The sequence below is a fragment of the Zingiber officinale genome, chromosome 4B (genome assembly GCF_018446385.1).
Source record: "Zingiber officinale cultivar Zhangliang chromosome 4B, Zo_v1.1, whole genome shotgun sequence".
Taxonomy (NCBI): domain Eukaryota; kingdom Viridiplantae; phylum Streptophyta; class Magnoliopsida; order Zingiberales; family Zingiberaceae; genus Zingiber; species Zingiber officinale.
The window spans coordinates 70398277-70542455 of NC_055993.1; the positions used below are offsets into that span (position 1 = coordinate 70398277).

Here is a 144179-nt window from a genome sequence, read left to right on the forward strand (position 1 = left end):
TTAAACTGGATGTTCCAAGATCTTGAAGCTTGCTTTAGTCCATAAATGGACCGATTCAGCTTGTATACTAGATGCTCTTTGCCTTTTTCAATGAATCCCTCTGGTTGCTTCATATGGATGTTCTCTTCAAGACTTCCGTTAATGAAAGCTGTCTTGACATCCATTTGCCAAATCTCATAATCCATATCAGTGACAATGGATAAGAGTATTCGGATAGACTTAAGCATAGCTACCAGCGAAAAAGTCTCCTCATAATCAATTCCCTCTTTCTGAGTATACCCTTTCGCAACAAGCCTTGCTTTGAAGGTTTCTACCTTCCCGCCTATCCCTCTTTTCCTTTTGTAGATCCACTTGCATCCAACGGCTTTTACACCATCAGGTGGTTCTACAAGCTCCCAGACCTTATTAGAATACATAGATTCTATTTCAGAATTCATTTCTTTTGCCAAGATACTGCATCTTTATCTTGGAGTGCTTCGTCATACATCCGGGGATCAGGTTCATGTTTACCCGGGATCAAGTCCGAAGACTCTCCCAAAAACATGAATCTCTCAAGCTACCTCACAACCCTCCCACTACGACGAGGCACCGTCTGTGGTTGTGTATCATGTGTGACACGTGTTGCAGTCTCTTATGGTACTTCATCTTGTACTGTTGGTACTAAAGTAGGCGTGTCCTCTCTAAGTTCTTCTAGAACAATTTTGTTATTGGGCTTGTGATCCATTATATAGTCTTCTTCTAAAAACTAGGCATTGGTGCTAACAATGACCTTCTGGTCTTTAGGACTATAAAATAAACCACCTTTCATTCCTCTGGGATATCCCACAAATACACGAACTTCTATACGAGATTCTAACTTATCAGCATCTGGTTTCAGCACATGTGCCGGACTACCCCAAATTCGAATATGTCTTAAAATGGGCTTACGCCCATTCCACAATTTTGTGGGAGGAAAAGATACTGATTTAGAAGGTACTAAGTTCAGAATGTGTGCTGCCGTTTTCAGAGTGTATCCCCAAAACGAATTTGGTAATTCTGAATAACTCATCATCGATCTAACCATCTCCATAAGAGTCCTATTCCTTCATTGTGCCACTCCATTCTATTGGGGTGTTCGCCACCACGATTAGATCGTAGTATCTTGATATTTTTACCTAGACGTTTCTCCACATCAGCCTTGTACTCTTTGAACTTATCAAAGCACTCAGACTTGCGGCGCATTAGGTAAATGTATTCATATCTTGAATAATCATCTATAAAAGAGACAAAATATTCAAAACCACCTCTTTTCTGGATAGACATAGGACCACACAAATCAGAATGAACCAGTTCTAACGCATCTTTGGCTCTATACCCCTTGGCCTTAAAAGGTCTCTTGGTCATTTTACCTTCCAAGCAAGATTCACAAGTTGGAAAATTTTCCAACTCTAATGAACCCAAGAGTCCATCAGCTATAAGCCTTTGAATCCTACTTAAGTTAATATGACCAACCCTTAGATGCCAACGATACGCTTGGTTCATCTCCGAAGGTTCTTTTCTCTTATTAGAGTTAGAAGATGTGTTATTAATTTCCATATTTTACTTTATGGGAGAAATTGGATTTAAAGTATATAAATTGTCAACCAATGCACCAAAACAGATAATCACCTTATTTCTCTTTATAACCACATTGTTACTAAAAGAAACTGAATATCCATCAAAATACAATTTAGAAACTGAAATTAAATTCTTTCTAAAACTGGGTACATAAAGACAATTTCTTAAAACCAAATTTCTATTCCTCTCAAAAGATAAGTAGATGTCTCCCACTGCAACAGCCACCACATTAATAGCATTGCCCATGTAGACGGTAATCTCTCCTTCAGATAGTCGTCGGGTTTCCTGGAACCCCTGCAAGGAATTACAGACATGATCAGTGGCTCCCATATCTACACATCAGGTGCTGGTAGATAATACCGCTAAACATGTTTCAACAACTAGAGCATGAGATATACCTTTATTGTTCTGATTCCTACGAGGACAGTCCGCCTTTTAATGCGCTATCTGCTTGCAGATGAAGTACTTGCCTTTTGGCTTCTTCATTCCAGCTTTTTGTCCCTGAGGTTTATTCACTCTCTTTGCTGAAAAGACATGTTTCTTCTTCTTCTTGCCTTTCGGCTTAGAAGTAGAACCATTTTTAGCATAGTGAATCTGAGAACTTTGACGAAATATACCTTCTGCTGCTTGTAGTTCTGTCAGAAGTTCCGCCAACGTATACTCTCTTTTGTTCATGTTATAGTTCAGGCGGAACTGCTCAAAACTTCTGGGTAGTGTTTGGAGAATTATATCGACCTGGGTTTCCCCATCGATTTCTCCTCCAAGAACTTGTATTTCGTTCAGATAGGCCATCATTTTGAGGATACGATCCCTTACGGGTGTTCCCTCAAACATGGTGGTCGTCATTAACTTTCTCATTGCCTTTTGCCTAGCAGTCCGACTCTGGTGCCCAAAGAGTTCTTTGAGATTGTTCATTATATCATAAGTTGTTGGTAAATCTTGATGCTGATTTTGCAATACATTTGACATTGATGCCAAAATGTAACACCGCGCCATCTCATCAGCTTTTACCCATTTCTTATGATACTCAATCTCCTTTGGGGTAGAGTCACCGTGAGGTGCATCAGGGCAAGCCTCAATCAGTACAAACTTATAGCTTTCAGCAGTAAGAACAATGTCCAGGTTCCTTTTCCAATCTATATAGTTGGGTCCAGTAAGTTTGTTCTCTTTCAGTATAATGGCCAGTGGATTGAAAGTCATCCTAAGAATCACAAAAATAACTTTGGTCAGGACTCTAAATTTAGAATAATATTGATTCCTCAAACAATACTATTTTAAATTAACCAACACCTCAAAACACCGTGAATTTTGTATGCCACGATAGTGTGGACGTATACAGATTCAACATTTGTAAAAGGAGGGTGTAACCCATTAATTTTATTATCTTGTCAACCTAACTTTTTGACAAATAAAATTAATAGTTGGTTTCCTTTGGTCACATAAATAATAGCAGTGACTCTGATGGGGAGGATACTATTAGACGTTCCTAAGTGTATACCATTACTTGACACTAAGTCCATTAATAAGATTGTGCCCCTCCTGATGGGGAAGATCACACGCTCTTAATTAATTTCCTATAGTCATCCAAAATGGAAGTTTGATCTAGTGATCCACAAACAAACTCATCCGATAAGGAGGAAGGCACTCAGAGCCAACGTGCAAGTTTGTTTGCATCACTTACAAACCAGTAATGGAGACCGTAGAATATATTGAAATAAATTCCTCTCCCACTTAGTTATTTAAAGTGAGGAATTTTAAACTATCCTAACATACATCACATGCATACACACACAATACAGTAAATAAAAGCAATAAATATGGAAATTATTTTCCAACTATTATGGCCTTTTTCTGTTACTGCCCTCTATGTGCTCCAACCCTAGCTGCTGCCATATTTAGCCATCGCCATCAGGTCGAGTCGTCACATTCATCTTGCTTCTTATTCCACTGCGCCTCTGGTGCTCCAAAAGTATCACGCCTCGCAAGAATCCGATCCGCGACAAAAATAGAATTTTACATATATTGATCTTATATTCCACGAGGGAATGTACATGTAATCTAGATCGAAAATAAAATTCTAAAATCCTAGGGATAATACAGCTCCTGCTGTATTAGTTACATACAATCATGCATACACAAAATATTACCCTTGACATATCCAAGGGTCCAATCACACACAACATCAATAAGCTATAATAGTTGGAGTCTGCAACCAAAGAGTTAGCACATCCTACTATTATCCTGCCTAAATTATGTATGACATGTGCATAAATAATTTGAATTCTAAACACACAGAGGCAAACCCTAACTCAGATACCAATTGTTGGTTAGTCCTAGGAAAACGTACCGGTTCCACTGTAAAAAAAAATTTTGTACAAGTGTCGAACCTTTCCTTAAATAACCTATTGTGTTCTTTAGAAGTTAAATTTGGAATTGCAGACGGAACTTAACATCATTGATTCCAAATTTAACTTATCTGTTCTTAATGGTTTAGATTTGAATCGCAAGCGGAACTTAACACTATTGATTCAAATCAACCTATGTTATTAATTCCATTAAATATTAATTTCCAAAATTAGCTTCCAGGACTGCATGGCGAGGCACATGGCCTTCTTGGATATGGGAGCAACCACCACCGCCTAGACAAAGCCTTTTAAGGAAAGCTAATATTTAATTTCCATAAATAACTCTAGATAAACCAAAAAGAACAATCGAATCACAAAATCAAAAAATAAGAAAAGACAAACTCGAAAAACTAGATCTAATTGTCTCTTGTATTTAGAATTCTTATATAGAAAATAACTAGTATGATGCGGAAGAAAATTACTAGTTATACCTTCTCTTTGTAAGCTAATGACCTCGAGATCTTCTGCCGTAATCCTCGCCTCGCCTTGGACGTCGTGTGGGCGACGATCCTCCAAGATGAACACCACCCAAAAGCTTCTTCCTCTTCTTCTAAAATCCGGCCACCACCACCACCAAGGAGAAGAGAGCAAATGGGAAAAGAGAAGGGAGAGGGAGGGTCGGCCACTTGAGGTTCTCCAAGCAAGAGAATAAGAATTGTGTCTCATGAAGCCTCCTCACCCCTTCTTTTATATTAGTTGCCCAAGGCAAATAAGGGAAGAATTTTTACAAAAATTAAAATCTTCCTTTAGCTTTTCCTTTTCCCTTTTAATTTTCCTTTTTTTTCCTCTTGATTGAATCAATCACCAAATTAATTAGATGATGATTTATTTTTATAATTGGCTGGCCCCTTGATTGGGCACCAAGCAAGGTGGCCGACCACCACATCAAGAATAAGGAAATATATTTTTTTAAAAAATTTACAACAAGAAATCCTCTTATAAAATTTACAAGCTCTCTTTCCTAAAGTAGGAGTTAAAAAAGGAAAGTTCTAAAAATTAAAACAATGTTTTAAAATTTAAAACTTCTCTTATAAAATTTTCTTTTTTTTAACATGATGATAGAAAATTTTAATTTTAAAACTTATCTTCCTTTTTTTCTTAAACCATGAGGATGGTTAAAAAAGGAAAGTTTTAAAACTTTTAAAACTCTCTATTAAAACATGTGGCCTAATTCAAATAAGGAAAATTTTGAAAATTAGAATCTCTCTTTTAAAACTTATAGTTTTCTACAAAGAGAAGATTTTAAAAATTCAAAACAACCCTACCTTTTTGAATTATTATGGCCCGCCCCTTCATGCTTGGTCACCAAGCAAAGGGTCGGCCCCTATAGAAGAGGATGTGGCCGGCCCTTGCTTGGTAACCAAGCATTGGACCGGCCCACTTCTTGGACACCAAGAAGAGCCTTACATTTAGATGGACTTGAGGCTATAATAAGGGTACGACAGGGACCTAGAGGAGAAATTAATTTTGGCCTTCCGATGAGCTTGAGTATCATGTGCTCGCCCCGAACACACAACTCAAGTTCATCGATAATAACTCATTCCACTAGAGAGTTATTATCGCACTACCGCACCAATCCCAAATTACATTATGGGCTCCTTCTTATCATGAGTGTGTTAGTCTCTCTGTGTTTAAGATAACAAATGTTCACTAATTAAGTAATTTACTGACAACTCACTTAATTAATATCTAGCTCCAAGAGTAGTACCACTCAAGTTCATTGTCATGTCGGACTAAGTCCACCTGCAGGGTTTAACATGACAATCCTTATGAGCTCCTCTTCGAGACATTCTCAACCTAGATAACTAGGACACAGATTCCTTCTATAATCAACAACACACACTATAATTAATATCATTTCCCAACTTATCGGGCATATTGATTTATCGAGCTAAACCTCACCCTTTGATAAGTCAAAGAAATAAATATTAAATATATGTGCTTGTTATTATATTAGGATTAAGAGCACACACTTTCATAATAACTAAGGTCTAGTTCTTTTATTAAGCCAGTATAAAAAGAACTTACCTAAAATGGTTCTACTCAATACACTTAGAGTGTACCAGTGTAATTTATTAGTCAAGATAAACTAATACTTAATTACACTATGAATATACTAATGGTTTGTTCCTTTCCATCTTAGTCGTGAGCAACTGTTTATAATTTATAAATAACCAACAACATGATCTTCTGTGTGTGACACCACACACCATGTTGTCTACAATATAAATTAATTGAACAATTACATTTAACAAATAAATGTAGATATTGACCAATGTGATTCTTTTATTTCAAAAATAAATGTTTACAAAAGCTAGTCTTTTAGTATACACTCCAATACTGGTCACCCCTGACGCCAGTCAGCCATCTCACACACGATGGTGAGACCGAGTGGGTAGGGTTGTGACAACCGTGCACTCTGCCATCACTACTCCTGAACAGTGACCGAGTGGACGGGATGCTATCGGAGTACACCTATCCTCCTTCCTCAAACATAGTGAGGGAGCGCAATGCTCTCATCTCCCGGTACGCGATAACGGAGAGGAATCCCTGTCTTACTACCATGCTGCATCACACTACCCATGAGCGGACCAACCGAGCCCTACAAAGCTAACTGCCATACACACCCTGGGTGCTGTGCCACTACCCATGCAGTGGTCACGTTGTGTGCAGGCCCATGTAGTCGGCCGACGAGCTCAACAATAATGGAGTCGTCAATCGCTACAATATCTCATACCTAAATATATCCTCCTCTATATATATGTGCCAAAAAAATAAACGCATATATAACCATGATATAAGAAACATGAATCCAAGATCACATATCCAGTATGTCTAGCAATTAATCCAGTATACAGAAGCACAACATATCATCACCTTTAAGAGCATCGGTACACATAACAATAACTAAGAGCATAGAAGTCTAATGTATAACAGCTAACAGTAGAAGCATGTAACAAGCGTCAAATAAACTATAACCAGGTAAGTGATAAATCTACCACTCACTAGTAATTATATATATACTACACATATCATTAGATACTATCAAGATATAAGTCAAATGGTATTCGCCTCAAATAAAAGGTACAACCAAGCAATCCAAGATCGAGATGCCCATCTCGAATCAGAGTCCTACGTCAACAAACAAATATATATATATATATATATATATATATATATATATATATATATATATATATAATTTAGCTAAATCCAAATGAATAGCTAAATAAAATCCCTAAAATTAAATTAGGGAAAAACCTTAATCAACACAACCTCAATCTACCTAATTAAATCTAATGGTTAATTGAGGTTAGTTATCTAATCCCTAATCACCAATTAGATTAGAACTTAAATCAATCCAATAGTTGATTAGGGTTAATTGCTTTAATCCCTAATCATTCCATTAGATTCATCTAAACAAATAAATCTAAGCGTAATCTAGTAATCTAATTATCCCTAATTCCTACACCTTACCTCAAATCACAGTTGTTGTGGCTGCTGGAACAAGAACACCACAAAGCACTACCTCACCTCACCTCCGTGATTGTTGATCCATAGCAAGGATTATTGCTGCCAACAACAGGATGAAATGCTGGATCGAAGAAACCACAGCAAGCCCTTCTGGAATTCTTCCTCACTGTCGGATTAAGATGAGGAGATCACAGATCAAATAATACCTAATTACATAATACAATGCCTCACCTTCAAGATCACAGTTAGGCACAATGAAATTCTTGTCGATGAACAGAAAGAAGGATCGGACACTGAGCTAGGGCATAATGATGGTGAGCAACAAGGAAAGAAGAAGGATCGACCCTGTCGCCGGCTCGCGCTCTAGACGTCGTAAGATCTGGGAAGCTAGCTCCTCACCTCCATGCTCTAAGCCCCAATCTGCGCCGGTGATCGGGTGATGGCAGTGAGGCGAGGTCGCGAGGAGACGCGATGCGACATCTGCAGTCTAGAGACGAAAGGCGTCGATCGGATCTGAGCTCAATCCAGCGTCGCCAGAACATAAACTAGGGCTCGGCAGGCACGATTGATCAAGGGCGGAGAGATTTGGCCGCCGTAGCCAAGGAAGCTTGACGTTGGTGAGACTCCAGAGAAGAAGACCTCCGCCAGCGGTGAGCTCACGGCGATCGGTGGCGACGCGAGAGAGAGTCGGTGGCGAAGAGAAGAGATCAGGAAGAAGAAGGTCAGGTGGAGAGGGTCGGGTCGGTGTTTTGGGGGAAGAAGGAAATAAAAGTAAAGGAATTTATATAATAAAAACATTTCCTCACTTAAACGGTATCCCAAATAGGCTTTATCCAAACCCGTTAATTTGTCCCCTCAAAACCCGTCGTACGAGCTCCGAAAAATTCTCAGAAAATTTCTAAAAATTCTGAAAAATTTTATAAGGCTATTTCTCAAATAACCCTATTTATTTAAATTTTTCGATATCTTACATTCTCCCCTACTAATAAAAATGTGATCCCCAAATTTCGCTATAACCAACAGCAAACATTAGAATATAACCAAATGGTATAAATGCTAAAGGAACTCTAACCCACATACCTCAAGTAAAAAGATGGGGGTATCGAGCTCGGATCGTATCCTCCAGCTCCCAAGTAACCTCCTCATCAGAATGATATTGCCATCCGACTTTGACTAGCCGGACAGTCTTGTTCCGCAGTTGACACTCTCTGTGCTCCAGAATCCGTACTGGAACCTCCTCGTAAGTAACATCAGACTGAAAAAACTAATATATCTAACAGAACATGTGTTGGGTCAGATACGTATCTCCTCAGCATAGATACATGGAATACATCATGAATGTCAGCTAGAGATGGTGGTAGCGGCAGATGGTAAACTACTGCTCTAATCCTCTCTAAGATCTGGAACAACCCAATATATTGTGGAGCTAACTTACCTCAAAGACCAAATCTCTTCACCCCTTTCATGGGTGAAAGTCTCAGAAATACATGATCACCAATAGAGAACCCCAGGGGTCTCTGTCTCCGGTCAGCATAACTCTTCTGACGATCCTGCGCCTCTGACATCCTCCGTCTGATAGTACGAACCAATTCTACCTCCTGCTGAGCTCTCTGAGGTCCTAGCAGCTGGGCCTCCCCAACCTCCTCCCAGAGGATGGGTGTCCGACAAGGTTTACCATACAACGTCTCAAACGGTGCCATCTGGATAGCTGAATGATAGCTATTATTGTAGGCGAACTCCACCAATAGCATGTGATCCTCCCAACTGCCTCCGAAATTTATAACGCAAGACCTCAGCAAGTCCTCCAAAGTCTGAATGATCCGCTCTAACAGTCCATCTGTCTGCGGATGGAATACCATACTAAAACGGAGCTGCGTGCCTAAAGCCTACTGTAGACTCTGCCAGAATTGGGAAGTCAACCGTGGGTCTCTATCAGATATAATGCTCAACGGAACTCCATGCAATCTGATAATCTCTCGATAGTATAACTCTACTAATCGATCCAGAGAATCAGTCTTTTAGATCACTAAAAAGTGTGCGGATTTGGTTAATCGGTCAACGATTACCCAAATCGCATCATGGCCTCGTCGGGTCCTAAGCAATCCTACCACAAAATCCATAATAATATGCTATCATTTCCACTCTGGAATAGGGATCCTCTGATATAATCCAGCAGGTCTCTGGTGCTCAGCCTTCACCTGCTGACAAATAAGACATCTAGCTACAAACTCCGCCATGTCTTTCCTCATACCATTCCACCAATAAGAACACCTCAAATCGCGATACATACGGGTTCCACCTGGGTGGATAGCAAATCTAGAGCGATGAGCCTCCTGAAGTAACTCCTTCATGATTGGGTGAGACTGAGGCACACATAATCTGCCTCAGAAATAAACAATACCCTCTTCATCTCGTGTAAACTCGATCTGCTGCTCGGAAGCTATCTGGCTGCCAATGAACTGTAAATACTGATCTCCGACCTGGGCCTCTCGAATCCTCATCCTAATCGACGACAAAGCAACCATGGTGAAAAGAATACCCTGCTCTGTCCGTCCCTGCTCCTCAAGGCCCAACTCGGAGAAACTCTGAATCAAGTCCGTGACTATAACTCGGTGGCAAGCTAAAGTCCCTCTGGACTTCCTTCTAAGTGCATCAGCAACCACATTAGCTTTCTCCGGGTGGTAGATAATAGTACAATCGTAATCTTTCAGGAACTCCATCCATCTCCTCTATCGGAGATTGAGCTCCTTCTGTGTAAAAAGATATTTAAGACTCTTATGATCAGTAAGAATCTCAAAAGTAATACCATAAAGATGATGTCGCCAAATCTTCAAAGCAAAGACAATAGCGGCTAACTCTAAATCATGTACTAGGTAGTTCTTCTCATGCTCCTTCAACTGACGAGAAGCATAGAAGACTACACTGCCGTGCTGCATCAGAACAATAACCAATCCCTGTAGAGATGCGTCTGTGTAAAGTACAAATCCATCCTCTCCGGAAGGTAAAACTAAAACTGGCGCCGATACTAATCTCCGTTTTAGCTATTGAAAGCTGGTCTCACAGGCCTCTGACCAAGTGAACTTCACGCCTTTTCTGGTCAGACGTGTCAACAGCATAGCAATACTGGAGAAACTCTCAACGAATCATCTGTAATATCCAGCCAGTCCCAAGAAACTGTGGATCTCCTGGACTGACTTCGGCTACTCCCAGCTAGTGATAACCTCGAACTTCTGAGGATCTACTGAAATACCTTGGCTTGACACCACGTGTCCCAGAAAACCAACTGAGGATAGCCAAAAAGCATACTTGCTATACTTCGCATACAGATAATGTCGTCGTAGAGTCTCCAAGACTATGCGAAGATGCTGCGCATGTTCCTCCTCGGAACGCGAATAGATCAATATGTCATCAATAAACATGATAACAAACTGATCTAGACACTCTAAAAAGATACGGTTCATCAGATCCATAAATACTGCGGGAGCATTGGTAAGCCCAATGTAACAACCGCCCTTCTTACTACTACTCTCTAAGGGTGACCGTTACCTAACTACTACTCTACTCACTAGTGTCACTTATGCTATTATTAGCGACACTTAGATTTATCACGGCCCTAGAGGAATTCCTACCGAAAAATTTCGGCAGAATCTCCCCTGTACCGGTGACCAAATTAACAATACAAACACTATATACATAGCCACAGGCGGCTGGAACATATTTTTCCACACCCACGCAGTAATAATAACACAGTAAGTAAAAGAAAACTATTCTAGCAATAGTAAACAAATATCTAACTCCAACAATAGGACATATCAAGCTACAAGTACGGAATAAACTCAATTACAATCCCAACTTCATAATAGTATTTAAACTAAAAGAACTCTAAATAGGAAGGTCTTGATAATTACTTAACAAACTCTTGATCTCCCCATAGTCCAGCCATCACACACCTTCATCACCACCACCTTGTCGCCTTCCTTTCATACTTTAGCTTTTCCTTTATCTGCAGTAGGAGGAAAAAGAAATCTATAAGCGAAACACTTAGTAAGTACTAAATTATCTCACAAAAACTCGAAGTGCATAAAAATACAAACAATACTGAAACTGAAATGCTAAAAGAAAAGCTACATGTACTCATCTAATAGCAAAGTACTCAAATAAACTGCATACTCATGATATACCAGAATAAAGCTGAATATTGGAAATAAAACTAAACATGCTCACTAAACTGATAAGAAAAGTAATGAAACTCATGTTGTATGCTTAGAATTAAAGGAACTAAACTTCTGTTGATTCTAAACATAGGTGGTACTTGTTTCATTTACTTATAACTTTATACTTGAAATTAATCTTTTAATTTCTTTTACTTTTACTTTTCTTTCTTCTTCTTTTTCTTTGGGCCCAGACTTAGTACCATTTTGTGCGCGCTCTCTAATAGTGGCTGGGGTAACGAGCCTCCAGTCCTATGAGGATAAAGACATCGGTCTTACCAGGGCCAAGACCTCGGAATTGGTCACCTGGATTTGTTTAACGACAACCTCGGAAGTCGGGTACTAGCCTCTTACTTTAAATTACTTGTTATCTTTTCTAATTAGACCTTGGTCTTTTCTCTACTCATAACTTCTCATAATCTTCTAAAAAGGTTTAATAGGGCACATATGAATACTAAAAATCTGCACACGTGAAACATTAAAAATCTGCAAATATGAATACTAAAAATCTGTACATGTGAACAACAAAAATCTGCACACGTGAAACACTAAAAATCTACAAATAAAACGTAATTAAGAACTAATACTGCTCATGCTATTCTATACTGCATACTTTAAATGAAGGTTGTTCTTGCCCTTTTGCGTAGCAAGGATAATGCTACACCTATTCTAACTAAATAAAGGGGATGTTCTTGGATAAGAAACTACTCATGCTTATTTAAGAAACTTTCATGCTTAAAACAAAGCTGTGAAATTCTGAATTTTAGGTTGAAATGCTAAGGAACTAAGCAACTGAAATGCAAGGCAACCAAATACTAGAATACTAGAAAAGTAGCACAACAAGCTAACTCTGAATCGTAAAAAAAACAAGGTTGTTCATGTTAATCCAGGAAGCAATGAACTCAGAACTGAAATGCTGGAAACTAGGGCTGATCAGCCTTATTGAATTAGCACAGAAAAATCTAAACCTCCTTATAGCATGCTTCAATAATCCAGAATGCAAGATACGGCAGCAAGCACAAGTAGGGAACATAAATCTGTAATCAATAAACATAGTGTATCAAAAATCTAAATTGCATACTTAAAAAGGAATATGTTCATGTTGGTTAAGCAGGCAAGAATTCTGACTAAGGAGTTGCTCATGCTTGTTAACTAAACGGCTAAACCCCTAGCACCCATTCTACACAGAAAAATCCGAACAAGGGAGCATGCTGTGGATGGTAAGGAGTGAAAATACAACCCCGAAACTACTCTTACTACATGCCTCAGAAAATCTAACTCACGGCAGTAAGCACAGACAGAAAAATCAGTACAGCATGCTTCAACTCCAAGGGAAACAAGGAAAACCACTTATCCAAGGTTCACCATAGCAATCACCCATACAGGGAAACTCACGGCAGATTCAAAAACAAGAAGAACTACAATCCGAAAATAAGGAAACGAAATCCAAAGATTCAGAGCAACTCCTACCACAGGTGAGTAGTACTTACTCCTTGTTCTTGCACTTACAACCGGGAAGGAGGAAGGAGGCTTCTAGGGTTCGGAGAAAACCCGAGCTCGCAGTGCTTCTTCTGTGCCCGCGTGCTCCCCCCGACAAGGCGACCTCAAGGAGGTGAAGAGAACCCCTCGGAAAGCTTTGGTCGGCCTGTTTGCCTTCCGCCCGAGCCCACCGTCGCACACGTAGAAGAGGAAGAAGGAAAAGGGATTTTAGGTCACGGGATCAAACTTAGGTTCTCTTCTTATAACTAGGGTTTTTATTAATTACTATAACATATATATTTCTCGCTTCATACTTATTAACAAAACACTCACAGCTCGGTTGGTTGGCTGCGTTCGGTTAAGTCGGGTTCGGCCGGAGGTCTTGGGTTCGAGTCTCAACTTCCATATTTTTGGTCAAAACTTCTTTCTTTTTGTAAATATACTAAACGACCTCCAAATATTACGTAAAAATACTCTAAAAATTTCTAAAAATCTCTAGAATATTTTAAAAGTATTTCTAAATATTTTTGAAGACATTTAGAACTCGAAATAGGGAAAATTGGGTCGTTACACCCAAATGGCATTACCAAAAACTCATAATGTCCGTATCTGGTATGGAATGTTGTCTTCTGAATATCAGAATCTTTGACTCTCAGTTGATGATATCTGAACCACAGATCAATCTTAGAATACACCGATGTATCTCTGAGCTGATCAAATAAATCATCAATCCGTGGCAAGGGGTACTTATTTCTGATAGTCACTGCATTCAACTGCATATAATCGATGCTCAACCTCAGAGTACCATCCTTTTTCTTGACGAATAATACCGGAGAACCCCATAGAGATACACTAGGGTGAATAAATTCCCTATCTAATAACTCCTGGAGTTGAATTTTTAATTCGTCCAACTCTTTCGGTGTCATATGATAAGGAGCTTAACTCGTCCAGTATCTGGCGGGGGTAGAGGTAGTAGCACTGCCAAAGGCTGCTAAGTTTGAGCCTGAGCCCGCCACTAAATCGGTACTAGATACTGAGCTAGGGAAGGGCATGTGGGCTACAATAGGTACTGAACCGGTGGCTGGGGCTGCAACTGATACTGTACCAATGGCTGAGGCTGCAACTGTTATTGTACCAATGGCTAAGGCTGCAACTGATACTGCCTCTGGGTCAGATACTGAGGTCCCAAAATAGAACTATGGGGCTCCATAAGGACACCGGAATGATCCTGATCGTGCATGCCATATGCAGCTACTATAAGGGGAGTTGTCCTCTGCTGACGATGCGAAGATTGGGCTTTCGTCCCCCCTTGCTGAGTCCCAGACTGACCAGGCAGTTTGCAATAATAGCAAACTGACTGTCCCAGGGTGCATGCAAAGGTGATATGATCTCGGGATCCACATCGGGTGCAGTGAGAGTCATCGGTGGACTGTTTCCGATTCTGCTGAGCAGACCGAGAATGTCCAAATGAAGACCGTCCTGACTTCTGGGGTCTGCCAGATGACCTAGAAGTACCCTGACCCGACTGAGTACGATTGCTCTACTGTTGTCCTTTGGTCTGTGGCTGTTAAATCTGTCCGGAAGTCTGATATGTCTGCTTCCTCTTCTTGTCTGCATTCACTCTCTACTGAGCAGACTCAATCATAAGAGCTCTATCCAGTGCCTCTGTGTATGATGAAGTACCAAAACCGGCAATCTTCACCTGAAGATTTCCGTTTAGTCCCTGAATAAACTGAAGCATACGAGATCTTTCCTCGGCAACCAACTCAAGACAAAATCTGGCCAACCGATTAAATTCGGCATTATATTTCATAACTGAGCGATTATTCTGCTGAAGACTCAGAAAATCCTAGCGACGTGTCATCTGATATGCCTGGGGAAAATACTAACTCTCAAATGCTTCCCTAAATCTCGCCCATGTAATATGCTGCTCTCCTATAATCGAGCGCTACGTATCCCACAAGATCTCTGCCCCGTCCCGCAAGTGGAAATTAGCCAGCTCTGCCTTCTCCCACTCGGAGCAAGTCATGTAAAAGAATGTCCGCTCCATAGTCTCTACCCAAGACTGAGCTATGCTCGGATCAGTCTCCCTGCGAAACAATGTGAATCGGCTTTTCACCGACTCTGCCAAGGCTGGGATCCGTGCTCGCGCCGTAACTATATCAGTGGGAATCGTCAAGGAACTGGGCAGAACCACTGGAGCTAATCCTATGGGTAGTACTGATGGCGAAACTACTGAGTAAACGTAAGTAGGGGCGACTGAAGGTACGGTGGACGCTACCGGGTAAGGAGCAACCGATACTGCTAGTACTTGTCACGCCCCCAGAGGAGTCCTTGCCAGAAGAAATTTCGGCAGCATCTCCCCTGTACGGCGAACAATCTGAAACATTACTACATCACCATATATCTCAGCCACATGCGGCTGGAATAGATAACAATATAGAAATAACACAAACGCGCAATTAATATACACAGCCTACCTGGCTGGACATGAATGAATAAAAACAACCACGCAGTTAACAACAACCCACACGACTGGAAACATGCACAGCGGAAGACACAAAATAATACGAACGTAAAACTAACAACGGCACTAACAAAAATGTCTGCAACCACCAGACGGGACTCCAAAATCCATATCGAAGTATACAATACCAAGTTCACAAAACCAAAACATAAATAACGTTAGCAACCAAAACCAGAAAAAGGAACTATCCTCGAGTGTGTCGTGGGACTGGCGGTGGGACTCTCCAAGCAAGAAAACCATTTTGCGGGGTGGTGAGTATTGGAACTCAGCGGGTAAGGAAAGAGATAGTGCATGAACATAACATATAACTAGAAAGTGAGCCAAGAGTATACAGTCTCATACAGAAATAGCAGATACTACAAAAGAACCAAAACAAATGCTCATACCTGAAACCATATCCTAGGCTAGGTATAGTAGGTCAGAACTGGTACTAATCTGCTATATTACTGTTCATAACTATAGAGGTAATAAGCAAGGTATATACCAATTTTCAATGACTAGACATCTACAACGAGAACATATCTCAACACAAGTAAGCATATCAGCATATGTGAACAACGACAGTAAGTAAGCAATAACAGCATATATAGACAGCAGCAGCTAAAACAAATATAATAATAACAGCGTATGCACGGATGGTCACTCCCGCCCACCTCTCCGCACCATGACCCCTGTATGGTCGAGAGGCCGGGTCAGTGACAGACTGTACACCACTCCAGCTACCACTCACACGAGTGGCCTGACCGAGTACCTGCAAAAAGCTACATCTGGTCGTTCATTATCTTACTACTCATACAGTCACCCAGCTATAGATCACTTCCTACCTCTCTCGATCATGACTTCTACTTGCATTCGACATGAATACCTATCATATATATATATATATATATATATATATATATATATATATATATATATATATATATATATATATATATATATATATATATATATATATATATATATATATATATATATATATATATACAGTATTGCTATTATACGCGCCAACATTTGCGCTAATATGCAGCGTCAAAACTAGTATCTGCTACTGATCATGGACAATAACAAGAGACTGTATAGATATGGTATGAATTTCTCAAAGATTGCGTGGAAGTATCAAGCGCAGGAAAAATAAGAGTGGAGTCAAGGTAAAATAGTCCTTATCCAAAATAATTCATGCACCAAGGTCAAAGTACTAAAAGAAAACAAAGCAAGAAGTACCCGCCTTTTTCTGTCGATCGTGCTAAACTAGCTCACGCCAAAGTGCTCGTCTCAAATCAACGTTCTGAACCTTAGATGTTTCCTAATTGATTCACTGGACCTTGCTGCTCGAAGGGATGACCTGATGGAGCCCTGATCTCCAGTGGTGGTAGCTCTTCGGCAATGGTAGCAGGCTTAGCAGTAATCGGCGGCTTGACAGCCGAGAGGAGCTCGCTAGGTTTGGTTGTTCGCAAGGGCCACCGATCCAGATGGCGGCTTCAGGCGGAGATGCCCGGAGAAGGCTCAATGCTAAGGCACGCGTGGCGACGAGCTTCTGGTGTTCGTGAGGAAAAGGAACAAGAAGCTCGACCGGCGGTGGCTCGAGTGTCGCCGGCGCCGCGATGAAGAAGGTGAGGGGTCGATGGCTATGGCTCGCTCGCGTGAGGAGGAGAAGGAGGCCGTGGCTCGACGGAGAAGAGAAGATGCGGCGGTTGTAGCTCGGCGGCTGGTGCCCGACGGAGAAGAGGCTCGACGAAGGAGGTGGCGTCGCGAGAGGCTCGGGAATGGAGAGGATCGCCGGTGGATTTGGGGAGAAAATCGCAAGAGAGGGAGAGATCGCGTGCGGCTCGGGAAGAGGAGGTTCGGCGGTGGGTTTTTCGGGAGAAGGGTTCGGCGATTATAGGTTTATAGAATTCGAACTTAGGTTTAGGAGAAATCAAACCCTAAGTTTATTTCTCAATCAACTCCCACTTTTAGATATTTCAAACAGACCTTTTCCAAGACCTATAATTTTATCCCCTCAAAATACGCCCTATGGGCTCCGATTAAATCTCCGAAAATCTCTAAAAATTCCTAAAAATTCCAATAAGATTATTCGCCCATTAATCTTATTTTTTTTAATTATTATCTGGTTCGGTATTTTACATTCTCCCCCACTAATAAAAATTTGGTCCCCAAATTTACTGCTCAACCCAAAAATCCTCATCCTAGGGTAGTCACCAAGCAACATACTCATATACCACTCTGTCCAAGTGTCATGAACAATCTCCAACTACAAGCAATGATCTTGTGAGTTATGAGCTCATCCTACTTCCGCTATTTCCACACTGCTACCTAACCGACTGTAGGTAAGAACAACATAGCTAATAATAATGTTGGTTTGTTACACAACTTCGAAAAATGAGAATATCTCACAGACTTCGGTAAATCATTTGCAATTTGATCCTTAGTTAATATATGCAGAATCACCATCTTTATAAAAGGATTTCAAGTTGTCAATCCACCTCTATGTGTTGGGCCATGAAAACATAATTACTCACAATGTAGATAGCTATCTTACTATCTGAATTAACCAACATAGGCTCAGAGTATTCAATACCAAAATTTTCCATAAAGGTCTTCAACTTTATCTCTAGTCTCTGAAGAACATTTGGCCATGATCAATAATCGAAATAATGGCACAAACAAGTCCACAAAAAAAAAAGGACGGCGTAGTGCATGATTGAAGAGTAGTACATGACTCTTTTCATAATAGGAGAATCAGGATATTATGAAGAATACAAGGTAATAGACGAATTTAAGATAGCCAAGCCTAGTGCTCTACAAACTAAGTAGTTACAGAATTTATCCATGTTTGTCAGCCAATTAGCTTATGATTGTGAGGCATAGTTGGCTCTGAGATTTTATTTAGATTTTATAGTTTAGGCACATCTTGGTTATATGATTTTCAGCTAGCAAGTTAACCTGCAGTATTAATTCATGTTTTATATTCATATACAAACATTTCAGGTTACTACAGTGGTACTCGGTACTCCGAAAGTAAGTTACTTAATGTTACTGTCATTTTATCATGTCCTTTCCCTGCAAAACATGCAAATGGCCAAAGATCAGGTCGTGGTGGAGAGATAGTCCTGTTCAAATCTCGATTATTCTAGGGATAGAAGTTGTCAGGCTCACTGATTAATTCACTACTTGATAGTAATAGGAGAAACTAGTAATACTGGTATGGTAAGAGAAATCCTATGAGACTATAATCCATGATCACTACTAAGGTTTGGTGGACCTAAGCAATGGTTGATCCAACATGTCATATATGGTATAAACAACTAAGTACACGTGGTACAAATAACTAGTCAAGCACAAATAAATATGTACGATAACAATATACCACATACCTCCTATAACTTGGAGATTCCTACCGCTGCCTGGTCCCAAAGCTCGAAAGTCACATCGAGGAATCAAATTACAAAGGGAAAATAAAACAACCGAAATATCAAAAATAGGCATCATAAAACTTCGCTCTAATACCACTAAATTGGTATCAGATTACCTCAAAATCCAAAATACGAAAAACGAACAGACATCGTATACCTGCTCTGATACCACTAAATTGGTATCAGATTAACTCGAAATATCGAACACGAAAAAAAAAAAACAAATCGCACAATCTGAAACACATAAATAGGCTTCACAACCTAAGCTCTGATACCACTAAATTGGTATCAGATTAAATCAAAAATCCAGTACACGAAAAAAACGGCATCGAAAAATGGCTCTGATACCACTAAATTGGTATCAGATTAACTCAAAATCCAAAATACGAAAAACGAACAGACATCGTATACCTGCTCTGATACCACTAAATTGGTATCAGATTAACTCGAAATATCGAACACGAAAAAAAAAAAAAACAAATCGCACAATCTGAAACACATAAATAGGCTTCACAACCTAAGCTCTGATACCACTAAATTGGTATCAGATTAAATCAAAAATCCAGTACACGAAAAAAAAGGCATCAAAAAATGGCTCTGATACCACTAAATTGTCACGCCCCCAGAGGAGTCCTTGCCAGAAGAAATTTCGGCAGCATCTCCCCTGTACGGCGGACAATCTGAAACATTACTACATCACCATATATCTCAGCCACATGCGGCTGGAATAGATAACAATATAGAAATAACACAAACGCGCAATTAATATACACAGCCTACCTGGCTGGACATGAATGAATAAAAACAACCACGCAGTTAACAACAACCCACACGACTAGAAACATGCACAGCGGAAGACACAAAATAATACGAACGTAAAACTAACAACGGCACTAACAAAAATGTCTGCAACCACCAGACGGGACTCCAAAATCCATATCGAAGTATACAATACCAAGTTCACAAAACCAAAACATAAATAACGTTAGCAACCAAAACCAGAAAAAGGAACTATCCTCGAGTGTGTCGTGGGACTGGCAGCTGGGACTCTCCAAGCATCCATGACTCATCTACCTGTTACCTGGCGAAAGAAAACCATTTTTTTTTGCAGGGTGGTGAGTATTGGAACTCAGCGGGTAAGGAAAGAGATAGTGCATGAACATACATATAACTAGAAAGTGAGCCAAGAGTATACAGTCTCATACAGAAATAGCAGATACTACAAAAGAACCAAAACAAATGCTCATACCTGAAACCATATCCTAGGCTACGTATAGTAGGTCAGAACTGGTACTAATCTGCTACATTACTGTTCATAACTACAGAAGTAATAAGCAAGGTATATACCAATTTCCAATGACTAGACATCTACAACGAGAACATATCTCGACACAAGTAAGCATATCAGCATATGTGAACAACGACAGTAAGTAAGCAATAACAGCATATATAGATAGCAGCAGCCAAAACAAATATAATAACAACAGCGTATGCACGGATGGTCACTCCCGCCCACCTCTCTGCACCATGACCCCTGTATGGTCGAGAGGCCGGGTCAGTGACAGACTGTACACCACTCCAGCTACCACTCACACGAATGGCCGAGGGGACAGTTGCATAGTAGCTAACTAGCTACATCTGCGACGGGGTCCCTGCTGCTCGTACTCCAGCTACCACTCACACGAGTGGCCGAGTGCGGCAGGACAGGACAAGCGGCATCAACTCCAGCTACCACTCTCTCGAGTGGCCGAGGGTGCGGCATGCATGTAATGACATGATGCGAACAATGCAACAGTCATCATATATATATATATATATATATATATATATATATATATATATATATATATATATATAAGCAGAACAGGTATGCTACATGAAGCCAACATGCTCAATATCGTGCATAAATAAGCAACAGTCAAAGCAAACAAACATGGTAACTAGTATCTGCTACTGATCATGGACAATAACAAGAGACTGTATAGATATGGTATGAATTTCTCAAAGATTGCGTGGAAGTATCAAGCGCAGGAAAAATAAGAGTGGAGTCAAGGTAAAATAGTCCTTATCCAAAATAATTCATGCACCAAGGTCAAAGTACTAAAAGAAAACAAAGCAAGAAGTACCCGCCTTTTTCTGTCGATCGTGCTAAACTAGCTCACGCCAAAGTGCTCGTCTCAAATCAACGTTCTGAACCTTAGATGTTTCCTAATTGATTCACTGGACCTTGCTGCTCGAAGGGATGACCTGATGGAGCCCTGATCTCCAGTGGTGGTAGCTCTTCGGCAATGGTAGCAGGCTTAGCAGTAATCGGCGGCTTGACAGCCGAGAGGAGCTCGCTAGGTTTGGTTGTTCGCAAGGGCCACCGATCCAGATGGCGGCTTCAGGCGGAGATGCCCGGAGAAGGCTCAATGCTAAGGCACGCGTGGCGACGAGCTTCTGGTGTCCGTGAGGAAAAGGAACAAGAAGCTCGACCGGCGGTGGCTCGAGTGTCGCCGGCGCCGCGATGAAGAAGGTGAGGGGTCGATGGCTATGGCTCGCTCGCGTGAGGAGGAGAAGGAGGCCGTGGCTCGACGGAGAAGAGAAGATGCGGCGGTTGTAGCTCGGCGGCTGGTGCCCGACGGAGAAGAGGCTCGACGAAGGAGGTGGCGTCGCGAGAGGCTCGGGAATGGAGAGGATCGCCGGTGGATTTGGGGAGAAAATCGCAAGAGAGGGAGAGATCGCGTGCGGCTCGGGAAGAGGAGGTTCGGCGGTGGGTTTTTCGGGAGAAGGGTTCGGCGATTATAGGTTTATAGAATTCGAACTTAGGTTTAGGAGAAATCAAACCCTAAGTTTATTTCTCAATCAACTCCCACTTTTAGATATTTCAAACAGACCTTTTCCAAGACCTATAATTTTATCCCCTCAAAATACGCCCTATGGGCTCCGATTAAATCTCCGAAAATCTCTAAAAATTCCTAAAAATTCCAATAAGATTATTCGCCCATTAATCTTATTTTTTTAATTATTATCTGGTTCGGTATTTTACAGTACTAGTGCCGAATATGTAGAAATCGGCACAAATATCTGTGGTGCCAAGTACGCAGTAGCAGGCATGACTAGAGGAGGTGTCGGTTAAACTGTGGGTACTACTGATGGGGGAGGTGCTGAATATGCCGACGGTGTGTAGTCGAGGTATGTACCTTTGAAATAGGAGTTATCGGGGTCTGATAACCTGACGTGCCTACAATACCCTGCGGAGTCTGTCCCTGACTGACAGGCTCGACCCTAGCAGATCTCTCTGGAGACTCTGTCTCTGGAGAATCTATCGCCCTCTTACGTGGGCAGCCACGTCTCGGTACTGGAATACGTGTATGTGTCATATCTATAAACAAAATGTTACCCAGATATCACTACAGGTATGAGAACTATAAAATTACCTAATTTACCTATTTATCGTTTGGAGATGTCCTGTCGCTGCTTAGTCCCCAAAATAAAACCTCATCAAATTATACCTCGGAATTTCGAATCAAAAAATCGACGAAAATGTGTACAATCCGAAAATACCCAGATAAACACGCAAACTCCATAACACAAAAATCCAAGATCGGAGCCTAGCACTGATGCCAAATAAATTAGTATCAAATTAATTCGAAAATCCATAACATCGTAAAACAGGTATCGTAAACTGGTTCTGATATCAAATAAATTGGTATCAGATTATCTCGAAAATCCATAACACATCATAAATGCATCATAGACCTGCTCTGATACCAAATAAATTATCACGCCCCAGGTAGTCCCTACCGACGAAATTTCGACAGCATCTCCCCTATACGGGTGACAATATGAATCCTGATATACATATATCCATACCTCGGCCCACATGGCCAGAATAATACAATAAAAATAACAAACATTCCACGCAAGGATATAACCAATCCACGTAGTTTAATATAAAGTGTGAGACCAAAGAACTCAGCAGGTAACCAATAGATATGTATAGTAATATATAACTACCAACAATAACCTATAGTACAGTCTCCTAACAGTATAACAGGTATGCATAGCTGAATAAATTGTAGTAACTAACAATAAGCACGTAATACAGTCTACAGCAAGAATAAAAAGAAATGCATAACTAAAATAAACTATACTCACCTGCGAGGCTCGAGCTTATGATTGTGATCATACACAGATAAAAATAGTCAGAGCAATTCATGTCAAACATATGCAGTCACCAAAATGCATCATCCAATATGCAACAATCACAATAAATGCAATCTATGCATATGATGCAAATGACATGTTCTGGTCACCCCTAACGCCAATCAGCCATCTCACACACGATGGTGAGACCGAGTGGGTAGGGCTGTGACAACCGTGCACTCTGCCATCACTACTCCTGAACAGTGACCGAGTGGACGGGATGTTGTCGGAGTACACCTATCCTCCTACCTCAAACATAGTGAGGGAGCGCAATTCTCTCATCTCCCGGTATGCGATGACGGGGAGGAATCTCTGTCCTGCTACCACACTGCGTCACACTACCCATAAGCGGATCAACGGAGCCCTACAGAACTAACTGCCATACACACCCTGGGTGTTGTGCCACTACCCATGCAGTGGTCACGTTGTGTGCAGGCCCATGTAGCCGGCCGACGAGCTCAACAATAATGGAGTCGTCAATCGCCCAGCATGCAATCATGCGGGATGGTGCATGATGCTACAATATGTCATACCTGAATATATCCTCCTCCATATATATGTGCCAGAAAAATAAACTCATATATAACCATGATATAAGCAACATAAATCCAAGATCACATATCCAGTATGTCTAGCAATTAATCTAGGTATACAGAAGCACAACATATCATCACCTCTAAGAGCATCGGTACACATAACAATAACTAAGAGCATAGAAGTCTAATGTTTAACAGCTAACAGTAGAAGCATGTAATAGGCGTCAAATAAACTATAACCAGGTAAGTGATAAATCTACCACTCACTAGTAATTATATATATACTACACATATCATAAGACACTATCAAGATATAAGTGAAAGGGTATTCGCCTCAAATAGAAGGTACAATCAAGCAATCCAAAGTCGAGACGCCCATCTCGAATCAGAGTCCTGTATCAACAAACAAACTATATATATATATATATATATATATATATATATATTATTTAGCTAAAGCTAAATGAATAGCTAAATAAAATCCCTAAAATTAAATTAGGGAAAACCCCTTATCAAGACAACCTCAATCTACCTAATTATCTAATGGTTAATTAGGGTTAGTTATCTAATTCCTAATCACCAATTAGATTAGAAATCTAAACTTAAATCAATCCAATAGTTGATTAGGGTTAATTGCCTTAACCCTAATCATTCCATTAGATATATCTAAACAAATAAATCTAAGCGCAATCTAGTAATCCAATTATCCCAAATTCCTACACCTTACCTCAAATCACAACTGCTGTGACTGCTGGAACAAGAACACCACAAAGCACTACCTCACCTCACCGTCGTGATTGTTGATCCACAGCAAGGATTATTGCTCCCAACAATAGGATGAATTACTGGATCGAAGAAACCACAGCAAGCCCTGTTGGAATTCTTCCTCACTGTCGGATTAAGATGAGGAGATCACATATCAAACAATACCTAATTACATAATACAATGTCTTACTTTCAAGATCACAGTTAGGCACGATGAAATTCTTGTCGATGAACAGAAAGAAGGATCGAACACTGCGCTAGGGCATAATGATGGTGAGCGACAAGGAAAGAAGAAGGATCGGCCCTGTCGCCGGCTCGCACTCTAGACGTCACAAGATCTAGGAAGCTAGCTCCTCACCTCCATGTTCTAAGCCCCAATTTGCGTCGGTGATCGGGTGATGGCAGTGAGGCGAGGTCGCGAGGAGACGCGATGCGGCTTCTGCAGTCCGGAGACGAAAGGCGTCGACCGGATCTGAGCTCAATCCAGCGTCGTCAGAATATAAACTAGGGCTCGACAGGCACGATCGATCTGGGGCAGAGATATTCGGCCATCGGTAGCCAAAGAAGCTTGACGTTGGTGAGACTCCAGAGAAGAAGACCTCCGCCGGCGGTGAGCTCGCGGAGATTGGCGACGATGCAAGTGAGAGTCGGTGGTGAAGAGAAGAGATTAGGAAGAAGAAGGTTGGGTGGAGTGGGTCGGGTCAGTGTTTTGGGGGAAGAAGGAAATAAAAGAAACGGAATTTATATAATAAAAACATTTCCTCACTTAAACGATATCCCAAATAGGCTTTATCCGAACTCGTTAATTCGTCCCCTCAAAATCCGTCGTATGAGCTCCGAAAAATTCTCATAAAATTTCTAAAAATTCTGAAAAAATTTTATAAAGATATTTCTCAAATAACCCTATTTATTTAAATTTTGCGATATCTTACATTTTTAACCCAAATTTGACCTAATTCATGTTAGAAATTACCACACTCAATATATTAGGTCAAAATTATAGACGAGGACATTTTTATGATCAAGAAAATAATACGTACACATAGAAACTTATTTAATAAATTATAATTCTTATTTATTTTTTAAATTCTGAGATGAATCCTAGATTCATCCTAGATTTGATGACAAATCCATGGATTCGTCCCAGATTTTGGGATGAAATTGGCGACAAAAAATATTTGTTGCCAAAAAACCCTAAAATCTAGATCTAAAATCTAGATCTCATTCCCTTTACAGAATCCAGATCTCGTTCCTTTCCTTTGCCACTTGTGTCTTCTTCTCTCTACGGTGGTGGCAATAGCAGCGATCTCTGATGGTGGCCACAGCGATCTCTAGTGGCGGCGGTAATGTGTCTTGGTAAGTCCCTCTCTTCTCTCCTCTCTCCCCTCTCCCCTCTCCCCGGCTGCCGCGGCTTTTCACGGTTGGCCACGGCTGGCTGTGCCTGGCTACAACTATCCGCGCCTGGCCATGCCTACCCGCACTTGGTTGTGCCTGCCCATTCCTGGCCGCGCCTGGCCGCGTCTCGTCATCCCTGGCCACGCCTCGCAACAACTTTCCATGCTTGGCCATGCCTTGCCACGCCTAGCCACACCTACCTGCGACCTAGCCTTGCCTACCCATGCCTGGCCATGCCTACCCACCCCTACCTATGCCTGGCTATGGCTGGCCCCAGTCGAGTAGCTGGGCATGGCTGCGGTTGGCCCCGATGGTTGTGTAAAGCATGTCACCAGTGGCTGCCCCCGTTGGCCGTGACCACCCCTAGTGACTGCGACTGCGCTTGGTGGCTGCGGTTGCCCCCATGGTCACTGTTGTAGATGTCTTATTTGATTCTTATATTAACTAATGTCATTTTTGATTTATTATCGTAAGGTACTATCTTATTTTGTAATGTTGTTTGTGTAGGTCTCAATTTGTTGTGATCTCAGTGTAGTTGGAGACACTCATATTTTTTCTTTATTATCGTAAGGTACTATCTGATTAATTGTAATAGATCTAATGATTACATAAGAGTTCTTGTAGATTTTCCCTATAGCATCCCATTAATGGCATTATTCCTTTCAAAATTTCATCCTAGTAATATATTATACATATACATGTTCCTTCATTTGGATAAGGTTCTCTTTGTTACTTTATCTTCAATGGTATGATTTTGTGTAGTAGGTTTTAATAATGTTTACATAAATAATAAATACATGCAAAATGCAGAATAAAAGAAGTTAGATGTATAACAAGAATTTGCCTGATCATCAGGGTTTAATTGATGAGTTTATCACTTGCTTGAGGCAATTATTGAATTTTTCATTTAGTCAAGTTAAGTGTATAGATGGCAATAAGATAAGGTGTCCGTGTAGAAAGTGTCACATTGGTAAATTTTTACCCTTCGATTAAGTTAAAGAACATCTTTGTAGATTTAGTTTTACCCCAAATTACTATAGTTGGATATGTCATGGTGAACCATTCATATCTGATGAGGATTATGGAAAGAATATCCAAGTCTCTATTAGTGGAGATCAGAGTTATTATGAATAATTAAATCCATATCAGAATATGGTAATTGATGCAACAGATCAGAATTTCATTCTTGAAACATTTGGTGCAAGTTTTAGATTCCCTCCAACCGTTGAACAATTGTTTACTACTTATACATCACTGTTGGAGGAATTAGAATTATCAGGTATTGATGAAACATATCACAAATTTCAAGACATGTTGAGTGCTGCAGATGAACCATTATGGGCCAATTGTGACAATCATACTAAATTATCTCTCACCGCAAGACTATTAAATATAAAGGCAGAGCATAATGTGTCACAAGATTGCTATAATGATTTTGTTCAATCTTTTGATGATGCATTGCCACGTGATCACATTTTTCCTCTTGATTTTTATAGTATGAAAAACTGGTGAAAGAATTAGGTCTTCTATTGGAAAGAATTGATGTTTGCTTAGATGGTTGTATGTTATATTGGGGAGATGATGCAGATGTAGATGTTTGTAAATTTTGTAATCAAGATAGGTACAAGACTACCAGAAGGAGTCAATATTGATATAAATCATACAACCAGTTATTTTATTTGCCTTTAACTCCTAGGTTACAAAGACTTTATGCATCAAAAGCAACTGATGAACACATGACTTGGCATGCAACTCATCAAATAGAAGAGGGGCTAATGTGTCATCCATCAGATGCAGATGTATGAAAAAATTTTGATAGAACATATCTAGAATTTGGAGACTCAAAACATTAGATTATGTCTGTGTGGTGATAGATTTGCTCCATTTGGTAAATTAGGAAGAAATTATTATTGTTGGACAATTATCTTAACTCGGTATAATCTTCCACCTAGGATGTGCATGAAAACACCTTATATGTTTTTAACATTGGTTGTGTCTGGCCTGTAAAATCTAAGGAAGTTAATAGATATTTATATGCAACCCCTGATAGAAAAATTGAAACAACTATAGGATGAAGGTGTTCCTACATACGATGCTCATACTAATCATATGTTTGTAATAAAGACTGCTCTTCTTTAAACCATAAATTACTTTCCAGCTATGGTATGCTATCGGGTTGGAGTACTGCTAGGATCTTTGGATGCCCAATATGTATGGAGAGATTAATGTCAATCAGATTAAAACACGGGAAGAAGCTGAGTTATTTTGATTGCCATAGATAATTTTTACCATTAAATCATAATTTTAGAAAGAATAAAGATGAATTCACTAAGAATAGAATTAAAAGAACACCTCCGCCATTAAGATTGACATGCTTCACTTTCCATCTGTTATTGAAAAGCCACATGGTACAACATATGAGTATGGAACTACACATAAATGGACTAAACGGAGTATATTTTGGGATTTGTCATATTAGTTTAGTCATTTAATATATCATAATCTCGATGTAATGCATATTGAGAAGAATATTTTTGATAATCTGATAAATACAGTGATGGATATCAATGGAAAAACCAAAGACAATCTCAATGCAAGAAAAGATATGTAACTCATTTGTAAAAGAACCACTCTTTATGTCGATGAAAATAGTAGGGGACCGAAGTCAAATACAATTTATACATTAAATAAGGATAAAAAATGTGTTCTTTGTGAATAGTTAAAATCTTTGAAATTTTCAAATGGGTATGTCTCTAATCTTGAAATATGTGTCGATATGAAAGAATACAAATTGATTGGTTTAAAAAGTCATGACTGCCATATAATAATGTTAAGACTCATTCCTATTGCTTTTAAGGAATTCTTACCACATTTTGTATGGGGTGCAATTACAAAGTTAAGTATTTTTCTACATGATAGTTGCACAATAGTTTTGAAACATTCACACATGGAGAAGTTAGAGAGAGACATTCCAATCATTTTGTGCAATTTGAAAAGGATATTTCCAGCATCTCTTTTTTATTCCATGGAGTATCTTTTGGTTCACTTGCCATACGAGGCCAAAGTTGAAGGACCTATCCATTTTTTGTGGATGTATCCATTTGAAAGGTAGAATTTTTATTTTCTATACTTTGACTCTTTGAATGCATAAAAAATTACTATTTTTATTATATATTAATATTTAATACAATTTGTTTTATTATCAATAGATTCTTATGTCATTTGAATATAAAAAATAAAAAATAAATCATGAGTTGAAGGCTTTATTGTTAATGCATACATTGCGGAGAAAGTAACAACTTTTGTATCATATTATTTTTAACCTCATGTTTATAGCAAAAGGTGAAGAGCGGGAAGAAATGATGTCCTATTGATCCAAAAGTAAACTCATTTTTAATTTTTAGCTACCTTAGTTGACCAAGTGAATCATGTAAACAAAGATACTTAACTAGTAAAGAATGGCAGGCAACCTAGACTTATATTTTATTGAATTATCTAGAAGTATCGCCATATTACAAGTATATTTTTTTGTAATGTCATAAATTGTTTGTGTTATAATATATTTTTTTTAGTAGGATTTTCTAAAACTTATATTCTAAATTATCGACACAAGAGTTTGATCGATTTTGCGAAGAAGAATTTGTTGTATGATTCAAATCATATGTAAGTAAACAATCTATATTTGGTTGACACATATGTATACTTTTAACAATTGGTGTTTTGACCTTAGGTTCCTGGTAATCAAGCTCACCTTGAGCAAGAATGCCTATTCCATCTGTCATGGGGTCCAAAAGCATTCATACGCACTTAGCCAGCATATTTCATAAATGGATATAATTTTCATACTCAAGAATATGGAATGGAGAAGAATATCATGAATAGTGGGATGTGTGTTCAGTCATCCGATGATAGAGATGCAAGGAATGATTTTTATCATTTGATGGATGAAATTATAGAGGTAAAATATCTAGGGCCAGAAATATGAGTTATCTTATTTATGTGTCGCTAGTTTGACCCTGTCAAAGGGATGAAGGTGCATCCATATTATAATTTGGTTGAAATAAATCATACAATTCAAGTATTCTATTTTTCGTATCTTAGTCCGAAACATAATAAGATTGATTGGTGGGCTATTTGCAAAACCATAGCATGAAAAAAAATTAAGTAACGTTGGGAAAACATTGCATATCAACAAGAGGAAGTTGCGAACACCTTTAAGTCTAAGGAATATATTATTTCAACTTTACGATATCCTAGCAGTGTAGTATAAATGTAGATACAAGTGAAATTGATGATGAGGAGGAGGAGGTGGTGGAGGAGGATGAGGATGATCATGACAATTAGGACTTTGATTTTTGATGATGGGTAAGTTTTTTTAGCTTAATTTAAAAAATTTGCCATATTTTCTTCCATATGTGGTATTGGTTTTTTTACAAGTACATTACCTTTAATATGCAAATTTACCAAACTCATAGCTCAATGAGTTTTTTTATATACTGTCTTATTTTTAATTTTATATATTTTATTTGTTAATACACTGTATTTTTCCTATAGGTCATTAGTCTCTTATTTTTTCCCCCCTTATTTTGTAAGTGTTCTTTTTTATGCATCAAATTTACAATTTACTTTATCTTGTATTGGAATTTCTAGCATATGTTTCTATAGGGTGGACATAGACGAAGATCACAGGATCAAACAGATTCATCACCTGCCAATGTATCTACGACACCCCCTGATCAACCTGGACCATCTCATGCACCTTCTCCAGTGCCTTCGCATTCACCACCACTAGTACCATCGCCAGTGCAAATTACCAATCCCTACAGATCTTCCTGACTCTGCCAGAAACTCATTTGCTAAGGTTATAAATGATAGAGCTTTTATAGTTCCCATCGGAGATTCGTAAGTACTATAAAAAAATTTTATTTTTTGATTTATCTTAATTATTTGACATTTTTTGTTTGTAATTTAATGTAGATTTGAAAATCATATATGGGTTATTCATAAAATTAATAGAATCATGAATGACAATTGGGGAGGTGAATCAATGACATATTCAAGCACTCCACCAACCATAAAAGAACTATGGTGGAGCGAGTTTAAGGTATATTTTTTTGAGTTTATATTCAAATTTAAAGTGAATATATAATCAATTATTTTTTCCATTTCAACGGCTAAATAATTGGGACCCGACTGACAAAATGGAGATTAAAAGAATATTTAAAAAAAATATGGTGATCACATCAAGCATGTACTGAATCATGCCTAGAATCGGGGGAAAAAGCCAAACTTCATCACTGATGAAAATTGGGAGAGGATCACTAACTTTTGGGCAAAGGAGGAGAGTAAAAAAAAGGAGTAACCTAAATAGAATGAATCAATCTTACAATTCTGGTGACTCATCTACGATATATGCGGGAGGCTCCATTAATATAGATGAACATAGACAGAGATTAATAATTTTTTAACTCTCTCAATAGTGTTTTATCTATATCAAATTATTTTATTATTTGTAACCATGTTTTTTTAGACTAGGGAATGGGGAAGGAGCCTACTTTCATAGATACTTTCACCTACACTTTTACAAAAAAAAAAAAAAGATAAGACTTGGAGTGGGGCTTAAACAAAAGTAGTAAAGGTTGGGATTATTATTTATTTGATATTAATATATAATTTATATTTATTAGTTAAGTACCTTCTCTCTCTTAATATTATATGTGTTTCTATTATATCTAATCAATATCATATGCATTTTAGAAAATAAGAAAAATATGATGAGCTCGATCTAGCCCATACATGCTCACAAGCTGGTGCTGATATTCAAGGGTCTGAGTCCTCTACTGGCAATAATTTAAGTTAATGGTTGGAGATCAATGGAGGACCAAAATGGGGAAGGATATTAGGGATGAGTTCCTTGAGCAAAACCCAAAGAATAGTGGGTATATCTTCTTCCACCTCACCAACACTAAGGGCCCAAGTAAATACCTTGACTAAAGAGGTTAGCAATCTGAAGGGAATATTATTGCAAGGAGATGAAGAAAGGGCCCAAAGGGATCAAAGAATGAGAGAGTTGCACTGACAACAAAACTTTATCATGCAACATCTTCAGTTGAGCTCCACTCTAAGTCAGATTTCTCCCCATGACAATGATATATGATGGTGATGACGACCACGACGATGGTGGTGATGGTTCTTCATGATTTTAATTATATATGAATGTTATTTGTCTTATAATTAGTGCTTTTAAACATTTATCCATGGATTGTGAACTTTTCAATTTTTTATTTTAATTTATATTGTTAATTTATTTTTAACAGGGTTGGTGAGTCAAAATCTATATCGGAGAAAAAGTAAATATCAAGTAATACACCCTTAGTTGAACATGTTGTACTTGTAATTTTATTTATTTATTTTTATGAGTTGCTTTTGAAGAGTTAATGGATAAGGACATCATTATTTTTACAAACTTGTTGAAATTTACAACTACTACATATTAGCTAGAATTCCAAATTATGATTAGAATTTGACTAGCAGCAAAGTAACCATGAGCACTAAAAGACTAGTATCAACTAATTTATCTTGACTATTTTGTGTTTTCATCATTTGAGACATTTTCATATGATAAAAAATTTAATAAGGTACCCCATGATCTCCATGTCAGATTGAAACCTAACAAGATATTTGTAGCTATAGTTTGATATAGTGAAATAGGTTGTATCATATTTAGGATACTTATAGTTACAATTTGATGTAGTGAAATAGGTTGTGTCATATTTAGGATACCTGTAGTTATAATTTGATGTGGTGAAATATGTTATATCATATTTAGGATACTTGTAGTTACAATTTGATGTGGTGAATTAGGTTGTATCATATTTAGGATACTTGTAGCTAGAGGAGAGGAAAGTGGAGATGAAGGTGTTGAAATGCAGGACTTGCAAGCATAGTGGTGCTTGGCAAGGATTGCAGAATGATGGTTTGAAAACACTCCTGGGTTCAAAGCCTACTAAAGGCATTACTTATTTGAGAACAAAAAAAATGATTCCTTCAATTCTTAATGCAAGAGTTATCAATTAAAATAATTGGCGTTTCATGTTTGCATATGAACCATAAGGGCAGAAGAAATAATAAATTGGGAGCAAATGCAGTCAAATTCATCGTGCTACATTATTTGTAAGTCGAAAGACATACATATTGACATTCAAGCCGATTGTCAATCTCTAATATCACTTTTATAATTTAATTAACGATCTTTCTTGTTAGAAATGATCTGATTTGTTTGTATGTTTTTATGCAGGAAAAGAAGATTTGATGGGGAAGAAAGTTTTTATTGAAAAAGAAGATGAGTTGATATATGTATAGTTTATTTTAAAAAAAAAACTTGTTTAACTTCTAGGAGTGTTGGACTTGTATAACTTCTTAGAGTGTTGGACTTGTATCTTCTTGGAATATTAAAGAGGAAACTTCTTGTATCAAGAACTTTGGATTTGTATTGTTGTAAAATTGATTTCAAATATTAATAGATGTCAAGAATCTGGGACAAAATTTAGGACAAAAATTAATTTATCGTAGATCATAAATTTTTTTAAATTATTATTTTCGTTGTCAAATTTGTCGTCAATTCTGCAACAAAAATAATATTCATCTTAAAAGTTATTTTTGTCGCAGAGTCAGCTATGACAATTTTGCAATAAATATTATTTTTGTTCCATAATTGGTGATAAATTTCGCAACAAATTTCTAATTAGTTGTCAATTTCATCGTCGATTTCGTCCCTAATTTTACGACAAATATTGTTTTTGTTGTAAAATTGGCGACAATTTTGGTGATAAAATTATTATTCGTCGTCAATTTCGTCCCCAAATTCGTGATCAAATTGGCAATGAGAATTTTGGGAGGAAAATTTTTTCGTGTAGAATTCGTCTGAAAAATTTTTGCGACGAAATTTTTTTAGAAATTCGTCTTAGAATTTATCCCAGAACACTATATTTTTTATAATGGATATATATACTTATTGATAGCTCAGATACTATAATCCTTCAATTCAGTCAAAGGAAAATAATTTGGGAGAAGTGCTTTCCTCTTCTATCATCTCTTCTATATGGGGGTCCTGTGCTCTAGTTAAAAAGTAAAATAATCAAAAATAGAAAACAACATCGACAACAAAAGAAAACAAAATGTTAGCTGCATCCACTAAAACAAGAATCGATTCTCAATATTTTTCATGAGATGCATTCAGAGCGATGCTGTTTAGTGGCGATGCTGTTGCTTGATTATCAATGTCTTTCAGTCCTCGAATCTGGTTCTAGACATCTGGAGATATTGTTGCAGCTCCATTCGAGCACATCCACATGCATGCCGACTAAAGCAGGCTCAATTGTACTAGTTCATCACGTAGCGTGGTGATCATTATGTTGACATTAGGATGGGTTCCCATCGACAAAGCGTGGTACATTGTAATGATTACAGTCGTCTCTTTTGATGATGAGATATTGATTGTTATATATATATATATATATATATATAAACAATGGAGAACGTCTTTAGATTTATTGTAACTTTAAAAATTTATTGAAATGAATATAATTTGAAGTCGCTAAGTCAATCCGTAAATTTTAATTGAAATCACCTAATGAAGTTAGACAAGTCCGATTTGACCGATTTCAGGTCTTGTGAATTTCTAAAGTTACAAGGAGTTCAATAGTGTTGTCCATTGCTTATTTCAATTTCTCTAGAAATGTTAAAATATTATTAAGAAAAATCATCCCAACGTGAGTCTGATATGAATCGTGGGCCTGACATGGTTCATATTAGGCCCACATTGGGTCTGATAAGATTCCATATCAAACCCAACGTGGGTTTGATATGAACCTAATAACGCACATTTGGTTGATTCTTCGAATAATATTTTAATACCTCTAGAGAAATCAAAATAAGCAATGGAGGATATCGTTGAACTCTTTGTAATGTCAAAAATCCATAGAACCTGAAATTAATCCGATCAGACCTGTTTAGGTTTGTAAGTGGATTATGATCAAAATACACTAATGAATCTAGACAGGTCCGATTAGACCTATTTCAGGTCATGTGGATTTCTAAGGTTGCAAGAAGTCTAACGGTGTCTTCCATTATTTATGGCTTCTCTAGAGGTGTTAAAATATTATCGAAAGAATCAGCCCAAAATAGGTTTGATATGAACCGTGGGTCTGATATGGACTCATATTAGATTGATTCTTCAAATAATATTTTAATACCTCTAGAGAAGCCGAAATAAGTAATGGAATGTATCGTTGGATTCCTTATAATCTCATAAATCCATAGGACCACTGATAGACGTAGATATGTCCGATTAGATCCATTTCAGGTTTTATAGATTTCTGAGGTTGCAAGGAGTTTAACAGTGTCCTCCATTACTTATTTTGACTTCTCTAGAGGTGTTAAAATATTATCAGAAGAATCAACCCATGTTAGGCCTAATATGAACCATATCAGGCCCACGGTTTATATCAAGTTCACATTAGGTTGATTCTTTGATAATATTTTAACACCTCCGGAAAAGTTGAAATAAACAATGAAAGGTGAAACCCACTGATGGACCAAGACATGTTCAATTAGACTGATTTTAGATCCTGTCAATTTCCGTTGTTGCAAGGAGTCCAACGATACCCTCCATTGCTTATTTTAATTTATCCAGAGATGTTAAATTATTATTCAAAGAATCAGCCCAATGTGAGCCTGATATGGAGCATATCAGGCTCAACATGGACTTAATATGAACCATATCAAACCCACAGTTTATATCAGGCCCATGTTGGGCTGATTCTTTTAATAATATTTTAATACTTTTGGAGAAGTCGAAATAAGTAATGGAAAGTATCATTGGATTCCTTGTAATCTCAAAAATCCACTAGATCTGAAATAAGTCCAATCGGACTTGTCTAAGTCTATCAGTAGATTTCAGTCAAAATCCACTGATGGACTTAGATAGGTCCTATCGATTTCTGAGATTGTAAGGAGTCCAACGATTCCCTCCATTACTTATTTTAGATTTTCCAGAGGTGTTAAAATATTATTTGAAGAATCAGCCCAATGTAGGTCCATATCAAGCCCACGATTCATATTAGGCCCACATTAGACTTATTCTCCTTTGATAATCTTAACACCTTTGGAGAAGATAAAATAAGTAATGGAGGGCACCATTGTACTCCTTGTAACCTTAAAAATCTATAGAACCTGAAATAGATCTAATCAGACATGTCTAGGTCCATCAATGGCTTTAGTCAAAATCTACTGATGGACCTAGATAAGTCCGATTGTACTCATTTCAAGTCTTGTCAATTTTTGAGGTGGCAATAAGTCCAACAATGCCCTCCATTTATTATTTAAGCTTATCTAGAGGTGTTAAAATATTATTTAAAAAATCAATCCAATGTGGGTTTATATTAGGCCCAACGTGGATCTGATATAAACCATGTCAGACCCATGTTTCATATTAGGACTACATTGGGTTGATTCTTCCTATAATATTTTAACACTTCTAGAAAAGTCAAAATAAGCAATGGAACAACCTCAAAAATGCACAAGATCTGAAATTGATCGAATCGAACCTATCTAGGTCCATTAATGAGTTTTGGTCAAAACTCACTAATCGATCTAGATACCTCAAATTATAACCATTTAAGGTCTTATGAATTTCTAAGACAGCAATAAGTCCAACAGTGCCTTTCATTTCTTATTTCGGCTTCTTTAAAGGTGTTAAATATTATCAAAAGAATCAGCTAAATTCTAAATGTCGTGGGCCTAATATGATTTGCATATCAGACCGACATTTTGCATGTATGCATGCAAAAGAGAGAGGAAAGAAAAGATATGAAAGGAAAAAGAAGAGAGGTTGCATGCATAGGAGAGATAAAAGAGACGAGAGAAAAAAAAATGACAGGTAAAAGAGAAAGAAAAATTATATTTATCAGGAGGGATAAAATGGGATGAGCACATAATTGAATGCGTCATTTGGTAAATACCAAAGTAGTGTGCATCTTTTGGTAAATTTGGAAACCTGCATACATCTTTTGGTAAATTTTCGATATATATATCATATAGTGATATGCTATGTGGCTCATCCCTACACGTCTGTGTGCAACAAATGCTCGAGGTGCCTAGAAGTGATCAAAACCTCAATATTTAGGTACGTTTTTTTTTAAATAAAAAATTTCTTAAATCTTAAACCCTAAATATTATACCTCAAATGTCGTACACTCGGTGAGCATTTAATTTTTTTTTAAAATATGTTTTAACTTGAACACTATGGCCCAACCCCCAAACCCTAAAAGCAAAATCTTATATTGGCTTAACCCTGAGCTAAAAAAAATAAACAAAAAAAAATGTTGTTTAACAATTGGGGCCTCTGGATTTGATCCAGGCATCGCAGTCGTGGACAGAAAGGAAGCATAGCATATCAAAATCGTTTGTGTATATATAGAGAGAAAGATAGAGATTTGTTATGCTAGGTGACACCCGTGGGCAATGCGCATGGGTGCCTCTTATGGGGGGAGGCGCCTATTATCATTGTAGGTGCCTCCACTCGTGAGAGGCACTTATGCGCATCCGTGCATACATGTTTGTAAATTGATAAAAAGATGCGGTACACTTTTGTATTTACCAAAAGGAACACTCAATTTTCCACTCTTCCCATTCTACCACTCCAACCTTTTTCTCTTCTCTTTCCTCTCTCCTATGCATGCATGCATAGCTTATTTACAGCCCAAGTTGAAATAAATAATAGAAGGTACTATTAGATTCCTTACAATTTCAAAAATTCATTAGCCTTGAAATGAGTCCAACTAAACTTAAATAGGTCTATCAATAAATTTTGATCAAAAAATATTAATGGACTTATATAAATAGATTTGATTGAATTTATTTAAGGCTCTATATATTTCTGAGATAGTAAGAAATTTAACGGTATACTTCATTATTTATTTTGTCTTTTTTAAAATGTTAAAATATTATTAAAATAATTAGTTAAATTATAAATCTGATGGAGTTATGCACGTATGCATGGTGTGAAAGAGAGATGAAAGAGAAGATAGGAAATTAAAAAAACAAAAGGAGAGGTTGTATGTATGCATAATAGAAAAGAAAGCGAAGAGAGGAGAAAAAAGACCGAAGGGATAGGAATGTAAAGAGTAAAAAATTTAAGTTTATCCTTCAGTAAATAAGTAAAGTGCGTTTTGATGAATTCCTAAATCTGCATGCGCTAAATTGCCTATATATATCTCAATATGATCCGTATTTCTAGCACTGTTGGTGATTGACATCTGACTGCTAAAACTGGTGGTGTTTTTCGTTGGCAAGGAGTGTGTTCTGGAACGGTGAACATATTCGATGAGAGAGGATGAACTAGTCGAGTTGAACTTGTAATGGAAGTGGGTAATGAATGCTAGCAGAGTTAATGAATGCTTAGCTTGTTGACACGACCAGCAACTCAGCAAATTGAAGAAAGAGCTGCTGGTGAGTTCACACGACAAGCAACTCAGAAAAGCCTGCTTAGCTTAGAAAAAAAATAATAATTCAAAACACCCCCTTAATAATCAAAATACTAAAAAGTGTTTTTTTTAAAAAAAAAAAAAAAAAAAAAAACTTTCTAATATATTTCTTATTAAAATATATTTTTATTTTAATATTATTATAATAAATGATTCAATTGGCTGAAATAACTATATATAAAATTCTTTTATATCAAAAAACTTTATCAACATAATTAAAATTACTTAAATTTAATTATAATTATTTAAAATGATCAAAATTATTATAATATTATTGTTACAATGTTATATTGACTAATTAATAATTGCTATAATATAATAATATCTAATTAAACAAAATTATATCAACTGTTTAATTGACTGCTGCTAATTATAAGTAATTCTTATAATTATAAATGACTACTACAATAATATTATAATGATTTTGACGGTGCTAAAATGATTTTAATTAAGTTTAGATATTTAATAAAGCTTTTTTATATAAAAATACTCTATGCATAAGTTTTTTTTTTTTTTATCGAAATTACCTTTTTTTATCATTAGGGTAATTTCGATAAAAAAAAATAGAATGTTTTTTTACTTTTAATATTTTAAAAAAAAAACCTTTTGATCTAGAGTGCCGGTTTAATATGATGGTCCTCTAATATTGCGGATTCCAACCGAAGACCCTCTTGGGATAAGTAGCGGCTTAAATTATTGTCTTTAAGCATGACTAAATTTACCTCATTTCACTTGTTGAATTACTTAGAATGATAGTACAGGCCTCCCAAACAACCAACAGTTAATTGAGCTCTCAATGCCTGAACTACATCTCATTCATTTAGATGCCAAAATATCGTGCCACAGTATTCTTGAGGATAATGAATCTATAGTTGATGAAGATCTTGTTAGAGCTATCTTCCTTTCGTATGGATTCTCAAGAACACACGACGATAAACATTGGTACTGCATGGTAGGTGAAACTCAGACGAGCAAAGGCAATCGAAACACCTGATGAGTGTCCGACACATGCTCAAACAATGAAAAGAGATCAGGATGTAGCTTTAGCATCTGGTTGGTGTTCACATGCTCAAATGAGAAAAAGCAGGCGTCCTATAATCACGATTCATAAATTGAAATACAAAAGGAAATGTATATATATGACTCATGACAAAGCAAATGAATATGAATATGATTATTATAATACCATGAAGTTTGAATACAATAAATAGGACTTGCAAAAGCAGCTTCAACCGCTTGATCTTCAAACTTCTTAACTTCAAATCCAAGGCAACAAAGCACCTGAAAAAGAGAGAAACCAGAGACTCGTAGCACTGTACAAATACAACTTGACACCACCGGAAAAGAGAGAAAGGACAGACTTTGCAGCACTGTACAAATACAACTTGATGCAACGCGTTACAGCAACACAGTGCTTTCTACCAAATTTAAACAAATGGAATTTTCCCAAAATTGGAACCACAGAAAACCTAACAGCTTACATTGTACATCATGATCCTGAACATTTTGTAGCGTCGGACAATATGATCTCCAACAGACCAAGCCATATGCCCCACTGTGAGAGCCAAGAAATTGATCTTCGTTAGTTCCTTTCTATTAGATCTTCTTAAGATAGGTAACAAGAAAGTACGTGGAAGAGATCTCAGCCAGGAATATCTATATTTCTGGCATGATAAAAGATCCAAAACCTCCAGGATGTAGGAACTTGATCAACATTCTTCTATCTCTTCATTCCTCTTGTTCTCTTCATGGTTATACAATGCATTTAACTCTTGTTGTAACTGAAAAATGCAGGAAATCAATTGGCTAAGCCAAGTGATAAATAAAAGGAAAAACATATAAGCATCCCATTCAATGGCACTGCTTTTCTCTTAACTCGTTATGTTACAATCCTTAGAATATGTTCGTCCTTTGGTCATTAAAAATACTTTACATGCACAAGCAGGATAAGCAAATCATAGAACAGCCTTAGAACTAAACCTGGACAACTAATGATGGTAAATTTAACTGGTACAAACAGAAATGGCAGTTTGTCTAGAAATGTAACTGGTAAAAACTATAATTCCCTATCCTACAAATAGAAAGAGTATTATAAAAGAGACTAACTTTTAGTATCGCATTCCAAAGCATCCGCTTCTCTTGTTGGTGGAAACAAATAAAAGAATATAAAACCACTAACATAACTATTATCTACTCTCAGCTACTTTTTCCAGTAATAAGGGATTGCCATAACTAATACTAGATACCCACATAGCCAACATATACTGGTAGAAATTGATAGAACAAGAATTTAGGCAAAGATAAAAAATGATAAGATATCTGTAATGATCAAGCCATTCCTAACTTATAGTAGTATCAAAGAGTTTTTCTTGCCTGAATATGTAGCAGCTTTGCTACAGTAAGCTCATCAGTTAGGGTAATCATCCTGCAGCAAGAAGAGATAAATCAACTGGATATCAGGTGCCCTAGGAGCACAACATTACAATCTGAATTATAGAAGAAAACTTTACTTATGTAATACCATATAAACTTAGCATTCAAAAGATTATAAATCCATATGGAACTGTTTTTTAAAAACATGTGTCCCTTTAAATAAAGTCCGAATTGAAAACCAAAACAATAGGCATAGTGTTAAGGTTCAGTTTAGTATAATGCAGGATATAGCGAGTCCATGTTATCTGAAGAGACATGCATCGTAAAATATTTATTTCACTTGGTCCTATGTGTTTATAGGGTGCCATTGTCATCAAGAAAATTAGTGCTTGTTAAGGGGACTCTTGTTTGTTTCTTTTAAAAAAAAAACACTTATTATAGCTAACAAAAAAAAATGGTACATGCATGGAGTATTCATAGGGTCCATAATAAAATTTTGGATTCAGTTGCAGGCATGAAAATATGATTTTGAGAATCACTAACATTTAATTTCACTCAAAATGAGATCATACTTCATCATTCATATTGGAAACTTTGATTATGATTTTGTAAGTCTAAAGTTGGTCTGTTATAAATGCCTTTAATTTAGAATAACCTACACAGCTAAGAGAAACTACCTGGCTTGTAGCTCTGAGATTTTACTCAGTAGTATGCGCTCCCTTTCGCTGTTCACACCGTCCAGCTATTAAAAATAAATCTTAATCAGCAATAAACCATACTTTACATCATTTCCACTCAATTTAAACTGAAAAAAAGGATGAACAAGTACTAATTTAACAACAAAAGAGCAGTGTGGTGCAAAAGCATCCCTTTAGCAACCAGAATTAGTCATTGTTTACCTGCGTATAGTAATCAATTACATATTTATTATATCTCTCAATCTCCATTTTGAGTGATTTATTCCATGATATAAGTAAAGCAAAATGCATATATGCTGCCAGTAGAGGAATAAAGTTATGACTACCACAATAAGTCACCATATAATTTTTCTTTCTTTCCTCTTTCAATCTTTCTTGTGATTCTGACACCAAAGGTGGTAAGGCAGTGAGTAGGACATAAATTGATAGAATGTATTGGTTCTACATTTTGTACAAATTAACTGCAATGCCAATGTTATAGCAACTCCATTTGCAATGAAAAATCAAATGCAAAATTTTAGTAAAATAGTAATTTACTATTCACTCAAGAACCATGTGCTGCAAGATTAACATAGTTGGAACAGGAGGTAACCCCAAATGTCTCTCTTGGACTCTTGGAATCTAATAAACAAAAGTAATTCGCATAATACAAGAGTTGGCATAACCCAAATGTTTCTATGGAAATCTGATAAACACACAACTAATCAGAATAATACTACCAACAGCATATAATCATGAAGATCGAAGAGTAAAAAGTATAGCATGCTTACCAATTTCTCATTCTTCACATTTTGAGCTTGGGAAGGAACTGCAGTAAAAAAAAGGAAAAAGAATAGCTCAACAGAATTTTCTACTTTGATCTTTCAAAAAACACAACAAGAATATCTTAAAACTCACAATCAATTATCTCGCTTTGCTGCAAGCTATTTAACAGATTCATAATGAGATCCTGGCAATTAAAACCACAAAGTTTAGGCACGTCAGTGTTCTAAACAACTAAAAAATTCGTCGTTAGATTTCAGTCAGGCATGCATGAATTTGTTAAGGAATGGATGATACCTGTTGAAAAGATGCTTGCTGAAAAATATTTTCAAGGTGGGGCTTGAGAATGCATGCAGGTACTGCCCTGCTGCTAACTTCCTTCAGATTGTTGTTGCGGTCTTCATTTGGAGGTTGGCCCAGTGACTGAAAGTAGATAAATACAAGTACCTAAGGCAACCAATTATTGGACAGACAGAATAGACATAACTATAGGAAAATATTGAAGCATCTGTAGTTAATTTCAACAAAAAACGGCCAACATTAATTGCATCATGATACTTCTGCATCTACCCTGTGATTGCTCCAGACAGTTATAGATATCTAATTTGAGTAACAGAAAAGCATTAAACTTGGTTTCCATACAGAAAAACATAAGAGGAAAATTGGAAAGAATTGTCACATGCTACTCCAAATAAAAATATGGCACCACAGAAAGAAAATTCAACCAAGGAGATGGATCAAAAGCCACATTTAGACAACTAAAAACATTAATAGGGAAGAAATAATAATGTATACAGTTTTATGCATGCATAAAATTTATGATTTTCAATAATGAAAATAATGTACATACTGACATGTTCACTAAAAATGTTTAAAGCTAATCCAAGCTTATGACTTTCCTTTGACTATTGAATCATCCTGAACATGTAAGAGGAGAAATCAATATTTACCAAAATGAAGCATACTTTTGCAACCATGAATAACACACTAGTGCTGACTAATTGTCATTAAATAATTAGATCATCCTTGAAAACCTCTGACCATAAATGAGAATCTTGAACCAAGGAATTAGAAATGATTTAAAGATACCGTATCGTATCTTTCCTGGAACTTCAGGACATTAAAATAACCAAAATCTTGATAACATAGTATTTTTCTTTATAGCAGGTCTATCTTTGTCCAGGAACAGTTAGACTGTCATCTGCTAGCATAACATGTTGAATAGTTGATAACTTCTCAACTAATGTCATGTATCATCTTGAATTATTTCCAGATACTAATAATGGTGATTTCTGATCACACAAATCCTGCTTAATAATTAATCCTCCAGTCAGCTTATATTAAAGGAATCGTCTCAATGAGGTTGACGAGGAATTTTGAAGATAGACAACCAAGCAGTAAAGAACTCATGTTGTTTGCCTTCAGACAACAAATGAGAGAATACTAAAGATGGATGAACATGAATCCTCATTTGAATTTTAAATATTTTGAATCTATTAACTGTTGTGTACAAGTCTGGAGCAATCTATAAATATTCATATTGTAAATGTGTATCAGTAATACCCCTTAATTGATTAATAATACATATATAGGGGTTACCTAGGAGACCTTAACATGGTATCAGAGCTAGCCATCTATACCATCTTCAACCTTCCCATGTAATCCATAATGTGGATCCTTCTTCACAAGTGTTATCCACGCGAAGTCCTTTCGTGGTGTTTCCATAAAAGCCCTCACTTCAGTGAAGTCCACTCATCCTCACACAATTAATGTGTTGTCCCTGTCTGTGACTATGGTATCCCCATGTTCACAAAAATACACTCATCCTTGCGTGAAACCTTTACCTTCATGATGACCTTACTGAAGTAGCTTTGTTGTTGTTGTTTTGTCGCTTGCACTCCGCAATGTCAGTGGCCACCCACTTTTCCATTGTTGACAGCTGCTCCAACATGAGTGGCATCATTCTTCATTGACAAACGGTTCTTCCTGGATGAGGCTCCCTAACTCAATTCATCATTGTAGCCACTTCTTATGTTTGAATGACTTCATTCGTTGGCTTATCCTGCTTACCCATACCACCATTGCTGCATTCTCAATCCATGATCATCAAGCAACTCTCCAAGCATCGAGACCTAATCAAACTGAGACCTCCAACTGAGACTCTTTTTTGGGCCAATATATCATTTTAGGCCTAATCCAGCTGTATCATTCCTCTTTAGGCCAATCCAAGTCATCCCTTCTTTTGAGCTTGCAGATAATTTCAAGCCAATCATCACATTTCCAGGCCCAAACAACAATTCAGTGTGATGAGCAGCTTCAAATCTTACAATGTCAGATTCATCTTACATCTTCAATGCCACACATTGTGGTCTTTCCTAACCTCTTGAGGCCCCTGACAAATACCACATAGAGTCTTATGGAACTATGCCTCGTGGATTGTATCCATTCATGTATGGTTAATAGGCCGATGTAAGCAACCTCAGGATCTGAGATGTCAAGATTTGTGAGTTACCAGGGCTTTATGAGGGTAGATTGATGCACAATTTCTTGCACTCTTATGGGAGCCCATTGTTCACAGCCTCATAAGTATCTTCTGTTGTTTTTTACCATGTCAATAACTTTGACACATGCTCAAGACCTATATAAGGATGGCATTTCTCGAGCCAATCATGGGTAATATATTCCAATTACACAATTCTGATACCTAGATGGCCACCAAGTATGTCGTTTGTCAAAGCCATGCAGAACCTCTTTGACAGACTATTCATCATCATGTTTCTTCATATTGCCTGTCCTGAGTTGGAGTCAATGAAATTCAAATCCTTAGTGCCTCCTTCATGCCTTCCCTATCATATGCAGATGCTATGTGCCTCGACTATGGTTCCACCATTGATTCTACAACTGATTGCTGCACATTGGAAGTTGACTTATTCTCTAAGGGATCTCAATTGCAAGGCCAACATAATTGCGCTAGTAGGCAAGCAGATCCAAATGCTTGTTTTAGACTGTTTTTACTGCTTTATCTCAAAAAATTATCTTATTTGCCTACGGAGCCTCCCTTGCTACTTATCTATCTCATAGTCCTTGGTTGTCCCCTAACAGGTCCTACTAGTGTCACAAGAGTAAATTTGTGTCATTTATTTGTTAAGGGCATTGGAAACATTTCCCTTTCACCAATTCTGCATCTAGGCTCTATGTTTTTTTATATTCCAATTGGCCTCATTTATCAGTTAAGGGCACTGGAAATATTTCTCTTTCACCAATTCTGCATCTAGCCTCTATGTTTTGTATTCCTGAATTTTATTGAGATTATTGTCCATTAATAGCACATATTTGAATTGTTTTAGCATTTTTGATGCCACATATTTTTATTCAAGATTTGAGAATGAGTACAAATCGCCGGTCCCACGTCCAGATGAATATCAGTCAACATGGACTTTCAGACAAATATTCAATGAATGGATGAATCAAACTATTGTGTTAATACTAGGATGTTCTTCGGAAGGAACACGTTGCAAGTCCGACCGTGAAACTTAAATGTAGTGTTAAATATGCAAGAGTCGGATAGGAACAAATATTATAGGAAAATTAATTATGGAATCTAGGAACAGTAAAGTAATGGAGATAATAGATATAATGATTAGGAGAAAAATTAATATTTTATGTATGCAAGAGACAAAATGAGTAGAAGAGAAGGCAAAGATGATAGAAAAATTTAGATTTTAAGTTATAGTACATAAGAAAGAGTATGAGAAGAAATGGAGTAGGTATTATTGTTGATAGTTTACTAAAGGATGATGTTGTTAGAGTAATTAGAAAGGAGAATAGGATTATAACTCTCTAGATAGTGGTGGTGAAAGAAACTATTAATGTAATTTGTATATATGCATCTCGAATAGGATTAGATTAACACACCAAATCTAGATTTTGGGACAACCTACATGAGATATTATAAATCATTTCACCAACTGAAATGATTTTAATAAGAGTAGATCTAAATGGGCATGTACAAGTGAAAAATGAGAAATATAATAGGGTGTATGGGAGTTATGGATTTGGAATAAGAAATGAAGAAGGAAAAACTATATTAGATTTTACGATAGCATATAACCTTATACTAGCTAATATGTTTCTTAGAAAAAAGTAGAACACTTGGTCACGTTCAAAAGTGAAAATAAGAAATCGTAAATTGACTTTCTTATGGTAAAAAAGAAGGATAGAAAGATTGTAAAACTTGTAAGGTTATCCCTGGAGAAAGCTTAGCTACCTAAGAAAAAATATGCACGACTCTTAGAATTAAGTGGTAGAAGTTAAAAGATAGGAAGCAAAACATATTTAAGGAGATAGTAGGAGTACAAGTATTACAACAACTCGAATATGACATGTGATAAGATGGTGTCAAAGTTGAAAATAGTAGTCTATACTCGATGAGTCAACAAGACGTGCACTACCGGGTAAAAAATCTTAAGGGTGGAATGAGAAAGTACAGAAGAAATTAAAGGAAAAAACGACAACCTATAAGGTATTATATACTTCTAAAAACAAAAAAAACTTAAAAAAATAAAAAAGACCAAGAAAACAGACACACAGAATAAAGCTAAGAATGAAACTTTTGAACACATATATCAAAAATTAAATACAAAAGAAAAAAAAAGACATTTAAAGAATAGCTAAAATAAGAGAGGAACACAAGAAATCTTATCAAAATAAGATATATTAAAGATGAATGCAAAAGGTACTAGTAAATAATGAGGAAATAAAAGAGCATGGCAAATGCATTTTCATCAATTTTTAATGAAGGTTTAGATAACAACTTAACCTTAGTAATTTAAGTAGGTCAAATGAGTATTTTTATCGTAGAATTCAAACTACAGAAGTAGATCAAGCTTTAAATGGGATGCAAAATGAAAAAAATAGTTGGACCAAATGATAATCTGATAGAGACATGGAAGTGTATAGGGAAACAAGATATCGAATGACTTACAAAATTATTCAATCTAATATTGGAAACTAAAAAAAGTCTAACAAGGGTAAGTACTCTAGTTCCCTTATATAAGATAAATAAGATGTACAAAATTATGTAATCTATAAGGGTATTAAACTAATGAGTCATACCATGAAACTTTAAGAAAGAGAAATAGAAAAAAGACTAAGGAAGGAGAGTGATCAAAAATCAATTTGGATTTGTACCTGAAAGGTCGACAATAGAACATCTTATCAGGCAACTAATTGAAAAGTATCGGGAACATAAGCAAGACTTACATTTGATATTTGTCGACATAGAGAACTTATGATAGAGTCCGAAAATTATATAAAGAATTCTAGAAAAGAGAGGTGTTAACGTAGCGTATATTAAACTAATCAAGATATATATGAGAATGTAATGAAAAGGGTGAAGATTTCAGACGGATTAACCGAAGCATTTCCTCAAAAGATACAAAGATCAGGTCTAAGTCGTTATCTTTTTACACTAATCATGGATAAACTCACTTTATTTTATAAGATCAACTCTAGTTTATTTTATTTGGACCAAGATCACTTTATGTCAGCCATATTATTTTATTATTACCACCATCTCTATCACAAAGGTATTTGGACTATTCATTTACTCTCTTTGTAACTATAATAATTTTAAAAACAGAAAACCAAAGACATTGTAAATTGTGAACTAGGAGGGCCTTTTTATAATATTTGCCAATTAAATCCCTAGTCTTTTCTTTCTCCCACAACTTGTGCATTTTCTTCTCCACCATGGAAGGCATATTGCATTTAGAAACCTGAACACCCTTGCCCATGTCATCTATGCAAGATTCAACTGACCCCTCTAACCTTATCACTCTCCATTCATGAAGTTACCCCCTCTGCAAGATTCCATCGTCCCTATTGCTTGCACCGAAGACCCACCACCATCATGACCAATCATTTACTATGACTCAGTCATTGATGACTCGATCTCCTTCTCATGCACATGTAACCTCTGAAGTGGGATCCTCCAACCCCATCTCTCCCCTTGATGCCCCTTTGTGCAATGCTGGCATTGCTCATCAACCGGTCTTCGAGCAATTCCTCCAACAAAAGTTCTCGGTGAACCCTCATGGAGAAGCATGAGAACCACTTCTAAAAGGAACCCTAGTTGCCCTCCTCTCTTGATTGTCGATTACCCTTTTGATCAAATCTAGTTTGCCATCTGATTTAGGTAGTGTCTTCTTATTGTTAAGTATCACAGTAAGATTTAGGGTGCTAAATAGTTTGTCTCTTGAATTAGGGCGATGACAATGTAAGTATAATTTCAACTGCATGTGATACAATTTTTTCCTTTATGGGTTGATCCATATCTTGGTATGGAGACATAAGAACATGGATTTTGTTAAATTACTACCCTTGCTATTGTAATTCCCAACCCTTTATATTATTTTAAGCAACACCATTAATCATGATTAGGCAATTTTAGACATCCACTTCAAAATGTGTGTCAGTATTCACGACCTTCAGAACCAAGGTAAGATCCTCCTTTTGGCTTGCACGGTGAATCCATTAGCCTAAGTGAGAACCATAATAAGAATGAGCAATGAGGGGTCTTGTTATGGTTAGATTTAGTAATGGAAATTCCGCTTTCATAATAAATGTAGATGTAATTTCTTGAATGCACTCATGTGGGAAAATAAGTAATGAGAGTGAAAGTTTTGCATCCTAACCTTACAAGAGCTTGTAAGGTTGTGGGTATTTTATGATGTAGAAAACCATCCCCAATTTGGAGTTAAATGCAGCTATCATAAACTCGAGCCTAGCATTTATAACTTTGGTTGAACTCTAAACTAGTCGAGATTTCACTAGTTCTTGTTAAGCTCTTTCTTTTGTCATCTTGTTCTATTGTCGGACTCTCTTAATTTTGTTATGCTTAGATGGTTCACACTAAAGTATTCATCTGTTAGAGCATATTTTATTATTCTATGATTGATATTAATCATGAATTTGCTTATTATACAAAAAAATGATGATAGATGTGTAGCAAAGAGAGAGAATACACTCTAAAAACATGGTAGTAATTGTGCGATGAATACAACAACAACCAAGCCTTTCCTCACTAGGTGGGGTCGGCTGTATGAATTCTTTTACGCCATTGAACTCTATCTCTTATTATATCATCATCTATATCTAAATAAATTTTATCTTGTCTTATTCTTGCTAACCCAGTCTTTTTTGGTCTTCCTCTTCCTCATTTGATATGCATGTTTATTATAGTTTCACATCATCAAACTGGAGCATTTATTGGTCGTCTAAGTACATGTCCGTACTATCTTAAACATGTCTCTCGAAGTTTTTCCTCAATAGATGCAACTCCGACTTTCTCTCTAATGCTCTCATTTCTTATTTTGTCCATCCTCGTATGTCCACACATCCACCTTAACATCCTCATCTCTGCAACTCTCATCTTCTGCTCATGTGCTCGAGTTATAGCCCAACATTCAGCTTCATATAACATAGCAGGTCTAACTGCGGTTTTATAGAACTTACCCTTAAGTTTAAGAGGTACTTTACGGTCACAAAAAACACTCGACGCTCCCCTCCATTTCACTCATCTTACTTGTATTCTATATAAGACATCTCTCTCAATCCCTCCATCGTTTTGCAAAAATGATCCTAAATATTTAAATCTCTCAGTTCCGGACAACTCATCCTCTCCTATCTTAACAATTGTTTCATTACTTCTAATATTGCTAAACTTAAATTCTATATATTCTGTCTTTAATCTACTAAGCTTAAAACTTTTCCTTTCTAATGTTTCCCTCCAAGATTCTAGTTTAGCATTACTCCTTCACGTGTTTCATCTACCAAAATAATATCATCTGCAAACAACATACACCACGGTACAGTGAGTTCGTCCATAATTAGTGTAAAAAGATAGGGACTTATAGCTGATCTTTAATGTAACCCTATCTTTATTGGAAATGCTTCAATTACTTCGCCTGAAGTCTTTACTCTAGTCGTTACATCCTCATACATACCCTTAATTAGTTCAATATATGTTACGCTAACACCTCTCTTTTCTAAAATTCTCTGTATAATTTCTCTTGGGACTCTATCATAAGCTTTTTCTAAGTCAATGAATACCATGTGTAGATGTTATTTTTGCTCCTGATATTTTTCAATTAATTATCTAAGAAGATGTATACCTTCTATTGTTGGTCTTCCAGGCATGAACCCAAATTGATTTTCTGTCACTTTGGTCTCCTTAATCTTTTTTCTATTACTTTTTCCCAAAGTTTCATAGTATGATTCATTAGTATAATACCCCTATAGTTTGCACAATTTTGTACGTCTCCCTTGTTCTTATATAAGGAAACTAGAGTACTTATCCTTTTTTTTCATTTTCAATATCATGTTAAATAATTTTGTAAGTCATTCAATACCTTGTTTCCCTAAGCACTTCCATACCTCTATCAGAATATCGTCTGGTCCAACGACTTTTCCATTGTGCATCTCATTCAAAGTTTGTTTTACTTATGAAGTTTGAATTCTACGATAAAAATTAAAATTTCTATGCTCATTTGACCTACTTAAATTACCTAAGTTAAGTTAGTCACCTAAACCTTCATTAAAAAGTTGATGAAAATAACTCTTCCACTGCTCTTTTATTTCTCCATCGTTTACTAATACACTATTACATTCATCTTTAATACATTTTATTTGGCTAAGATCTCTTGTTTCCTTTCTCTCACTTTAGCTATTCTATAAATGTCTCTTTCCCCTTCTTTTGTATCCAATTTTTGATATAATCGTTCAAAATTTTCATTTTTTCCTTCACTCACTACTTTCTTAGTTTCTTTCTTGGCTACTGTATATTTTTTTAAGTTCTCCTCGTTCTTACAAATATATAATTCTCTATAAGCTATTCGTTTTTCCTTCATTTTCTCTTGTACTTTCTCATTCCACCACCAAGATTCTTTACTTAGTAGTGCATGTCCCTTTGACTCACCGAGTATATTCTTAGCTATTATTTTCAACTTTGATATCATCTTATCCCATATTGTATTAGAGTCATCGTATATATCACCTAATGTTTGTACTTCTACCTTCTCCTTAAATATATTTTGCTTCCCATCCTTTAACTTCCACCACTTAATTCTAGGAATCGTATATATTCTTTTTCTATTGATACTATGTTTGAGGCGTATATCCAACACTACTACCCTATGTTGGGTAGTTAAGCTTTCTCCAGGGATAACTTTGCAATCTTTACAAATCTTTCTATCCTTCTTCCTAACCATAAGAAAGTCAATTTGCGATTTATTATTCCCACTTTTGAATGTGACTAAGTATTCTTCTCTTTCCTTAAAAAAACATATTAGCTAATATAAGGTCATATGCTATCGCAAAATCTAATATAGTTTTCTCTTCCTCATTCCTCGTTCCAAACCCATAACTCTCATGCACTCTCTCATATTCTTCATTTTTCACTCTGACATGCCCATTTAGATCACCTCCTATTAAAATCATTTCATTTGGTGAAATATTTTATAATATTTCATCTAAGTCCTCCCAAACTCTTGATTTGGTAGCTTCATCTAATCATACCTGTGGTGCATATACGCTAATTATGTTCATAGTTTCTTTCGTCACTATTATCTTAAGGGTTATAATTCGATCCCCTTTTCTAACTACTCCTACAACTTCATCCTTTAACAAACTATATACAATAATACCCACTCCATTTTTTGCTTACTCTTTCCAGTGTACCATAACTTAAAACCCGAGTTCTCTATCATCTTTGCCTTCTCGCCTGTCCATTTTATCTCTTGTACACACAAAATACTAATTCTTCTCCTAATCATCATATCTACTACCTTCATTGATTTACCAGTGAGAGTTCCTATGTTTCATGTTCCAAATCTTAGATTACTAGTTTTCCTATCATATTTGTTCTTATCCAACCTATGGTGTGAGAACTCTTGCTGAGATGTTACAGTCGGACCTTGTAACGCGAACTTTTGCATATTTAGCACTACACCCGAGTTTTGGAGATGTAGCGGTCCTTGCAGAGACATTACAGTCGAACCCTGCAACGCATTCCTTCCGAGGAACAACGTAGCATTAGCACAATAGTTTAATGGATCCATTCATTGAATATTTGTCATAGTTTTGACGCTGGCTGGCAACCTAACGCAACCCTCCTCCTTTATCTGGGCTTGGAACCGACCATGACCGATCGTCATGGGCGGAGTTGTATCTGTGCGATGAATAAAATACATAATAGTTTGTTAGGGAAAACACTTGTACAACCTTTCTACTATGAGGTTGGATCTACAATAGTAGATTTGGCCAAACCTAATTGAGAATGGCATGGCATCTTATAATAATTTATGACAGTTGAGTATTATCTCGCTCAACTAAAGAGTCAAGCTTTAACCCCTTAGGGTCAAGAGAGTTTTCTAAGTCTGATAGCCGATATGATCACTATTTCAATAGAGATATTTTGAGCCAGCCCTCTTGATGATTATGATTGAAGATCTATGTTTCATATAAGAAATTGTAGCGTATGCATAGTCTTTCTCTTACATGATCTTGATGGTATTTTGTTTGGCCTTTTAAGAGGCTATCCTCCTTGTTTCCTGAGCATATCTCTTTTTTTCCCTTCAGATCAATAAGATGCTCCTAGAAGTGTTGAGTCACTGCATTAGAGCTTATTAGACGCAACCACCATTGGCTTCAGGCATTTAACTTATTTTATGTTTTAATACTTGTCTTTATTAACTTGAACCAATGGAAATATAACTAACATGCATGTTATTATTTCTACAAAATAATCATCCTTATTATCTAACATGCATTTCATTATTCATGGGCTTGGGCCCACTAGTAAAGTGATCGTGTTGCAAACGCAGTGCGAAGTATGATTACTCATGGCCTTGGGCCTACTAGCATAGCGGCTGCGTTACTAGTCATGGTTGAGTACTCGAGTGGAGCATGACTCTCATCAACGAGGAACGACCTGTGAAGGTTGGTTACCGGTGTCCAACAACGCGAGCATTTCCCAAATTTATCCTGATAGCCGATGGAAAATTTTCACTGGGCCGAGCTTATCACCCAAGAATCGAATACCTGGATTTACCCAAAAAAAAAAAATACATTTCATTATTTATTAGTTTGAACCATTGTAAATATGACTACCATTTTGCATAGTTGTGTAACAAGTTCTGTCTCACAATTTAGGGCATAACCTTTTAATAGGACAGATGTTGGAGTGCTTGGTAAAGCTCATTTACCTTGTTAGAGTGGTGCTCGTGTGTGATTGTGTTATCATTAGTATGTTAGAGTGGTGCTCGTGTGTGACTGTGTTATCAATGATTTAAAAGAAAAAACAATCCATAAATCCCACCAAGGATCCCCTTTTTTAGGCTAAGAAACCTCTTGCAAATATGTAAAACTAAAACACAAAAAAGACAATACTAGCGGCTCATAGAAGAAGCCTTTCAAAAGCCCTTGATCGTTGTTTTTCATGGTCATTATTTCATGAATAGTTACCAAAAAAAAATACAGTCAATGCTTATATAGAGGGGCTCCCAACAGCTAGTTAACAACTAATTTTAGAACAAGGCTAGTCATTTGAACCCCATGTTTATTAGAATTCATAAAATATTCACTGTAGTCAATGATCAACAATTCAATTAACTTGACAAAATCTCAAATCAACTAAAATATTGTTTAGTTGATTTGAACTCTAATTTAGTCGACGCAAAACCTAACAAAAGGCATTTTGTTCTTGAAGAGATTTTTAGTCAACTTGACAATCGACACGACATTTTAGTCGATTGGATCATCGACTCAATCTACTTGGAGCTCATGATTTTGCCTGACGCATGCCATGTAAGCCACGCCAAGCTCCAAAGTCAAGCTTGACCGTAGACTATAAATAGGAACTTGTTGTTCCTTGTTCCTTAGTCGAAGACTCTTTTACAAGACAAGTAGGTAATTCCTACCTAGCTTAACCACACCGTCCACTGACAATGCTATCCAAAAACATGAAACTTAGATTACAATTCACATAATCTCTCACAGCTCACTCCTTTTAGGTATTCCATTTGTTATAGTTTTGTATTGTCCAAGAGGGCACCTTCCGTTAGCTTCTCAATCCTTTAAATGCATCAAACTCTCCCACCTTGTTTCGCATGTCACTCTTGGCTAGCTCATTTATATAGTCCACCTCTTGTTGAGCTTTCCAGGAGACACTCGAGCATTGGTCCTTAAGTGGAAACTCAAATCAAGGTTTAAAATTTTGACCCGTACCGAGGTTTCAATCCAGGTCAAAACAATACAGTTTCAGTATCATATCGTACCATGTCAATTCAATTTCGGTATTTTTTATTTATATATAGTAATTATTAGATAAATATATTTATTGTATATAATTTAAAAATAAGTTGTATATTAATTTTATATAAGTTGTTTGATCTAACTTAATATGGTTAGAAAAAATAATTAAATATAGTTTTCTTTAAAGAAGTATTAATTACTCGAATTAAAATTGATATATCATAATTATATAAATTAATTGTTTATAATTAATTATTAGTTTAAATCTTATATATTTAAAATAGTAAAAAAAAACTCAAAGTATCAATTAAACAACAAAATAATAATAATAATAATAATAATAATATAAATTATCAAAATATAAATATGATTTATTAGAATTTTTAAATAAATTTAAAACAGTAAAAAAGAATTTTTTATAATATCAATTGATCCTGTTCGAAAACTGGATCAACGGAAGCTGGGCACGTGGCGCTCTCCGAGTTGCTGACGTAGATCTCCGACTGATCGTACGAAGCTCCGGCGAACCTGCACAGAAGTCGGGCCGGGAAGGGGTTCCCGGCGGCGACCCTCCGACGCTCAAGTCAGGCAAGCGAATAATGAAGAAGTGGCTCTCAAAGTTGTATTACGGGTACCTTCGGCGAAGTATAAGGCTCTTTATATAGAGCAGTGAAAGAGCTCACGCACACATACCGAGGCAAGCATGTGTTCTTAGCCCATACCTCGGTATGTGTTTGTCAGAGAGCTTACCTGACACCATACTGCTACAGTCCAAGCACGCTCTCGATGGGACAGCAGAACACCTAGTCGCCAGAATAGGAGTATGGCCTGGTCATAGGACTTGACAGCCGTCATAAGATATAAATAATCCTTCTTTCCCTACCCCATGACGAGGTGTCCGTCCGGCTGGCTGGACGGGGCGTCCGGCCGGCACTCCTCTTACACCCGGCCGGACGCCACTCATATCCCGTCCGGCTCTTCGTATGCCTCGGTATGCTGGGGAGATCCTCGGTAAAGTGCTGTGGGGACTGCTAGCAGTATGTCACCTTGTCTTCGGCCTTCTGCTCGGCCCTTCGCTACTGTTCAATTGAGCGTCGGAACCCCGACTTCTGTCGGGACGCCTTTTGCCGTCGGTTATTCACGGGTCGGCCGACCGGGAGGTCGACCCCTACTTCTCCGGTCGGCCACCTGGCCCTTTGACTTCCACGTGGCATTGACCCCTCAGAATGGGGGTCCCTTGTTCTAACCACCGGATCTCAATTAATAAATTTTTATTTTTTAATTATTTTTAAAATTTTAAATATATTTTTATATATTTTATAGGGATAATTTAATTAGAGTTTATAAAAACCTATTTAAAATTATCACATTTCCAGTTAGGAATTGTTTAAATTAATTACATCTTTTTTTTCTTTTGCAACAGTACCTATACAGCACCGCGATCCCGCGAGTCCCGCTGTAAAATACCGGAAAAATGACGGATAATGATAAGGGAATTTTCCAGAATTTTTGAAAATTTTTCGAAGCTCGTATGGACGAGTTAACGGGAATAAAAAATGGGGCCCGGGAAAAGCCCGTTTAGGCTACCCATTTAAGTGAGGAAAAGATTTATTTATATATTCATTTTTATTTCTTATTTAATTTCTTTTCCTCCCCGTTACTGTGCCGTTCCTTTTCTTCCCTCCCCGCGCGCGTGCAAAGTCTTCTTCCCCGACGCCTTTCTCCCCAAACCGCCCGACGATTCCTTTCTCCTCCTCTTCCTCACTTCCTCCACCGCCGCACACCCCCTTTCTCTCCTCTCCTCTGCCTCCCGATTCCTTTCTCTCCTTCTCCACAGCAGCGACGCCGACTCCACAGCTCTAGCGTCGGCCACCGCGTGCCCTAGCCAGCCCCGACGCCTCTGTCGGCACCGATTCCCCAGCGCCGGCCGCCATCGCCTATGCCCTAGCATCGCTGGGTGTCGCTCCTCAGCCCTCGCGTCGGCCTCTCCTCTTCCTTCTCGAGCACTGCCCGATTGCCGCTGTGCCCTAGTTCCTTGTCGCGGCGCCGACGCCCTCAGAAGCTTCCTCTCCTCTGTCGATCTCTCTCCCCTGTGCCCAATCCGCCGGCATCCGAGACCCCCCAGTTGATACCTCACCATGCCCTAGATCCCGATTCGTGGTCACCGCCGCACAGAACAATGCCGACCATCACTGGAGATTGCTTGCTTCCGTGCCCTAGCGCAGGCGTAGATCTAGCCACTAGAAGGTATAGTGTGTCACTTTGTCTTTGTTCATCTTCCAACCTAACCGCCGGTCACTATGTTGATTCGACGAGCATGCTGGTTTCAGATTTAGGTCTACAGGGACCATCTTCTTTGTTTCCCCGGTGTTCCTTTGAGTCGTGCCCTAACACTGCCTTGCTGCCCTCTTTTGTGCCCTGGTACTGTACTGCCGAGCCAACAAGGTGAGTGGGTCGTATTTGGAACATTTGGTTACATGCTTGATTTCCTTCTGATCTGGTCCGCAGGTGTAGGGTTTCGGTGGATCAGTGATTACGAGGGTAGTCTTGTGCTGTGGGTTTTCGTGGATCTGGCAGCCATTGATTTCAACAAATTCCAGTAGCTTCTTGTTCTTGAATAAGGCTGTGATTTGAGGTAAGGCATAAGGATTTGATGTGTGTGTTGAATTAGGGCTAAATTGGGTAAAATGCTATGATTGATTATCCTTATTGCAAGTCCTAATTCGAATGGAATTAAGTTTGGATTCTTGATCCATTGGTGGATTGTGGATTAGGTTTATGCTATTGTGTTAATTAGGGTTTGTCCCTAAATTAGTGTGAGAGATTTTTATTTAACTATTTATAGGAATTAGCTGAATAAAATGTATATGTATTGGTGACACAGGACTTTGACACGAGACGAGTATCTCGACGTCGGATTTGGACCTGATACGATCCTTTCTATTGGAGGCAGGTACTTTGACTTATGTCATTTGATATGCATAATAATGTGTTTAACATATAGCATGATTGTGTTTTCCATCTGTTTCCGGTTGGTCACTACATGACTTATTACATGTTTGCTTGTTTACTCGTTATGCACTGCATGTTACCATTTACCTGATCATACATGCTTTAGATAGTGACCCAACCATATGATACATTATGTTCAGGGCCTAGGGTTTATTTGATACCCTATCTGTTTATGTACCTTCCATCTGATACATTGACTTGTGGTACACCTTTTATTTATGTATGGATCTTGCTATGCTATTCATGATATTGTCATGTTTAGTGTCATGCATCATCTTGCATGATTGCATGCTGTGCGATCGTCTGCTCCATTATTGAGAGCGCAACGCCGCCATATGTATTCATACACCACCACCACGGGTTAGTGGTATATCGACAGTGTGTGGCGATTCTGTGTTTGCTCCGTGGTGCCGTGACTCGGTGGTAGCCGAGCAGGCCGCTCTGTTTAGCCCGTGGTTTAGTGTAGCAGCCAGAGCCGATTGCGCTGACTTTGTTTGCCCGCTGGTCCGCTCACGGTAGTGTGACTCAACAGTAGAATAGCAGAGAGTCCTCCCCGTCATCGCAGCGAGACGAGAGCATTCGCCCCCATTTATTATTCCGGTAGAGTATGTGTGTACTCGACAAAGATCCCGTCCACTCGATCACCATCGTATGATGTCAAGTGCACTCATTGTCACAGCTCTACCCACTCATACTCACCATCAGTGTAAGATGGTCGACAGGGGTGACCATGCATCGTTGGCATCATACGATAACGATTTATTGTTCAGGTTTCACGATTTACTTGCTGCGATTTATATGAATCGATTTGATTGACACGGATGTGATTACGACACCTTGATCCGACGACTGCTACCTTTTACCTTGATCCCGTTAGTACGCTTTCTCCTGCTTTTGTTTGGTTGCATTTATCCTTCTCGTATTCGTGAGAATTTACGATTAGTGTTGTCTGTTATTTACTTTATTTTGCATATCAGTTGTACCTGCTGAGTGTTGGACTCACCCCGCCTCCATTGTTGTTATATTTTCAGGTTGAGGTTGTCCGGAGCAGTTCCAGTCGCTAGTCCCCATTGCACGTAGTGCTAGTCCTCTGCTGATCACGAGTAGTTGTTTTAGTTTCTCTTTTGACTATGTTTAGACTTGGTTTGTTTGATACTTGGATATTGTATGGATTCTTATCGTTGATGGATTTTTGTATGATTTAGATTTACTCTACTACATGCCTGCCTGGACGGCAGAAGTGGTGAGTTCATCGGATTTGAGCTTTACGAGTGTAGTTGAGTGGGTTGATTTTGAGTCATGGTATTACTGCTTTGGTTTGCTTATATTTATATAAACTGCGTGGTGATGGTTTATTTACATGTTATTATTCCAGCCGCATGTGGCTGAGGTATATGAGGATGTAGAAAAGTTTCAGATTGTCCGCCGTACAGGGGAGATGCTGCCGAAATTTTCTCGGACAGGGACTCCTCCGGGGAGTGACAATTTAGTGGTATCAGAGCTTAAGTTTTATGATCATTTGTTTTTGTATTTTGGATATTGGGGATAACCTGATACCAATTTATTGGTATCAGAGCGCCAAAGTTTGGCGATAGTTGTTTGATTTTCGTGTTACGGATTTTCGAGATTTGCTATTGTTAGCTGGGTATTGGATGCTACCTACATATTCCTGTTGACTTAGCCAGTAGCGTTTTTATACTCATATCTTTTGGATATTAGGGTACCCGATACGATGAAAATTATTCATTTGGGGAGTTATCATGTTTGATCATTGATGAGAATGGTTTGAGGTTGAGGGATATTGTGAGATCAGATATTGTGATATGTTGATTTCTAATAATTATGAGAGTAAATGTTATGTGGTTGTCTGATGATCTATTACTAGATATTTGTTTTGATGATCTATTAGTGGATAGCTATTTTGATGATCTATTATTTGGGTTATCCTTGATGGTGACATAGTAAGTGTCATGTATGATATTCACAGGTTTGATGATTATAGTTGGTGATCAGATTATAATCGGGTGCTAGAGAGTTTACGGTTGAGTGTGCTTATGAGATTTTAATAAATCTGGTTAGTTGTGATTAGTTAACAGGATGATAAAAAAAAAAAAAAATTGGTTGATATTTGCTTCCTCTGATATTGGATTATGTGGATAAATAATGATTTGATGTTTTGAATGTTAACTTGCTCTCATGGGGAGTAGACACTGATTCATCTGATATTATGTGGACTGTTTATACCCGGTTGGATGACTCAGAAAGTGCATTGGGATATGTGACCCCGCTGATGTAAGGAAGTGTAGAGCTAATTGCTTAACACTTATGGGATACAATCGTTACTAGTGTATACTGGGAGAGTACATTTGGTTTTAAGATATAAAATTTTCCCCATTAGATATAGTCTTGGTAGTGTACGACATTGACTTGCAATGTTATACCATGGTGTGTATATCTTTCTTGTCTGATATTAGTTCCTTTGAACCTAGAGCAGGGTTGTTACTGGATGATTAGGCTGCTCTATTTTGGGTTGCTTTTGATTGATGTATTCATGCTTGATACATATGCATGAATTTTGTTTAGATATACCCGTAAACCATGAGTGTTGGTAGCATAAGGTTGGTCTCTTTGATTGAGCTGGTATGCTGATTTTGTATGTCTATGTTGCATGTATATTATGATTGTTATGTGTTGTAGGAGTCCTATGGTAGACTGCCCATTTGCGAGTAGTATATGTATCCATGTTCTGATATGGTTTGTAGGTTCCTTGTGGATCATGGTTATGTAATTCGATGTATGTATCTGAATGTATTATTGAAGATATCTTGTCGATTAAATCTGAGTTGTGGTATAAGTACATCTGTGGTGTTTTGATGGAGGTATCTTGTCGATTTAATCTGAGTCGTGATATGTACATATGTGTTTGGTGTGGTATCTGAGGTATCTTTTTGATTATGTTTGATTTGTAAGTGCACCTGGGTTTAGTATGCTTTATTGGAAGTATATGTTGGTTATTCTCTTGGCATAGGTGCATATATGTCAAGTAAGTGTTGTTTGAGGTGTATTGTTGATTTTATCTACATTGATTTTGCACACGTGTTCGGTAGGTATTGTTGGAGGTATCACACTGATTTATACCTGTGCTATGAGTATGTTTGGTGTGTACAAATTGGAGGATTATGTTGATCATACATATGTTGTGTGAGCAAGTGTGCCAGGTGTATTGTTGGTAGCAGCATGATGATTCTACTTATGTTGAATGCAGGATGTGGAGTGTATGCATTATGTCATTTGTTAGATTACCCTGTCAACCCATATTCTTATTAGTGGGTGACTCACTACGATGTTGATAGATTTGACGATGAGTTTGATTTGATTGCTGGATTGTTATACCTTTGGCTGCCCACAGTGATATGTGGTTGAGTGATCTCGTGCAGCCTCTAGTTGGATAGTTAGGTGCTTTGGACACTTAAGGACCCACATATTATTGTTGGTTTGTGATAGAGCGATGCTCTTACATATTTTGGATTGTTGTGGTGGAGCGTTATTCCCACCTATTACGGATTGTTTGTGGTAGAGCGTTGCTCCCACATATGTGGTATTTCTTGTGATGGAGCGTTGCTCTCACACTGGTGGATCTATTCTTTGGTAATTTGTATTGTTGGTATTTATATTTCAGACTTATTGTCAGGATCTTATGGTTAGAAATGTCGGTGATATGGACATTATGTGTCATGATTTTACCATTAGGGTTTGGGAAGCCTAGGATGTTTTCAGAGACTTGATGATTTTGGTATTCCCAGGATGTTTGGATCGGTTTCCATTGTCTTTGTTGATGATGTTGTGATCTATTTTGGATCCACGGTGAGTCACGCACATCATCTTTGCATAGTTCTAGAGATGTTTCGATGGAAACGTCTAGATGTGAAGTTCAGTAGTGCGTATTTTGGTTGTCTTATGTGAGATATTTGAGACACACGGGCACCAGTAGGAGTATACCGTGGTTCCACAAGAGATCGAGGTTGTTACTGTTGGGAGTAGACGGAGTCTATAGAAGAGGCTCGCAACTTCCTTTGTTTGGCTCGATATTTCCGGAGATACGTTGAGGGTTTCTCACGGATTGCTACGCTACTTACACGCTTGACCAGGAAAGGCGTGAAGTTCACTTGGACTGAGGATGGCAAGACCAGCTTCTAGGAGCTGAAACGGAGACTAGTGTCGACTTCGATTTTTTGTTTTTACCTTCTGGAGAGGACGGATTTGTCCTCTACACCGACGCGTCTCTACAGAGTATGGGTGCTGTTCTAATGCAGCACGGTAGAATATTCTCATGCTCGATAGTTGAAGGAGTGAGAAGAAATACCCGCTTTATGATCTAGAGTTGGCTATTATTTTTGCCTCAAGATTTGGCGGCATTACCATGATATTACATTGAGATTCTCACCGACCATCGTAGTCTCAAATATCCGCTCACCTGTAAGGAAATTAATCTTCACGAGATGGATGGAGTTCTTGAAGGATTATGATTGTATCATTAGCTATCACCGGGAAAAGCTAATGTAGTTCCCGATGCACTTGCGGAAGTCCAGAGGGACATTAGCTTGTCACCGAGTTGTGGTCATGGACTTGATTCAGGTTTCTCGAGTTAGACCTTGAGGAGCAGGGACCAGAGCAGGGTATTCTTGTTACCATAGTTGCTCAATCACAATCGTGATGAGAATCGAGAAGCCCATTGTTGGGACCTCATGAGCTCAAGACGAGGCGTTGGTCCGTCTATTTATTGCAGAGAGTGTCGAGGCACAGATCGCCAAGAGTTATCTTGCCGACCGAGTCGGAGACTCTTAGAGTTCTCCATTCGTGTATTTCTACGAGTTTCACCCACGAAAGGGGTGAAGAAATTGGCCTCAAAGGTAAGCTAGCTCCATGATATTGGCCCTTCGAGATCTTGGAGAGGATCGGAGCGGTATACCGACCGGCACTACCACCGTCCCCAGCGCTCACGATGTATTCCACGTATCTACGAGGAGATACGCACTGACCCAACACACGTACGCGATATTCTAGTTCCAATTCAGCCTGACATTACTTATGAGGAGATTCCGGTACGGATTTTGGACCGGAAAGAGCATCAGTTGCGGAACAAGACTATCCGGCTGGTTAAAGTCGGATGACAGCATCATTCGGACGAGGAGGCTACATGGGAGCTCGAGAATACTATCCGAGCACGATATCCTCATCTTTTCACTTAAGGTATGTGATTTAATTTACCGTTCAGCATTTATACTCTTTGCCTGTTGTTAGTATTTGCTAATGGTAGATAACGAAATTTGGAGACCAAATTTTTATTAGTGGGGGAGAATGTAAAATACCGGAAAAATGACGGATAATGATAAGGGAATTTTCCATAATTTTTGAAAATTTTTCGGAGCTCGTATGGACGAGTTAACGGGGATAAAAAATGGGGCCCGAGAAAAGCCTGTTTAGGCTACCCATTTAAGTGAGGAAAAGATTTATTTATATATTCATTTTTATTTCTTATTTAATTTCTTTTCCTCCCCGTTACTGTGCCGTTCCTTTTCTTCCCTCCCCGCGCGCGTGCAAAGTCTTCTTCCCCGACGCCTTTCTCCCCAAACCGCCCGACGATTCCTTTCTCCTCCTCTTCCTCACTTCCTCCACCGCCGCACACCCCCTTTCTCTCCTCTCCTCTACCTCCCGATTCCTTTCTCTCCTTCTCCACAGCAGCGACGCCGACTCCACAGCTCTAGCGTCGGCCACCGCGTGCCCTAGCCAGCCCCGACGCCACTGTCGGCACCGATTCCCCAGCGCCGGCCGTCGTCGCCTGTGCCCTAGCATCGCTGGGTGTCGCTCCTCAACCCTCGCGTCGGCCTCTCCTCTTCCTTCTCGAGCACTGCCCGATTGCCGCTGTGCCCTAGTTCCTTGTCGCGGCGCCGACGCCCTTATAAGCTTCCTCTCCTCTGTCGATCTCTCTCCCCTGTGCCCGATCCGCCAGCATCCGAGACCCCCCAGTTGATACCTCACCATGCCCTAGATCCCGATTCGTGGTCACCGTCGCACAGAGCAGTGCCGACCATCACTGGAGATTGCTTGCTTCCGTGCCCTAGCGCAGGCGTAGATCTAGCCACTAGAAGGTATAGTGTGTCACTTTGTCTTTGTTCATCTTCCAACCTAACCGCCGGTCACTATGTTGATTCGACGAGTATGCTGGTTTCAGATTTAGGTCTACAGGGACCATCTTCTTTGTTTCCCCGGTGTTCCTTTGAGTCGTGCCCTAACACTGCCTTGCTGCCCTCTTTTGTGCCCTGGTACTGTACTGCCGAGCCAACAAGGTGAGTGGGTCGTATTTGGAACATTTGGTTACATGCTTGATTTCCTTCTGATCTGGTCCGCAGGTGTAGGGTTTCGGTGGATCAGTGATTACGAGGGTAGTCTTGTGCTGTGGGTTTTCGTGGATCTGGCAGTCATTGATTTCAACAAATTCCAGTAGCTTCTTGTTCTTGAATAAGGCTGTGATTTGAGGTAAGGCATAAGGATTTGATGTGTGTGTTGAATTAGGGCTAAATTGGGTAAAATGCTATGATTGATTATCCTTATTGCAAGTCCTAATTCGAATGGAATTAAGTTTGGATTCTTGATCCATTGGTGGATTGTGGATTAGGTTTATGCTATTGTGTTAATTAGGGTTTGTCCTTAAATTAGTGTGAGAGATTTTTATTTAACAATTTATAGGAATTAGCTGAATAAAATGTATATGTATTGGTGACACAGGACTTTGACACGAGACGAGTATCTCGACGTCGGATTTGGACCTGATACGATCCTTTCTATTGGAGGCGGGTACTTTGACTTATGTCATTTGATATGCATAATAATGTGTTTAACATATAGCATGATTGTGTTATCCATCTGTTTCCGGTTGGTCACTACATGACTTATTACATGTTTGCTTGTTTACTCGTTATGCACTGCATGTTACCATTTACCTGATCATACATGCTTTAGGTAGTGACCCAACAATATGATACATTATGTTCAGGACCTAGGGTTTATTTGATACTCTATCTGTTTATGTACCTTCCATCTGATACATTGACTTGTGGTACACCTTTTATTTATGTATGGATCTTGCTATGCTATTCATGATATTGCCATGTTTAGTGTCATGCATCATCTTGCATGATTGCATGTCGATCGTCTGCCCATTATCGAGAGCGATCGCCATACGATTCTGACACACCACCACTCCGGGTTAGTGGTATATCGACAGTGTGTGCGCTCACTGTTTGGTCCGTGGTGACTCAGTAGCCGGGCATGGCCCGCCTGCTCGCTTGGTTTAGTGTAGCAAGATCAGAGCCGATGTGCGCTGACTTTTTGCTCCGTTGGTCGGCTCACGGCCGTCTCAGTGACGCAGCCGAGTCCTGTCATCGCAGAGGAGATGAGAGCATCAAGGCCCCCATTTATTATTCCGGTAGGAGTATGTGTGTACTCCGACAACATCCCGTCCACTCGGTCAGCAGTAGTGATGTCGAGTGCACGGTTGTCACAGCTCTACCCACTCATACTCACCATTGTGTGAGATGGCTGGCTGGGGTGACCATGTCATTGGCATCATACGCATAATGCATTTATTGTTCAGGTTTCACGATTTACTTGCGTTTATATGAATGATTGACATGGATACAGGATTATGACACCTTCGGTCTGACGACCTGTTACCTTTTTACCTTGATCCTGGTTAGTACAGTTTTCTCCTGTTTTTGTTTCGGTTGCATTTATCCTTCTCGTATTCAGGAGACTGTACGCATGATTAGTGTTGTCTGTTATTTACTTTATTTTGCATATCAGTTGTACCTGCTGAGTGTTAGACTCACCCCGCCTCCATTGTTGTTATATTTTCAGGTTGAGGTTGTCCGGAGCAGTTCCAGTCGCTAGTCCCCATTGCACGTAGTGCTAGTCCTCTGCTGATCACGAGTAGTTGTTTTAGTTTCTCTTTTGACTATGTTTAGACTTGGTTTGTTTGATACTTGGATATTATATGGATTCTTATCGTTGATGGATTTTTGTATGATTTTGATTTACTCTACTACATGCCTGCCTGGACGGCAGAAGAGGTGAGTTCATCGGATTTGAGCTTTACGAGTGTAGTTGAGTAGGGTTGATTTTGAGTCATGGTATTACTGCTTTAGTTTGCTTATATTTATATAAACTGCGTGGTGATGGTTTATTTACATGTTATTATTCCAGCCGCATGTGGCTGAGGTATATGAGGATGTAGAAAAGTTTCAGATTGTCCTACAGGGAGATGCTGCCGAAATTTTCTCGGACAGGGACTCCTCCGGGGCGTGACACCCATGAGCAGCACTCGCATGACGCAGAGGCATCGCGCGATGTTTCCAACGCAGCAGAGTCGTCTTGCGGTCCTTCCAGCGCCACCGGAAGCATCCCACGACGCCTCCACGCCGCTTCCGACGACGCAAAGGCATCAATCGCAAGCGGATGGCAGGCGAAATTAGTTTGCATGTTGTGTCAGTTTCACTTCCTCACCAGAACAATAAATTTCGGCGGTTTCACGTAGCATAGCTTGGCACTTCAAACCCTGACTCAAATATTTGTATTGTTCACGTGTAAAAAATAAATTAGAAGTAATCATGCCAAACTCACTTAAGCTAGACATCTATGATCTGTGCTAGATAGATATTTATACCTGAGTCCTAGTAACACAGATTATTTGGGGCTTAGAGCTGGTTTATTTTGTTTGGATCAAGATCATTTTATGTTAGCCACGTTCTTCTTTTAGCACCATCTCTAACGCTATTTTTTTTTGTTGTTGTGCATATATAGCTCACTACTCAACCATACCATAAAGGACATCTGCTTCTTAATCATTCTACAATGGGTTCAAGGAAATTCTAAACTATCTGGATACTCTCTTTAATATATGTTCCAGGATGTTGATAGAAATGTCTAATATAAACCGTTTTGATTATAATGTTGAAAGATATGATGTTATTACTTTTCCTTGATGCTACATAAATTGCATCTTTGCTTAATAAGAAAAACATTACAAGAGATGCCATGAGGAATTTATAAGGAAAAATCTATAGAGTAAATAGCATCTCCATGGAATATGAAACTACCATAAACTGAGAGATGCCAACAGGAAAAGAAAAAAAAAACCAATAGAACACTGATGGCATACCACTGGCTTTTGATTAGTTAACCAATCGTCCATGCTGGCAGATTTTCTTAAGGGGGATTCCTAAAGAAGGGAAGGAGAAACAACAAATGATTTGTCAAGGTTAAATGTAGATGATTACAAAATTGCATTATTCCATGGAATATGATCTAAATCTTTTATGTACCTGGGTTGACCTTGAAATGTTACATAGTGGCAAGTCCTAAATGTACAGAGATTTCAATATTTAGTAAAACCATGAAAATTAGAATGAATAGTTTGCAGCATCTTACCTTCACAAGATCCACATTTTCTGATGTAACTGAAAATCGTCCTTTTATTTGAACCACATTAGGCTTGGTCTTGTCCTCCAATAAGTCTCCACATCCTGTTCATGTGAAAACAAAAAGGAAGAATACGTATTACATTTGGGAAATTTCAATTATTAGACCTAAAAGATTCGCTTCTAGAAACACTGCAAATATCCTCATGAGAAAACATCCAACAACAAAACAACAACAACCAAGTCTTATCCCACTAGGTAGGATCGGTTATATGAATCCTTTTACGTCATTGAGCTCTAATCCCTACTATATCATCATCTATACTTAAATAAATTTTATCTTGTTTTATTGTTGCTAACCAAGTTGTTTTTGTTTTCCTCATTTGATGTGTGTTTGTCATAATTTCATATCGCCTAACTAGAACATTTTTTAGTCATTTAAGTACATGTCCGTATCATCTTAAACGTATCTCAAGTTTTCCCTCAATAAATATAACTCCAACTCTTTCTAATGCTCTCATTTCTTATTCTGTCCATCCTTGTATATCCATACATCTACCTTAACATCCTCATCTCTACAACTCTCATCTTTTGCTCATGTGCTCGAATTATAGCCTAACATTCAGTTTCATATAACATAGCAGGTCTAACTGCGATTTTGTAGAACTTTCCTTTAAATTTTAGAGGTACTTTACGATCACATAAAACATTCGACACTCTCCTCCATTTCAACCATCTTGTTTGTATTCTATGTAAGACATCTTTCTCAATACCTCCATCCTCTTGCAAAAATAATCATAAATATTTAAAGCTCTAAGTTCCAGGCAACTCGTCATCTTCTATCTTAATAATTGTCTCATCATATCTAATATTGTTAAACTTAAATTCTATATATCCTGTCTTTATTCTACTACACCTAAAACCTTCCCTTTTTAGTGTTTCCCGCCAAGATTCTAATTTAGTATTTAATCCTTCACGTGTTTCATCTATCAAAACAATATCATCAGCAAACAACATGCACCACGATACTGTGTCTTAAATGTATGCAGTGAGTTCGTCCATAATTAATATAAAAAAATAGTGACCTGATCCTTAATGTAACCCTATCTTTATTTCAGTTACTCCACCTGAAGTTTTTAGTCTGGTCGTTACATCCTCGTACATATCCTTAATTAGTTCAATATATGTTACACTAACACCTCTCTTTTCTAGAAGGAACTCTATCATAAGTTTTTTCTAAGTCAATGAATATCATGCTCCGATATTTTTCAATTAGTTGTGTAATAAAATGTATAACTTCTATTATCGACCATGTAGGTATGAATCCAAATTAATTTTCAATCACCGTGATCTCCTTTCTTAATATTTTTTCTATTACTCTTTCCCAAAGTTTCATAGTATAACTCATTAGTTTAATATTCTTATAGTTTGCACAATTTTTCCTTATTCTTATATAAGAGAACTAAAGTACTTACCCTCTATTGATCAGACATTTTTTTCATTTTCAATATTATGTTAAGAGCAATGATATGCTCAAAGAAAAAAACTCAAGGAAAACCTCAAGGATAGACACATAAAGTCATGGCCCACCATATCACTTTTTGTGGGCCCCATCACTTTATGTGTCTATCCTTGAGTTTTTCCTTGAGTTTTTTTCCTTGAGCATATCATTTTTCTTATGTTAAATAATTTTGTAAGTCATTCAATAGACTGTTTCCATAAGCACTTCCATACCTCTATCGGAATATCATCTGGTCCAAAACTTTTCAATTGAACATCTCATTTCTACTTCTAAAGTTTGAATTCTATAATAAATATTTAAATTTCTATATTCATTTGACCTACTTAAATTACATAAGTTAAGTTAGTCACCAAAATTTTCATTAAAAAGTTAATAAAAATACCTCTTTCATCGTTCTTTTATTTCACTATCGTTTATTAGTACCCTATTATATTCATCTTGAATACATTTTATTTGGATAAGAACTCTTGTCTTTCTTTCTCTCACTTTAGTTATTCTATAAATGTTTCATTCCCCTTCTTTTGTATTCAATTTTTGATATAATCGTTCAAAAGTTTCATATTTTGTTTCATTCACTACTTAGCATTTTTTTTTGCTATTGTATGTTTTTTAAGTTTTTCTCGTTTTTACAAATATATAATTCCTTATAAGCTATTCGTTTTTCCTTCACTTTCTCTTGCATTTTCTCATTCCACCACCAAGATTCCTTACTCAATGGTGCATGTCCCTTTAACTCACCGAGTGCACTCCTAACTACTATTTTTAACTTTGATATCATCTTATCCCATATCGTATTAGAGTCATAGTATATTTCACCTAATGCTTGTACTACTACGTTCTCCTTAAATATATTTTGCTTCCCATGCTGTAACTTCCAACACTTAATTCTAAAAGTCATATATACTTTCTTTCTATTAATAATATAGTGTATATCCAACACTACTAACTTATGTTGGATAATTAAACTTTCTCTAGGGATAACCTTGCAATCTTTACAAATATTTTTATCCCTCTTCCTAACCATAAGAAAGTCAATTTGTAATTTATTATTCCCACTTTTGAACATGACCAAGTGTTCTTCTCTTTTCTTAAAAAACGTATTAGCTAATATAAGGTCATATACTATCGCAAAATCCAATATAGTTTTTCCTTCTTCATTTCTCATTCCAAACTCATAACTCCCGATATACCCTCATATTCCTCATTTTTCATTCCAACATGTCCATTTAAATCACCTCCTATTAAAATCATTTCATTTGGCGGAATGTTTTGTAATACTTCATCTAGGTCGTCCCAAAATCTTGATTTGGTAACTTCATCTAATTCTACTTGCAATGCATATATGCTAATTACGTTCATAGTTTCTTTCGCCACTATTATCTTAAGAGCTATAATTCTATCCCTTTTTCTAATTATTCCTACAACTTCATCCTTTAACAAACTATCTACAATAATACTCCATTTCTAGTTTCTCTTTCCTGCATATCATAACTTAAAACACGAATTCTCTATCATCTTTGCCATCTCGCCTACTCATATTGTCTCTTGTACACATAAAATACTAATTTTTCTTTTAATTATCGCATCTACTACATCCATTGATTTACCTATGTTCCATATTCCAAATCTTAGACCCTTAGTTTTTCTATAATATTTATTCTTGTCCAACCTATGGTGTGAGAACTTTTTCCTATTTAACACTACACCCAAGTTCCTAATGAGAAAACATAAGAGCACATAATTGAATATAGAACAAATGTCAGTCATGGAAAGTTAAATGTACACCAACTATTACAAACCTGTTGATGAACGTATGGGAGCAGATAAGCTGTTAGCCGAAGCACGGTTTGGAAGCATTAATGGACCACTGAGATTTGCCACTTTGCATGTATCACGTATGTATCTCTCAGCTCCTTGCTGATTGTCATTTTCAAACCTAGCAAGATAGAGGCAGAAATATTCACATTTTTGCATGAGTATATAACTTGTAAACTGACATGATCATTTCAACGAAAACAACCAAAAAGAAATCTGAATATTAGCACATCATCACAAAACAACAATCAACATGGAAAAGGTTATAGTTCCATTTGAATGAGAAACTTCTGTCAAAGCATCTACCTTATAACATAAGAAGAAAAGAACATTTCAAAAGAGTGCCATTGATTCTTATTTGTAATCAACTGAATAAAGAAAACCAATGATTAACCTTTCCAAGGAATGTCCTCTTTCTGACACTGAGGTGGCAGGCATGCGTGAAGATACAAGTGGACCACTATAAGTTTGACGTTTCTTTCCAATTTCAATTTTCTTATGATTGGGAAGTGTATCTGGATTTGATGTTGATGGTGCAGAATCACCTTTCACTCTGCAGTTATCATATCGATCTAACCTTTCCTGATTACTAGCATCAGAAGAATCTGTTTGCAATATCTCATCTCTTGTATTTGAGCATTTTGTCTCAGAGAATTCTGCTCTATGAGTACTTCCTCTGCAGAAAAAAAGGAGCATGTGCATTAAAAGAATATTTAATTATTAATTTAAGTGGCTTTTATTAGAATGCTAAGGCTTGTGATATATTTGGTTTTCGAAGTGCTAAGGATTCTTTTTGGCATCCTTAGCAAAGGAGAAGAAAAAAACTAGGGCAAAAATCAAAAAGCACCTTTTTTCATTTTTGTCAATAGTTCACCTCATGTTGAAAAAATTTCAAAAGGACACCCAATCTATGTTTTCTGTTTTCTAGTCAGCCCAAAAATATTGTAGCAGTTTTGGCCAAAACTGCAGTTTCGAATTGCGACATGCTGCAATATTGTTGGACTGGCTGGGTAAAAAGGGATAATCAGGGAAGAAAGGGAGAGCCATGGTTCAAAATCTTGAATCTTGCTGATGTTTTGGTTTTTATCAGGAACTTTATTGTTTTGGTTTCGATTGATATTAACACTCCAATGTGGCTGCCGGTGGCAAATTGGAGGTGAAGGAACAACAAGATTAAGAAGAAAAAATAAAAAAATTAAACGTTTGCATTTCATTTAGAATGTTACAATTTTGACATTATCTTGTATGAAGGCAAATTAAAAAAAAAATAACAATGTTATCTCAACATTATGTTTAAGAGTAAATAAGTATTAAAAGGTGTTGAGTGTTGACATGAAATACTCATCGATACGATCGACACAGCAATGCGGAAGATATTGTCTTAGTACCAAATAGTATCAAGTTTTGATAATTTATCGAAATAATATGTTTTCACTGTTTCTCCCTACACGGTATGAGATGTCAAACAGTTTCAGTATGATATTGTATTGTGTCAATATGGTTTCAAATTTTACTTTCAAATATAAGAAGATTTGTACTTGGTTCTTTTGTAGGAAGTACGAATTCAATAGCTATATGAAGAAAGAGCTTCATTTGTGTATAAGATATACATTTAACATTCAGAAATATATTCGTGTAAATTAATACTTGCATTAACAAAATATTATTTTTGCTAGTTGAGAATTGTCAAAATGAAACAAAACCTTTTATTGCGATCTTTTTCATCCAAAATTAAAAATATACTTTCTTTAATTTTCAAAATTCATGTAAAAAACTATATTGAACTACTTTATCTATCCATCTAATTGTTGTTGTCATTTGTCATTTGATACAAATATTAATATTTTAATCTCCCTCATCATTTTTATATCAAAATAAAGCTAAATTGATTCAACTATAACATCTTTGAAAAGCAACAATGTGATCTTAGATATAAATTATGTATAACCTACATTTTCTAAGGAAAAACAACAATTAAATCTTTGATCCAAACTTTTACATAAATAGCTTTGAAAGGGAGTCTTGGCACAATGGTAAAATTATTGTTTTGTGTCCAAAAGGTCACGGGTTCGAATCCTAAAAACAGCTTCTTGCAAGAAAAGCAGGGTAAGGTTGCGTACAATGGATCATTCCTCGGGACCCCGCATGGCTGGAGCTTCGTGCACTGAGCTGCTCTTTTTTTTGGGGGTTTTAGCTTTGAAAGGTAAAAGATATCCTACAACACAATTTAAATAGTTTACATTTATTATTCGTAATATGAAAGGGAGCCTTAGCACAACCCTAAAATTGTCCCATGTGACCACATGTTCGAGTTGTGGAAACAAACTTTTGCAAAATGCAAAGTAAAGTTACATATAATAGACCTAATGTGGTGCGACTCTTTCTCGAGACTTGCACTAGTGCACCAGACATTTATTATTCGTAATATATAATCTTTGTGTTGAAAACATAGCATCCATTTAATTTCATTTAAAAGAACTTATAATTAGGAACATCAATAAAACATTGATTCAAGAATAAGTCAATTAAAAACATCAATGCTGATTGCATCTTAAAATAAAAAATAAAAAATAAAAAAATAAAGAAAGCATTACTATAGTTCTTTCCCTTCAAATTTTCATTGCGATATAATTTTAAATGTTATAGTTATTTAGGCTAAGCCAAATTGAGTATTAGGTTTTAGAGGTCAAAGTATAAGTGTGGTGTGGTTGAGTCATTTGGTAGGGTTTGTCATTTAGGTCAAGTGGGTTCAAATTGAATTAAATTTGGACTCTTTGACCTTGGGACTCTATTTGATCAATTAAGATCAAGTCAAACTTATTTTGGTTTAGACCTACTATAATTGTATTTTTTTTAGCCCAATTAGAAAAAATCTAAAATAAAATCCTTTTTTTTCTGGCCTAAACCTCTCGAATTTTCCTTTCCTGCACAATGGCTTTCTCTAGCTCAACACAACGGCCTCTCTCACACACATGAAGGCTCTCTCACATGCATATGTTTCTCTCATTGACTCTATCAAGTAACTCGCTCTCACTACCTCTCTCGCAACACCGAAGTAGAAGTAGATCGAACCAGTAGTGAGTTCTGAGTGATCTTTCTCTCTCATTTGTTATCTCACTCAATCTCGCTCCCTCACTTCTCCTTCAGCACCTCTATGCCAGTATTGATTGTTCCACATCTCGATATGAGTGGAACAAAAAATCTCGATCACGCTAGTCAGCACGGTACAAGATTTTAATTCATGATTTCAACCATTCACTTTCTATTGATGTATTAGGGATTTATTTATCTTATCTGTTTATATTTTTTATTATATTATTATGTAAAAACCCTATTATTGATTAATTCTAGCAAATGAATTCCACTCTACATATGTCTTATGTTTTTGTATTGATAAAATTCAAAATAATAATAATACTTGTGAGAGAAGTAATACTTTTATAAACCCACCAATGTTGGTTGCAATCCCAGATGAAAAAAGGTGAGGATTTTGTTAGATTGTCGGCTAGTGTTGACTTTTAGGTAAATATTCAATGAATGGATATATCAAAAAGTAATACTTTTATAGTCATTGTGTTGGAGATTATTGTAAATTTATTTCCAACTAAGCAAGTGCCAGAGGAATTATTGCATTGTCATTGTAATACATTTATAGTCACAAAGAAGACTAGAGACCGAACCCAGATAAGTTGACATTGAATCCTTAATCTGATGGACACTGAGGATGGTCATGAGATCTTCACAAACTTGATAGCATCACCGAGAGGTGTTTGTAAAGAGTTGTAAAGCCTGTGTCCAAACAGCTTTGTAGGTTTTGTGAGTACGGAAGACATTCCTAGGAGATAGATGGATGGTGGCTCAGATAATGCAACACAATTGAGCGTCAACCTTCTTCCATAAAGGGCGATCGGCGACTTGAGCATCTTATTCAGTTTGATTGGGATGTGTCTCATAACCCTGTCCAGTAAGCCAAAGCTCAATGTGAGAGGCCCAACAGATGTAATTCTTACCATCCAACTGCTCGGAGAAAAGGGTGCAATGATGTGGTTGGTAAAGATTAAGATATTCGGCTTTGGGATGCCGGATGTAGCCATTGATCAGTTTGAAAAGAACTGCGAAGAAAGGCTGAGGACTTCGGATGGCGCTGATGGACAGGCAGGACCAGCACGGTGGGTGGCGCTGATGGACGCCGGAGAAGATGCTGATGATGCTGGAGAGTAGGCTAGAATGCAGGGTGTGCTATGCGGGGCGGTGGGTCCAAGAGAGGAGGAAGATTGCGACATTTTGCGACAAGAGAGGGCGAGAAGATTCTGCAGACCGCTATGAACCCTAGCTAGATTCGACGGCGCCTGTGAGAGCTTGTCGCAACAAGGGAGGCGCAGCAAGGGAGGGAGATTCTGCGTCGACCCGGAAGGGGGTTGCGGGGCACGATCTCGAAGGTGGTGGAGAGCGCAGCGAGGAGAATCGCGAGCGAGCGGCTGTGGCAAGGAGAATCGCGAACTAGAGCACGAAGGTGCCACCGAGGCAAAGGATCTCGCCGAGCGAGCGAGCAGCGGAGGCAGCACGTGAAGGGCGGATTTCTTGGATCTCCTTGGAGGCGACAGGAACGAGAGGACACAACGATGGTAGCTCGCGCTATGGCAACGTCGGTCGGGAATAACGGCAGAAAAATTAGGGTTTTCTTAGGAAATTAGGGTTTGCTTTAACTCGGCTCTAATACCATGTTAAAAGGAAAAAGAAATCTCATGTCTTGGATACCACGAGTTAGGCTTTTTATAGGAAAGAAGATACAACATAATTATAGAAATACCCCTATATATTTACATATTCTAACATAGGTCAACAACAAGAAAGGCTTGAAGGGGGGTGCTTGCAATAGAAGATAATAGAGAGGAAAATCTAAAACAAGTTTGCCTCATGTCATGCTTCCATTCTGTGAGGTGTAGTAGATTCGCTATGATAGCACTTTGGGGATGATAAGGCTCATTGCTATTTCACTTTTATAACGATAAGGGCCGTCAAGTGAGACTTCACAAGAGAAGCAGGGTTCCACAATAGGAGTCAGATGGGGTTGCTTGTGACAAAAGAGGATAGACAGGAATGCATGTCTAAGCCACATTATCTCAATAAAGGATGAAGAGAAATAGTGTTACAGAGTATCAACACCTTCTAACTTGCCTATGCCGAGTTAGTTTACCTAATAATCAAGTTTAGATTTTGAAATTATATAAACAAATCAAGTTCCGGTATTTTTTAAAGGTAGTTAAGTGAGAGTACTTGCATATTAGATGCATTTAATTTAGGTATTGAGGACTATGATACTTTCATATTTGAAGGGTATAGATAGATGAAAATACAAGAAAATTTTGCTACACGTTGGTGAAGTTATTACTTAAAATTTCAGATAGTACCAAAGTTGCAGGTTTCGGCCCCTTGCTCTCCTAGATCAAGATAAAGTTCTTTGGGAAGTTGCAACAAGCCTCTATGAGGGACTTTGGGGCATTGCAGTGTCACCCATGGAATGGCTCTAGCATGTGTTAGAGATATAGACACTGGTCAAACCAATAGGTGAGAATCATTAGTCTGTTGAGCTGAGGGATCATAAGATCTCATATAGTTTTGAGAGAGAAAAAAAAAGAACAATCATCTTTGGGTTACTTGGGATAAGACCAAATTTTCATAGAATCAGATAGATAGAAAAGAGGAGAAAAGAGAAAAAGAACTGTTTCATTGCTGTAAAATGAGACTTGTAAAATTGTTTCATTGTTGTACGATGAAACTCATAGAAACATGAGACTAGTATAATCAAGACTAAACAAAATTCAATTGTCACTCCTCTTCACTGGTGCCTGGAGCCCAAAGTAATCATTGACATTATAGAGAATTACCTATAAAAAATTTTAAAAACAAAACAAAAATAAACATTTACCTACATAGGATAATAAAACTCACCTTGTGCTGCTTTTATCATTAATTACCGACTTTTCACAACTGGATCTCAATATTAAGGGATCCTGAAAATACAAAATCCTTGGAGTCATTTATTTTTAGGAGGAAGTGGAGCAGCACATTTATTCATTCTGACAATCGATTAGAAGAAATGAAAGGTATTACTAGCAAATAAAGGGAGTTAGGCCAACCTTGCTGGCAACAAAATTTTTTATACTTTCTTCTTCTCCCTTCATTTCATAAAGGTCATCATCGTCTAGAATCTGTGGCAGCAAAATAGCAGTTTACAGGCATATTAAGATGGATTTTAAAGCAGCTATATAGGGGAAGAAAGCATGATGGTTTGCCAGCAATTAAAAGAAGAGACTTTCTAATCCAATAGAACAGGCAAGATACCAGTGATGCTTGAGCCTTGAGATCCTCAATGTCGAAGTTCCATGCACTGACACCTCGCTGATATTCACTCTGTAAACATAGAATACAGCAGAAGATGATCAAAATTTCATAATGACTGAATATTATACTTGAGACTTTTTAATAATACCATTCATATGCTTTTAAAAGAAAGGCATCCATCATATATCCTACATGATGATCCTTGCTACAAAAGAAATATCATTGGTTGTGTATTACAACAACAATCAAACCTTATCACATTAGATGGGATCGGCTAGGTAGTATATGTTGGGTCGCGTTTTTAAAATTTTATTTCATAAACAAGCAACGGAAGCATAATAATTTCCTAAATTATTAGGACAAGCGCATCACACAAATACAAGATACACACATGCGCAAACAGTCATAAAACAAAATTTCAAAAACGAAATTATACCTGTTGCATGACATTAAGCAGGAACGGCATCAACTAACAAACTTGACAAAGTTTACCTCTATTGATATCCACGCCGAGATATCTTCGAGATGACTTCGCTAAGCCACAAGTTTTCGTTTCCGATTTGGTACTAGCTGAAGGAAAAGACAAAGTGATTCGAGTGAGATCTCCAAGCCCAATTTGTTCCCGGCAGCTAAAGCAACCCGACGGCACAAAAAGGGAATGAGAAAACAGCAACAAATTGTTACTATCAGGCAGCACAACCGCTGTCCAACAGCTTGGAGTGGTCGTGGGCAGGAGGCGGCAGCACAACCGGTGGAGGGCTAGAAGCAGCAACACAGCCAACGGTTGTTGGGGTTGCAAATATAGTCCCACGTTGAAAACACATGGAAAAGATCATAGATTTATTAAAAAAAAAAGAGATCTCTATTGGCATGAGGCATTTTGGATAGAGTCCAAGAGCAAAACCATAAGGACTTAGGCCCAAAGACAATATCATACCATTGTGGAAATATCTAAATTCTTTTTGATCCTTCAATTGATATCAGAGCAAGGTCGCTCTTCACCGAACTAACCACTGGATGTGGACAAGCCAGAGCCATGATCCAAGATCGCACCATGTGGGCGAAACCTTGGACGAAGTAAGGAAAGCCCTGGGCAGGTCAGTAACCTAATGCTTGAGGGGAGACCCTGAGCAGGTCAAGGGTGACCCGATGCTCGAGGGGATGCCCTGAGCAGGTCAAGAGTGGTCCAATACTTGAGGGGGACCCTGTGGTCTTTTGTTTGAGGGGGGATTATTGGGGTTGTAAGGTTCTAAACATAGTCTCACATTGAAAACACATGAGAGAGATCATGGGTTTATAAGAAAAAGATATCTCCATTGGAATGAGATATTTTGGGTAGAGCCCAAGAGCAAAACCATGAGAATTTAGGCCCAAAGTGGACAATATCATATCATTGTAGAGATATCTAAATTCTTTTCGATCCTTCAACGACAAGCAGGGCAGTGGAGCAAGGAAGACCTTCCTTGCGACTGCTGTCCGGTAGTAAAGCCGACTGCTAGCTAACCGGCTGGAATGGCCAGAGGCGCCGATAGTAGAGTCGGCCAACTGGAATGGACAAAGGCGTTGGTAGCAGAGTTGGTCGGCAGCAAGGAGCAACCGGTCGCTGTGCTAGGCAGCGACGTAAGGCGGACCTTCCTCCTTGTGCTTGGCACAAACAAAGATAGAAGGAGAGAGAGAGAAGAGAGAAGCGAGGAGAGAAAACCCTAATCCCTATTAGGTTTTTCTCTATTAAACAATTAAAAAAATTTTCTCTTCTCCTCGTGGAGGAGTATATATATGCCTCTTCACAAAGAATTAGAGAGCAAGTCATCTCCCAAACCCAATACCTAATAGTAACCTGATCCGCTATCATTAAGCTCAGTTCAAAACCAAACCAATTTAGTTCAAAACCAAACCTCTCTTGGTCAATTATTAAACCAAACCAATTTTAGTTTATAGCTAAATCAAAAAGGATCCAACCTTGCCTACAAGAGGCGTAGTCCATTGCTTCCGTTGTGACCAATATCTTCTATATTTGTGTCTCGTCTGGTCCTATCAGACTTAGTCTCTCTCAATCTGAGAATCTAATTCTGAAACTTGTTTTAAGTCTTTCGGATATACTCGTAGTGCGTGTAACTCAATAGGTTTCTGATTTGTGTTGGTCATTTATAATTAATCATTAACTATGAATTAATCATAAATGGTAACATCGGGATCCTCCATTAACCAGAAAATCACAGTTGATTCCAGAACTAAACGATTATAAGTGTATCAATAGGGTTGTAAATGAGTCAAACGTTTGTGAACAAGCTTGGTGTTCGGCTTAGTAAGAGCTTGTTTATGTTCGTTCAATTTACACAAGATCAATTAAATAAATAAACTTAAACATTTCGTTAAACTAAACAAATAAACTTGAACACATATGTATTCAGCTCGTTAATATTCATGAACAACGTTCGTGAATAATATTCGTGAACAATGTTCACGAACCATGTTCATTAATAAAACTCTTATCAAATATACTAAATAAACAAAATAAAATAAAATAAATAAGTTTAAATTATCAAGCTCAATAACTAATCAAACAAGTAAAAATTTCAAACAAGCTTTAATTGAGAGCCCGATAACATCTAAACGAACCAAGCTCAAGTCAAACTTCAAATAAGCTCAAGCTCATAAAAAATAAAACAAGTCAAAATTTAACAATCATTTCAAAGGCTTAGTTCATTTTAAGCTCAGCTCGTCTTGGCTTGATTACCTTATCAAACAAGCTTGAACATCCGAAAGCTCGGCTCGACTTGTTTATAGCCTTATGCGTCTATTTCTTTCACTCATCTTATACCTATTTGGTTCAGGACATGGTTTATGTGTCAGTTCACACTAGGTTAACTACGTCACACCTAGTATAAGTAGTAGTTTCTTGTTCAGCGGATTCAAATTACTTAAATACGTATCCAAAAAGATCGTCCTCTTGACGTGCAATGCTTTGGCTAAAGACTTATGAGTAATAATCCTGACAAAAGATCATAAGGCATACGTCTCCTTATAAAAAGAAGTAATGAATCCTCTGTGGGGTATTCAAACACCTTCAAGCATATTGATTTATACCCAATCATCCCAGACTTGCACCTCCTAGGAGATGATTGTCAAGATGTCAAAGTATAAGCCTTCATGACCAAAATGACTTGCACTCGAGCTGTAATGAGACCTTCATTGACATTTAGAAAACCACATGAAGTCTCATAGCATGTCACATCCAATAAACTAGTTACCTTTAATCAACATCCATATGTTAACTCTCAACATTCCAATGTTTCTAGCAATATGTTAGTCTTACAGAATTGATGATGTCTAATTTCATTAATTCATCGATTAGGAAATATTTCAATACGTATATAATTACACATAGAGAGATACTCACTAATTGTGATCCAATCACAATTTCTCTCACGCTATGCATTATATTATGGACTTCATTAATTGAGTTTAAAATTAGTATCATATACAAATGTACACTTAAATAATAAATTTATTTATCTAATAAATAATACATATATAATTACCTTAGGACACCTCTCAAATATAACATACTCTTACTTGGCTTAAATGTCAAACGCCTTGGTATATAATTGGAGAGGACTCGACGTGACTCCCAAACTTACTTTATGGTAGAATCTTTATCGAAGAATTCACTAGGTTCCTTTTGGTGGAACTTTTCTTAATTTGTATTTCTTTCCTACTTAATCTCCCTCATCCAGTGATACCAACAAAGTACATGTTTAGATCGTTGATGAGACCTTAGTTCCTTGGTCTATGCAATGACCATATTATTGTCATAGTAAACTGATAATGCTTCAACAATGTTACCAAATTCAGTGGTGAACTTCTTGATCCAAACCACATCCTTTACTACTTCAGAAGCTACAATGTATTCCGCCTTAGTAGAAGAATCAGCAATGGTTTCCTGTTTGGAACTCTTCCAACTTATTGCGCCTTTATTTAAGATAAATATGTACCAGACTATGACTTGGAGTCATCCTTGTCCATTTAGAAGCTGGCACCAATATACCCACATATTATCATATCACCATCTTCATAAACTAAGAACACATTTTTAGTTCTCCTGAAGTATTTAAGGATTGCCTTGGCAGCCACCCAGTGACACGCAGAGCGTACGATACATCGGATCTAATACATAACATAGCATACATAATCAATCTTATAGCTGACGCATATGAGATCTAACTCATGTGTATCCTCTTGTCTTGTGTGCTCGGGCACATAAACTTCGAAAGGTGAATCTCATATCTCATGGGAAGAAAACCTTTCTTGAATTCTTCCATGCTAAATTGTTTTAGTACTTTATCTATGTACCAAACAACCGTCTTGACCTATCTCTATAAATCTTTATCCCAAGAATATAGGTTATTTTTCCCATGTCTTTCATAGAGATGTTTTGGACAATCAAAATTTAACTGACAATAGAACAAGCACATTGTTTCCTATAAGCAGTATGTCATCAACATATAACACTAGGAACACGACCACACTCACACTGACCTTCATGTACATGCAAGGTTCATCTAGATTTTGTGAGAAATCAAACTCTTTGATTACCTCATCAAAATGAATGTTTCAACTCTTGGATTCTTCTTCAGTCCATAAATGGATCGTTGATTTTTATCAACAAATATGAAACCTTCATACACATCCTTGAATAGATTTCCTTTAAAGAAAGTTGTTTTCACATGCATTTGTCATATCTCACAATCGTGATGAGTTGCTATGACTAGAAGTATCCGAATAGATTTAAGCATAGCTACTGGTGAGAAGGTTTCATCATAGTCAATACTATATTTTTGACAATAGTCTTTTGCCACTAATCTCACTTTGTAAATAATCAAATTACATCTATGCCTGTTTTCTTCTTGAAAACCCACTTGCTCCCAATCGGTGTAATACTTTTAGGTGGGTCCATCAAGTTCCAAACTTAGTTTTCATACATAAAATCTATTTTCAATTTCATGGCTTCTAACCATGAGTCTCTTTCTAAACACTATTTAAAACTTCTTCATAACTAGTATACTCTTCATTCTCAATGAAAAACACATCTTTCGATTCACTTATGAAAAATCCACATCTCTCGCGAATTAAACGTATCCTATTAGATCTATAAAGAGGTGGTGTAATAATAGGTTCAGCTGTTACCTCATCCTCATGAGTAATCGGCTATGATTCCTAATTAAGCGTTTCTTTAGTGTCTATTGGAGTCTCTTGAACTGCCCAAGTTCAATCTCACTCTCACTCTTTTCCTACCAGAGGAACTCTTTCTCTATGAACACAACATGCCTTGAAATAAACATCTTTTATTCCAAGGGATGATAGAATCGATAATCCCTTGTTTCCTTAGGGTAATAAATAAATAGACAATTATCAGACTTAACATCTAGCTTGTCTGATACAGTCATCTTCGTATAAGCAGGACCATAGTTGTCAAAAGCGCAAAGCGCAAAAAAACGCTCAAGGGTCTTGGGGCTTAAAGCGCAAAGCGCAAGGCGAAGCGCGGGCTTTATGGAAAAAAACGTAATAAACAAAAGGGCTATTATATCTATTAACAAACTTTCAAAATGTCTTTGAAAATCCAAATAACCATAAACAAAATATTCTTTGATGAAGTTGTAGATTACTGAAAATTAAAAGTCTTTGAAAATATGATACATGAAATATCAAATATCAAAATAATCATCTTCTTCATCTTCATTTTCCAAATCTATGTCATCAGTTCCATCGCTTGATTTGTATCCATCAGTATCTTCTTCTTCAGTTTCATTATCAAGATTAATTTCTTCTTCATTTACAAGACTAGTTTGAGCTGAAGACTGCTTTCTTTTTTCTAATGCAGATGATGATGCCCCTTTTGAAAAAGACGCATTTCGAGATCGAAAGTCATATGCACCTTCACCAACCCCAGATGTTTGTGCTACATCATTCCAACGCAAATCTTCACCTTCAAAGACAAAATCATTATCGTCTTTATCACTGTCATCCAATTTTCCCAACAACCATTCATTACTATCATCTATCGCTGACAAAGTAAAAGGATCAATCTTATCTCGCATGTCATATCTTCTCCTCAAAACTCTATTGTACTTGATCTATATCAAATCATTCAATCGTTGTTGAGACAACCTACTTCTTTTCTTAGAATGTATCTACAAAAAAAATTAAAAAGTAAAAGGTTAAGTTCATAATATAAATTTTAATATGTATTAAAAAAAATCCAACTTACATGTTCAAAAACACTCCAATTACATTCACAACATGAAGAAGAGTATATGAAGTTTAAAATCTTCATTGCAAATGTTTTTTAATTCAGGCGTTGATGCACCATAAGAAGACCACCAATCAGTTTGAAAAACAAAAACATATAAATTATAAGATTAACTTTATTATCATCCAATATTGATATTGCACAATATATTATTTATAAATTTACCTGGTGATTTTAAAGTTCTTTGTCGAATAGCCATTGGCAAACCAAAAAGTCCTTCTGTTTTCTTGTATTTTTCCAATTGATTCATGATCTTATCTTGTAAATCCTCACCTCTCACCAATCTAGATATGCACTTGTACAAACCCTCCATCACTTCTGTATCATTTTCTATGTTAGGGTTTGAGTAAAAACACTCTGGATTCAAGAAATATCCGGTTGCGTGCAAAGGTCGATGGAGTTGAATGTTCCATCTTTTGTCAATGAATTCAAAAATGCTACGATATTTATCTTCATTATTGTTAAATGACACAGCGATAGCTTGTTTAGCTCTGTCCATTGACTCATAAATATAACCCATAGGAGACCGTTTTTCACCATCTACCAGCCGTAATACTTTCACCAATGGACCACCAACTTTTAATGCAAAAATCATATTTTTCCAAAAAAAAGGCATCAATATCACTTCTGCTACACTTTTTCCTGCGACCTCTTTGGAAAATCGACTATTTGTCCACTTTTCAGATGTAAACATCTTTCTCAGATTTGCTTGTTGTACATGAAATCGCTTTAAAGTCAAAAAAACGGTTGCGAAACGTATCTTTGAGGTTCTTACCATGTCTCTCTGTCCAGTAAACTCTCTCATCATGCTCAATACTTGTAGTCTGTTGTAAATATAACCATTCACCATCAACGCCCGTTCATGTAATTTTCTGAGATGAGGAATTTTGAATATATCCTCGAGAAACAAATCTAAACAATGAGCTGCACAGGAGTCCAGTACAAGTGTGGAAATCGGTTTTCCAAAAGACGACCTGAAAAAACAAAAAAATTTAATCAAAAAAATTTAGTTTGATGGTCATCTTCATGTTCTTCCAAATCCTCCAAATTATCAACATCATCAGAATATGGAATTTCATCCATTTGATTCTTCAAATTATTCTTCCTTTGCATGAACTCTCTAATTTCTTCTTTAACATGCTCGGGACATTTCGGGCAAGCTTGCACATTTCTATTGCCCCCAACTAAATGTAACTTGTGTCGATAAATTCCGTCATTTGTTATTTTACCACAAAAAATACAACTGAGATCATTTGGATTTTTAGGATCCGAACATGTTGCATAATTCCAAGCAATATCTTTTCGAGTGGATGAAATTGTTATATTTGACATGGTTAAGTTAAGAATCAAGAATCAAGAGCGCTGCAATCAGAAATAAACAATCAATAAGTAAAAAAAATATAAAACAGTAAAAAAAATATCAAAACATAAATCTGATTTATATGAATTAATTAGAATTTTTAATTTTAAATATATATATTTATATATTTAAATCTGATTTATATGTATTAATAAAATTTATTAGATTTTTTATTTTAAATATATTTTTTATATATCTAAATAATTAAATCTGATTTAGAATTAATAAAGTTTATTAGATTTTTTTTAAAATATTTTTTTATATGTTTAAAATTTAAATAATTAAATCTAGTTTAAAATTAATAAAATTATTAGATTTTTTAAATATTTTTTATACATTTAAAATTTAAATAATTAAATCTGCTTTAGAAATTAGAATTAATAATATTTATTAGATTTTTTTATTTTAAATGTTTTTTATATATTTAAATCTGATTTATATAAATAAAATGTTTTTTAAAATTTTAATTTATTTTTTATATCTTTAAATTAAATTTATATGAATTAATAAACTTTATCAATTTTTTAATATTTTTAATTTTGTTTATATATTTAAATTTGATTTAATAAAATCCATGATAAATAAATTATTTTAAATATATTTAAATTTGATTTTCATGAATTAATAAATTTATTAGATTTTTATATTTTAAATATGTTTGTATATATTTTATTGGGATAAAATTTCATTTCCTTTCACGCGAGTCGCGACCACAGCCATTGCGATGCCCGCGACGCCGCTGAAGGCGTCGGGGGCCTCTCACAACGCCGCTGGAGGAGTTGGGGTCCTCCCGCGATGCCGCTGGAGGCGTCGGAGGCCTCCCGCGACGCCTCCGACGTCGCCGGAGGCGACCGCAGAATGCCCAGGATGCTTCAAACTGAATTTAAGTAACAGAAATTGAAAACTTACCCGCAGGCGACGCGTAAAGAAGCAGCAGCACACGTGAAGAAGCAGCAACGGCAGATGCGTCTAGTTGCAGCAGCGGGAGACGCAACGACAGCAGCGGGAGACGAAGAGACGAAGGCTTAAAGATATTAATTAGGGCTTTAAATAAAATTAAAAATAAAAAAGGAATCTTTCACGGTCACTGCTCTTCGCTCGCTTCTGCGCGAAGCGCAGCGACGCGCGCTTCTTAAACCTCTTGCGCTTCCAAGTTCCCGGAAGCGCAAGGGCTGCGCCTTGCTTCGCTTTACGCTTAAGCGAGCGAAGCGAGCGCTTTTGACAACTTTGAGCAGGACAACCTCATATCTTCAAATAAGATAGATGAAGTTTCATAACAGTGAATATGGGATATCATATAAAGTAGTAGAGTTGTCTTAGTCAAGACTCTGTTTAGCAAGTAAACACCTGTCTCGAATGCGCAAGCCCAAAAGGATTTGGGAAGACTTGCACGATTCATCATCGACCTAACTATGTCCAACAAAGTTCGATTTCGCCTCTCAGACATACCATTGTGTTGTAGTGTGTATGGCGGATTCCATTGAGACAATATGTCATTATCTCAAAGATAATTTTTAAACTCTTAGCTTAAGTATTCACCATCTCGATCCAATCAAAATATTTTAATACTCTTGCCTAGTTGTTTCTCTACTTTATGTCGGTAGTTTTTAAACTTTTCAAAGACCTCAGACTTGTATCTCAAGATATACACATACACAAATTGTGAGTGATCATCGATGAAGGTAATGAAGTAACTATAACCTCCTCGTGCATGAGTTGACATAGGTCCACATACATTGGTTTATATGAGGACTAATACATCGTTCTCTCGTTCACCTTTTTCCTTAAAAAGGTAATTTAGTCATCTTGCCTTGTAAGCATGAGTGCATGTATCAAATGAATCTAATTCAAATGATTCTAAAATTCTACACTTGTGTAATTCGGACACGCGTTTCTTACTTATATGGCCAAGGTGACAATGACAGGTGCAGGAGGTTAACTGATTGTCTCTTCAAGCATGTTTGTTACTTGTTTCGATATTGAATATGTCATTGAATATATCTAGCACGTAGATACTATTATATAATGTTCCAGTCGCATAAAAAATACTATTTAAAGTTATATAATAAGTTAATAACAATTGTTATTAAAAATAAATGAAAACCCTTTCTATTTAAGTAATAAATAGAAACAATGTTATTTACAAAAAGGAACAAAATAACAATTATCCAATTCCAAATTAGTAACTTTAACAAACAAGTTCGGATGGCTATAGTTGCAATCTTTGCTCCATTGCCAATTCATAAATTTACTTCTCCCTTGACCAGTATTCTACTATTCCTTAGCCCCTTTATAGGCACACCCTATATCTAATATCCAAATGTCTAAAGAAATAGTATGACAATCAATAATGAAGATACCTGAAGCAGATGGGGCATCGGATGCCTTCTTCTTCCTTAAGTACTCAAGATAAATCTTACCTTTTCTTTGCCAGTGTCTTGTCTTAGCATAACGGTGATATGGACCTTTTGGTGTCAGTTCCTCTTTCATAGCTTTTTTCTTCCCTTTAGCTTGAGTTTTTTATTTCCTCTTAAAACCCTTCTTTGAAGAATCAAACAGCATCATAGCTTTTGATTCCTTCTTAACCTATGGCTCCACAGTCTTAAGCATGTTGATCAACGCGGGAATTATGGATTCAAATTGGTTCATCTGATAGTTCATCACAGACTGTGAATAGTTATTGGGCAAACTATATATAATTAAGTCAATATTTAACTCATGATTCATCGCAAATCCAAGTGATCTCAACCACTCAATGTAGTTATTCATCTTAAGTATAAACTGGACTACCAATGAACCCTCTTGCATCTTTGAGCCAAAGAGGAGTTTGGAGACATCAAACCGTTCGGATCTCTCGTTTGCTCATCAAGCAACTCACAAAAATGATAAACAATAGTATAAGCATCCAAATGTTCATGTTGCTTTTGTAGTTCAGGAGACATCAAAGCTAGCATGATGCAACTAGCAAACTCATAATCATGTTTCGGATGGCCAACATTGGGTCAAAAGTTGCATCATCCGTCAGGCTCGTGGGAAGAGACTGTTTTAAGGACAGAAGCGATCTTCTCAACCTTGAGAACAATTCTCAAGTTTTGAAACCAATCCAAAAAATTTGGCCCAGTCAATTTATTCGTGTCCAAAATTGGACGCAAATTAATAGAAGACATTTTTATTCTATCAACCTAAAAATACAAAATTGAGCATATACAAGAGATGAATTAATTATATAATGCAAACAATTCACATACATAAAAAGGGGTCTCACTTGTTTATCAAATTCAAGAGCCCTTACTTTGAATTCGGGAGATGGTAAGTTTTCTCTAAGTGAATTGATATCCACTATAAATAAAAACAACCTTGGACTAAGTTCAAAAAGTCATTATTAGCTCTAGTGGTAAGTATCACACATACTAATTATATATCACATATATATAACTATTACATTATGCTATCTAACTTTTTGACATTTGCATAAACATTGAGTTGATAACTCATTAACATATATGAATCAAATATATATCACCCAACTTCACCTCTTTCTATATTAACCTTAGAATAAATTCAACAAATTAATGTTTCAAGTTAAACCCAACCCATTAATCATCAGATCATATCTCGAGGGTCCAAACATGTCTAATTTCAAGTTAGACTTGGAGTGAGTCCAACAACCTTAACATGAAATGAAACTGTAGTTCTTACCATATTAATGGAAGATGTAAGCTTTAAAAAATTTTATAAAGGTTTTACTGAATCTAGGTCTTATCAATCATATATGAAAGGGTATACAAAAATCTGTAAACTATTTACATGATATATCATAGCATAAATCATGACATCGCAAAAATCATGGCATCTAACATGACATAGATTATGACATAAGTGATGTCATGGTTGTCATAAATAAATTTAGGAAATAAATATATTAAAAAATTTGATTTCATAAATCATAATTCCTTAATTAGATTAGGAAACAATTTCCAAATTTAATTAAATATTTTATTAGGAAATAATTCTGAATCAGCAAATTCCCAATTAAAATTAGGAAACAATTTAAATCAGAAAATTCCTAATTAAATATTCCTAAATTGGTTTTTCCTAATTATACTATGAAATAATTTTTAAAATTAGATTTTAGAGCAAATTAGGAAGTATTTTCAAAATTAAATTTCTTAACAAATTAGAAATATTTCAAAATTTAAAATTTTTATATCGGATTAGGAAAAAATTACCATATCTAAAATTTCCTAAAATTCCAAAAATAACTTTAGACATTACGACACACTAAACACAGATCTACAATCTATGTCTAAACACACGATGGCTCTAGGTGTCTCCATTCGTGTTTTTAAAAACAATTTCGTAAACAAGCAATGGAAGCATAATAAAATTTTCTAAATTATTAGAACACGCGCACCACACACATACAGGATACACACATGCGTAGACAAAGCCATAGAATAAAATTTTTAAAATGAAATTATACCTGCTAGATGATGTTAAGCAGGAACAGCATAACAAGTTTGCCTCTATTGATATCCATGCCGAGATATCTTTGAGATGACTTCACTAAGTCACAAATTTTCATCTCTGATTTAGAACTAGCCGAAGGAAGAGATGAAGCGATTCTAGAGAGATCTATACGGCCCGATGTGTGGCCGGCAAGCAGCTAAAGCAACCCGACGACATAAAAAGAGAGAGGACAACAACAAATTGTTAATGTCCGGCAACACAGCCACTGTCTGGTAGCATAGCTACTGTTCGATTGTTGTCCGACAGCTTAGAGTGGCCAGCAGTGGGCTTGAGGCAGTAGCACAACCGACGGCGGGCTAGAAGCGACAGCCCGTAGGAAGCGGCAGCATAACCGGCGGCAAGCTAGGCGGTGGCGCATTGAAGACCTTCCTTGCGGCTATTATCCGGTAGCAAAGCCGACTGTGGCGAGAGGAGCCGACAGCAAAGTCGACCAACAGTAAGGGGTGGCAAGCGGCTGTGCTAGGTGGCGGCACAAAAAGGACCTTCCTCCTTGTGCTTGGTGGCAACACAAGGAGGAAGGTCCTCCTTGTGCTTAGCGGTGACAATGAGAGAAGGAGAGGGAGAGAAGAGAGGAGAGAAAGCCTTAATCCCTATTAGGTTTTTCTCTAATGAACAATTATTTTTTTCTCTTCTCATGGAGGGGTATATATATACCTCTTCACAATGACTTGGGAGTAAGTCATCTCCCAAACTCAATACCCAATAGCAATCCGATCCACTATCATTAAGCTTCGTTCAAAACCAAACCAACTTGGTTCAAAACCAAATTCGCTCTTGGATCATTATTAAACCAAACCAATTTTGGTTCATTATTAAACCAAACCAATTTTGGTTCATAACTAAACCAAAAGAGATCCAACCTTACCTACAAGAGGCTTAGCCTACCATCGGTTCCGTTGCGACAAATATCTTCCATATTTACACCTCGTCTGGTCCTACCAGACTTGAGTTTCTCTGAGAATCTAATTCCTAAATTTGTTTTAAGTATTTCAGATATACTCGTAGTACGTGTCATCCAATAGGTTTCGATTTATATTAGTTGTTCATAATTAACCATTAATTATGAATCGATCATGAATGACACCTAATAGTACATCATGATCCCAAATTAATCAGAAAATCATAGTTGATTCAAGAACTAAATATGAACCCTTCAATAGTACAGTTATCGGTGTGTCTATTTGTTTCACTCATCTTATACTCACTTAGCTCAGGACATGGTTTGTGTCAGTCCTCACTAGGTTGACTACGTTACATCAAGCCAAGTAGTAGTTCCTTATACAGCGGATTCCAATTACTCAAATACATAACCAAAAAGATCATCCTCTTGACGTGTAATGCTTTGACCAAAGACTTACGAATAATAGTCATAACAAGAGATCATAAGGGATACGTCTTCTTATAAAAAAGGAGTAGTGAATCCTTTGTAGACTATTTAAAAATCTTCGAGCATATTGATTTATACCCAATCATCCCAGATTTGCACCTCCTAGGAGATGATTGCTAAGATGTCAAAGTATAAGCTTTCATGACCAAAATAACTTCAATACCTCAAGTCTAAGAAAACTTGCACTCAAGCTGCAATGAGATCTTCATTGATATGTAGAGAACCACATGAAGTCTCATAGCATGTCACATCCAATGAACAAGTTACCTTTAACCCGTATCAATATGTTAACTCTCAACATCCCAATATTTATAGTAGTGAGGCCCGACTGCTTGGCTAAACCAAGGAGCATAGCATATGCTAGTCTTACCAAATTGATGATGTCTAATCTCATTAATTCATCGATTAGGAAATATTTCAATACATATATAATTACAAATGGAGAGATATCCACTAATTGTGATCCAATCACAATTTCTCTCATGCTATGCATTGTAGATTTCATTAATTGAGTTTAAGATCAATATCATATACAACGAGAATGTACACTCAAATAGTAAATTTATTTATCTAATAAATAATACAATATATAAGACGATTGTCTTAGGACACCTTTCAAATATAACAATATATGTATATTATGATTCTAAAATATTAATTTATAGACGAGGAAAAAAATCAAGAATAATACTGAAAAATGCGGATTGCAGCCACATTCCTAGTCAAGGAATACAAAAAATGATGAGGAAGCCTCATGTCAAAGCTTGTCCCCACCAGTCCTAAACAAAACAAGCATATCTCCTCTCCTTAGATCGCTACAAAGCTCAATATTCTGAATCTCGAAGCAGAAAACAATGGAGGAAACCTTGCACAAAGCTCATCTTGACCTATCCACATGCCCGACGACCAGAAAAACTATATGATTTGTCCATGTTCAATACAGAATGGTGTTCTAAATTGTGACAAATGTCTGTATAAATTCTTGAATGGATTTCATTGTTACCTAGTTACACTGTTCTTAACTACAGTTAGAAATTGAAAATTGTATTCTCTAAACTCTTATAGTACATAGGATCCTAACTCCTTTTTATCTATTGATAACACAGATTTATTCTTTATAAAATACATTTTTTCAATAAAAAAAAACTCTACACTATTATATCTCATAATTTATGAAATTATAATGTCATGATTTATTGAATGTTTTTAGCTTAAACTTTATCAACTTGACCAGCAGTAACAGCCTCATTATTTGGGCCTACAATGGCATATACTTCAGCACTAGGTGAAGGAGAAGAACTTGAAGTTTTTCTACTTTCTCTTGTGTCCAATCGCTCCATCATTCATGATACAGTAGAAATTTCAGCATTGACTTCTCTCTGACTTTAGAACCAATATTTGCCACAGAACTATCGCATGAAAATAACTCTTCCCTTGTTCCTCGGGAACATTTTTCAATAGATTCATTGTGCCTCATTGAGACAGAATTGAAGAGAGATTTCAAACCTTCCAAGAAGGATTGCAACTCAGAGGACCGTGGTCTTTCATGATTAACAGGATAAGAATGCCCAGTAAGAGTCCTGGGATCTGGAATGATGGCCTGCTTGGTAAACTGCTGGTCTCAGATGTCCATGATGAAAATTGGCCAGTCTGAGCTGGAAGACCATTGGTTACTTCAGCAAATTCGACTCCTGGACTAGTATTTTGGTTGATGGAATAGCAGCAGCAATTGTAGCAGAAACTGATTCATTATCACCTGCTAAAGCAAAGGAAGCAGGTGCAGAGCCCTCAGATGGAACATTTGAATTTGTAGAGAAAATAAAATATCGTGGACCACTATGACTCTATGAGATCCTGATCAATTTTGTCCTTCTCTTCTGGAAATATGATATGCTCTTCCAATGACAGCGGCAGCAGCCAAATGCAACACGCTATTCCAGTTCAGCAGCATTTCCACCAACTGGCAAATGCTGCACCTCAATATCACCAAGCGTTGGATGATGGAAAATGGTGGTGGTTTGTGCATGGTAAGTCTTATGCTCCTCTTGCGCTCAAAAGCTTTAGTAGTTCTTGGCTGGTTGGATCTTTCAAACTGATAGACTGCCAACACATAGGGCATTGAGAGCTTCTCTGCCACCATTCAAGAATGCATTGTAGATGGAATTCATGCTTGCAACTAGTAACTGTGGAAGGGTCACTTTCACAGAAGGCTTCTAAACATGCTGCAAGCATTATCACAAGCATCCTGGATGCCTCCATCCACAAAGTTGCAGCTGATGATGGGTTGTGTTGTGTAGGGAGCAAGGTTTAAAATCTCGACCCGTGTCAAGGTTTCAGTCTCAGACCGGAACGATACGATTTCAATATTTTTTTTATTTATATATAGTAATTATTATATAAATATATTTATTGTGTATAATTTAAAAATAAGTTGTATATTGATTTTATATAAATTCTCAATTATTAGACAACTTAATATGATTAGAAAAAATAATTAAATATAATTTCTTTAAAAAAAATTAATCTATCAATAACTTGAATTAAAATTAATAAATCATATTATAGTATGTTACCTTACTAATATCAAAAGTAGTAGCGTGAATGAGATGGAAGCATTTATTCTTGCAATATTCTACTTAGGTTAATTCTATAATTCTCCAACACCTAGATTAAATAATCATCCCACATGCAATATTAATATTGATTTCACTACCATTAACATGAAGAATTTTTTAAGAATTTTTTAGTTTATAAATCTGAATTATTATAATTTTTAAATGAAATTTAAAATAAAAAATATTAGAATATAAATCTGAACTACTATAATTTTTAAATGAAATTTAAAATAATAAAAAAAATATTATCAGAATATGAATTTAATTTATTAGAATTTTTTAAAAAAATATAATTTTTTAAGATTTTAAAAAAAAAATAAATGAAATTTAAAATAATAAAAAAATATTAGAATATAAATCAAAATTATTATAATTTTTTTAGATTTTTTAAATGAAATTTTAAAGGGCAGCCCAGTGCACGAAGCTCCCGCTATACGAGGTCCTGGGGAAGGATCCATTGTACACAGCATTATCCTACTTTTTGCAAGAGGCTATTTTCAGGATTTAAACCTGTGACCTTTTCATCACAAAGCAACAACTTGACCGTTGCGCCAAGATTCCTCTTCTTTAAATGAAATTTTAAATAATAAAAAAATAGAATATAAATCAAAATTATTATAATTTTTTTAAAAAAATTAAATGAAATTTACAATATTAAAAAATAAATTTTCAGAATATTAATTAATAAAAATTTTATTTTAAAAAAAATAAATATATTTTTTATATATTGTATTAGGGTAATTTATTAGGATTTATAAAAGTCTATTCAGAATATTAGATGTATCTTGGAAATTATTTAAATTAATTAAGAAAAATATTTTCTCGGTGAAAGAAAATCGCCGTGCGAGAATTACGGGAGGGGTGTCTGGCGATGCCAGAAGCTTCACCGAACTCTTCCGGCACTGCCGGAAGCGTCCGGCGATGCTTCCGGCGACACTTTGTCCGGCACTGCCGGACACATTCGGCGACTCTTCTAAAGCCGCCGGAGGCATCTCATGACTCCTCCCACGCCACTTGCGACGTATTTGCGCCTCCAAGCTATTTGCGCTCCAGAGTGGTCGCCGCTCTCACTGCTGCTCGTCGTCGTCTCGCCATTGATCATTTGTCGGTGCCTCCCTTGCTCCCGTGCTCCCCTACTCCCTGCTTTATAGGGTTTTCTTTAACTTGGCTTCTACGCGATTAATCGATCGCAACAGAAGGAATTCCTTCTGTCGCGAGTGCTGTCGCGGGCGCACGCCACGTGAAATCATCATGCGCGGAGTGTCGATTTCGCCTGAGCGGCGGAACGGTAAAAATCGTTCGTGTCGCCCGGCACGGAACGACATTTCGCTGCATGGTAGGGAGCACCAGATAATCGAAACCAAGTTTTAATAATAGCATAAGATTCAAAGTTAAAGGTTATTGTGATTCTAATAAATTTAAGTGTGTACAAAAAAGTTCTAAGTGAGCTTAGGCAAGGTAAAAGTCCTAGTGAATACTAGACAGATGGAAAGTCATAGTTGTGACTAGGCAAGGAAGTCCTGGTCCAAGGGACTGGACAGAAGTCTTAGCAGGTCGAAGACATCGGGTGGAAAATCCTACTGGCCGAGGAGGTGAAAATTCTGAATGTCACAAACACCGGCAGAAGATTGGACGGGTAGGGATCGATCATTCGGCGGAAAGTCCTAAAGTCTCAGATGCTGAACAAAAATCCAAACGATCTAGAGGACCAGTTTGGCATCAGGTAAATTCTCCTGAGATGAGTAAATGATAGTGCATTCCCCGTTGAAGGAACAGTAGGTATCTGTTCGACCTAGGGTTTAGAACCAGACAGTCCCAAGACTGTCCAAATTATATTATGTCTGTTTTTTTTCTAACTCTGTGATGCAGAATAATAAAGTCGCAAGCTAGTTGAAAATAGACATCTAGGCGACTGAACTGGGTCCAGGCGCCCGAAATGGGGTCAAATACCCGAGAAAGGACCAAACAGGAGACAAGCCGAGCTGAGGTGGCGCACGTTGATTTGCTAACATACGTCATAGTCCAGGCACCCGGATTTGGATAAAGTTTTAGAGAGAAACTTTCAACGAGGTGCAGCCACGTCAGTTTGATGGGGGCGCCCGAGGACCAGTCGCACTCAGACGGGCTATAATAGGAGGATTCAACCAGCACCTCAAGAAGACAATTCTCTACGACTTCCGTGCTTGAACGCTACTCCAGAAAGCTCTCAACAACGCTCAAACGCTGCTCCAACTACAAGATACTACTCCAAGTTATCGGTATAATCATTTTGTTTATTGTACTTTCAATGCTATACATTTGTAATCATTCGAAGTTTAAGTGAATTGCCCAACGAAAGCACTCAACGAATGCAGGCCTTGGAGTAGAAATTGTCAAAGACTTCGAACCAAGTCAAAAATAAAGTGTTAGTATTGCTTTCTTTGTTCTTCTCTTAATTCTCTTTCCGCTGCATGCTCTCAACTGTTTTATGAAAAACGTGAAAAAGTCACAAGCGTTATTCACCCCCCCTCTAGCGCTTTCAATTCTACAATTGGTATCAAAACAGGGTCACTTTGAATCGGTGCAACCATAATTCAGGCAAGTTTTTTCCGTGGTGTTTTTTGAGTTTTTCGAAGTCGATCGGAATCGGTGCTATCACCCCTTCCTATCAAAATTTTAATTGAGTTTTTCGATTCTCGAAGTTAATGCAATACCACTCAAGTTCACTACTTTTTATTACGCATTATTAATCCAACATCAAGTCTTGGTATATTTTTCTTTTATTTTTATTTTGCAAGATCAATTATACCAAATGGTCCATCAAGAAGGCTACAGTACCGCACGCCCACCCCTCTTCTCCGGTGAGGATTTTGGATATGGAGTATCATCTCAAGACCTAAGTGGAGATGTGAAATGTGATCCAAACAAGATTAACACTCTCCACCGAAAATGGAGAACCACTCACCTGCGACAAATGGGATGAACCAATAAAAAGGAAGATCGAGACGGATACAAAGACCACTCAAACCTTACAGTGCGGCTTGACCAAAGAGGAGCTAAACTGAGTTAGACTGTTTAGCAACGCAAAGGATCTCTGGCGAAAGTTTATCAAACTTCACGAAAGAACCTCCGATGCTAAGGTATATAAGAAAGATTTATTTTTAAATAAATTATATAATATCAAAATGCAGAACGGAGAATCAACAAGTCAACTACACGGTCGAATCCAAGAGTTGCTCAACGAACTCCACTCGATTGGATAGAAAATGGAGAACCGTGATATTATAAGATATACACTACAAGCCTTTCCTAGGAATCTCTTATGGGCATCTATAATAGATGCCTATAAGGTTTCCAAGAATCTTTCAATTATTAGATTAGATGAATTATTTTCTGAATTTGAGTTACACGAACAGACTTATGCATCCCCTGCCGAGAAAGATATTGCCTAGTAGGAAAACTCACAAACAAGAAGGTGAAGCCCAAGTACCGAATCGGATTCCAAAGACCAAGACGAGATCACCGCCGAACTAGTCAACCTAGTTCGGAAAATTCTTAAGAAGAAAAAGATAATCCGATCCAAGAGCAAGCAGCCGGGTCTGAATCAAATCACAAAGCCCAAATTAGAAGACCTGCTACGGGTGTAACCAGAAGGGGCACTATAAGCCGGAATGTCCAAACAAAAAGAAAATAAGGAAAGCTCTGAAAGCAACGTGGTCCGAGTCATTAGAAGACTCAAGCTCAAGCAAACTTCCTTACTCTACCGGTACAAACTCATATTGCCGAGACCGAATCTGAGTCAAAGTCCGAGACCGAATCAGAGGCTGAGTCCGAGAGAAGTCACGAATCCGTATCCAATTAAAAAGGTTCCAACAACACTGTAAGTTCTCCTAAGTAGATAAGTTGTATAATTTAATAAATTGTTTGATGCGTAAGCTAACCAAGTCCAATGTTCGAATCAAGTCACTCCAACAGGAGGTAAAATCCCTTTAGGAGGATACTAACCCAAGTCTTTTGACCAAGCCAATTCAAATTGGAACTTTAACTCAAGTCCAACAACTCAAGGAAGAAAATTTCAATTTGAAAACTCAAATCAAAAAACTTAAGGACACGTTGAAACGGTTCACTTTGGGTTCCAAGAACCTTGATCTGATTCTTGGAAAATAAAGAGTCGTATACAACCGATCCGGACTCGAATACAAGGCTAAACACCGATCCAAATCTTGTCTTTAATAAATCGAACCAATAGAAATCTAGTCTAAGCATAGGTCTCCAAATCTAACTTGACTAATCAAATTGGACTTAATCAATATTGGATCCCCAAGGATCAAATCTATTACCTTGATAGACCTTATCAAGGTTATGATTAAGAGGGAGCCAATAGAAAGACCATCTTTATTGTAACATAGATTTGCTTGATTGCTTAATTTACAACTTTTCTTATTTCTGCCTATATTAGGATAGTTAGATAAGGACTTACACTTAATCGACACTGGACTAGTTAGACCAAGGATTTTTAGAAAGAAAATTAAATATTCAATTTCTTTAGTGCATGTCTGTACCATCTTAAACGTATCTCTCAAAGTTTTTGCTCAATATATGCAACTCCAACGATCTCTCTAATGCTCTCATTTCTTATTCTGTCCATTCTCATATATCCACTCATCCACCTTAACATCCTCATCTCTGCAGTTCTCATCTTTTGCTCATGTGCTTGAGTCATAGCTCAATATTCAACTCCATATAACATAGCAGGTTTAATTGTAATTTTGTAGAATTTTCTTTTAAGTTTTAGAGGTACTTTACAGTCACACAAAACACCCGGCGCTCTCCTCCATTTCAACCATCCTATAAGACATCTCTCTCAATCCCTCCATCATTAAATATCTAAAGCTCTCGGTTCTAGGCAACTCGTCATCTCCTATATTAACAATTGTCTCATTATATCTAATATTGCTAAACTTGAATTCTATATATTCTGTCTTTATTCTACTAAGTCTAAAACCTTTCCCTTCTAGTGTTTCCCGTCAAGATTCTAGTTTAGCATTTACTTCTTCACGTGTCATCTACCAAATAATATCATTTGCAAACATGCACTACAGTACTATGTCTTAAATTGTACAGTGAGTTCATCCATAATTAGTGTAAAAGATAGGGACTTGGAGTTGATCTTGATGTAACCCTATCTTTATTAGAAATATTTCAGTACTCCGTCTGAAGTCTTTCCTCTAGTCATTACATCCTCGTACATATCCTTAATTAGTTCAATATATATTACGCTAACACCTCTCTTTTCTAGAATTCTCCAAATAATTTCTCTTCGGACTCTATCATAAATTTTTTCTAAGGGAATGAATACCATGTGTAGATCTTATTTTTACTCCCGATATTTGTCAATTAATTGTCTAAGATGTATAGCTTCTATTGTCGACCTTACAGGCATAAACCCAAATTGATTTTTGGTCACTCGTCTCCATCCTTAATCCTTTTTCTATTATTTTTTTTCAAAGTTTCATGGTATGACTCATTAGTTTAATACCCTATAGTTTACACAATTTTATACGTCTCCCTTATTCTTATATAAGAGAACAAGAGTACTTATCCTCCATTGATCAGGCATTTTTTTCATTTTCAATATCATGTTAAATAATTTTATAAGTCATTCAATACCTTATTTCCTTAGAGACTTCCATATCTCTACAGAATATTATCTGGTCCAACGACTTTTCCATTGTGCATCTCATTTAAAGTTTGTTCTACTTCCTTCTGAAGTTTGAATTCTATGATAAAAATTTAAATTTTTATACTCATTTGATCTAATTAAATTACCTAAGTTAGTCACCTAAACATTCATTAAAAAGTTGATGAAAATACCTCTTCCACCGCTCTTTTATTTCTCCATCGTTTACTACTCTATTACATTTATCTTTAATACATTTTATTGGGATAAAATCTCTTGTCTTTCTTTCTCTCACTTTAGCTATTCTATAAATATCTCTTTCCCCTTCTTTTGTATCCAATTTTTGATATAATCGTTCAAAAGTTTCATTTTTTGTTTCATTCACTACTCTCTTAGCTTGTTTCTTGGCTATTGTATAGTTTTTAAAATTTTCCTCGTTCTTACAAATATATAATTTCTTATAAGCTATTCGTTTTTCCTTCACTTTCTCTTGTACTTTCTCATTCCACAACTAAGATTTATTTCTTAATGGTGCATGTCCCTTTGACTCACTGAGTACACTCTTAGCTACTATTTTCAACTTTGATACTATTTTATCCCATGTCGTATTAGAATCACCGTATATTTCACCTAATACTTGTACTCCTACCTTCTCCTTAAATATATTTTGCTTCCGATCATTTAACTTCCACCACTTAATTCTAGGAGTCGTATATATTTTTTTTTCTATTGATACTATGTTTGAGGCGTATATCCAACACTACTTACCTATGTTGGGTAGTTAAGCTTTCTCAAGCGATGACTTTACAATTTTTACAAATATTTCTATCCTTCCTAACCATAAGAAAGTGAATTTGCGATTTATTATTCCCACTTTTGAACGTGACTAAATGTTCTTCTCTTTTCTTTAAAAACATATTAGCTAATATAACGTCATATGCTATCGCAAAATCCAATATTATTTTTCCTATCTCATTTCTTATTCCAAACCCATAACTCCCATGTACCCTCTCATATTCCTCATTTTTCACTCCGACATATCCATTTAGATCACCTCTTATTAAAATCATTTCATTTGGTGAAATATTTTGTAATATTTCATCTAAGTCGTCCGAAAACCTTGATTTGGTAGTTCATCTAATTCTACTTGTAGTGCATATACGCTAATTATGTTCATAGTTTATTTTGCCACTATTATCTTAAGAGATATAATGCTATCCCTTTTCTAACTACTCTTACAATTCTCATTCTTTAACGAACTATCTACAACAATACACACTTCATTTCTTGTTTTACTCTTTCCTTCCTGCATACCATAACTTTAAACCCGAGTTCTCTATCAATTTTGTCATCTCGTCTACCTCTTTTATCTGTTGTACACACAAAATACTAATTTTTCTCATAATCATCGTATCTATTACCTCCATTAATTAGGGTTCCTATGTTTCATGTTCCAAATCTTAGATTATTAGTTTCCTATCATATTTGTTCTTATCCAACCTTTGGTGTGAGAACTCTTGCCTATTTAACACTATACCCAAGTTCTCATGAAGATGTAGCGGTCTTTACCGATACATTACAGTCGGACCATGTAACGTGAACTCTTGTATATTTAGCACTACACTCGAGTTCTGGAGATGTAGCGATCTTTGTCGAGACGTTACAGTCGCACCTGCAACGCATTCCTTCTGGGGAACAACCTATCAATAGCACAATAGTTTAATAAATCCATTCATTGAATATTTGTCATAGTTTTAACGTTGGCTAACAACTTAACGCAACCCTCTTCCTTTATCCGGCCTTGGAATGACTGGTTCGTCACGGCGGAGTTTACTAGGTTAAAACCTATATAGAATGAAATTTTGCTAAAAAGATGCAAAAGTAATTTAAAAAATATCTTCTATTAGTTATAACATGTAATAACCAATTAGAGTATCCAGCCAAATCTTTAAGATATTGATCATTACATATATAACAAATTGGGGATTATATCTTTGAACCAGTTTGAGAGAGTATTGAGGTCTAACTTGAAATACATTAATGTATCAACTCATCTAAGTGAATATGTCAAGTAATATAATATATGGGTAGAAGGGAAGCTATGATGATTACTGATTGTATTTTAACCTGCTGAATAATGAGAATTTGCATAACATTAGGGACAAGCATTTCAATGTGCTGCTCCAAGCACCAAAAGTACTTTGAAATACTAGGATTTAAGCTTCAAACGAGCATCATGGAGGGGGAGGGCATTTTCATATGGGGTTTACAGGAAACATGTGACAACAACATCAACAAAAAAATGGAAACAAAGCATGTGATCTCCTGCTCCATGAAAAGATCACATTTCTGAAATGGCCATGGCTTGGAGATGGAAGAATTCTCAGGAAACACTTGATATAGGGATAACATAAGAATGTGCTTTTGTGAGAAAAGACAGTGCTTAAAAATTTAAAAGTAATGGAGTCAAACCTCAAAATTAAGATGTTTGATAATGGTTAATTGAATCCATCATATTGTGCTAAAGCAAAATATATAAAACAGGAGAATTAGCTAAGGATTAAAGTATCATTCTGTTCCAAAGTTTAGGTCTAGGCCAAATTAATATGGTTCTGTCACGTATTGCTTTAGTAGGCATCAAAAGCATGTGGAGGTGAATTTAGATGAGTTTTACACCTTTAGCACCCTTCCCTTAGTTTATTTCCTTCTAAAAAGATATAGCAATTAAATAGTTCATTGAATTAAAATTTTGTTGTATTAGACCACACTAAGCCAACCTCACTTAGTGGAATAAGGCTTTAGTTGTTTTTGTTGTAGACCACTTATAGTATCTTGAAATGAATTTAGATATCTTGTTCTTTACTTAGATTTTTTACTTAAAACAATACAATATTAATTAGATTTTTTAATTTAAAATGAAATTATTTTACTCATTTTTACTTAAATATGTCACATAAGTATTAACCCTATAATCTTCTTTCACTTGTCTATTTTTCAAAATAAGATTATGAAAACTAGATAATAAATTGAATAAAGTTTGAAGAACAACAACAACCAAAGTTTATCCCACTACGTAGGGTCAACATTATGTGCTGAAGAAACTAGTTATAAAATATATCAAACATTAATTTAATTCATATTGATGTGTGTCGTTATGTGCTGAATGTCGACACACTATCATAATTATTGGCATGACCCGAGCAGCATGAGATAGATTACCTATGTTGATAGTGGATTTTGTTAATTTAATGGGATGGTAAATGTTAACTGTCATTCAACATAGCAGAAGCTTTCAAACCATGGAATAGCAACCTATTAGTCACATTTATGAATTGAACTTGCACTCTTCTGTGTACTCCAGATAAATTAAGTTGAATATGTGCATTTGACCTAATTTTGCACATACCCATTGAATTTTAAACATGGAGATTTCTCAAAAATAGAAAGGAATTAACAGCGATAATTTTGAAATTCAGTAGAAACAAAATTATAACACCAAAAGTAGCACCGACCTGTGATAATGCTTCCTGTTCAGAGGACGGCATTTTCTTAAGAGCTAACTGTGCAGCATCATCTAACTGAACATATGAATGCATTTATGTTCATATCACATTGTCCAAGGGAGCAAAGGAGTAGCCACAGTCTAAAAGAGCATTAACAGCTAACCTGGAGTGCCTTCACACGATCCCAAAGTGGAGGCAAGTCAATTAAAATGCTCTTCAATGATATCTCAGGAGGCTTTGCATGCTTGAAAAAAGAGTGCTTTAATAATTTTTCTGCAGTTGGTCTCTTTGTTTGATCTTTCACCAAGCACATCGCTATCATCTCTTTAAAGGACTGAGTACAACTGATTATTGTTTGTTAGAAGATTTGCCAAAATAAATTGTAAAACTATTCCATCAAAAGTTCAGTCAGTTGAAACATACAGAGGTATCCATTATCAAAAGGGACCTTTAATACCTTTGAGAACTTTTTATCACGATCATAATCAAGTCCTGGAGGTGCATTTTGAAGAGTCATCAAGAGAACCTACAGGGTGCAGGTATGTATAAATCAGAAATTTATCTCAAAGACTAATACTACACTTCCAGCTAATTCACATTTTCGTAATAGAATGATTTATACATGAAAATTTAGTCCGCCCTCTAGACCAACCCAAAATGACAAGCCAATGGGGGCAATCCTTATATCAGTGCACAAAGGACCACCTGACCCGATGTTTACAATAGACCGAAGCAAAATTTAGTTTGTCATAACGTTTTATAGCCTACCAATCCATGTTTAATGTCATGTACAAGCAAGATTCAAAACTAGCATACATGAAATTTTCTTCCTATCGTATTTTCCACCGTTGCAGTTAGTTAAGTTGCATGTAAGCCAACTAATGATCACATCAAATTATCCACCTTTATACAAACTCCTATTATTCCTTGAATGTTATATTCTTGATTATCTTCTAAGTAACCAATGAAAAGAGTAGACTAGCAAGTCACAACCAAAATAATGTTTCAGCATAGTTCACCATGGATGGAAGTGGAAATTATAGGGCTAGCAAATCACAACCAAAATAATTTGTCGATACTAGTTCACCATGGATGGATTGAGTAATAAATTGGAAATGATCATGGTGACAACTGACATGTTAGTCACAACTATGTGGTTAGCATAGTTAACCAGGGACAAAAAATATGCCTTTCCCAAATGAACAGTTCATTATGCCACATATACTGATCAAGCAAAAGCCAAAAAAAAAGACATATGCTTCCGCTTATTCAGTGACCATGTAATAATAAGCAAAAGAAACAAATAGGTATAAGCATATATAAAGCCTTCATCAGGGACTAATTAGACCTTCATTGGAGGGTATTTTGAAAATGGAGCATGGCCATGAGCCAATTCTAGTGCAGTTATTCCAAAGGACCAAATGTCAGCTCTGCAGACAGAAAAAGTTATCACCCATGAGAGAAGAAACGGAAAAAAAAAAAAAAAGCGACAAGACAAATCCAGTTTTATACTTGCCTATATCAACAAGGTTTAGTAAAGTACACTTTCATAGGAAATCATAAACCCTTGTGTTTAGTTATCTTCGTTCATGGAATAAAATGGTATTCATCTGAACTTGGAATTCTATGTAAAAGATCATAAAATCCACCTAAGTGTGGCTGTAACTTTTCGGGCTGAGTATTCAATATTACTATTTTATCTCATAAAATAAATGATCACTATTATTATATTAAGTCTTGTTGCCACAAAAATTGGTGCTTCTTCTAATTGAATTGTATATCAATACGCTTTATATTGTTATTGGCCATAGTGATTCAATTGAAATCTAGTAAAATCTTTATAATTAATTTTAGCACACAGGTTCGTAGAAGACCAGAGAACACCAAGTTTTAACTCTTCGATATATGTCATTCAATTTTAACATTGCATATACATCTCTTGTGTATTTACCAAAATTTTAAGTAGGTCCCAAACTATTTACAAATATGCATGAATTGATTATTGAATATAGTACTTACTTGAAATCATACCCACTTCCCGGCTGTAACACTTCCGGAGCCATCCTATACAAAAATTCCCATCAAAACTTTTGTTATTATCTAAGCATTACCTAGAAATACTTACTAATATTACATGTATATGATAAAATGAAATTTAACATCTCACCAGCATGGTGTTCCTACAAAAGTATTTCTTGAACGTTGTCTGTCACCTTTATCAAACAAACAGGCTGAAACACCAAAGTCTCCAAGCTTCACCACGCCAGAACTATCAAGAAGGATATTCCCAGCCTGTAGCCCAATTAATTTTTTAAGCAAGAAAAAGTCTCATGTATAATTTCTTAAAAGAATTACAATGCAAAAGTAACCTTGACATCACGATGTATATGCCCATGTTGATGAAGGTACTCTAAAGCCCTTAGTGTTTCCTTGAGAATTGAGCATATGATAGGCTCTTCGAATCCATCTGGATATCTAATCTTCATCAGGTGCAAGCACGAGCCTCCAGCCATAAATGGCATAACAACCCAAAGGTATCGCTCAACAACAAACGAACAATATGCTCTTATAACATTTGGATGATCGATTAAGCTCATTATTTGGGCTTCCCTTCGTATGTCATCCTATATAAACTAACTTGATCACTACAATATAACAAGGAAACATAACAGAATTTACATAATCAATTCCTAATATAATACAATAAGCCTCCCTCAAATTCAGTAATGACACTGTAGAAAGCATTTCACAGATAGAAAAAAAAATAGATATTTTAGCATTTGTACATTCAAAATCATAACTACACTGATGGCAACATATGATCAATATCATAGATGCATTCTATTGAGTATCTTGTTATAGACAAAACAACTATCTTCTATACCAGAAGAGCATTGCCCTTTTCATCTCTTTCTCTGACATCACATAGATGGTGAGGATTGTCTAGGAATCATGATGATGGATGGATAACGTGAATGTTAGTATATTGCGCCAAATTTAGAATAGCACTTCAAACATAAGAAAAAATAAAGGATGTTGTTGGTAATTTTACTAGAAAAAAATTTTACAATCCTGTGAATGTAGCATTCAGTAGCATATATTATATTTATCCTTAGGGAAAGAGATTGACCAACTGCAAGACAATCAGAATGAGAATCAATCTATTAGAGTAGAGAGAAGAGTATGTTTGAGCTTTGATGCTCACTCTTCCATTCATCCTCTCATACCCGTGGCAACACAACAAGGGTACAAGTATGAGATGTAATTCCCACACTAGAGAGGGTTTGACTCTTATGTGGGCATACACAAAAAATATGTATATTTTTACAGCATAAAATTTGCAGCTCTACCTTCTCAGAAATACTAAAAAAATTAATGATCAACTACAATGGTGCAGATGTTTACAGCATCTGAAAAAAAACTGAAATTAAGAAGAAAAGGAGTTGATTTCAACTTTCTTTCTTCTGGAATGTTGTGTGTATCTACTTGCACTGAACTTCCCAAATGTGGCAAGTCTATCACTAAAGAAATTGGAAGAAGCTGCAGTGAAGGTGATAGGTTGGAGCAAGAAGAAGATCTATCAAGTACGAAGATGAAGAGGAAGGTAATGTGATGCAAAAAGAAGATGAAAAAGTTGCAAGTTTTTGTTTATTAGAGTGAACAGTGTACCTTTGTAAGAGAGAAAGAAGCATTCTCTCATAATCCTCTATTCATGATAAATGGGAATAGATTTGATGTACATTGAATGAATACCTTCTTTTTAAAGTATTAGGCAATAATAACATGTGTTATGTATTGGCTGTCATGCACATTATATTAGTACTAGCTATTTAACTTGTAGTTGACTTATTTTATCAATTTTCATAATCATTAAGCTTTATAATGATATTATTAAAACATCATAATTAATTCTAAGATTTATAATATACCCATATCAGTCTCCAAAATTTGGACACTTTTCTAGTCAGTCTTCATGTCCTCGCTTTACGCCTAGATCCATACTTGCATCAGATACTCATATCTGAACCCATGTAGCATAGTGCAAGGGGATTTATTTTTGAAATAAATAAAAAATAATCTAAAGATATTTTAGCATCTTCTCTCATACAGAAAGAGGTGTGACTCATAGTACACAATGTTTTTTATCACAATCAAATAATGTAACAAAGCAAGATTTAACGTAGAAACTGTGCACTTGCAACTTATAGACTAGTTGTTGGGTATAAATATACTACTAATTGTGACATAATTCAGGTGTTACTTGACACATTTAAAATTTATGTATGGAGATAATAATTATCTGAATTCACATATGAGTGGTTGAAGGCATGACATTCCTCATAATATCCACATTGGCGGAACATCACCCTTCTTCCTCCATTTCTCTCACTCATATCAGTTTGGATATTCTAAATTGCAACTTCAAATGTTGTTCCTAAAAATTTTTATCAGGCATGATAACATAAGTATTGACAGACCCACCTACAAATTAGATGCATGCTTCAAAGAATGTCATCAGATTATTAACTATCATATTATTTTTTAATTGTAACAATAAATGAGTAAAAAAATTGATTTCCAGTGCACAATTTAGTGGAAAGTTTGCAACTCAATATAAAATTTGAATAGTCAAATAATGATAAAGGGTGCACGAAGCTCCCACCATTGTAGGGTCCCAAGGAAGCATTGGACCACACTGGGTCTATTGTTTGCAGACTTACTTTGCATTTTATAAGAGGTTGTTTTCACGACTCAAACTTGTGAGCTTAAGGTCATGTAGCAGCAACCATGGTTTAAAGTGTCGTGCCGAAACGGGCGAAACGTCTCGTTCCGCTCAGCGACCAGCACCGGCACGACCTTGGCACCAGACCCACAACAAGTGCGACGTGTTGCGCGACCCCATGGTCATAGCGGAGGAGTTGCTCGACCCTGCAACAGTAGCGGAGGGGTAGCATAACCCTTTCGTTGCCGCCGCGGAGGCATCGTGCGGCCCTGCGATCACTACAGAGGGGTCGCACGGCCAACATGGTCGCGCCGAAGGAGTCACGCAATTCCCGCAGCCATGACTGGTCGTGTAACCACGCAACAGCGCCGAAGTCGTGTGGGCTGGCGAGTGGTGTCGGATTTCAGATTTTTTTTAATTAAACTTAGATTAATTATTTTAATCAACTCCTAGCTATGATAGAGATAATCAAAAGAGACTTTATTAAACCCTAATAAAATTATCTAATTAATTTTATATTTCATTTATTTTAATTTAAAAATTATAATAAAATTTTTATTTATTTATCTATTTTCATATCTTTTCCTTTTTTAAAAAGATTATTTTTATCTTGTTTATTTTTTAAATATTTATGTTAAATATTTTAGTTTTTAATTAATATATTTTATATTTAAAAAATACCGAAACTATATCGGCACGGCACGATACGGAACCGAAACCGTATCGTTCCGATTCAAGACTGAAACCTCGGCACGAGTCGAAATTTTAAACCTTGGCAGCAACTTTAACATGAATAGTCAAATAATCATCAAAGAAGCTAAATCTAAGGACCATGTAGCAGAGGATTGAATAGAGGTATAAATAGTCAAACAGGATTAACTTTGAAACTTTATCAATGCCTATTACTCCATTATGTTCTCCTAGTCAAAGTATAGATGCCTTTGGCACTATCCTACTTGGCACCTAGTATTTGTTAAAGCTAAATTGTTTAAATTCATAGAGCTATTGTTATATTATTGAAAATTTCAAAGGACCTATTTTGTAATTTTTATAATGTTGGGAACTTTTCACAGAAGTACAACTTAATAACCCAACCCTTATTTTCAATCCCCCCAGTGTGTGTCATCTTCACACCCCAAATCCTAATTTTTTTCTCCACGTGGCATTGTCTTTGACGTGGCCCCGCACAATCGCCACTCCACGCCATCAATGTAATGGCCTTGCACCGCCACTACCATCGTGGCCTTGCGATGTCATCACTACAGTGATCTTACGACATCATCACCGCCTTGCGATGCTATTGCCTTGAGACACCATCGCTCCGCGATGCTGCCATTATAGCAACCCCACGAAGCCACCGCCTGTGACAACACTGTCGTTATCCTAGCCCCATGAAGCCACCGTCTGTGACAGTGATGCCCATTGTTGCCATCACCTTCATGAGCAGCCTCATGTTGTCATGGTCGCCATGGTTTGCCTCGATTGCTAGGGTTGCCATATGTTGGAAGCAGCAATAACCCCTGCCAGAATCAACTAACACCCTTGTTGGAAGCCCGCAATCATGCTAGGTCACCACCAGCAATGTTGTGCCTCCCCACCTAGCTCTAAATAGGAACTTATTAATCTCTTCGTAGTAAGGTTTCTTTGACCATTGTCATGTATTTTGTTGTGCATTGGAACCTTGAGGTTTCCACATTAGTGATTGATTTAATGTTTTCTTCCTTTGTCAAGAAGGAACATTAGCAGTTGTATTTAAATAGCTAGAATAATGCAATAAAGATTACAAGTGAGTTTTCAAAAAGAAATCAAACCCTCTTGATCGAGAGGTTCTCTAATCCCAATGAGCCTCAAATTATCCCTACCACCATAAGCTGTCAAGGTTGTAAAACCAAGAAGACAAAGATTGATTCCACTGATCAATCGGTAAACCGTCCCATTATGCGATCCATATCCAAGGGACATAACAAATTGGTATCAGAGCTCGTCGTAATAGGTGACTCACGAGCACTTCAACAACGCTATGCTTTTCTCAAAATTTACCAGGAGGGCAAAGCTGCCAATGAAAAACGGGAATTGTCCAAAGGTTTCTCTAAGCTACACTCGCACAATAGTCATCCAAGTGAAGAGAGCAACAACCATCCTGACCTAAAGGGCACTGCTCGAAAGGGTATCGTGTTATGAGGAGAGATCTTCATATATGCCACAATATTCGAAATTGGATTTCCCACGTTATGATGGGGAGTCGAATCCTTTGGGATGGCTCAATTGATGTGACCATTTTTTTCGCCATCAGCGCATTCCGAAAAAAGAAAAGGTTGGTCTAGCCTCATTCCATCTTAAGAGAGATGGTCAATTATGGTTCATCAAATTAGAACGTGATTAAGAGGAATTTAAAGATCAATGTAATATGAGGTTTAAGTTACCTATTCGCAACAATAAATTGGGCGAGCTTGCCAAACTTCAACAATCAAGTTCAGCGAAAGTTTGAACAATTGGTTGCACGAGTGAGTTCCTTAACATCATAACCAGAAGTTTAAATATTCATTAGTGGCTTCCAAGATCACATCGATGTAGAAGTCGAGCTTCACCACCCAAAATATCTCACGTCGGTTATGAGTTTTGCCCGTCTTTATGAACACCACTCTAAACGATCTAAATCTACCATCACACCGTGATGTGCTCCATCTTGCCACCGAAGCAACCATTTATCAAACGATTAAATCGAGGAAAAATGGAAGAACAACGTGTCAAGGGCCTTTGTTTTAATTACGATGAACTTTACACTCCCAATCACCATTACAATGTCTTTTCTGGCTTGAGAGATTAGAAGAGTATGATGAACAAGACCACATCGAGGATGTCGAAATTTCCCTCGATGCAATCACAGGCACCCACGCTCCTCAAACCATGCGAATTCATGGGTAGCTATCATGGAGCATTACCCATCATTTGTATTTGTGAACAAACACGTTTTTCAAGGGGGGAGGAGGAGTGATGTTATGGATCATGGACAAGCTCATGCAACAAAAGAGAATCTGGAGCTCATCAAATACAAGAGAAACACGCATGACCATGGTTTAAAGTGTCGTGTCGAAACGGTCGAAACTGGCGAAACGTCTCATTCCACTCGGCGACCGGCACCGGCACCGGCACAACCCCGACACCAGACCCACGACAGCTGCGACATGTTGTGCGACCCCGTGGTCACAGCAGAGGGGTCGCTCGACCCTGCAACAGTAGCGGAGAGGTCGCATAACCCTTCCGCTGCCGCCATGGAGACATCGTGAGACCACGGTCACTGTAGAGGGGTCGCACGACCAACGTGGTCGCGCCGAACCAGTCATGCAATCCCCGCGGCCATGGCTGATCGCGCAACCCTGCGACAGCACAGAAGTAGTGCGGGCTCGCGTGGTGTCGGATTTCAGATTTTTTTAAATTAAATTTAAGTTAATTTTTTTAATCAACTCTTAGTTATGGTGGAGATAATCTAAAGAGACTTTATTAAACCCTAATAAAATTATCTAATTAATTTTATATTTCATTTATTTTAATTTAAAAATTATCATAAAATTTTTATTTATTTATTTATCTATTTTCATATCTTTTCCTTTTTTAAAAAGATTATTTTTTATTTTGTTTATTTTTTAAATTTTTATGTTAAATATTTTAGTTTTTAATTAATATATTTTATATTTAAAAAATACCGAAACTATATCGGTATGGCACGATACGGTACCGAAACTATATCGTTCCAGTCCAGGACCGAAACCTCGGCACGAGTCGAAATTTTAAACCTTGCGCATGACAGATTTAGAAAGAATGGTGCATATCAAGAAAATTGATTATCTATAGTAATTGATTTTTATTTAAATTGATTATCTTCTATTTTTAGTATGATTGAGTCTAGTATCTTTATTTTTGATAAGAATAAAACCTTTCTTATTCAGGGTTTGTTTTCTTCCTTTCTTTGGAAAGAACGCCAGTAGTTGTATTTAAATGGCTGGAATAATGCAATAAAGATTATGACTGAGTTTACAAAAAACAATCAAACCTCTTAGATCAAGAGGTTTTCTAATTCCAACTAGCCTCAAATTATCCCTACCACCATTGGCCATCAAGGTCGTAAAACCAATAAGACAAAAATTGATTCCACCGATCAGCCGGTAAATTGTCCCATTACGCAATCCATATCCAAAGGCCATAACAAGTTTCCTAATAGATATTCATTTTGGGCAGCAACTACAGTCATTTCCTAAGGCCCTCTTTTAGCCCCAAATGCTTGAATTTACAAGGTTGGGATTGTGATTCCCAAGGATGTGGTTTCAAATAGTATCTCTCTTGATATGAGTTGGAAAGTAAGTTGATTTGTTGTGATAATTCATTCTTAGTATATAATTTTAATTGTCATTTATTCTCACTCACATCTTGTGTATCTGGTGTGTTTAAAGTAATTACATGCAGTGGGATTTCTTTATTTGAGGTGGTGTTTTCTTACTTGTTTTAGAACATTTATCTTGTGCATGATTAAACTTATGAAAGTAGATGATAGGGTTATGCCGTTGTTAGAAATAGAATTATTTAATTGTTTAGCTATCATGTTTATTCTCTATTGATACTTATTGATTTGTTTATCAACAAATAACTATAAATTAAAAAAAAAAGGTAGGGAAACATATAGTAATCCCCTTAAAAGAATTCAAAATACCATGAGAATTACGATGAGCTAAATTACACAAATTATGCAAAACAAATCAAATAATAAATAAATTATATAAGAAAGCTTCGGCTCTACACTCTCAAGAAGTTGCAAAATTATTTATAATAAATCAACACTTACACCATAGAGTTGCAACTCCATCCTTCGGAAGAGTTACATGACTACTCGTGGTATAGAGCTTCAGCTCTCCGCCCTCTGAGAGAGTTGTGTGACTACTTGTAATATTATAGATTCAGCTACACTTTGAAGGAGTTGCATGACGACTTATTTGAATTAATAAAACAAATGAATTACTTACATTATAAGACATATGCCCCACGCCTAAAAAAGGGATCTTTAGTCTTTTGGCATATTCATATGCTTTAGTCATATTACAAGAGATGTATTACTCACCGGATAGATTGCAAATCATTCATCATATTCTTATGTGAGGTGCATTTCAAGTGGATTGCTACCCGTTCACCCTACACGTGTGTATATGTGCATACACATATGCATTTTATTGAGAGTGAATTGCGGGTTATTTACTCTTATATACAATGCATCTTATATAGAATAGATTGTGGGCCGTTCACACTTATCTTAGATTGCAAGTCGTTCACCATTACATAAACGACACATCTTTTGATGGGTGGATTGCAGGTTGTTCGCTCTATATATTTATATATATATTTATGATAAATGATGCATCCTTTATTGAGCAAATTGCGAGTTATTTGTCCTTATATAATGTGCGTGTGTTTGATTCCCTGAGAAAACGAAATATTTGAAAGAGTGTAAAAGAGGAAGCATGAGAAATGATAAAGTCGACCACGAGAAAAATTTGTGTTGAGAGATTAATGAGGTTAAATTGGTAGAGAATAATAACCTTAATTAGTTGTTATTTGTTGGATTCTTTTACGAGATATTTTATATCATGCACTTCTTTCATATACCCATTTTGCATTTTATGCTCACTTTGGGAGTTTTTAACCTTCAGGTTATATTGTTGTGATGAGTACTTAGCACTAGTGGAATTTCTTCATAAGTATGCATTTAGTTAGAGGTAAATTTGCATGCACTCCCCATTGGTAAACACAACTTTACATGCAGTCCTCATCCATGAAAAACTTTCTTTTCACTCCCCAGTCAAACATATTTACCTAATTGCCCATGATATTTTTAGGTACAAAAGGTCCAAAAATCAGTATAAATCCTCTTAAATTCAGTATATTAAATTAAAATCTAGTATATTTTCTATTAAATTGAGTACGATTTTCTTTTCACCTCAAAATATACTCGATTTTAGTTTAATGTGCTGAATTTAATAGAAAATATACTCGATTTTTAATATAAAGTACTGATTTTAAGAAGAATTATACTCATTTTCGGACTTTTTGTACTCAATTTTTGACTTTTTGTACCTAAAAAATATGGGTTAATTTCAATAGAAAATATACTCGATCCTAGTATAGAGTACTGGATTATAATGTAAAGTGCTGAATTTAACAGGAATTCTACTTATTTTTAGACTTTTTATACCTAAAAAATAAGAGGGATAATTTTGATAGAAAATATACTCGATTTTTAATATAAAGTACTGACTTTAAGAAGAATTATACTCGTTTTCAGACTTTTTGTACTCAATTTTAGACTTTTTATACCTAAAAAATCTGAGGGGCAATTTAGGTATCAATATTTGCATGAGGGAGTTGAAACAAGTAATACTTTGCATGTAGGGAGTGGAAACAAAGTTTTTTAGACATGGGGATTGCATGCAAAGTTATAATTACCATTGGGGATTTTTCTCTAATTTACCGTTTAGTTAGTTTAGTTATCTTTTATTTATATTGTACACATTATTGCAATATACTCGCGGCAAGCAAAGCTAGTTTCGTGACAAGCGTAGCTCGTGTGGAGTGTGACAGCTATTCATTCAATCACTAGGACTAGGAGAATAAGATATGACGTGGTAAGCAAGAAAAGTGGAAAACATAATTTTGCAATTTGAATTGTAAATATGCATCGTAAACGCCACCAGTCACGGGAAACAATAATTCCATCAGTTGGAAATATTGTATCAAGGACACACAATAGTTGTGAAATGATAAATGGTTGAGATCCATTTCTCAAAATTGAAATCCGAACAGAAACATACATGAAGAAAATGTTGAATAGATCTATGCAAACTCAGACAAACAAGCTCTAAAAATGTTTCCTAAAGTATATGGTCAGTAGTCAAACTGAGAAAGGAAGCATAGACCAAAATGAATTCTGAATATGGAAACTCGTTACTACTTCAAAAAAATATCCTTAAATTTCCAACTGCCAACACTCTATTGACCCTTTTCGAAACCCTGGCAGTAAAATTCCTTCCGCACTGTCTAAGAAGCGCAAGTTGCACTTTTTAGAAAGAGCATAAAGGTGTTCATAGTTCGGCTATAATACCATCTAAAAAATCAAGGATGAACTTTGACTAGCAACAAAGCATAAAGTTCCAAAAGGATCTCAGATTGCCTAAGGCCACCTTCCCGATTGCCTCGATCCAATTTGCTCTCGAGAATCAATTCCTGGCACTGGACCTCAGTGAGAAACAAAGGTTGATCCTGGTAAACAAAGAGAGCGGATAACTCACGAGGTTACTGTTGCAGCGATCGAGATCCAGGCGCTTGACGGCGACGAACTCGTTGGTGGGAAGGTGATTCGCCCGGTAGACAGTTGCGCTGGCCCCGTATCCGACCTCCTCCAGCAGTTTGTAGTCGTTCGGCGACACCGAGTAGCTCCGCCTCACGCTCCCGTTCCTCCCCATCCTCCCCCGATCGACCTCCTTTCGCCCGCTTCTCGCCTCCGTTGACTGCCGTTACAAAAGAAGCAGAGAGAGGGCGTAAAACCGAAGATGCAGACAAGATGACGAAAGGGGAAGCGGACTGATCGAGAGCGTGTGGGGGAGAGAGAGAGAGGTGAGCGCGGTGGGAAATGGCGAGAGCTGACGTGGCGATGGGCAGCGGGTTGTGGTCCGTAGCACTCGCGCGACGGCGGAAGGGAAGCCCAAAAGAGGCCACGCGAAAGCAGCAGGAAGGTTTCGGGTCGGGTTTCACCGACCCCGTTCTTCCCCATCGATGCCAAAGTTCGTCCTCTTTCTTTACCCCTTTTTCGTCTACCCTGTTTAGCCGTGGTGGATGTGGTGGCCCCGAAAAGTTTGGAAGCGGGTAGTCAATGCTTAATTTGGTAGACCTGAGTGTTTTTCATTCGGAGAAATGAACCCGAGCCACTCGCTCCTGACATTATTGCTGCTGGACCCGCTTTGCAGTATCAGGTATAGTAAAATTAACGCGATGCGAGTACGAGTCGAGTACGAGAGGGTGGATGTTTCCGGTGCCGCGTATGGAAGAAGATTCCGCCCCCCAGTCAAGCCCCATTAAAAATAATAATAATAAGGCAAAACTTAAGATTGCATCCTTAATTTTTCTTTATGAAGACATCTTATGCTTAAAAAAAAATGCATCTCGTTTTATTTTTATGTTAAGATTATTATAACCATGTTAATCAAACTATTTTATATTATAATAATTTTAATTAAAATTATTATATGTAATTTTTGTCAAACTATTTCAGATGTATTATTATAACGATTTTAATTTAAAATTAAAATAATGTACAGTATTTTTGCCGACATAAAAGGGTATTTTTTTTCCATATAACAATGTTTCACATGTAATAATTTTCACTAATTTAAAATAATTTTATTTTATGTTGTAATAATTTTAGTTAAAAATATTTTTAAATGAAATTAGGATAAAATACCCTTTTATAAACATAATCCTTTTGATGTAATAATTAAAATAAAATTCAATCTTTTGATTTTTGCTCAAAATTATATATATATATATATATATATATATATATATAATTGCATATTTGAATTGTGAGTTGGACAAGTAAGAACACCTAAGGGTGCATTATATTTTAAATTTTATTAAAAATATATATTTATTTTTAAAAGTATTCGTTTCCAATTCACTTTTACCAATTTATTAACACCTAAATTATCAACTGTAAGTAACTATAGTTGGCATGATATAATTTCAATCGACCAATTGTTGTTACATGTCTTTAACCCAAAAAGTGTTTGATTATATGTAAAATAATAATAATAATAATATAAATTAAATTTTATCCTATGAAGTGTAGTCGGTTATATGAATTCTTACTATTTATAAATAAATTTTATCTTGTTTTATTATTATTAACTAAGTTTTTTTTTAGTCTTACTCTTCCTTATTTGATATACATATTTGTTTTAGTTTCATATCGTCTAACTAAAGCATTTAGGGGACATTATAAGTACATATGTGTATCATCTTAAACATGTCTCTTAAATTTTTACTCAATAGATGCAACTCTGACTTTTTCTCTAATATTCTCATTTATTATTTTATTCATTCTCGTATATCTATATATTTACCTTAATATCCTCATCGTCTGCTTATATACTCGAATTATAACCCAACATCATATAATAGCATATCTAACCGTCATTTTATAGAACTTTCCTTTAAGTTTAGAGGTCTTTTACGATTACAAAAAATACCCGACGCTCTCCTCCATTTCGACCATCCTACTTACATTCTAGGTAAGATATATCTCTCAGTCTCTCCAACATTTTATAAAAAAGATCTTAAATACTTAAAGATCTCAGTTTCAGACAACTAATCATCTCATATTTTAATAATTATTTTATTACGTCTAATATTATTGAATTTAAATTTCATATATTCTATCGTTACTAAATCTAAAATCTTTCACTTCTATATTTTCTACCAAAACTTTAGTTTAGCATTTACTCTTTCACGTATCTCATCTACCAAAATAATATCATCTACAAACAATATACACCCTGGTACTGTGTCTTGAATGTATCTAATGAGTTCGTTCATGATTAGTGAAAAAGATAAAGACTTAGAATTAATTATTGATATAACCCTATCTTTATTGAAAATGTTTCAGTTAATCCTCCTGTAATCTTCACTCAAGTTGTTACATCCTCATACATATCCTTAATTAGTTTAATATATACTATGTTAATACCTCTCTTTTCTAAAATTCTTCATATAATTTCTCTTAGAACTCTATCATAAGATTTTTCTAAGTCAATAAATATCATATATAGATCTTATTTTTTTGCTTCCGATACTTTTCAATTAATTGCTTAAGAAGATGTATAGCTCTTATTGTCGACCTTCCAAGTATTAACCCAAATTAATTTTGTCACCATGGTCTCTTTAATTTTCTTTATTATTCTTTCCCAAAATTTCATTGTATGATTCATTAGTTTAGTAGTCTCATAGTTTACACAATTTTGTATGTTTCTCATATTCTTATATAAGAGAACTAGAGTACTTATCCTCAATTAATCAGATTTTTTTATTTTTAATATCATGTTAAATAATTTTATAAGTTATTCAATATCTTATTTTCCTAGACACTTCGAGTGTTTATGAATTTTAAAACCTTAAATTCTTACTAAATTGGAATCTTTGTACTCTTTGAGTTTCCTGAGTGTGTGTTTTCATTTTTTTTTTTACCTTTATATTTTGAGTTGCATAAGGCTATCATGCACTTTTTATTAAAAAAAAAGATTTATGACATTAAATTGGGCATTGTTATAGCACTTATAATGTCTCCTTGGGGGTGGTCTAGTGACTAATGTATGAGATATTGTCAACTTGAGGTCTGGGGTTCCAATCTCGGTATAGTCGAGGTAAATGTCTCCCTTATGCGCCAATTATTATTTGAAGGGCTAGTAGTCACCCGTGATTTACCTCCTCCGTATTGACCCTGGGACAAGTTTGGCGGGGGCGCTGGGGCGAGTGCATTCGCCTTTTGCTAACCTGATTGCACTTATAATGCCCCCATGTGTATAGCCGAGTTGGTACATAAGTGGTAGAATATTACATGAGAGCAGTGATCGAATTCACGGGAGAATAATCCATTGGGAAATAAAATCCCTCCCAACTAAAACGGTCATTTAGTCATCATGATTTACTCACTTCATCTTGCTATGGGGTTAACGGTGAGGGGCGCTTGGGGTAAGTTGTTGGTGCGGTTAGTACTAACGGTCTAACTCAAGTTTTGATGAATGATAAAATAGGTTAAGTTAGTTTCGTTGTTATTTGACACTCTGATCAAGTGTGCAGGAGAAGCTCAGACAGGTCGACGGGCTGACCTGATGTCTAGTATGAAGCCCAACTAGGTCGACGGGTCGACCAGATAGTTGGTACGAAGTCCAAACAGGTCGACGGGCTGACCGAACGTTTGGCACGAAGTCCAGCTAGGTCGACGAGCTGACCGGATAGCTGGCACGAAGCCCAGACAGGTCGAAGGGCTGACCGGACGTCTGGCAGGTATGTAAAGGTAAGTCACTAGAGGGGAGTGACTATGAGGACGCGTTCCCGGGAAGGGAACTTAGGCGCTGATCTGACTTAGAACCATTTCGAAACTCTAAATCGAGATCTTGACTAGATTCTGGTCTCAGAGAGACGGAATCTAATTAATACTCTACTTGTTAAACTTGAACTGTGCTAACACTTTGTTTTACAGGATATATGTATTATATATTTACCTCTGGACTAACGTTTTCTTGCAGGAAGGAAGCTGCTGGAACTGGGGTCCGGGCGCTCGGGATGGATCCGGGCGTTCGGAGGTGAAAACTTATCCTCAGTGTCACCTCACCACGTGAAGCGCCCTAGTTGGCATGGCTACATCATGTTCAAGGCGCCCTAAAGGTTCCAGGCGCCCCGAACCTCCTATATAAGGAGGGTCAAAGCTGAAGCTCCAACAACAACTCAGAATCTACTCTCTTGTGCTCCTGCAACGCTGCGAAAAGATCTCCAACAAAGTTTTGTTTTCTTTCCTGTCTTATTTTGATAATTGTCGATTTTTCTTTTACTACATAATTCTTGTACTTAGTTTGTAATAAGTTTTCGAATTATTAGTGATTGCTCATCGAAAGCACCCTTATGTGTGGGCCTTGGAGTAGGAGTCGCCAAAGGCTCCGAACCAAGTAAATCCTTATGTTCTCTTTGGATTGTTTTTCCGCTGTGCTTACTCTACGAATTTTTTTTGAAATCGATATTCACCCTCCCCCCCCCCTTCTATCGAACGCTTATGATCCAACAAGTGGTATCAGAGCAGGTACCGCTCTGATTCGGTGCAACCACCAATCAGACAAAGTGGGTCTTTTAAAAAAAAAATTAGATATCATTTTTGCTTAAAATATATTCTTACGCCTTTCATTTTTTCCCTCTAAAAATATTTTTGAAAAATTCATTTTCATTGTTTCACCGTTGGTTAATATTAATAAAATATCGCATTTACCAAAATTTGAAATAATATTTTTTTAATATTTTTTAATTTTTTTTAATTAGTGAAATATTATATTATTTCTCCATCCAGAGCTGTCAAACGGCCAACCCATGGTGGGGTGGGTTGGCCTGTGGCGGGTCAACCGTTTGACGGGGCGGGGCGGGCCGACCCGTTAACTTGGCGGGTTGGGAAATTTCCAACCCAACCCAATCTAAGGCGGGTTGCGGGTCAACCCGCGGGGCTATCAATTTTTTTAAAAAATTAAAAAATATTTTATATTTTCAACGTTTTACTTCGGAAATGTTTCATCAACCAAATGTGTCTATAAACATGTATTTTACATATAAATGAATACAAACGAGTAGTTATGTGGGATAAAAAGTATTATTTTTATTTCAAAATTATAACAAAGAAAGATAACAAATTGACAAAAAACTTAGCTTACATGTGTTTCTCAACCCGCGGGTCAACCCAAGCCCATCGTGGGCCGACCCGTGCGGGTCGCGGGCCTAGGCGGGTTGGCCCGTAGCGGACTTGGGTTGATAAAATTCCAACCCAACCCGCTTAAATTGTTTGGCGGGGCGGGCCAACCCGACGGGCCCAACCCAAATTGACGGCTCTATCTCCAGCACTACTAATCCAAAATCAAGTCTTGGAATTTTTTTTATTTGTTTCCTTGTGTGCAAGACCAATATCTCTTCTAGAAGTACGGAGCATCCACGAACCACCTCCATATGAGATGTACAAGAGACATGAATTCAATCTATGGAGGATGCAGATGGAAACCTTTATTCTTATGAACGACCTCGATGGTGGCATGTCACTGAGAAGACCAACACAAAACTCAAAAGCAAACCAAAAGGTAATAAAGTTAGTTTCAGATTTATTACCTAATGAAGTTACTTGCAAGATAGGAAAGGCCAAGGATGCCCACGAGTTTTGGACCTGTCTGACCAAGCTTCACGAGGAGCTGTTGGAGTTAGACGATCAATTCTTTTAAAAACCTTTTTAAAATTATTTTAAAATGATTTTAAAAATTATTTTAAAATCATTTTGAATATCATTTTAAAAATTATTTTAAAATATTTTAAAAATTATTTAAAAATCATTTTAAAAATCTTTCTAAAAATTCTTTTAAAAATTATTTAAAAATCTTTTGAAAAATCCTTTTAAAAATTCTTTTATTTTTTTTAAAATTACCTTAAAAATTATTTTAAGAATTATTTCAAAAATTAACTTAAAAATCATTTTAAAAAGTATTTTTATTTTTTTAAAAAATAACCTAAAAACCATTTTTAAATTAATTTAACTAAAACTTAACTTAATTTAAAATTAAAATTAAAAATTAAAAATTAAAATAAACTTAAATTAAAATTAAAACTTGAAATTAAAATTAAATCTTATAGTTAAAAATTAAAATTAAAATTAACTTAATTAAATAGGTAATAATTAAATAACTAAAATTCAATTATATCTCGAAAACTAAAGTTGACTTGATTAGTTTTAGATTTAACCTAATTAAAAATGAACTCTACTATAAATTATTTTAAATAAAACTTGGCTTTACATTAAAACGTTAACTACTTTAATTAAATCATAATTACAGGTTGACTTAAATTGAATCTTACTTAACTTGATTTAATAACTTTAATAAATTTAACTTCAAATTACTACTAACCTTAAACTAAGTTAATCCTACTTAAAAGGAAATAAATGAAAAGTTAAATTATAGCGAACACTTTCATTAATCAACTCAATCAATTAATACGAAATTTAAATTATTTTAATTAAATAAGTATTAAATTATTGAATCAAGTAAAAGTTAACCAATAAATTATTGATTAACTGTTATTGAATTAATAACAATTTATATTATTTAACCTTAAACTAAAGTTTAACTTATTACACATGAATCTAAAGTTAATTATTTTTAGAATAATTGATTAATCAAACTTAAGTGAACAATTATACGAAGGATATAGAAATAGTTATATAAATAATATTAGACACAAAAATGTGTTAAATTTAACATACCCAAACCTTAATGTTAAATTAAGGGGGAGTAATAAATTCAAGGAAAGACAAATTAAGAGAGAATAATAAATTAAGAGAATATCAAATTCAGGGGGAGGTTCAAATTTTTTACTTAAAAAAATTATGTCAGGTTCAGGGGGAGAATTAATTGTTTTCATACTTATTTTCCCTTTATTTTGAAGTTAGTTTTTGGAAAATATTTTCAATGTGTTTGAAAAATCTAACTTACTTTTGCAAATCTAACTCATATAAAACTAAGTTATTTTTAAGAATTAGATCCAACTTAGTTTTGAAAATGTGATTTTTCAAACGTATTTTGAAAATGTAATAAAATTAGTTTTGAAATTTGGAATTTACAAACTTAAGTTTGAAAATTGGTTTTATTTAGTTTCGAACTTTTAAATTTTTAAACTTAATTTTGAAAATTGTATTTATCTGCTTAGTTTTGAAATTTGGAACTTATAAACTTATGTTTAAAAAGTGTTCAAACTTAGTTTGAAAATTAAATAAAATTAGTATTAAAATTTGATAAACTTGGTTTGAAAATTTTACTTTTGCAAAACTGTCTTTATAAACCTTATGTTTAAAAAGGTGTTTTAAAAAAATTTACTTTTGAAAATTTAGTTAATTTTGCAAAAGTTTATCTTTAAAAATAATTTTCAAATTTAGCTATTTTTGAAAAAGATAAAAAATAAAGCTTAAAACAAAATTTTCAAGAGTTATCTTTTTCTAGATTAAACCCCCCCCAAGAAGATCTGACTTACATTTCTAAATTTTTTTTACCTTGCATTTTTTACAAGTTACCTTGCTGTTCTATGTTAATCTTTTTGATGAATGTCAAAGGGGGAGAGTTAGGTCGTTAAGTTAGTTAAACAAACAAAACAAAATTTAAAAGCTAAACTTAACAACCTTATGCTTGTTTTTACTTGTATATTTATCACTAACTTAAACAGGTTATCATTGCATCAAAAAGGGGGAGATTGTTGGTGCGGTTAGCACTAACAGTCTAACTCAAGTTTTGATGAATGACAAAATAAGTTAAATTAGTTTCGTTGTTATCTAACACTCTGATCGAGTGTGCAAGAGAAGCCCAGACAGGTCGACGGGCCGACCTGATGTCTGGCACGAAGCCTAGCTATGTCGACGGGTCGACCGGATAGCTGACACGAAGTCCAAACGGGTCAACGGGCTGACCGGACGTTTGCCACGAAGTCCAGCTAGGTCGACGGGCTGACCGGATAGCTGGCACGAAGCTCAAACGGGTCGAAAGGCTGACCGGACGTTTGGCAGGTAAGTAAAGGTAAGTCACTAGAGGGGAGTGACTATGAGGACGCGTTCCCTGGAAGGGAACTTAGGCGTCGATCCGACTTAGAACCATTTCGGAACTCTAAGTCGAGATCTTGACTAGATTCCGGTCTCGGAGAGACGGAATCTAATTAATACTCTACTTGTTAAACTTGAACTGTACTAACACTTTGTTTTGCAGGATATATGTATTATATTTGCCTCCGGACTAACATTTTATTGTAGGAAGGAAGCTGCTGGAAAACTGGGGTCCGGGCACCCGGGATGGATCAGGGCGCCCGGGAGGGACCCGAGCGCTCGGAGGTGAAAACTTATCCTCAGCGTCACCTCACCACGTGGAGCGCCCTGGTTGGCTCGGCTACGTCATGTTCAGGGCACCCTGAAGGCTCCAGGCGTCCCAAACCTCCTATATAAGGAGGGTCAAGGTTGAAACTCCAACAACAACTCAGAATATACTCTCTTGTGCTCCTGTGACGTTGTGAAAAGATCTCCGACAAAGTTTTGTTTTCTTTCCTGCCTTATTTTCATAATTGTTGGTTTTTCTTTTACTACATAATTCTTGTACTTAGTTTGTACTAAGTTTTCGAATTATTAGTGATTGCCCATCGAAAGCACCCTTGTGTGCAGGCCTTGAAGTAGGAGTCACCAAAGGCTCCGAACCAAGTAAACCCTTGTGTTCTCTTTGGCTTGTTTTTCCACTGTGCTTACTTTACGAATTTTTTTTGAAATCGATATTCACCCCCCCCCCCCTCTCTATCGAACGCTTACGATCAAACATAAGTGAGTCACCTTTTGCCACATGATTTCACTTACAATCATAATTCTTGCTATCTTATATGTTCTAGTTTGAAAATCTTACCATGATGATGTAGTAATATAAATCCATTCCAGCATAAAGAATGATGATGTTGAGGCCTTCTCCTAGATTTCTTCCCGAATGTCACAATTTCCTACAAAGAGTAGAAAATATCAAAGGGTTTCATTGGGAGAAGCCCCAAGGAGACCACTTTGATGCCTAAATTAGCATAGAGGTTTAATAGTAGCGGAAAGAAAGCCCTCGAATAGTTAGAGAATCCCTCCTTATGTAGGAAGAAGAATACCTCATTAATACTGTTAGGATGTATACTAAAAGCCTAACTTTTGGTATAAATATTTATCTAGAAATAAGAATCACATTGGTCAAATGTCTACATTTATGATAAATGTAGTTGTTCAATTAATTTATATTGTAGATAACATGGTGTGTGGTGTCACACACAGAAGATCATGTTATCGGTTCTTTATAAATTATAAACAGTAGCTCACGACCAAGATGGAAAGGAACAAACCATTGGAAGGTCGTAGTGTAATTAGGTATTAGTTTATCTTAACTATATAATTACACTAGTACACTTAGAGTGTATTGAGTAGGACCATTAGAGGTCGTTTCTTTTTATACTAACTTTATAAAGGAACAAAGACCTCAGTTATTATGGAAGTGTGTGCTCTTAATCCCAATATAATAATAAGCACATATATTTGATATTTATTTCTTTAATTTATCAATGAGTGAGATTTAGTTCGATAAATCAATAAGCCCGATAAGTTGGGAAATGATATCACTTATAGTGTGTGTTGTTGATTATAGAAGAAAATTGTGTCATAGTAATCTAGGTTGAGAATGACCCCAGGAGGAGCTCATAAGGATTGTCATGTTAAACTCTGCAGGTGGACTTAGTCCGACATGACGATAAGGTTGAGTGGTACTACTCTTGGACTAAGATATTAATTAAGTGAGTTGTCAATAACTCATTTAATTAGTGGGCATTCATTATCTTAAACACAGGGAGACTAACACACTCATAATAAGAAGGAGCTCAAAATATAATTTGGGATTGGTGCGGTAGTTCAATAATAGTTCTTTAGTGGAATGAATTATTATTGATGAAATTAAGTTATGTGTTCGGGGCGAACACGAGATGCTTAATTTCATCGGGAGACCAAAACCAATTTCTCCTCTCGGTCCCTATCATAGCCTCTTGTATATAGAGATTTATACCCACCACATACTCACCTTCTTACCCAACCTATAGGGGCCGGCCAAGCCAAGCTTGAAGCTCAAGCTTAGGGTCGGCCAAGCCTAAAGGTTGAGCCTTAAGGTGGCCGGCCAATTGCTTGGAGCCCAAGCTTAGGTGGCCGGCCAATTGCTTGGAGCCTAAGCTTAGGTGGCCGGCCAATTGCTTGGAGCCCAAGCTTAGGTGGCCGACCACATCATATTAAAAAGGATTTTATTTATAAATTTTTCTTATGTGGATTCCATGGTTTTAAAAGAGAGTTTAAAATTTAAATCTTTCCTTTTATAGCTTTCTACAAAAGATTAAGAAAAGATTTGAAATCTTTCCTTATTTGTAGATTGAAAGGTAGATTTTAATTTTGAGAAAACTTTCCTTTTTTAACCATGTTCATGATTTAAAAGAGAGTTTAAAAATTAAATATTCTCTTTTATAAGTTTCGACAAAAGATTAAGAAAAGAATTGATATCTTTCCTTATTTGTAGATTGAAAGGAGATTTTAATTTTTAGAGATAACTTTCCTTTTTGGAAATCATCCACATGTTTAAAAGAAAGATTTTAATTTATAAAATTTCCTTTTTATAATCCACTATGAAGGAAAAAATTATTGGAGAAATTTTTATAAATTTCCGGAGACAAATTAGGAAGTTTTAATTCTTGTGTTAATTAAAACTCTCCTTGTTTTGGAGATTAATGTGGTCGGCCATAATGTTTAATGAGAAGAAAATTATTTTTAATTAAATAAATTTTCCTTTTCATGGCAAAAGAATTAAGAAAGTTTTTTTATTTAAATTTCCTTATTTGCCAAGACCAAGGATTATAAAAGAAGGGGTAGAGGTGCCTTCATGGCTAACGACTCTATTATTTTTCTCCTCTCTTTTTCTCCTTGGGTGTGGCTGACCCCTCCTCTTTCTCTCTTCTCCATCTTGTGGTCGAACCTCATCTCATCCTTGGAGTCCTTGTGGTGGCCGGATCTTGCTTGGAGAAGAAGGAGAGAAAAGGAGGCAATATTTCTAGCATCCCTTGGAGCTTGGTGGTGGCCGAACCTCTTCATCTTTGGAGGAGCTCTTGGTGGCTGAAACCTAGAAGGAAGAAGAAGGTGCTTGGTGGTTCTCATCTCGGAAGATCGTTGCTCATACAACGTCCGAGGTTAGAAGAGGAATACGGTAGAAGATCAAGAGGTTATTTTTGCTTACAAAGAAAGGTATAACTAGTGATTGTTTTCCGCATCATACTAGTTTTCTTTGTATAAGTTATTTTTGGAAATACCAAACACAAGAGGCATATGATTCTAGAGTCTTTCGGATTTGTTTCGAAGTTGTTTTTCTTTTCTTTTATTTTTCGAATTTGTGATTCGATTGTTCTTTTTGGTTAAACATAGAGTTATTTAAGGAAATTAAATATTAGCTTTCCTTAAAAGGCTTTGTCTAGGCGGTGGTGGTTTCTCCCATATCCAAGAAGGCCATGTGCCTCGCCATGCAGTCCTGAAAGCTAATTTTGAAAATTAATATTTAATAACATTAATAACATAGGTGGATTTGAATCAATAGTGTTAAGTTCCGCTTGTGATTCAAATCTAAACCATTAAAAACAGATAAGTTAAATTTGGAATCAATGATGTTAAGTTCTGTCTGCGATTCCTAATTTAACTTCTAAAGAACACAATAGGTTATTTAAGGAAAGGTTCGACACTTGTACAAAAATTTTGTACAGTGGAATCGGTACGTTTTCCTAGGACTAACCAACAAATACCCCTTTAATACATCATGAATACCTCATTAAAGGATGTCATTTGTAACCATTGTATCATTTAATATTAGTAACCACTGCATGTCGAGAGTTTGGGAGGCTCGAAGGTTGGTAGCTTGGCAAGTTAGAAAGTCAGGAAGTCGAGAAATCAAGAAGTCAAAGCGACAACTTGAGAGATCGGATAGGCTCAGAAGATCAAACCGACTCGAAAGATCGGACCGGCTCGGAAGGTCGAATACTGCCACATAACCCTCATGTTGACCAAGTCCTAGACGATGCCATCCAAACTCCCTATTGACCAAGTTGAGGGCTCTCCACGTGGACCCTTACGCATTGTTTGGGAGGAGGTGAGGGAAGGGGAGAGAGGGGGAGGGAAACTTGAAACCCTGTTTGGGAGGAAGTGAGCTACGGAAAGGAAGGGTAAGCTTTAACCTTTCTTACCCATGAAACGAAAGAATTTCTTACACCCAGATGTGGGGTGTAAGGAAGGGTAAGAGGAATTAAAAAAATTTGTATTCCAATTTTATCCCTATTTTATTATATTAATTTCAAATATATTATTTTAGATATTCTTTGTGTCAGGACGAAAAACGTTCGCACCGCTCAGCTCGAACCGCTCGACGCTGACTTTGATGTCGATGCTAACTTCAATGCCGACACCGATGTCGATGCCACGTCGACTTTGACGCTAACACCGACTTCAACGCTAACTTCGACGTCGATGCCAACTTTAACAAATGAGCTACAAATGTTGGAATGCGTAAGTCTTAACCAATTAATGTATGCAAGATGCACTAGGTTTTTAAACGCATAAATTTTTAACAAAAGTGAGGCTAATTTTGTAACTTTATATATTTAACCTTCATTACTCTCACTTTCCTCCCAAACACGATAAAACATGTTACGTTAATGAACCTTCCCCCCTCCCAAACAAGGAGAATATAAATATTTTACTTCCCCTTCCTTCCCCTTTTGTTAATGAACCTTCGCTCACCCCATCTAAACTATAACGACCCACCTCCTACTGACTAGGCTACGAGGCCGATCGTTACGTAATGTTGTGCTAAATTACTATTGCGGAAAATCTGGACTGATTAAAATTTTACTAAACTGATTACTGAAAAAAAATCTGAACTTAATATTCTAGGTGTACCTAGGAGTTGTACACATACTAGGGAAGATAACCTATGCCTCTTGAATGACCTACTAGCTGTAATCAGGCATTTCAATCGTCCCCTAGATCAATTGGGCTGTCGGATCGATCCAATGATCAATCCAGCTTGATACTGGCACGGATGGAGACTCTGGATCGGTCGGCTGACCGATCCAGAAGCACACATCGCTTCTGTATGTGGCTCGATCGGTCTATCGACCGATCCAGGAGCACACTGATCGGTCAGTAGACCGATCCAATGGCTTACTGATCGGTCGGCTGACCGGTCAGTGAGTTGCTGCACCTTCTGTTCGCATTTGGATCGGTCGGTTGACCGATCCATAAACTCTCTGTTTGCGACTGGATCGGTCAGCTGACCGATCTAGTGGCACAACTCAACTCTGATCGATCCGTAGATCGATCGGAGTTTCTGATTTCGCACTGGAACTCTGATTTCAGCACTCTGGCGTGCCAAAACCTCACACAACAATTCTAAAATCAATTGGAATATATTCTAGCAACTATTAACCAGCATTCTAACATAATTACTAACAAACTAAATAAATCTCCCATGGTTTAAACATTCTAAGGTCTAAAAATGCATGAAAGAAGAAATACTAAAAATTCAACTATTTAAGCTTGCTAAAACCCCTGAGGATCTTTTATTCCAGTTCCTGCCACACACACCATCTTTGCATAGAACTCCAGCTTCCTCTGCTAGTCCATTTTCCCTTTACCTTTATCTGCAGTATAAGGAAAGTAGAATCTGTAAGCTTAAAGCTTAGTAAGAAACCAACTACCTCACTAAAACATGCAACGATGCAAACATGCTTTTAAAGAATTCTATTTGAAAACATGTACTGGCATGGCATACTCTGGTTGTAAGCATAAACTGAAATAACTGAACATGTAAGCTGAAGCATGGCATAGCAGGCTAATCACATAGAACAATAATAGAGAACTAAGCTAACTGAAGCTAACCTGAAGCTGAAATCAAACTCAACTAACATAACTGATTTTATGAGTTTTGAAAACTAATAGCATAGTAGATCAAAATAATAATCATGTGCTGTTGGGCCCGGCAACTCTACGTGCATCCCTAACTAAACCCAGGTTTGCAAGTCCCAAATTTAGTAGGGTTTACTGGGTTATCTGAACCTAGGGACGACTGTGGGAGTCCAACCCAATGGATATCTAATCCGGTACAGTGCCAACTAAAAAGTAAAATACTGAATATAGCTAAACTGTTCTAAATTTCTGTCTCTAGGTTATCTGGACCTAGAGCTAGGTTGTCTGAACCCAGAGGCGACTGTGGGAGCCCACCCATTGGACCGTAGTCCCATATAAGCTAGAACAAACTGATTTACTGATTTAGATGCTTCTAATGCATTCAACTGAGCTGTTAAAATGCCTAGTTTGCATTTTTACTTAACTAGCTATTTTATCGAACACTTAGTGTGCCCCAACTCTCCTCTCTATTAGGGAGACCACTTCTAGGCACCCGACAACGTCTGGAAACCCCCACTGAAGAGGGATTACGTGTCCGGCCCGTCTAGAAGTGCTCACTAAATCCCTAAACCTGCGAGGAGGGTCAATTTCACGCTATGCGTCGATAAAAATCTGCATATAGCTAAACTAATGCGTAGAAAACCCAAACGGAGCTACTTATACTGCAGGTGAGGGGTTTCTTACCTCGTACGCTAATTTCCTTACAATACTATTCGCTAGAATTCCGGTGGAGACGACTTCTCGACGATCTTCTCGAGTCTAAGCGTTCCTCTCGCGGAGGGGAGCGTCCTCGTGCCCTTGATGTTGCCGGGAGGTGCTCCTAGAAGCCCTTGGCTTGATGCGCCGAGAGAGGGAGGAGAGGAAGGGGGCGGCGTGAGGTTAGGTCTCGGTGGAGAAGTTGCCGAACCAAACCAAATCAAATAATCCAAACCCCACTTAAACTTCCTATTTATATTAAGTGGGTACTTTGGCCCAACTCTAATATAAATTAAATTGAATCCTCTTTCTTTCAGCACGGCCCTGCTGGGTTCACCGGTTACTAAGGCTAACTAAAAGTTATCGGATCCGAGGGGTTCCGGGTTCGATTCCCGCCTAAGCTATTTTACGGTTCTAATTATTTTTGCTGCTTCCGCTACTCGGAAAATTTCGGAAAAATATCTAAAAAACCCAGAAAAATCATAGAATATTTATAATGCAGTTTCGAGAATTTTTCGGGCGTTACATAAATAAAGGGTTACTTACCATCCGCATCACAAGCATCCTCTTAAAATATAGTCGAAGGAGGATGTAGGCTGACTGACTGGACAAGTATTCTGGTCAACTATCGAAATGGTCCATGTGGATGAGTCCTTGAAGGTAGAGCTGTTGTGACAATAATTAATCAAAGTCTGTCGAGGCGTAAGAAAGAAATCAATCTATGACTGAGTCCTAGTCAGGGTAATAAATAGCACTCTGCTCGCAATAGAAGAAGGAAGGTAGAGCTGATGTGATGATAATTAATCAAAATCTATTGAGACTTAAGAGAAAAATCAATCCATGACTGATTTATAGTTAGGGGAATAAGTGGTGCTTCGTCCTCGATAGAAGAAATGTTTAATCCACGACTATGCTGAATCAAAGAGTATAAAAAGTTCGATATGTGACTTTGTCCAAGTTAGGAAATAATAATAAGCTCGATCTCACAACTCCTAAGTACCGTGTTAGTATTAGCCCTAGTACATTGTTAGTATTAGCCCTAGTACCAATTATGAGATGATTGACAAGGGAAGTTTTTATATCATATTTCATTTATTAATAAAAAGCAAAGTTGGTTATTATATTTACTTTAGCTCGGTGCCAAATGAATAAGTATAATAATGCCCTAGGGTAGTAGATTCTAATTTACAATATATCAATTGGTTGAATTAATAGTGGGATGTTATGGATATATAGAATATTACTCTTAACTATTTCTAGTCAAGCAATAATATATAGGGACAATATTAATGCATTGAGACTAGCATATAGGTCAACGGATGACTTAATTTCACAAGTCATGGATATGAAATATCATGTTGATACATGAGTATATATTAGAGAATATGTACTGAATTACCCGCTATAAAAATATTTCATGGATCGTTATATAAGTGTCATAAACATTCTCATATGACTATTAGTATGAATAGTCCTTAGACTTGTATACTTTGATATTGACAAATGTCACCTGTAATAGAGTGAACCATAAAGTCGATTACTATGTATGCAATAAGTTATGCAGAGGGATGTGAGTGATGTAGATGAGATCTATTCCTTCCATATGATAGAACTAATATATGTGGATCTCTTGATTAGTAGAATACTAGAATGCATGGTCATGCTGAGTCAATATATGATATTGAGCTTATTTGATTGAGTGTGTCTACTTAGAGATCAAGAAACATAAAGATTAATAAGAGGATGACATGGTCTATGCCTCATTAATCAATCTAGATATCAAGGATAGAGTGATTGAGTCATATAAGATGATAGACATGGAAAGATTAGGTCGGATCTCGTCATTCTTATCACTTGGGTAGCAATGATGCCTTGTTAGATGTCACTCATTGTTTATGTATCTAAAATAATTTTAGAGACATTGTTAATGTTACAAGAACCTATTGGGTCACACACAAAGAACTGTTAGGATGTATACTAAAAGCCTAGCTTTTGGTATAAACATTTATCTAGAAATAAGAATCACATTGGTCAAATGACTACATTTATGATAAATGCAGTTGTTCAATTAATTTATATTATAGATAATATGGTGTGTGGTGTCACACACAGAGGATCATGTTATTAGTACCTTATAAATTATAAACAGTAGCTCACGACCATGATGGAAAGGAACAAACCATTAGAAGGTCGTAGTGTAATTAGGTGTTAGTTTATCTTAACTATATAATTACACTGGTACACTAAGAGTGTATTGAGTAGGACCATTAGAGGTCGTTTCTTTTATACTGACTTTATAAAGGAACAAAGACCTCAGTTATTATGGAAGTGTGTGCTCTTAATCCTAATATAATAACAAGCACATATATTTGATATTTATATCTTTAATTTATCAATGGGTGAGATTTAGTTTGATGAATCAATAAGCCCGATAAGTTGGGAAATGATATCACTTATAGTGTGTGTTGTTGATTATAGAAGGAAATTGTGTCCTAGTAATCTAGGTTGAGAATGTTCCCAAGAGGAGCTCATAAGGATTGTCATGTTAAACCCTGCAGGTGGACTTAGTCCGACATGACGATGAAGTTGAGTGGTACTACTCTTGGAGCTAGATATTAATTAAGTGAGTTGTCAGTAACTTACTAAATTAGTGGACATTTGTTATCTTAAACACAGGGAGACTAACACACTCATAATAAGAAGGAGCCCAAAATGTAATTTGGGATTGGTGCGGTAGTTCAATAATAGTTCTTTAGTGGAATGAATTATTATTGATAAAATTAAGTTGTGTGTTCGGGGCGAACACGGGATACTTAATTTTATCGGGAGACCAAAACCAATTTCTCCTCTCGGTCCCTATCGTAGCCTCTTAATTATAGAGTACTATACCCACCTATACCCACCTTCTTACCCATCCCATAAGGGGCCGACCAAGCTAGCTTGGAGACCAAGCTAGGGCCGGCCAAAGTTTGGTTCATGGGTGCTTCAAGGTGGCCGGCCCTAGCTTGGGTTCAAGCTTGGTGTGGCCGGCCCAAATTAAAATAAAAAGGATTTTTATTTTTTAAAATTTTTCTTATGTGGATAACATGTTTTAAAAGAGAGTTTAAAAATTTAAATCTTTCCTTTTATAAGATTCTACAAAAGATTAAGAGAAGAGCTAAATCTCTTTCCTTATTTGTAGATTAAAAGGTTGATTTTAATTTTGGTAAAAACTTTCCTTTTTAACCATGTTCATGATTTAAAAGAAAGTTTAAAAAAATTAATAATTCTCTTTTATTAGTTTCTACAAAAGATTAAGAAAAGATTTGATATCTTTCCTTATTTGTAGATTAAAAGAGATTTTAATTTTTAGAGATAATTTTCTTTTTATCCACATGTTTAAAAGAAAGATTTTAATTTATTTCCTTTTTATAAACCAATCATGAAGGGATTAAATTATTGGAGATATTTTTATAAATTTCCGGAAACAAATTAGAAAGGTTTTAATTCTTGATTGAATTAAATTTCCTTTGATTGGAGGTTTGTTGTGTGGCCAGCCATGTTGATTAAGAAGAGGAATTTGATTTTAATTAATTAAAATTTTCTTTTTCATGGCAAAGGAATTAAGGAAGTTTTTATTAAAGTTTCCTTATTTGCCAAAACCAAGGATTATAAAAGAGGAGGTAGAGGAGCCTTCAAGAGATGAACTTCTATTCTTTTTCTTTCCTCTCCTCTTTGGTTTTGGTGGCCGGCCCTATTTCTCTCCTCTCCTCTTGTTGGCCGAAACTTATCTCTTGGTGGAACTTTTGTTTGTGGCCGGATCAAGGAAGGAGAAGAAGGAGAGAAAGCAAGCCTCGTCTCTAGCATCCCTTGGAGTATTGGTGGTGGCCGAAATTCTTCATCCTTGGAGGAGTTTATTGTGGCCGAAATCTAGAAGAAAGAAGGAAGGTGGAAAGGTGGTTCTCATCTCGGAAGATCGTTGCCCACACAGCGTCCGAGGTTAGAAGAGGAATACGGTAGAAGATCAAGAGGTCTTTCTAAAAGGTATAACTAATATTTTTCCTTTCCGCATCATACTAGTTATTTTTGGAAATAATACCAAATACAATAGGCATATGATTTTAGTGTTTCGAATATGTTTTTTGATGTTGTGTTCTTTTGTTTTATTTTTCCTTGTGATTTGATTGTTCTTTTCGGTTAACCTAAAGTTATTTTAGGAAATTAAATATTAGTTTTCCATAAAAGGTTTTGTCTAATCGGTGGTGGTTGCTCCCATATCCAAGAAGGTCGTGTGCCTCGCCACGTCAGTACTGGGAACCAATTATGGAAAATAATATTTAATGGAATTCATTTTCATGATGCGAATTTTGTTCTTGCTCTTCTTCTTCCTCTCTTCCCTCTCTTGGCCGAAACCTCCTAGTGTGGTTGCTAGCACAACCTTAGGTGGTTTTTCTTCTCCACTTCTTAATTTCGTGAGATGGACGGAAGGCTTGTTCGTATGGATATCGAAAGAGGCACGAACATTTAATCATGCTAAGATCCTAGTTGTCGGGAGTTTGTGTTCACGCACCAAAAGTATAACTCCCTTTAACAAATACTTAGTATATGGTTTTCCTTCGTATGGATCTTGTGGAAAGGAACTTATTTTTCCACTGCACTTTCTGTGTGTTTAGTGTTATAGTTCCTTACATACCGATGGAGTTAGAGAGAGAATAGCTCGATCCGCAACTATGTCTGAGCCAGGAGAGATAAAAACCTTGATCTCAAGATTCCCAAGTACTGGTGGAGTCAGAGAGAATATAACTCAATCTGTGAATATATACGAGTTAGGAGAAAATAATAAGCTCTATCTCACGACTGCCGAGTACCAGTGTAGTTAGAGAAAGAATAGTTTAATTCGTGAGTATATCCGAGTTGGAAGAGAATAATAAACTCAATCTTATAACTCCCAAGCACTGTAGAATTGGAGAGAAAATAGCTTGATTTACAATTATATCCAAGTCGAGAGAGAATAATAAGAACGATCTCATGACTCCCGAGTACCAGTGGAGTCAGAAAGAAAATAGTTTGATCAACGACTGTGTCTGAATTGGGAGAAAATAATAAACTCGATTTCATGACTCTTGAGCACTGGTGGAGTCAAAGAGAGGATAGTTCGATTTCCAACTATGTCCGAGTTGGGAGAGAATAATAAGTTCCATCTCACAACTCCTAAGTACCGATGGAGTATAAGAGAGAATAGCTCAATCCACAACTAGATATGTCTGAGTTGGGAGAGAGAATATATTAATAATAAGCTCAATCTCATGAATCCCGAGTAACGGTGAAGTCTGAGAGAAAATAGCTCGATTTGTAATTATGTTTGAGCTGGGAGAGAATAATAATCTCGATTTTATAACTCTCGAGTACCGATGAAATCGAAGAGAGAATAGATCTGTGACTATGTCCGAGCACCGATGGAGTCAAAGAGAGAATAACTCAATCTATGACTATGTTCGAGTTGGGAGAGAATAATAAATTCGATCTCATGACTTCCGAGCATCTATCGAGTCAGAGAGAGAATATCTCAATTACTATTATATCTGAATTGAGAGAGAATAATAAGTTTGATCTTATGACTCCCGAGTACCAGTGGAGTTAGAGAGTAAATATCTCAATCAGTGACTATGTTTTAGGACCGATAGAGTTAGAGAGAGAATAGCTAGATTTGTGACTATGTCTGAGTTATGAGAAATAATAAACTTGATCTTGCGACTCCCGAGCATTGGTGGAGTTAGAGAGAGAATAGCTCGATATCCGCTATTATGTCCAAATTAAGAGAGAACAATAAGCTCAATATCACTATTCTCGAGTACCTATGGAGTCGGAGAGAGAATAGTTTAATCCGTGACTATGTCCTAGTCGGGAGAGAATAATAAGCCCAATCTCAAGACTCTCGAACACCAGTAGAGTCGGAGAGAGAATAACTCAATTCGTAACTATGTTTGAGTCGAGAGAGAATAATAAGCTCAATCTCATGACTCTCGAGTACCGATGGAGTTGGGAAAAAAATAGCTCAATCCACTATTATGTTCGAGTCGGGAGAGAATAATAAACTTAATCTCATGACTCTCGAGCATTGGTGGAGTTAGAGAGAGAATAATTCGATCTGCGACTATGTCCAAGTCGGGAGAGAATAATAAGTTGATCTCATGACTCCCAAGTACTAGTAGAGTCGGAAAGAGAATAGCTCAATCCCAGACTATGTCTAATTTGGGAGAGAATAATAAGCTCGATCTCACAACTCTTGAGTATCGATGGAGCCAGAGAGAGAATAGCTCGATCAACGACTATGTCTGAGTCATGAGAGAATAATAAATTTGATCTCGCAACTCCCGAGTACCAGTGGAATCAGAGAGATAACAACTCAATTTGCCACCATATCTGAGTCAGGATAGAATATAAGCTCAATCTCATAACTCTTGAGTACTGGTGGAGTCAAAGAGAGAATAACTCAATCAACAACTATGTCCAAGTCAAGAGAGGAAATCCGGTTGAGGGGCCATTAAAGGATATCTGGGACGGTATATAATGTCGTCTTTGATCTTGATCCCGACTATGTTCGAGTCAAGAGAGTTTGAACTCTTAAAAAGATAATAACGATACAATATGTGCTCAACCATTATATGAAGAGGAGGTTGATATTGCAACCTGGATCTCGACCCCGACTATCACTACAAGAATTTGGACTTTTAACGATGCATTTTAGTGTCGCCATATGTACGTAAAATGCGTCGTATGTAACGTAAACAGGCGTCGCCGGCATGTGTCGCAACTGGTTCGTATACAAATGTCAATATGATCTTTGGCGACACATTAAGGTACACATCGCTAAAGGTTATAATATTTCGTGAAGCAAGTATTGGCGACACCTTCTTTTATTGCATCACCAAATGGCATCGCCAAAGGTGATATCATTTCACAACACTAATATTGGTGATGCCTTCTTTTATGTGTCGCCAAAAGGTTCTAACATGTCGCAACGCATAAAATGCGTTGTGAAATGTATTTTTGCTACATTTTTTCTTTAATTATTTGTGACACATTATATGCATTACAAAATATATTGCTCATTCAGAGACAACTTTATAATGTGTCTAAAATGCATCACAAAAGTGTAATTTACTACTAATTAGCCAAATATTTTTAAAACATGAAGACAACTAGTCAAATATTGTCCAAAAATACATAAGCAGTGAAATATGCATTACATAATGTTGTAAACCAAAAAACTACATAGTCGATAATGGGGGCGGGAGAGGTGGTGGAGGAGATCGAATTGAAGAGCATGTTGGTGAAGGCTGGAATGAGAAGCCAGGAATAACTTGTTGAAGTTGGTGCAATAATGCTTCAAATTTTTTATGCTACTCACATATTGTCAGATTCTGTTCATCAATCATTTTTTGCATAGTTGCAAATTTTCCATAATCATCATGATGTTTTGAACGGATGTTTGTGGCTCTAGAACCACCCACTACATATAGTTTAGGTAATGGACCTAAACCCTTCACATAACTAGACCATGAGCCTAAGACTTGCGTCATGATATCGACATCCTTTAGCTGACACACGTTATCAACAGTAGAGGTGAACACTTCACTTTCTGATTGAGTCAATCGAAGATCTACTATTTCAGCCTAAAAAAATATTAGTATGTAAAACAATGGATTAATGAATTTAATTTTTATGAATAAATACATCAATAATATATAAATAATTATAAACAAATTAATCACCAAATATACAAATAAATAATCAAATGATATTTCATTTTACATTAATTCGATGAAGTAGAAGGAATTATTTGAAGTTCGTATCAACTATATATGTAGACAACAAAATAAAAATACAATTGCATCAAGTAGCAACTATTATGTATAGATATTCATTAAACAGAATTCTTAAAGCAAAATATTAAGAAACATACAAGCAATAGAAACATTCGAACACCTATTATGTAATTAGGTACAAAGAGTCTTAGCCAATTTTATGTTAACAACATAATTTATAAATGGTTGGTCAAAAGTTAGAAGGTGGGGGTTGTTGGTGCAGGGAGCACCTGTAACGACCCGCCTTCTACTACTAGACTGTAAGACCGATCGCTACAGTTATGCTGTGTTAACTATGCGGAAAACTGATCTAATTTAAATTTTTAGTTGCTAACTGATCACCATTCTTGGTTCTACATGTACTGGTGGATGTAATCTAAGGTATATCTAACATATACCACATCCCCTATGGTCAAAGAACTGAAATACATGTTTCCCCGGCTGTTATCAGGCCTCCCAATCGATCCGTTGATCGATTGGAACGTCGGATCGATCCAGGGATAGATTCAGCCGGTTACTGTACGCGTGACGTAGGTTGGATCGATCCAGTGATCGATCCAGCACGCTACTGTGCCCGGGACGATATTCTGGATCGATCGACTGATCGATCCAGACTGACCAATCGATCCAGTGATCGATTCCCAAACCTTCTGTTCGCGACAAAAATTACTGGATCGATGGGACGATCGATCCAGAAACCTACAGTTCGCAGAGCAACTTGCCTGATCGATCAGCTGATCGATTGGGACCCTCCAATCGATCCACCGATCGATTGGGGTTTCTGATTTTGCACTGAAACTCTAATTTCAGCACTGGTTCGTGCCAAAACCTCACACTACAACTATCTAATGCATGATAAACATTCCAATGACATAGGACTAGCAATCTAACTTGTTATAGTGCATGGTTCTTTAATTTCTAGCATTGAACAACTTAAAATGCATAAAAAGCAAAATACTAAAAGTTCATGTTTCTAATTTGCTAAACTCTCCAAGGTCTTTTATTCCCGTTCCTGCCACACACACCATCCTTTGCATTGTCCTCCAGCTCCCTCTGCTAGTCCATCTTTCCTTTACCTTTATCTGCAGTATAAGGAAAATAGTATATGTAAGCTTAAAGCTTAGTAAGAAACCATCTACCTCACAAAAACATGCAAGCGATGCAAATATGCTTTACAAATCATGTTATTTGAAAACATGCATTGAGCTTATTAAAGCATGGCATACTGAAACATGGTATAAACACTGAACATGGCATGCATCATAAACTAAGCATATAATCATATCATAGCATCAACTAGAATAAACTATGCTGAAAACCGAACTGAAACTGAAACTATACTTGAGCTAAACTAGTGCTGTTCTGATGCTATAGTCACATATCTGAATAAACTTTGAAAGCTAATAGATATAAGTGAAAATACATAATCATGCTGTTTGGGCCCGGCAACTGTACTTGTTGTGCGCGTATCCCTAACTAGACCCGGGTTTGCAAGTCCCGAATTTAGTAGGGTTAGCTAGGTTATCTAAACCTAGGGACGACTGTGGGAGTCCAACCCAATGGATATCTGATCCAGTACAGTGCCACTGAAAATAAAATACTGAATATAGCTAACTGTTTTAACTTGCTGTTTCTAGGTTATCTGAACCTAGAGCTAGGTTATCTAAACCTAGAGGCGACTGTGGGAGCCCACCCATTGGACCGTAGTCCCATATAAGCTAGAATAAACTGATTTACTAATTTAGATGCTTCTAATGCATTCAACTGTGCTAATAAAAATGCTTAAGGTACATTCTTTTCTAAGCTGGTTATTTAATCGAACACCTAGCGTGCTTTAACTCCCCTCTCTATTAGGGAGATTACCTTTAGGCACCCAACAGCATCTAAACCTCCAACTGAAGGAGAAAAGACGTGTCCGGCCCATCTAAAGGTACTCACTAAATCCCTAAATCCGCGAGGAGGGTTAAATACACACTACGTGTCGAAAACATACGCATAAAACTAAACTAATGCACAGAACATCAAACGGTAGCTATTATACTGCAGGTGAGGGGTTTCTTACCTCCTGTATGAAGTTTCTTACGATTCTAATCGCTGGAATTCCGGTGGAGATGACCCTTTCGACGATTTACTCATGTCCACGTGCTCTACTCGCGAAGGGAAACGTCCTTGTGCTGAAATCGTCGCCTGAAAATATCCTTGGGGCCCTAGGGAAGGAACCCTAGGGTTTCCTTGGTGTGGTGCCGAAAGAAGGAGGAAGAGGAGAAGAGTTGGCGTGAGGGCTTCAGTGGAGAGGGATTTTGCCGAACCAAAATCTTAAAATAAACCAAACCCTCTTTAAGTTTCCTATTTATATTAAGTGGATTATTGAACCCAACTCCAATATAAATATAATTGGTTCCTCATTCTTTCAGCACGACCCTGCTGGGTTTAACTGGTTACTAACATTCTCCCTAAGCCATAGGTCTCGGGTTCAATTCCCGCTAAGGTCGTTTTCGTTTTCTAATTATTTTTGCTATTTCCACTACTCGGAAAATTCCGGAAAAATATCTAAAAATTCCAGAAAATCACAGAAAAATTCTAATGCAAGTTTGAGAATTTTCGGGCGTTACAGCACCAGATGATCAAACCTAAGTTTTGATTATGACAAAGGGTCCAACCATCCAAAGTTAAGGTTACTTGTTGTCTAACAAGTATGGATGAGCTTGCAGGAAAGTTTTAAGTGTACTTAGGCAAAAATCCTAGCTGTAGTTAGGTAGGAGGAAAATCCTAGGGGAAGGTAACCGTAGGTCTTAGGAGATGGTAACCCTAGGTGGAAAGTCTTGGCGAGTCGAGCTCTTTGGGAAAAACCCTAAAGTCGGGGACTCTAGGTGAAAATCCTGATGGTCGCGAACCAAGTGGAAGATTGGACGGGTCGGGGATCAGACGTCTAGCGGAAAAGTCCTGAACACTCGGACGCTAAGTAAAAGTTCAGTCGGTCTAGAGGACCAGTCTGGCAACAAGTAAACTCTCTTGAGAGGAGTAGGTGAGGACGCATTCCTCGAAGAGGGAACAGTAGGTGTCAGTTCGATCTAGAGTTTCAACAAAATTTAAAGTCAGAAACAAACAATCCAGAGACTGTCAATCACTTATATTTATTCATATTTTATTATCCTAACTCTGTTTTGCAGGGTATGTTTGGTATTTTGGACTAACATATCTTGCAGGGAGCAAAAATGACTTAAAAATCTCGGATGAATAGTGTTCGGGGAGCCTCGGGCATCCTGGTTGCAACTGCGCAAGAAGCAGGGTAGAAGGTGCCTTCCATGGAGCTTGAAGGCGCCTTGGATGGATAAACAACGCAGACTTCAGAAGCTATTGTCTCCGACGTGGAAGGGATAAGTATCCCTGCTGGAGGCACCTTCCATGGAGGCTGAAGACGCCTTCAGCAGGCTATTTAAGCTAGTCTCAAGCATGTGCTGATATATACTTGATCTTCTCAATATTTCAACTGAGCGTCTCTCAAAAGCTGTAACGCAATTCTGACAATCGGAAGCCCAAAATTCTTTATTCGTAATTGTTGGTATACATTTAATTATTACACTTATACAATTGTACTTGTAATTTCTGGATTGATAGTGAATTTCCCAAAGTAAACACTCAACGAGTATAGGCCCTGAAGTAGCTGTTGTCACAGGCTCCGAATCAAGTAAAAGAAACTTGTTAGCGATTGCTTTTGCTTTGTTCTTTTCGGCTGCATTATTACTCTGTGTTTTTCGTAAAATGTGAAAAAGTCACGAGTGCTATTCATCCCCCTCTAGCGCTTTTTGATCCTACAATTAATATCAGAGCAGGGCCACTCTAAATCAGTACAACTATCGTTTGAGCATCTTTTCGTCGTTTTTTGTAAAAATAAATTCTTACGCCTTTCATTTTTTTCCCGCTCCAATTTTTTTGAAAAATCCATTCTCAAATTTTCACCATTAGTTAGAATTGGTAAAATATTACATTTAACAAAATTTGTCACAATATTTTTTAATATTATTTTATTATTTTTTCTCGAAATTCATTAAACACCCTTATTTTATCTTCTCTAGCACTACTAATCCAAGACTAAGTATTTGAACAAGTTTTATCATTTTTTCTTTGCTAGAAACTTTTCCTAAATGGCCCACCAAGAAGTATAGCATTGCACACCCTCCCCTCTTTTCCGGTGAAGACTTCGGCTACTGAAAGAGTCGAATGGAGTACCACCACAAGACACAAGTCGAGATGTGGATAATCATCCAAATCAGCCTCGTGCTCTCTCTCAACGACACTGGAAAACCAGTATCGTGTGAGAACTAAGACACAAATATGATGAAGAAGATTGAAGCTAATGTCAAAGCAACATGTGTTGGGATCTTAGATGGCTAGAGGGGGGTGAATAGCCTCTTTGAAAAACACTAAACAGAAATTTCTTCAAGAACTTTGTTAGCACAGCACAGCGGAAGTAGAAAAACTAAAACGAAAGAAAACAAACACACAGCAGACACAAGAATATACGAGGTTCGGGGATAACTTGCCCCTACTCCTCGGCGTGTCCGTAAGGAGGACGACTCCTTGATCTTTCGGTAGATCACACCCCGGACAAGATCCGGCTAAAGATGTCTCCTTCTCGGTGGAGCAACCTCTCAACAAAGTCTCAGATGATTATAGATTTAAGCACAAGACTTACAGTGGCTGAGAAAAATATTAAGATGAGCTTACAGCCACGCGGAGAAGAGAACAGAGCAGAGAGCGCACAATCAACCTTCTCGCAAGGAGCTCACAGCTTCACCAACTTTCTCGAAGGCTTGATCACAAAAGACAGAGAATTCAGAATTCACTTTCTGAACTCCTCTTCTTCCTTCTTATGTCTCTCTGCTTCACTGGCTCGAATCACCGCCGTCTGCAGAATCGCTGCTGCCAGCCAGGCGTAGCCAATCACACCTCCTCCTCTTCTGATTCTCTGAACCCATGCCAATGGAAATCACTGGCGTCTCTGGATACGAACCAATAGCTCGAGGTCAAACTGAGCAGCCCAATCGTAATCAGATTTCGTCAGAGAACGTTGATGCCTCAAATGCATCTGTTGCAGCAAATTACAGTGAAAAGGGTACTTGTCTCCTTCTCTTAATGAAGCTTAATTTGAATCCAAACATGAGAATGTGACCTGCAACCTGCAAGCTAGAAAGACTCACAGCAAATGGTTAAAAACAGATAGGTGAATACAAATACGGCAATCAGAAAAAGTACATGCAAAGCAAATAATACCGTGGGTCGGTCTACAGACGCTTCGATCATCGCGATCTGCGGACCGATCGGAACTAATCTGATCGGTCCCCCGACCGATCAGCTCTTCCGAAGGTGCGCGACTTCGGTCTGCGGACCGATCAGCTCGATCGGTCCCGGACCGATCGGATGTCGCCGTCTCGATGCTTAAAGCCTTTCGATCGGTCTCGCATCGATCAAGAAATCTCGATGAGGCTGCGGTTGATTTCGATCGGTCCGCACCGATCGGTAAAATCACATGGCTGCGATCGATTTCGATCGGTCCGCCGATCGGTAAAATCACATGGGCTGCCGATCGGTGCGGGCCGATCGATGGCGCGAAACGCCAGAGCCATCGACACGATCGGTCGGCAGACCGATCAGGTATAAAGGTTTCACTGGATCGGTCTGCAGACCGATCCAGCTTCTTGACTCAGTCCGGGTCGAGCCCTCTCTGACCTAGTCCGGAGAAATGAGCTCCCTAGCCCTCTCCGACTTCATCTGGTCCTAGAGAACGAGCTACCGAACCCTCTCTGACTCCGCATGCCAAGTTTCCTTCTTGGACTTTTCAACACCAGATGTCCGATCACCCTTGATCCATCTGGATTTTCCCTTGCCCGGCTTCACTCACCAGGACTTGCACCTAGCTTCACTCACTAGGGTTTTCACCTGGCTTCACTCACCAGGACTTGCACCTAGCTTCACTCACTAGGGTTTTCACCTGGCTTCACTCACCAGGACTTTCCAACTGCTTCAATCAGGTCAACCTAGTCAACCTGGATTAGTAATTAATCTGAGTTAATTATCTGATACAAACTTAAATCAGTGTCAACAGCAAAACAACATCTGTATCAACAATCTCCCCCTTTTTGTTGTTTGACAACACGATTTAAGTTTAGATCAGAAATGCTCATATACCCATAATTTTAGGGAAATCAGGATCCTCCCCCTAAGACGGATACACCACCAAGTCAAGGACGGGAATCAAGATCCTTCCCGTTATCCTCTCCCCTAAAATCAAGCTTTCATACATTTCTAAACTTAGGTATCCTCTCCCCTTTTGTCAAACACCGAAAAAGTGCAAATGAGGTGACAAAAACTAAAAAGGCTCCCCCTTAATCCATACTGCTTTCTTTTAACTGACCTAGAGTTCCCTCTAAGGTCACAATACGACAGTAAGAAAGACAAAAGATACAATCAAATCATGGCATAGGAACAGCATATTAAAAAAAACATAGAAAATGAAGCATAATAAGGAGCAAGCAAATATAAAACCGAGTAGCATAAATATATGAGTAGCATCAGAAGTGCAAACATCCAGGTCAGACTAACAAATAACATCCAAAATACATACAGACAAGGTGACACACAGACTATATCAATCAACGTCCTCAACATGAGGAGCATCATCATCATCGGCAGGAAGGGTGAAATCCTGAGGCGGCACGCTGGAGGATGAATAGCCTGGGTAAGACTGCGGAGGCGGGTAGCGTGCCATCCATCCGAGTAGCAACTGCTGTGTCACCACCTGATGACTGCGCATATCATCGAAGCGCTGGTCAATATGCCCGCGCAGGTCATCGTAGCGCTGGTCCATCGAACTCAGTAGCCACCATCTCCTCGTGACGATCAAATCGAATCTCCAACTCGGCGATCCGCCAGCGCAGTCTGGATCCGCCTCGCCATGTCAGCAGGAGAGCAACAGGAGCAACTGCAGCCTGTCGTGGTAACTCACCTAAAGCTCTCCCATCCTTCCACTGAACATCCCCATTTTGCCCTATGATTCCAGACTTGGAAAATGCCCGTTTCCCAAGTCGGCAATCCTGCCTGACCATTTTGATTATTCTACCCTTAGAGACATCAACCTGAAGGGTCTCAAGCCAATCAGTAATTATATGCCCATAAGGCATATAAATAGTGAAGCCGCTTGGCTGAGAATAGGATATGATCGAGGAGTAGATACTCGACATGATATCAAAATCGAGACACCGACGCAAACCATAAAGCATAAGACAATGATATGATCGGATCTCAGATAATGGTTTAGATGTGATAGGTAGAAGGC

At 37.0% G+C, this 144179-nt stretch overlaps 1 protein-coding gene across 3 annotated transcripts; it reads right to left on the reverse strand.

Annotated features, from left to right (window-relative positions):
- Positions 1–39696: 39696 nt before the first annotated feature.
- LOC121975134 (serine/threonine-protein kinase 26-like) lies at positions 39697–114704 on the reverse strand. 3 transcript variants are annotated; one of them, XR_006110274.1, is made up of 23 exons: positions 114271–114704; positions 104586–104840; positions 104384–104508; positions 104236–104280; positions 103565–103646; positions 102674–102742; positions 102380–102550; positions 102226–102291; positions 76853–76921; positions 76648–76719; positions 76460–76521; positions 70902–71183; positions 70492–70628; positions 67181–67275; positions 67075–67110; positions 66912–66971; positions 42668–42793; positions 42506–42557; positions 42379–42416; positions 41588–41652; positions 40911–40962; positions 40168–40318; positions 39697–40092 (listed from the first exon to the last, which is right to left on the reverse strand). XR_006110274.1 is itself a non-coding variant. In XM_042526558.1 (23 exons), exons 1-22 carry the CDS (start codon positions 114442–114444, stop codon positions 40247–40249), a joined length of 2205 nt encoding a protein of 734 aa, XP_042382492.1. In that variant the 5' UTR covers positions 114445–114704; the 3' UTR covers positions 39697–40092; positions 40226–40246. The 3 variants fall into 3 exon arrangements, 2 of the variants coding, with proteins under 2 accessions (XP_042382492.1, XP_042382491.1); XM_042526558.1 differs by having other exon boundaries at positions 40226–40318; XM_042526557.1 differs by having other exon boundaries at positions 39697–40318.
- Between the last annotated feature and the right edge of the window lie 29475 nt (positions 114705–144179).

Coding starts and splice junctions, on each gene's coding strand:
- LOC121975134 (XM_042526558.1), bottom strand. CDS start 114,444: ATGGGGAGGAACGGGAGCGTGAGGCGGAGCTACTCGGTGTCGCCGAAC. Junction 104,841..114,270: donor ATCGCTGCAACAGTAACCTC/GTGAGTTATCCG, acceptor TAGTTTATATAG/GATGACATACGAAGGGAAGC. Junction 76,720..76,852: donor TCAAGGCTCAAGCATCACTG/GTATCTTGCCTG, acceptor TTGCTGCCACAG/ATTCTAGACGATGATGACCT.